The sequence below is a fragment of the Centruroides vittatus genome, unplaced genomic scaffold (assembly GCF_030686945.1).
Source record: "Centruroides vittatus isolate TY-2023 unplaced genomic scaffold, ASM3068694v2 contig_738, whole genome shotgun sequence".
In the NCBI taxonomy this organism is placed as follows: domain Eukaryota; kingdom Metazoa; phylum Arthropoda; class Arachnida; order Scorpiones; family Buthidae; genus Centruroides; species Centruroides vittatus.
Window position 1 is genome coordinate 3,556,648 of NW_027122474.1, and position 118,163 is coordinate 3,674,810.

The 118,163-nt window shown below is 28.7% G+C and overlaps 2 protein-coding genes and 1 long non-coding RNA gene across 10 annotated transcripts; 2 read left to right on the forward strand and 1 right to left on the reverse strand.

Annotated features, from left to right (window-relative positions):
- The first annotated feature begins 22,295 nt into the window (after positions 1-22,295).
- Positions 22,296-71,579, forward strand: LOC136981015 (transmembrane protein 192). The gene is made up of 6 exons (XM_067277274.1): positions 22,296-22,501; positions 26,679-26,825; positions 30,687-30,903; positions 39,239-39,394; positions 42,717-42,822; positions 70,776-71,579. Exons 1-6 carry the CDS (start codon positions 22,460-22,462, stop codon positions 70,924-70,926), a joined length of 819 nt encoding a protein of 272 aa, XP_067133375.1. The 5' UTR covers positions 22,296-22,459; the 3' UTR covers positions 70,927-71,579.
- Positions 71,580-72,662: 1,083 nt separating this feature from the next.
- On the reverse strand, positions 72,663-113,905 carry pnt (pointed). 8 transcript variants are annotated; one of them, XM_067277267.1, is made up of 9 exons: positions 113,576-113,905; positions 112,800-112,906; positions 104,353-104,536; positions 83,867-83,983; positions 81,417-81,617; positions 79,648-79,842; positions 76,710-76,937; positions 76,098-76,358; positions 72,663-74,572 (listed from the first exon to the last, which is right to left on the reverse strand). In XM_067277267.1, the coding sequence occupies exons 2-9, from the start codon at positions 112,893-112,895 to the stop codon at positions 74,232-74,234; spliced, it is 1,623 nt and encodes a 540-aa protein (XP_067133368.1). In that variant the 5' UTR covers positions 112,896-112,906; positions 113,576-113,905; the 3' UTR covers positions 72,663-74,231. The 8 variants fall into 8 exon arrangements, with proteins under 8 accessions (XP_067133368.1, XP_067133367.1, XP_067133366.1 ...); XM_067277266.1 differs by having other exon boundaries at positions 76,059-76,358; XM_067277265.1 differs by having other exon boundaries at positions 76,050-76,358; positions 113,576-113,904.
- Positions 80,622-90,122, forward strand: LOC136981017 (uncharacterized). Its single transcript, XR_010881634.1, has 2 exons — positions 80,622-81,001; positions 88,776-90,122. It is a non-coding gene; the product is annotated as an uncharacterized lncRNA (long non-coding RNA).
- Positions 113,906-118,163: the final 4,258 nt, after the last annotated feature.

Genomic DNA, 118,163 nt, shown 5'->3' on the forward strand with positions numbered 1-118,163 from the left:
TTTACAGAGTATTCTTTACGCTAAAAATAAAATATAGGCCTATATTTTGCATTTTTTATTATATATAAATCCCAATAAATGTTGTTAAAATGAAATTTTATTATTATTATTGTTATTATTATTTTTTAGAAAATTACATATACTAAAACAAATTAATTTATTCTTATTAAAAATATTTAATAATATTATCTATTTTATAGACTTATAATTATATATTTAAAAAAATATAAATAAAAAGTTTTTAATCCAGAATACACAAAGTTTTTTAAATATTAAAACATTAAAAATAAACAAATATTTATTTTGTAATTTATAAAACTAATATTTACATTATCTTAAATTTATTTTTATTTTCTTTAAATATCAATTTAATTTCCAATATTTTTTTTTTAAATAAAAATTTAATTAGAATTTTAAATAATGTATATAAATAAATTTAATTTTCTAAATTGTATTTTATGTATAAAAGTTTATTTACTTTAAACTTTAATCGCTAACAAAATAAGCTATTAACTTTTTTATATGTCCATTTTAGTTATTAAATTAAGCAATCACTTCAAGTTCTTCCTAAAGTCATTTATCATTCAGTTAATCCAGTAGAAAAATCTGATAGCTAAGTTATTTTTTGATCGTATTTTATGTACAAGTTGGTCCTATATGATTCTATGCGAGTCATGAAACTCCTAACCATCACGCAATATCTATCCTTTTATGCTTTTCTTGTAAATGTCCAACCATTAAGGCTAAGGGTCCTGTATCTTTTGTGAAGCTGAAGTTTATAGTTTCTTATTACTTTTTTTTCCCTCCATTCCTTCTTCCTGTCTCAAAGGAAAAATAGAAATAAGACATCGATCCTCTCAATGTGATGCTTCAATTAACAAGTGAGCATCTTCCTTTCTTTTTTTTTTATTCTGTTTAAAAAAAGAAAAAATCCCATAACAATGGTTATTTTTTGAATTATTCACGTTATTTCCTATCTATTTTTTCTAGAAAATAAAATTTTTTCGTCTGTCTTCAACGTATATTCTAGGTAATATCACGGTTTCAATACAATTCTCCCACCTCGTATTAATCTTAAACTCTGTATATAAATTATTAAATAGACGTCCTGTGCAATTATATAAATAAACGACTCAATATAAAAAGTAGAATCTAACATAAAAAATAAATGAAATTTGTTATTTTCTTTAATTTATATAGCTAGAATGAATATAAATTTAAACTTTAATTATGTATATACGTATATGTTTCAAACTAGGCAATGCTTATCTACGTAAAGAAAATGAATTTCCAGGTGTGTGCACTATTTAATAATAAGCTACGCACGAACCATGCAATCAATGACGAGTGTTCATCCACATTTGGCTATAAGCCACCGATATCAAACCAGTCTGTAATTTTTCTGCCATGACTGAAATAGGGAGATATTATTATGGTAAGGGGGAGATATTGCTGACAGTCCGTATGATTACATGTTGGTCCTATAGGTAATCAAAACGTTCTATGTACTGCCCTACCCTCAGGCTATAATGAATGTCCGGTAGCTAGACTAGACTGACCTTTAACCCCGCTGCCACCCAGCTTCGTGTATAACCAATCTGAGAACTGCTATACCACACGGCTGGTAGCAATATTGGAGTAACACCTGACATTATAATTTTACAGGTGAAAGTAATACCTATTTTTTTTTTTATATATAAAAAATTTATATTTTCTATACCTTATATAACTTAAAAAAATATATAAATAAAATCTTATTTGAACGGTAAAAGTATAAAAAATAATTGTAATTTATTATTACTTATATATATATATATATATATTTTGTTAAAGTTATTTATTTTTTTTTCATTACTTCGTCTCTCTTATTTATTTATTTTTTATTTCTTAAATCATATTTCATTTTGTGTGAGTTGTTTAATGATTTTTAATATTTAAATAAAATGAGAGACGAAAAAAATTATAATTTTTCTCTTTTACGCTCTTACGTCTCCTTACGTCTCCATTTTTTCCTTCCTCTGTAGTACTTTATAAGTCAAATTGGTCTTTAGGGAATAATTACACGACGAAGGAATAGATTTAGATAAAGTTGCTTTACTTGATTAAGAAAGAAATTGAATTTCTTTTGCTGTTTTTTTTTTATTTTTTTATTTTAATCGCTTAATATTTTCTATAGCTTGAAAAATTCCTTCCTCGTTTATAAATTCTTTTATGGTACACTTATTAATAAAAAATAAAATAAAATATTATTAATTAAATGAAATCAAATTTAAATATTTTTAACCACGAGATGGAAGCACTATCCAAATATTGCATTTTTCTCCCCCATTGCTTTTTTGATAAAGTGTGAATTTTAATGCAGGTGATATTCAGATATATATATATTTAATGCAAATGAGAGAAATGTTTTTATTATTTTTTATTTTTTTAGATGAAGACTTTATAGATAAAGATAAGAAGAAAAAAAAATACTATCTGATAGATTAGATTTTTAGAAATAACTTTAAATTGGAAGGAGATTTAGAAATAAATTTATTAAACACGCAAATAATTATTTATTAAGAAATGAAATTAAATTCAAATTAATTAGAAATTAATATAATAACTATAAAAAATAAATTAGAAAATAAAATAAATTGAAATTGGGATTGAAAAAAAATAAATTGAAGTTGTAAGCAATTGGAAAAAAAAGTAAAAAATAAAATAAAATAAAGCTGAGAAATCGAAATAAACAAAGAAAAAAATGTCTGTGATTAGAATCAAATAGAAAAAAAAAACAGCTGATGACTGAAATGAAATTGAAATTTATTTTCAATTTCATAAAAAAAATATTTTATTTAAAAATAAAGAAATTGAAATAAAATTTCATTGTTTATTTTCACTTTACAATCGATTTCACTTTTACTTTCAATAATTTGATTTCAATTTCGTTAATGAAAGTAACTGAAATTGATGCATTTAAAAAGATTTCAGTTTCATTTTTGAAAATTAAAAATAAAATTGAATTAAAATCTAAAAAAAAATAATAATAAATAAAAAGACTAAAATTAAATAAAGTTCAGTTTAAAACTAAATTTTAATCGAAATTAAAATAAAATAGTTTTATAAAGTGTTAATATAACGATTTAAAAAAAAAAGACAAAATTAAAATTTTAATTTTAAATAAGAAACATTGAATCAAAAGAGGTTAAAGTACTAAAGAAAGTTTAAAGTGTTTAATTAATAGATTACAAAACTTTTAAGAAGTAAATTTTAAATTTTATGTGAAAAACGATAAAAAAATATTTTTAAAAAACTTTAATTTGGCTTTTACTCAATTCTGGTATCACTCCAATTTACTTTCAAACTATCAGAGAATGACTTAAACTTTTAAATAAAATAAAAATTTACCTCCAACCTTTACTTTTAAAGATATTTAAATTCTTAAAAATTCTTATTGAAATTTAACTTTAATTTTAGCACTCGTTTAAGCTGAGATTTTTAATTATTAATTTAAAAAATAATTCCATATATGACTTAGTTATAAATAACATATATCTTACTAAATTCGTCTGAAGATTTATTTGATAATTAATAAATCACAATTAATTAATTAATTATTTTATTTCTCTTCTAGTGATTTCTTATAGGGTCTATAATATACATTTTGAAAATTTAATGAAGGTCTATGTAATTTAATATCAGATAACAACAGACTTTTCATTATACAAAGTGCTCGTTTGTTAGATGGTCACAGGTATATCTCGATTACAAATTACCAATCGTGTTAACTTTTAAACACCTTTACACTAATTGAACATCATTATTATCACGAAGGACATGTTATATACAGAGTAAAAGCAATAAACATCTTGATACTAACCAAGAGGGACAAGTAGGTCTTTGACGCGATATAAGGATCACACGCCTTTGATCCTGTGATTTAGTGAAGATGCTACAAAGTGATTCCGACAGTTCTCCTGCAGTGCATAGACAGTTTAGACAGCAGAAACAAAACAGTTGGCCATAAAATATGCAGAGTTGTGATAAACATAGACAAAAGATTCACATATCATTTGAAGACGGTAGATTTAAAGAATGGTCAAGTAGTAAATTTATTTATTCTTTTAATACATAAATACTTAAGTCGATAAACCAAAAAATGTAACGTCAAGTTAATAATTTTAGTCGTTAAGTTGTATATAAGAAGAAGAAGAAGAAGAAGAAGAAGAAGGTGGAACATGTTGAATTGAGTTTAAAAATTTTGACCTCCTGGTGTTATACTTATTGCTTTTAGGAGATTGGTATATTGATGAAAAGGATAGTTTACTCTGGCGAAATTCTTATAAGCTTGTCTACTTACTAAAATTAACTCATAGATTCTATTATATCTATGTGATCTCTAGAATACAACTCCTAGATAATTACTTAACATTATTCAAATTTAATAATTTCATTGTGGAGTGTCAAGATTTTGATGAAATTATATAAATTAAATTAATTTTTTTTAATAGAAAGATTAATTTTTTTCGTTTAATTAAATTAAATACTTAAACATGATCATTTTCTAATGTTGTGATGTGGGTTCAAGTGACCCTTTTTAAGATAATTAAGATAAATGAAACGTGTTGTTTATTAACGATTTTCAAATTAATTATGTAGTACTTTCGTACAATTTACTTAATTTTAAAAGTAAATTTTGTATTAATGATTTTATTTATTTATTAAATAAGAATAAAATTAATAATTTTACAGTTTTTCTGTATAAATTATCAGCTTTCACATAATCGAAAGGAGTTTAACTTAGCTTATTATGCTTCTAAATTATAAAAATAAATAGTAAATAAATATATAATTTGAAGAATTCTTTTATAATTAATTAAAAGTAGATAATTAAAATTATTTATTTTAATTTTCCAGCATATTTACAGTATACAAAACCTTATTAATTAAAAGAACGAATAGAGTAATTAATTTAATATACTTTTAATTGTATACACTATTGAAACTTCTATGTCTATGTAAATAGAAGTAATTTAGATAATAATTTTGAACATTGTTATTTGTTTATATATTGTTTGGTATCCATTCACTCTTAATATAGAGTAGGTGTCAGGTGCAGACGTTAAAGCTGAAAGATGACGTCTCCAGTTACGCAATAATGACAATAGGTGCAGTTGAGTGTTACCCTCTTCCTCCTACAGTTGTTACAGTTGTTTCATGCAGGATTCAAGAGAATCTGTGCAACCAGCAACTATATTAATTATGTAGAAGCGAAAATGACAGTTGCATTGTTCGGTCAACAACAGATTATGGTGTTTCCATGAAACCAAGAAGGAATTCAATACAATAATTGAATCACAGTCAGAATAGACTATATAATACTATAATAGTCTCACTTTATGTACTGATTTAACTAAATATTTTGAATAAAATGATGTTTATAAAATGATAATTGCCTTTTAATACGTCTTTTTCATTATTTGATAACTAAACATTGGCCTCATACGTTTATTTAATTGGATACAAGTCTTTAAAAAAAATTGAAATTTTACTTTAATTAAGGAGTAAATAAGGATTAAAGACTTAAAGATCAAAGTTTTGTATGTGATGTTTCTTTTTTTTTCTTGTTTCATGTCTTGCTAAAAGAGCTATTAGGCTTCATTTTTGTTGCATTGCTGGATTGAATTTTAAGTTCCCTGACCCCTCGAAAACATTCTTTAAATTGGCTAATTACCGACTCGCTAATTCGATCAAACTTCTACTCAAACAACACAAAAATGACAGTTGATTTATGATTATATAATTCGAAATCTTGTTTACTTTTACGTGAAACGGGCGATTTATAAATTAGAAAAGATCCGATTCGATTAATTTAGATCGTTATCTAAGATGCAAGACAGAAAAAAAACCTTACTAAAATACAGATTTTATATGAGGTAAATGTTAAAGAACGGTTATAAATATAATACTGATGATAGTAAGAGATATAGAGTTGCCTGTATGATTTACCATCATCGATTTTGAGGAGGTTAAAAAAATAAGATGAAGGGAGGGAAAGGCAAAGATCGGCATCCATACAATGAAAAATCTTTAACAATAATTAAGGTTAAGCTATAAATAATCTTAAAAATATAAAGAAAGCGATTAGAGTTACCAAACTTTCGATAATAGATACAAGTACTTATGCCTGGAGCATTAAGTAATATTACGTGCGAAAATTTAAATGGGATATACATTCATTAAGAACATGTTTTTCAATGTCTAAGATAGGTCTTTGCCCCACCTAAACCAATAACTTTTCTAAGGAGTTAGAACTTTCGACCAATAGAGTTACAGACGAGAACATCAAACAACACCTTATTGGAGATTACCCACCATCTTTAAAGGCAAGAAATTAATTTTTATAAACTATTCTTTGACTAAATAAGTACTTGGGGATATGTAAAAATTTTAAAAAAATCAAAAAAAAAAAAAAAAATTACGTACATGTATCGGAACCGCAATAGCATGCATAGTAAGTATACTCATCATTAAGTAATTCCCTTTCATATTAGCCACAGTAGAGGGTTGCAAGCTCATTTAATTACAGGTTAGTTGGCAGCTGTGTGCTGTTATCATAGGTTTCTGCCGGTGAACAGAAATCTGGCTTCTAGCGACAGCTTGGTCTTATCGTTACTGCTTGGCTTCCAAAGGGATAGAAGCAGTGGTTTAAGTACGTCGTAAATATCTTCCCCCTTCTTCCGTCGATTCGGTTAACTAGTCTTGGTCTCCCGTGAGGAACAGAATTAAAGTGGATATTTCTTACGATACTATGCTATTTTTTGATTTCATCTCATGGGAAATTGCGTCAGCACATTCTCCATTTTCTCTCCAATACTGTGAATATTGGTTTGTTTATTGGTTTTTAATCTTTCCCAAACTTAAAAGGTTTTTTTTTTCTTTTATATTTTTAAACATTTTCCTTACTCTATATACGTACAGACACATACACACACGCATCTGTAAATGATCAACTATCGTCCCACCAGTAAAATAAAACAAAATTAAAGAAAATATTCAAATAAAGTTTAAAAAATTTTTTAATAAAATAAAATTTTATAAGATTCTTTTTAATGTTAAGCGATTGTTTTATGCGATACACGACGAATATTATATGATTTTAAGTAAATAAATTTTAAATATAATAAATAGACAATATAAATAACACTATGTATTATATTTTAAATGGATATTTTAAAAAATAAGTAATAAAAATGCTTTTAAAAAAATTCAAACATGTTCACTAGTAGCACCAATTTACGAATATTTTTACATGTATAATAATAATTTTACTTTTAATATAATTAAAATAATCTATATACTCACTTATTTAGCAATTTTTACATGAAAATAACGAATAAAACGACTTAAAAAAGTTAATTAATCTTCCAACAATAACGTTATAAAATGTGTTTTTATACCAAGACTTTTAACAAATTTATAATCTAATTTTCTCCATTATCGATTTTCCCCTCCCTTTTAAATTAAAGTAATTACCCATTATAAGTTGACTATTAAGGGAAAAATACCCAAAATTATTTAGGGAAAAATCGTTAAATTATTTCTCTCAATCTATAATTTAAAACATCGATCAAAATGTAAACAATAAAAACAATATTCAATATTCATTAATTGAATATTAAAACGTCATTAAGCTATTATTTTAATACTATAATATTTAAAAATTAAATAATAAAAATTTAATTAATTATAATTAAATTTTAAAGTAGAAATTCAAGTTTATTTTAATGCAAAAATAAAAGCCGCTAAAAATACGAATTTTATGCGTAGAAAAATAAAAATTAATTTTATAAATATTATAAAACTTATATATTTATAGTAAATATAAGAAATAAAATAGTTTATTTTTATAGAAAATACGTGAAATTTTGTGTGTGTTTGTGTATATATATAAATATATATTTATTTTTTTATTTTTTATTCTTTTTATAATATCCTAAAATCAGTAAAAAATGCTGAAGTAGACTATTCTATAGATCTTTTTTTTATGATGGTAGATAGCAATGGAGAATAGAAATAGTTCCACAGTTATTTTCTATAAATAGCAGGTTATCTGTTCAGAATCAATTCTATTCTCCACACGCAAAACTGCAACTGAAATCAATCAGAAAAAGGGTATTGCATATGTTCCTATTCTGCTCTATACTTATTTTTTTCTTTTTAAAAAGGAATTTTTCGACTTGTATCTCTTCTATTATATCTTAATTTCTGGCATTATATCATAAAGACGTTCGTTCTTATATAAAACGTAATATTTATATCTTTAGTTGGAAGTAATGAAGTTTACTCTAGTCAATTTTTACGTTTAAGTTGTAAATATACAGTCGAACCCTCGATATAACGTCACAATTATTGGCAATAAATTGAATGTAGCGCTAAAACGAAGGACTTTAAATTCTTATTGAATTATATAAAACAATTTGAGTCACGCTCTTTGCAATGTAAAGTGGTTACTAATTCACAGGAGATGAAGCATTCTTTATTTAATATTTAAGAAGATCCATTCGTGAGTATTCGTTGGCGCTGTATGAGGGTGGCACTATATAGGAGGGGGCTCGAGTGAAGAACACCACTGCGAGTTGGTGGCGGGTTCACGCCTCACCAACGGGCTGGCCACGTTTCTTCACGTGTCTAACACTAAATAGGAGCCAGTGTCTCATAGAAAATCCAACCGAAAGTCATACCCCCTTGGCATATCGAGTTGCCTCATCTCATCAAACCAAACTACGTATAGGAGAGCGCTATATCGAGATTCGACTGTACAAAAATGGCTGAAAATCTAGAATTAAAACTGATAGATTAATGCTAGATTTATTCTATATTGATAGGAAAATTATTTATTTGTAAGAATTTTTAAAATAAATAAATAAAAAATAGTTTAATATACTTCTAGTAAGTTATCGTATTTAGTGAATCATTATCGTGCTAAGTGAAGCATTTTATTTTAAATCTATCCTTATCAATTGATCAATAACATTAGCTGTAACGTAAAGAAAAAATCGAAACTGGAATTTTTCTCCATAAAATTTAGAAAAAAAAGGAATATTACTAGTATATAAAGTATCGTAAACGAGTCTATATACTCGAGAAGAACGTTGAATTAATTAAGAAAAAATAATAATAGTAAACAGTTTTAATATAAAATCAATCAAGCATGTTATAAAATATAGTATTAATAAATAAATTAAGTAGTTACTTTATTATTTTTTAGATTTTTTTCTGTAAAAGAAAGAGCAAATTTTTAACAAGAACCAAGCAATTCCATGCTCTTAAATGACGATTTAGTAATAAAAATAAAATGTTTATCGTTAATACCTTGATTTAAATGTTGTTAAATAAATATCAAAATAAAAATTTTTATACGTCCCCGATATTATTACAACATTAAAAATCGATTTATAGTAACATATAACAGTTAAGTTTTCATTGGAAAGATGAAAAGAAAAGAAGAATAAAAACACCAGCCTATAAATCTGTAAACAGGAATGAATAAGAATTCAGTTTAAATACTGTTAAAATTTCATTAATTATTAAATTCTTAATTCTGTTAACAATGACAATTGCTTAAAATCATAAATAATTCAGCAAACAGCAAGATATCTGGAGCATCGGACGACGTGGAGAAACGACAATCGTTTTCAATAGGACAAACTTTTAGAAGGAGAAAACTGCCATGGAACCCCCTGAGGTTGAGTGGAGGAAAAATGATTATTAATTGCTGCCGTTTCGAAGTCCTGTTGGGAGTAAAACTCTATCGAACTTATATTGGTGTGGACGACAGCGCGTATCCATCACAGTCAGGTACCATGATGTCTGTGGTCCCCTAAGGGGCGGGGAAAGTTCGGAACAAACATGTCATTTTGTTACCCTTTACTGTAGGATCTAGAGTAGCTTGATAGGTTTGCACTACTTTCTATATTCTTTCGTATAAATCGTTAGAAAGAATTGATAAATTGAACCAAAAATAACTCTTCTTGTATTATTTAAAGCATTATCGACGAATTGTGGTATCTTCCAATGAGTTTTTCTCGTTGTAATTAATGTTTTCATTCATACCAACATGCTCTTTAATGAATGAATTGATGACGAATCTGTTACGTTTTAATATGATCGATGTTTTGTTTTTATTAATTGTGACGTTTTATTTGATAATTGTTACGTAGTTGTATAATTATTACGTCAATAGAAAGCTGTACGAAATCTGATTATTGTATAATCTAATGCATGGATGCTTTAATTTGTATAATTATAATTTATTTTCTTAGCGAGAAAATAACGCAAAACTTGAAAAACCGCATTTTTAATTTTATTATTTATTTATAAATTAAGATAATAAATTTATATTTTTATATGATATTTTGTACGAGAGTTTAAACAAAATAAAATTAGACAGAATTCATTAATAGAAAATCTGGGAAAAAACGTAATGGAAAATCTTGTTTAAATGTATAAAATAAATAATTAAATATTTAAAATTTACATTCGAATATTTTTATCGAATTATTTATAAGAATTAAATTAAATAGATAAAATTCTTTAGAAAAATATTTACCTGAAGCAATCCAATATATCATTGATTATATCATAATATAATTCAGGTTATAAATAATTTAAAAGTAGAATAAATGACAAAATATTTACTTTCAATATCGTGATTAGAATATAATAAATGTTATCATCTTTCATCCTTTCCAATTTTTATTTCACTTTTCTTTATTTTCATGGCAGTAAGATACAGAAGAGATTGAATTTGTAAAGAAAAAAATAAAAAAAAAACTTCAAAAAATCCCAAAAAATTAATTAAATATTTCATTTTTTCGTAAAATTTTACAATTAATTTAACTTTTTCTTTAAATTAAATATTATTTTAACGTGTAAAAGTGAATTATTTATCATCATCATCATCATCATCATCGAATAAATAGAAGAATCCTCATAAATTCCGTAAAAATAAACGAATGAATGGATAAAAATCTACATTAAAGTAATTCCTTTAAGAGCTTAAAATCATTCAGTATATCGAGTTTAATTAGAAATGATAATTAGTAGAATTGTGATAAGCCAAAACTATTTATATAAATTCGAGTAAGTGACTTTAATTTTATCGATAGGATATCTCAATTAGCAATGTCACCTGTGGGACGAAAGACTGCAAGAATCTTCATCTGTGGGGGGTTAGTGACAAATGACCTACGTGACAACACGTGTCACATTTATACTCCTCCTTCTCCTATATACCATTGCCAGTCACGCCTTAGATGAGGCCACTTGGCGCACTATGATATTAAGAGTCAATGACGAAAGGTACCGACAAATAACCATTAATACATATTTGGTCTGTTAAAGGAATCATTGCTAAGCAAGATTAGATACTCCTCATTACTAAAACACAAGCTTTATGTAACAAATCATGATTAGACTTTACAAATTCGACTATGAATCTGAGTCATAAATTATAGACCTCCTACCTGTTCCTTCCATTTTTTTTCCCCCTTTTCTTCTTCTTCTACCCTTTTCTAGAACATAGAATCTATAAAAAATAAATAAATAAATAACTACTCTATAATGATCTACTTCAATCTTAAAATTACGTGATAAATTTGCAGTTTTCTGACTTATTCTAATTATCTTTAATTCATTTTTTTAATGCTGTCGGTCGTTTTTGAATTGATCTTCACTCTACGATTTACTAATTTATTATTTTATTCTATGACAGAGCTTGTATATTATACAATTTAATGAAAATTTACATTTAATTTCGATTAAATTTGCTACTTTATTGAATAATTCTATTTAAAATAAAGTCTATTAAAATTTCTTAATCAAAAGAGTAAATTTTCTTAAAGTTGCTGTTATTATTATTATTATTATTTTTTAATGAAATTTTATAAAAATTTTAAATAAATCGTTTACCTCGAAAAACATTCATCAAATTCTTGGTTTTCAACATTCATAATTTATCAAATGTTTCATCTTCATCACTCATTCTATTCTCTTACCATTTGAAAATATATATTTCATCATAGAGAGGAAAGATGATCTCTGAAAATAGGTTAAAATTTCCTTTAAAAATATTCTAATTTAAAATACATTAAATAAAATATTTTCTAAGCATCTATAACTTTATTATTTTCTTTAAATTATTTAATAAAAATATATATATATATATATAAAATATGATAATGAACTGTTGTGAAAATTTTCCCTTAATTGTGATACGAAAGGCATGAAAGATAACACTTTAATTAATTAATTTTTACTATTATGTTAACTTTTATAGTTATTTTATAAACTATACATAAATTATTTAATTAAAAATATAATTTTTAAATAAATTTAGGACGTTTTTACACATAATTTTTATATTTTTATACGTAAATTTTCCTTTAATTATTATAGAAACAATATAAGAATCTCTCTTGTGTAAACAAGGCATGTTGAAATTCTTTCAATATAAGAGGAAATTCTAAAAAAATTACTTCATATATTTTGTTAATTTTATCAATTTTACTGATAAAGAAATAATAATAATAATTAAATTAGTAAATTTTTATCATTTCGTACAAGAGATAAAATTCTAAATGTTAAATACACAGCAAGAGAAAATAAAATAAATTTATTGCATTTATATTATTTTGTAAATTATATTTAATAATATATATATATTTTTCGATATTTTAAAATTATTTACATTAATTTTTTTTATTTTTTTTTATAAATTTGTAAATTTAAAGATTAATTTTAGAATAAAATAAATGAAAGTATAGAAATAAATTATGGGAAATGTAAAGGCTGAAGTAAATGATCATCAAAGAAAATTTTATGATTTAAAAATATATATATATAATAAAATAAAAGAAAGAAAATTTAAGTAATTTTTGAAAATGAAAGTAGAAAATAATGCATTTTGATATCATTAAATTTATGACAAATTACATAAAAAATTAGATTAATGAAAACATTTTTACAGATCTTTAAACACACGAATATTGTAAAACTTAACAAATTTTTTGTGAGAGCGTACGTTTGTCTGTTCGTACAGTACGTTTGTGAAATTTATAATTATATAAAATGAATAAATATAAATCAGAAATTTTTATTCTTGTTTATGTAAGTAAACGGTTCCATTATTAATAGCCATACTGGTAGTTTTCTTATCCCCCCCTTTTATTCTGTTGTATAAGTAGAGTTTGTTGGGAGAATAACAATCAGCTTTAGAGTGAGTTTCCCATGGATATATTATTTATCAAATGATCTAGCACAATAAATTTACCACCCTCGGGCTACAAAGAGGGATGTTGGTTACAAAATCCAAGCCACTTTATACAATTTGTATCCTTACTCCTTTTGTAATGGTGTCGCCATCTGGAGATTAATATTGTTAATATTTTCTAAACGTGTTTAACATTTAGAGATGTTTATTACACTCATTCCTTCCTTATACTTTTATTACCTAAACATTTCTTTATGGATTTTTTTGAATTATTATATCGTGTTTTAAGGTATTAAATTTCAACAATAGCCTTAAAAAATCGTATTAAATTGGACACAAACATCTTAAAATGATGGTAAGGTGTATTAAACATAAATAGAATTTTTCTATTATTTTTTTTTTTATAGAAAATGGAGATTAAAAAATTGCTAAAAGATGAAATAAACATGAATTTTACCCGAAAAAAAATTACCAGAATAAAAAACATAAAAGAGGCTGGTTGTATAGGAAGTAAAATAGAAAACAAGAGACATCTGTTCCTTCTAATGTAATCATTCGAATTTATATATATATAAAACTTACATCTGGATAGAAGATTGACAAGAATTTTTTCTCCCTTTTCTCTCGTATAAAGCTCCTTTTCTTGTAATCTTCAAAATATTCAAGAAAACTTTGGTTATCTTTAGTGGGTGGCACTTCTTGGATGTATAGTTGACAGCGAACAGATATCCTTGGAACATTTTATGTTGTTAGAGAACAATGCTTGTCTACATAGTTTAACGAAATTCGATATATACTTTTCTTTTAGATAGATTTTGTTTTAAACATGTTTTTAGAAAAAATTTAATAAAAAAACGATTTATTATTTTTTAAAATATATTTTTAAGTGTTTTAAATTGTTTAGGATTTCAAGAAAACCCCATTTAAAAATACTTAAATGTAACTACTTTTCTGTTTTAGATTTTATAATATCTTCCTCGATTAATTTTTTTTTGTAAAATTGGATTACGAGGTGTTGAAATATTTTTTTAAAAAATTTAAGTTTTTGTGCATTTATTTTATTAATTTAAATGTTAATTATATCGAATTATCTTTATAAAAAATGCTTATTATAATTGCTTAAAATTACATTCAAACTAAAGTTTTTATATTTTATATTTTTCTTCTTATTTTTTTTATAAGAAAAAGCTCGTCTTTGTTTGTATATTGCTCATTATTTTCATCCATTAAAAATAAAAATTCATGAAATGAAAAAAAAAATTTAACAATGAAAAAAAATTAAAGAAATCAATTTCATTAATTTGAATAATTAAAGCAATCACTTTTCATGATGTAGCAGTTAAATTAATCAATTGCAATAATTTAAAAAAATAAAAAAAATAAAAAAATTAAATTGTTCAATTTTAATAATTTTAACAATTAAAATATTAAAATAATCAAATCAAATCTTTATTAATCATAATAGGCCATAGCCTGTTATAACAGGGTGTTAGACTTACATTGTATCAAAATTTATTTATATCTACATAAACAACAATCATGTAAACTTAATTACAATACCTATGTGTATCAGGTTTGTTACATATAAATTTAAAGAGATTACTTACAAAAAATTTTTGCGAAATTATACAATTTGTATATATCATTGTAGTGTTTGCTAAGTAAAAGAACCGATACATTTGGTTTTCTTCCTTAAAAGTATTTAGTTGTTTTAGATCAGCTTTAATTCTTAGTTCCTGGCCTTCCTTGCACTCACAAAACATACGGAGTTTAGTCAATATTTCTTTGCATCTTGGACAGTGCGCTTTCGAGAATTCATAAATTTTATTATTTACCATAATCGTCTTTTTGTTTAATGTAAGTTGAATAAAAAATTTCTTGATTGCAAAAGGCATATTAAATAACATGTAGTAGTTATTATTAAAAGGGTAATCCAGAATAATGCTGTACCACTCTGGTTCTTTCCGGTTGTGCTGTACATTTCTCCAATGTCTTGAGATAAAGAAATTTCTAATGTATTTTGGATTAGTTGAGTTTTAACCAGGTCGCTAGTTTCTGATTTTTCCAGAAGTGGAGTTATAGAAACACCAAAGTCGTTGGCAATGTTTGTCATTTGGTTCATCCGAGATCTTCTCTGCGGGTTCTGACAAGATTTTTGACATAACAAGTACAACAGTTTAGAAGGTAGATTTCCATTATCTCTAATCATGAAAAGAAAATTAATGAACCTTTTTACAAAGAAGGGAGTTAGTTTGAATCTATTAAGTTCTAATCTGAGGGCATATCCAGGAATGTTATATTCTGTAGTAAAAATTTTGCTGATGAATTTGTTTTGAATTATGTCAAATTTTTTATAACTTATAAGGCTTCAAATTGGAGAGGCGTAGCCTATGGCATTAATGATTATCGAGTTAAACAGTCTAAAGTGAACAAATATATTCTTAAATTTAATTTGTGAAAACAACTTCACCATATTATTGATCAATAGGTTAGATTTGGAAATAATTTTTTTATATTGTTTTTCGAAAGTTAGTGTAGGAGTCAGGACTATTCCCAAAAACTTAACTTCTTGTACTATCGTAAGCTGTATGTTGTTCAGATAAAAGGGTGTACTTTTTTTAGCAACTCTAAATCCGTTCCGGAAAATCATTACTGAAGATTTGCTTGACTTAATTTTTAATTTTAACTTATCGAAATATTCATGTGCTTTTTTAAAAATTAAAATAATAAATTTCTGTAATTTAAATAATTAAAGTAATCAATTTCAATGATTTTAACAATTAAAAATTAAAATAATCAATTTCTATAATTTAAATAATTAAAGTAATCAATTTCAATGATTTTAACAATTAAAAATTAAAATAATCAATTTCTATAATTTAAATGATTAAAGTAATCAATTTCAATGATTCTAACAATTAAAAATTAAAATAATCAATTTTAATAATTCTTTTTATTATTTATTTTTTAAATTTAAGAATTAAAACAAAATATATTTCATTAATGCATCAAAAAAATTAATTTTTAAATTAACTTTATCCACATTATTCTTTCTAATAAAACAATAAAAAAATTAATTATAATTTTATCTCATCAAACTATATTTAAAACAAGGAAGTATACTTTTTAATATAAATCTTTCTCATCAATAAAAAATTTATATTATTATATTAAAGTATATCTTCCTCTAAATTTAAAGATATATCATTGTTAAATATAAATTATTGATCTAATTATAAATTTTCCTCTTTTAATTTTAGAAATACAAAGTTATAACAATCCTTTATACGTGTACTAAGTACTTTTAATGGTTTAAAATGCAAACAAAGTAGTAGTATTTGGGTCAATGAATAATATGACCCAATAAAGAAAAAGAATATATCTATGAAAAATTCATAAATATTTCATTTTAATTTTTATAAACAATAGAGAGATTCTTTGACATTCTGTTTTTAAAGACATTTTTCCTAAATTAACAGGGAATTACCTAAGGCATATTCACGAGTAGTATCAGATTTCTTGTAGACTTATACAAATTGGCTCTCGAATCATGTATAGATGAGATTGATGAACTTGAAGATTGTTTATCTATATCAAAAAGAAGCGATTCATATAAAGATATATAAATATTATATACAAGAAAAGTATTTTTTGGTTTGGTTAAGTCATTAACATAACATGAATTCTTCTCTACGTCTTTCCAGATGATTTAAATGTAATAATGCTTCTAATAAATTTTAAAAACTAACAAAAAAAAAAAAAGCTTATAAAATATATTTAAACTTAATTAAACTAATTAAATAATTTATTTTATAGAATTTTCTATAAAAATTAAACATCAATAATTGTCAACATACGACTTAAACTCTAACTTTAATGCAATTTCTTTTGTAATTCTATTAATTTTAGTTAGGAATAAATCTAAATACAGTATGAAATTTTAAACTTGATAAAAGCTTTTAAAAATTTAATTGATAAATAATTCTTCATATTTTAATACTTTATTCTCTTATTAATGAGAATTTGTTAAAATTTAGTATTAAAAAATATTCAAATGATTTATTTTTGTTTTAAATCATTTCTCTTAAATACAAAGAAATAATGATCTAATTTTGGTTTTGGGTCTCTATCTACTTATTTAGTAACGTATAAAATGGTTCAACAAATGAAGATTTTAATTAAAGGAAAATAATTAGCTTATGAATTGTTTAACTTTAACATTTAGCTGCTGTTAAAGATGTGGGTTAGGTTCTCAATTCCCATTATGTAAGCTTCTAGAGATGTGAGTCGGTTCTCATCCACCAACCATAGAAGCTGTTAGAAATGTGGGTTCGGTTCGTATTACCCAAGTATCAGAGCTATTAGAGATGTGGGTTCGTTTCTCACTTCCCATTATATAAGCAGCTACAGATGTGGGTCGGTTCTCTTCCCCCCAATCATAGGAGCTGTTAGAGATGTGGATTAAGTTCCCAATTTCCCATTATATACGCTGCTAGACATGTGGGTCGGTTCGTATACCCCGACTACAGAAGCTGTTAGAGCTGAGGGTTCGGTTCTCGATAACAACTAATAACATTATGATTATATTTTGATATTATACTATTATACTACAATAAGAAAATGTTGATAGAAAAGATCAAAGTTCAAACGTCAAATTTTTCTTGAACGTTAAAAAGATAAATTGCACAGCTTTGTATTTAAAATGTTTAGATAATTTTTAAATTTATATACATATTTTAAATATTTTATTCAATATTCCTTAAGGAATTTAATGAACTTAAACTTTTCATTAATTATTAAAAGTCTGTAACAGAAGTATTCATTTGTCATTATTAATATTTATATAATTAATAAGAAATATTTGTTTTAAAAAGTTTTATAAATTTTAAAAATTAAAAAATGAATAAAAAATTTATTATTTTATTTGCTTTGTGTTTATTTACTTATTCATTTATTCATTTATTTTTCTATTTAAAATAATTCAAGTGAAGAACAGATAATTTAACTGCTGCCATCTATTGGTTCCTGTTTAAATTATATTTTTATTATTATATTTATATATATCATATATATGTTTTAAAATATATTAAATTTTAAAATTAAATTTTATTAAATTAATTTTAATCTATAGTAACTTCATTAGTGTAGAAACATGGGTTAAATCATAGAGGAAGGCCAATATTAATGGTAGAAGTCCAAACAGTTAAGCTTATAATAAGCAAAATAAAAGATTTGTGTGTGAAAAAAAGTAAAAATTATGGTAAAATCGTTCTTGAACACGAAAAAATCACATTACTAGAAGAAAATGTTGTAATTTTAAACAATTGGCAAAGCCCATTTAAATAATCCCATTGAATTTGTGAAGAAGAATATAAAAATATTCCATAAATAACAAGAAATGTATAATATAATGCATGAAAACAATGCTGCAATGTTTAACATTTTGACTAAATCCGTATTGGGCATCATTCATAAATTATGTATGGCTAATTTTATTGCTTTCAATTACCATCCCACCCACTGTAACGCTCAATAACGCACATACCTACTGCCAAATTACATAATGCATATCCTCGATCAACCCCTTAATTGTATTAAGGTACAATACCCAGTACGGGGTACCGAACGTTACATTATTTTATTAATTACACGTATGACGCACTGTACGCTTCGCAGTGCAACACTTCAGGAACTCAAATGAATCATTCTATTAGCCAAAAGTTGAAACCATGGAATTACGTAACGGTTTTTAACATCCCCTTTGTAACTACAAGGGGTTGGGGGTTTTTCTACAAGAATTAATATATGTTAACACTACTTAATTCGAGAACACACACAGGAAATTACTCGTAACGATTTATAGTATGGATTTTAGAATGATTTAAGAGATTTCGAATTGATACGAAAATGGAGAACAAATTATTGGAAACGTGAAAGTATGAGTTAGCGTGACAAGAAAGTTATGTTTGCGTGATGTGAAAGGATGAGTTAGCGTGCCATGCAACCAAAACAAGTGAATCTTCTGTAAATCTCTCTACCAATGATAAAGAGGAAGATTGCAGGAACTGTGTACCTAATTTGCATAAGAGATAGGTTTGTTTATCTTACGATTTTTATGCTAATTTTAATATGTATTGTGGATTTTATTGCCATACAAATCTTCATCATGGGTTATATTATTATGATAAATCTATTGAAACGGTAGATCAATAAGAAATGAACCAATACAATTATTCGTTTCGTGATTTAAAATATTCCAGAATCACGGATGTAGGCCATATTTACTGCATTTGAAATTTATTTATTCCTTGTAATTCAATGTACTGTACATCATGCTTTTTCTCTTCATAATTATGTTTAGAAACGTGTTAAAGTTACTTAAAGACTAAGATATTAACTGTAAACAATAACATTAATTGTTTGCAAGATTAACTTAAACGTTACTAAAAAATTCAAAATTTTTCTTTATTGTAATATTAATAGAAGCTTCTATCTTAGAAAAATATAGTGTAACCCCTATTTAACGTTTTCTCGGGGATCAGCAGATTTCGGCCTAAAATTGAGCCGAAATTAAACTAGGGGTTTTGTGTTTTATGGAGAGATAAAGTCGGAACGATTAAAAGTGAACGTATAATCGGGGTAAGCGTTAAAACGAGATTTTATTGTATAGGAATAAATTCCCTTGTTATATATTATACATAACAAGGGAAAATATTGGAATCATGTAATTGATGTTACTTAAATTTTGGCAATTAAAGGTTTAAGCGATGAGGAAATAGTGGGTGGTCGTGAGTCATATCTTTCTATAAAACTCATCACTACCCTCAAAATTAAGCATTTTGACATTTTATAATAATTAATAATATAAAAACTTTTTGTAACAAAATCTCATAACAGATGGCGCCACACACAATTTTATTTATTATGATTAATAATATAAAAGCTTTTTTTAAATAAAATCTCATAACATCGGGAAAGTTACGCAACATTTTTTCTTATTGTCAGATATATGATTCTTTAAAATAAAACAGTAATTCCATAGAATGGCTGTTGTTTTGATTCATCTAGAACAGGGGTAGCGAACCTATGGCACGCGTACCCAAAGTGACACGTAAGGAGAAATCATCTGGCACGTAACGTATCATACGATTTCGATTTATCATCTGTATTTTTCAACTATTCTTTCGGTTTATCACCTGATTATCCCTTTTTTCAGTCAGTGTTTTTTATTTATTATAATTAAAGCATATTTGTTTAATTTCTTTAAATATCGTTATTCGAAATGTAAAACGTCAGCACGCATAAACATCCTTAAAGCTGAGCATGCTTGCTGTATAGCACGAGGGCTCAAAAACATTCGCCATTCCTGATCTATATTTGAATTCTTCAAATAAATGAATATACTGTATATAAATTTGTATTATTATATCGAAAATTATATTACAGGTCTTGTAAAAATAACTCCACCATTTTTAATTACTTTAATTATGTAAATTATTACCTAAGAAGTATGCGATTTCCACCAATCGATAAAGTAATTATTCGAATTTCATGTACCATCTGCATTCAAATCTATTTTGTATACTGCCACTAGATAGTATCGTAAATAAAAATGGAGATTATGTAAGAGATGTTCTATGTTCTGCAACAATGAGGTCAGAATCATTGTGCAACATGAGTTTCGCAGGCGATTTAACAGTGATCCACCATGTAACACAAACATTTGCTTGTGGTATTGACAGTTTAAAGAAAAGCATGCATTTGCAAAAAGAAAAATCTAAGACGCCCAAAAGACCAGAAAAAATGTGAATCAAATCAGAGAATTTTGCGCGCGGAGTCCACGTACTTGTAAATCGCTAAGCCATTAAATGGGAAGAGTTTTGCACAAACGATTAGTTATAAAAGTTTATAAGCTTTAGTTATTAAAGGCCCTAAAAGCTCAAGATATCACGGGCAGTTTAACTTTTGCACAGACATACAAGAGAGTATGAAATAAAATGATGTCTTTTCACGTCGCCTCACTTTTAGTGATGAAGCAACACTTAAATTGAAAAATGAATTGCCATAATGCGTGAATATGGGGCACAGAAAACCTATATGCAACAATTGAGCATAAATATGATTCACCAAAATTTCATGCATTTTGTGCCATTTCTTCTACAAAGAGTTAGGGGTAATTCTTTTACGAGAAAGCAAAAGTTACGGGTTTTCGTACCTGGACATGCTGCAAAACTGACTATTTCCTCATCTGGATCAAAATTCTGATGACTACATCTTCCAGCAAAACGGGACAATGCCTCATTTACGTAGAGAGGTCTGTGAAGTTTTGAATCGTATGTTTCTTCAGCAATGGATTGGATACCACAGGCCCAATGATAATCCGTTGCACCAGATATGCTGCAGCGTCTGTGAGAAATATTTGACCAACGACTGAGAATGTGTATCGCGTGACACGAAGTGTACACATTGAGGGACTGATTGCAGACAGATACGAAACATGGCGAATATCCACATTGAAAAAATTCGTACCTATCAGATTATTGAATTTTGTTAACGAGAACTGAAAGTAGACGAATAATTGAAAACAGAAAATAATGTCGGTGAAAAAAGTTTGTCGGAATTTTCTTGAAGAAATACCTCTTTAATGTTTCGGCCATAGCATTTGAATTTTTTTGAATCAACATTTTTTTTTTTTTTTTTTTTCCGGACAGATCAGATTTGGTTTTGCCACCTTTGTCCCCTAACAGTGCCCATTCTTCGCAACGATACAGTCCTTATCATATGAAACGGACTGTATCATTGAACTACTTGATTTGTTTATTTATGAAAATACAATTTATAAAAATTTCTTAGGATCCGACCGCATCGAATCTGGATCCTCCAAAGCAAAGAGCCCGCTCCATAATTGCTGAATGACACGTAGTTATAGTAAATAATGAAAACATTGTTTTAATTTTAAATATAAATATTATATTGAAGACTATTTATAATAATTCATTTTAATTTTTAAATTAATACACTTAAGTAAATAAATGTAATTTTTAAAAATAAAATAAATGTAATTTCAATTTTTGCCGTTAGAGGGGCAATCGAGGCACATGACATTTCCTATTTTCAATGTGGAAGGAGTGGATTTGAATATTAATCAATTTCTCAGTGCGTTGTTAATGTTTGTAGTTGGACTTTATATGTTGTAAATTTAAAATGGTTAGTTTAGCAGGAGATCAGAATAGAGGATCAGGAGGCGTAAGTATTATCAATTTATAAAGTTTCTTAGATTATTTCTGTATTATGAATCATTTTATGGTGTTCATTGGTTTGTTTATTTGTAGTGTGTGAATATTTTGTATATGTCTATTCTTAGTAAGTCAAGTAATTTAAATGATAGGAATATAACAATTAATTTCAGCATGTTTTTTTTAATCAAATAAGGATATAAAGAAGTAATGAAATTGATTGAATCTTATGTCTGCCTTAAAATTAAGTCAATTACAGTATAAAATAATTTTTATATTAATTTATTAACATAAAATTTACACTGTTAATTGGAAAAAGCTAATAGAAAGTGAAAGTAACTTATCATTATGTTAAAAAGATGGACACATGAATTTTGTACACTAGGTTTTAATTCCAGCCATTTGAAATTTGAATCAAATTTTTGAAGATTTGGTCTTTAAAACATTAAATTTATGGTTAATGTTACCTATGGTAGCAAAGTTGGCATTTATGGCAGAAGTGTTAGAAATGCTGATAAATTTCCATTTTGTTGATTTTCATTAGCATAAGTGCTCTGTTAGATGATGCTAAATGTCAGATTGTGAAAATCATAAAAATAAGCAAGTCAGTCATTGAATGAAGTTCGAAAACAACTCCTCGTGCAAATAATGGAGATGTTTTGTTGATTCGTGTGAAATAATAATTTATATATAATCAATTTAAAGTCAATATTGCAAGTCTTTGAATCATTCAAACAATTCAAGTATAGTATAAAAATATCTGTATATCCAAAGTAGAGGATATTAGTGTTTAAAATAATTTTGAAGTACATAAATTTATTAATATATGCAATAAATTAAAATTTTATGCTTTCTTTTAATCGATAGATAAATGAATATTAGAAATTTAAAGGAAATTGATCGTTTGTGGACATCTTTTGGGGGATTTATTATAATTTTTAGGCTAAAAGAATTTGTTAAATCATATTTGATGCTGAATACAAACAGAAAATATTAAGGGGGAAAAATTTTTTTTTAATATAAAGAAACTTACTTCTTAGTTTAAAATACAGATCATAAAACTTTCTCATTGTATTTTAATGTCATAAAAGACTTGGCACCATGATGTGGATGAATCAGAAAACAAAAGTTATTTATTTTGAAACATTTTATTTTTCATTTCTTAGAAATGCACATGCAATCTTTTTCTAGATTTGACCAGCATTATAGTTTGCCTTGAAAATACTGTATTTAGAACTTGGCACCATAACAGAGGTGAATCAATATTAAGAGGATGATCAAGATTCAATTAGAACGTAGATAGCAAATAAACTGAAAACTATATTATTTTATTCGACATCTAATGTGTGTATAAATTTATCACTTAATTTATTAAATTAAACAATGAATGTACATTCTGATGTCCATTTTTAATGCGTCCATCAGAGGCTGACTGGATAAAATCACTGAATACTGGTAGTTGGTTGTGGGGTTATATTTCACAATAAGCTGGTCATGTGGAATTTTTCAAGGTTTCTTCACACTTGACACCTAAATAGAGGTCAGTTTCCCATTAAAAGTCCTCCTGGAAGCTCCCTCTTCCTGGCAGATTGCCCATGTGTTGCATTGTCGTATCCCATCAAATCAAACTAAATCTTTTTTGTGTCTTCACTGAACTTCAGATTAAAATAATCAACACCTTTACAATGTCTATACATTTATTATGATAATTTGTTAGTTAAAAACAATTTATTTATTTTCTAAAATCTTATACAGTATATCATTTCACTTTTATTAAAATTATTCTGAATATAGATTAATGACTAGACTACAGCCATATTGTTAGTTAAAAACAATTTGTTAGTTAAAAACAATTTATTTATTTTCTAAAATCTTATACAGTATATCATTTCACTTTTATTAAAATTATTCTGAATATAGATTAATGACTAGACTACAGCCATATTGGCTGTAGTCTAAGAATTAATGTTTAAAGGAATTGAACTACAACTATTCATTCAGAAAAACTTCTTTAATCTTCTCTTTTTGTTACATTCCAATTTCCTTTGTTTCTTAATTCAAACTGGTCCATTCTTCAGGGAATTATCTCTTGCAATATACCTAATTGAATTATACAGTTATTTGCACACATTAATTGTATTATTTGGAACAAAGACATAGTATTTTATCAAAGTATTTTATAGAATTGATGCTATATTTTAAATCCTTTCTTAGTTTAAACTGGTTCATTCCTTAGGGATTCCTTCTGGTACTATATTTGGTTGAATTTTACAGTTAGTTCATGTTAATTTCAATATTTGGAACAGCCCAAACAAGTTTTTTTTTTATAGAATTGATCTCATATCTTACATGAATGACTTAAAACTACATAAATTTTCTTTTAATGTAATTACAATTAACAGTTTTTAAAATAAAAACTATCCATTATACAACAAAAAAGTCTTATTCCAAAACAGAAAAATTTTGTAGTTGAAATTATTGGTATTTTTTTATATAAAATTTTAGCAAACATCTATGATATCACTGTCTACATATCAATCTACCACTGAGCAAATAACAAAAATATAATAGAATTATTACATTTTTATTTGCTCATTAACCTCATAAATGTTCATGGAATATCAAATCTGTATACCTTAATTTTCTCAAATGATAATATTAATTTTTAACAGTTTGAGACACTAAAAATGAAGTTTCGAGTAGTTGGAAGTAAGTTAACAATGAATTAACATATTCGAAAGCTGTATAAAATCATGATTCATATTTTACTTTAAACAAACCTTATCACTAAACCTGATATTTTTTAAATCAGAAAACAAAGACCATTGTATAAACTTTAAAGATGATCAACGCCTGTCATATACTTGGAAAACACTATATGTACATGAGAACGATGATGCGAGCATATAACATAATCGTGTCTTTGTGACAATATACAGTACTGGATACGTCGGTTTTATAACATTTTTAATGTTTATTTTTATATTATTTCTTGTACTTCTTCCTGTAGTTAAGTTGGTATTGCACAATTTTTGTATCTTATGTATTTGAAAGTTTTATTTTTTTATCCAAAATATGTTAACATTCCAAAATGCATTCCATTTAGTGTAGACCTGGGGAAGATCTCATATAGATTGAAAATGTTTGAATGTTTGATTCTCATTAAACAATACTGGAAACAAAAAAAAGCTCTAAGTTGAATGAGGTTATTATTAGCATTACTTTCCAGTCTCATTTGTAGTGTAGTTTTTCTACAATTTAAATGAGCTTATAATAAAACTTCTACCAATCGAACGATATCCTCTACTGTGATAAATCTCTATTTAATTATAGATGTAAAATTCAGTATTTTCTTTTCTCTACAGCAATAAAGCAATTTCAGTAAATAAAATTTTAATTTAGCGCTTGTTTTTGGAATCAAAATTGGATACACTTTTAATACAGCAGTAGGCATCAGTACAGGTGAGAGGAGATTATCAGATTTAGTATTGTTTTAGCATCTAAATTGTTTCTTAATAATAATATGCCTATAATACTATATGTTTTTCTGTTCTAATATTGTCTAACTTTGTATAAATAACTTGTGATTTATTGAAAATATATTAAAACTGGAAAGAGTTAACACACGAATTTTTGCTATATTATCCTGGAAATCTTAATGGAATTTATTAGTATGCAGAGTCACTACAGTATGTTTATACTATGTAATATTAATTGTGTACTATAAACCCACTTCTCTAGTTTAAAACTTAAAAAATGGATTATGTAATATGTGGTGTTCATGAGATGTTTTTGTAGAAAATAAATTTATGTTAGAATGATAAATTTCAGTTTATAATGCTTTATTCGTAAAGGAAATTTCTGATAAGGTTGACTTTTTACAATATACAGAAGGAAGAATTTCAGTATTGTTTCTAGCAAACAAATATATTTGAATAGTGTTTACTGAAGACATTTAAGAAAGAGGAATTTAAAAAAAAATATTATCCATTCATTTTAATAGCATCCTGCCTCATAAATTATTATTCACAATTTCTACGCCATACTTTTAAGTTTATTCTATTGTAAATTGTCATAACATCTGACTATATTTACTCATTAATAGTTAAACAGCAATCATTATATCTTAAATATATTTATATTATATGAGATAAAAGTTGTAATTTTGAATAATATTTATTTTTCAGTGGTATTGTTTTAATTCAGAACAAAGTCTTGATAATGACAATGTCGAAGACTCATCATTAGTGTCAACAGTTTTATCAGCAGAAGAGGAACCTCATGTTTACACATTACCTACTACTGGATTTATCATTTTTCAGATAATTTGTATAGTAAGTTATATGAGAAATGTAAAATATAATAATAATTTTAGTTTTAGTTTAGTTATTATATAAAATATTTTCATACTTTATACAGTCCTTCCAACGATAATAGAACATACAGTAATTGCTTAGAAAGTTTCTATTATTTTTCATGTAACTTTGATTAAATTTTATAGTAAGATATCAACAATTATTGCACAAGTTTGGAGAAAAATGATTAATAAACAAAAGAGCTAGATACTATTAGCAAAAATAGAATTTCCAACATTAATAGAACATCTTGACTTATGATATCTTTAAATTAAAATTAGTAGCTGTTTTGCTGCCATTTTTGGAAACAAACTGAAATATATGATTAGACATTGAATTAATCAAAGATTGCAGTTGTTCTTGTGGAATATTTTCCCATCCTCGACGAGAACAGCCTTTAGTTTGTGACGGTATTGTATTGCTTTCCACTGGAAAACCAAGTCACCCTAAAGATTTTTAATTGAGTTTAAATCTGCATTGAGGGATAGCCAGTCCAAAGGTTGAACATTTCTTGCTGTGAAAAAAGGATAAAATTGATTTTGATACATGGAAGCTTGCATTATCCTGCAGGAATTCAAAGATCTGTCCAGCAATTTTCTGTCCATAAGTTCCTGATAAGTTTGAGAGGAGTTTTGACCTTCAATAAATACTAGCTCTGTCTTTCCATTCCATCATTTCCCACCCAAGTTATGAGTGTACCACCACCAGCTACTCTTTGAGTACTGCTTTTGATCTAGTCTCTTGTCTGTCCAATAATTCTTAAAAATATCAGGTCCATTGGGATTCCACTTTTTCTCACCCGAGAAAATTACTTTTTGCCATCCTTCTCCTCTTTCAAAGTTGTTTGTTTTTTTCCTTGAGTTGGTTGGCTGTCTGTATTTTGATGAAAGAAACATTTTTTATTGATCTTAAAACATTATGTATTGTTGATTTACTGCAGCTCAGCTTCTATTCATCCTTGATTTTTTTGAACAAATGTGTTTCCTTGCAGTGCATGTCAAAACAATTGCACATTGTTCTCGAGGTGTTGCTGAACTCTTTCGCCCACTGTTTCGTTTTCTTGTTCGTTGCTCCTTATTATTGAGATATTTTGGGATTGTTGCATGAAGTTTTTCCAAATTTTTACCAATCCAAGTTACTTTATTCCCTTTCTGGTGAAATATATCAATTTTGATCTTCTCCTCTATGGTTAGGTCCTTTCTTTCCCATTTTTAATACTAAAGTATTATGCAGTTTACTAAACCTTTCATTATAATTATTATAGCTAAGAGGGAACATAAACTGCTTCATTAATCTGAGGAGATGAAGGGAGGCATGACTGCTTTATTAATAAAAATTTATAACCCCAGTAATGCTCCAACCCAATGGTGCTCAAACTTTTCAATTGATGAGTCAAGTTGCTTGTAAATAGACAGGCCACAAAATATTTTGTGGCCTGTCTATTTACAATTTAAGATACAGAAAGTGCTATTTCTATTTGTTTATAACTGATTCATCAAATATGTGTGCGGACCAGTTTGGCTAGGGGTACTATTACTCTAACTCTTTAGAAAATGGATAGGTGATGAATTATAGATATCGATAACAAGGCCTATTTGGGAAAAAAGGATTAGAACATCTGGAGAAAAGAGGCTACTCTTGTTCAAGTTGAGCAGATGAGGGTTGGGAGAAAAAGGTACCCTTTTTTAATGGAGATAAAAAAGAAGTCAACACATTGAGGTCAGGGAGATTTGAGTAATGACCAGTTGTTGGAGATCAAGTTTGAGATAATAATTTGGGCAAGAACATTAAGAGAGAGAGCATACAAGTTTCTAGAAAGTATTTTCATAGATGTGGGGTTCCTCACAAATCGATAGAACTTTTAAATGAACTCTGCGTATAAACAGTGATGGAACACTTGTTCATGACTACTACATGAAATAAATTGTTGGCAATTGATAAGTCAGATTAATTGAATAATTGGTAGTGTGTCTGGAAAGTTTTTCTAATGGTTGACATGCCACATTGATTACTTGGTAGTTTTTTTTTTTTATTACTTTAATATTTTCTTAAAATAATTTGTTTTAAGATAGGCATGTTTAAATCAGTTAAAACACACACACACAACTCAGGAATTTTTCTATAAAACTTAGCATCATTTTATAAGTTGCTAGGAGGAAATATACCTACTTAAGGAAATGAATAGTTTAAGTAAAGGAAAATCGTTTAGGACCTTTATCATAAAGGAAGTTGGTTCAGGTATTGTTCAGAAGGGTTTTGAATGATATTGTGAGTTGAAATTGGTTCAAATAAAGATGAAAAAATGTTTCTTCTTACTAAAACTGTTGGTTTCCCTAAAATAGCTGTATTTTCTTCTTGAAATACACAAATAAATGTTTGTCGGAGCAAGGCGAAGCTGAGCAACAACTAACACTTGACTTCATGCATCCCTTATTAACATCATAACTCTAGAATGAGTTGTCTGATCTTGATGAAATTTTCTGGGATAACTCATCATCATTCAAGGATGAACTGATTAAAATTTTAACTCTCAAACATGGATAATTTTTGAGAGTTGAACATTTTTGTAGAACTGGAGATAGGGGTCAAAATGAAGGTCGTGTTTTTTTTCAGTATTAGAGGTCAAAATGAGTTGACTAAGGTTATGTCCTACTTGGCAGTGTCTATTTATCGAGCCTATTTATCCAGAGATGAACTTGATCAGTTCCAAATGGCAGTAGAGCTATATCCAACAAACGAGCAAGTTAAACAAAGCAATGAAGACTACTTGCAGTCAACTGGGTGCCCTGTTGCTTATATAGCATCTTAAAACACTCCAGATATTGCCCTGCCTTCGTCCAAATATGACTCAGCTCTTGGTCTCTCCAAGTATTTTAATCTCCCAGTTAATGCCAGAATCATGCTGAGAGTCAACTTATGGGTGCAAGGAGGTCTCGTCAATGGTTCATTAGGAACTATACATTACATTATATATGTTCCCAATGCTCGCCCTCCAGCTCTTCCTCTGTTTATTTTAGTGGAATTCAATAGCTATCAGAGACCTTTCATCTATTGTAATCTGTTTCCAATAATCCCCATAACACACTCTTCAAACAATGGCAGTATATTGCGATCTCGTAGACAGTTTCCTCTTACGTTAGCATACTCGATGACTATACATAAATCACAGGGATTAACTCTTCCAAAAATCAAAACAGATATAGGTAAAAAAGAGGTAGCTGTCGGTCTTACCTATGTTGCATTCAGTCAAGTGAAAAAATAACTGACATAGTATTTTTAAACAGTTACATTAAAGATCACTACGAGTCAATCTGTAAGTCCAAGGCCCATAGTGATAGACAGAATTTTCATTGTACGTTGGCATAGCAATTAATTAATGGCTTATTCTGACCTTATATTTGTACCTTTTAAATGATACAATAGAAATCAAATATATTGTTGAGAACAAATGATTCTTCCTCTCTTTTTTCCCTCATAATCTAGAAAATGAAGGTGCGAGATGCCTTACTCCGACTACACGTTGTTACATCGTTACTTAACTAGTTTAAAAGTTTGTTCAATGCACAAATGTTTTTGGGTTTCTTCATTATCAAGCTTTATTCAAATTTTCTTTTGAATTAAAGCTCTTGGTGAAAATGAGCAATCCAAAAATGTTTGTGCATTGAATAAATCAGAATTTATAAAATGGCAGAGCCATTTCTTTTGTTTGTTTTAACTAATTTAACTTATTACATTTTTTTTAGTTTAAACTATAAAAAAATTGTAATAAATAATTTTTTAAAATTAGTTTTATTAGATGATTTTTGAACTTTATTTTACCTAAAGTTTTTTTCATTTCAGATAAGTCTTGCAAGCACATCTATTGCACTAGCAATATTATCATTTAAAGAAACATGCATTATCTTAAATACTTTTCATATAAGTCTATGGTTAGTATTTTTACCCATACACTATTACTATAGGCAGAAACATAGAAAACTATTATTATTTGGATATTTAGAATTCTACAGAAAAACTACGACAATAAGAAAGATGCCATTTATGATATTATCAATAGGTAATTAATATTTAATATTTCTTAATATTTTAAAGGCTGAATTTTAAAAATTGCTGATTTAAAAAAGATTTTAAAGGGTATCCGAAAAGTTACTATGCAGTGAAGAATTTGTAATGACCCTAAAGTTATACATACAGCATTGCATATGAGATCTGTAAATTGTATATTCCATGTTTCCACTTTGCTGTAGATGGAATTACGGTTGCTGACATATGTTCTGGTTTTCAGACTAGAGTTTTGGAAAGACTTCTTTGCTTATTGCAAAGTCTCTAATGGAATCTGGCTTGCTAGGTCTCTAGATGTCTCCCCAGATTTTGGAGGACATCTCCAGCATTTGCTCTACGAGAAAATGCAATATCATACATAAAACTTTACTATAAACAAACATCATCAGCTAACCCGTTAAATCGGCTTTGCTTTATTGTTGTAGCCGTTTCTAGCCCGATAATTCGGCTTTGGTTGGAGTAAAACTTTACTTTTATTTAAACATTCCACTGCACAGTAACTTTTTGAACACCCTGTAGCAATTGAAAATTAAGTTTACAATCAAATAAGAAACATAAATTTTTTAGTTCTTAAGATTGTTAACCATTCTAATATGATTAATTAACTAGAAAACAGTATTTAGAATATAGATATATTCATACATTTTGATAAAATAATAAATATTGTATAAAACAAAATTGAATTTGAATACATTATAAAAATCTAGCAGATTGTTCATTTTATATTATTGAATCTAAATGGGAATTTCAGGTAAATTAATTAAACTTTCTGAAAAACAGAAAGATAGTATAGTAGGAAAAGATGTTGCATAAGAAAATTAACTAGTAAATATTCAGACATTACAGTTTGTGGAAAGAGTACAGAAAATTAAATCAGCAAGGAAATTAATAGTATAGTTTATAAAAAGTTGTTTAAATTTCTTCATTTAGATTCAGATTTATTTGAAAAATTCAAGAGATTTGTTTTTAATCTCATAAATTCCCAAAATTCATTGATGTTTTTAAAGTAAGTTAAATGCAGGAAAAAATTTATGAACTGTTATATTTAGCAAAATGATGATAGTCTCAATAGAAATGAATTAAACACAGAAACAAGAAATTTGTATAAGTTCTCATTCATTTATTCAAAATAAATTATTCACCTTTGTATTCATCAAAGTTAATGAAAATATATTTCCAATCTTTAAATATAAATTTATTAATGAAATAATTAAATATGTAACTTCACAAACAATTAAAATTTATCAGTTATCAATAATCTGCATCCAGTTGCTATAACTTTTACTCTTGTTGAATTCATATAACTTAGCTATCTACGGTACATTAAAATTAAACTTTTATATTATATTTTAAGAAGTAGTTTACGATAGAATTAATGTATCTATCTGTTTACTAACAAAACTTTAAATACTTTAAACAAATTTAACATTCTAAAGCTATAAATTATATTTATTTATCATATTGTAATAATATGTTAACAAGTGTTTTGAAATTTCATTATTAACTGAATTATTAAATCATTAAAAGATTCAAAATTTATGCTTTATTTATGATTTTGCTTAATAATTTGATGATAAATTTTTTTTATGTAATAAAAGTTAAAGTGTATTACTTTGTTATTATCTATACAGTAGAGAGTCGTTTATCCGAACCCCGGTTATCCGAACGCTTTCCAGTCGGACTGTGTCGTGCCGAATCAAACTTTTTTGATACTAGATTTACTTCTAAAGTATAATTTTTTGTTTTTATATTTTTCAATATATTTATTTTGTTTGTACAAAATAAAGAAATAATTTTTAATGATACAATAGCCTTGATTATTATTATAAAAATTTTCGTTAGGGTTAAAATCGACGAAAATTCAACACGAAGCGACATGCAACGGAGAAAAATTTCAACATCGGACAGGTTAATATATTTTTTCGTACATAATCGGTTATCCGAACAAATCACTTATTCGAACAACCCCAGTTCCCAATTGATTCAGATAAACGACTCTCTACTGTATATATAATTGAGATGAGTTGATAATAATAATAATAATAATAATAATAAACAACAACTCTCCCATGGTCACCACCTGGTCGTGGTGGGAGAGCCCAGTAATTTTACTGATCCATAGGGCAATGCAGGCTGGAGCATAAGCTCCTGGTAGGGACACCCATGCCAGTAAGGTCTATGGGGAGAAATGAAGCTAAGAGTGACCACACCCACATTCTGTGGAGATATTTATTATGGTGATAACTAGATCAAAGTGTGATACCGGCTCGGACGTCGCCCGGGTTAACAAGGTCCGCGTTCGTGAGTTAGGCAGAGGCTCACGTTCGAAAAATAGGCCACAGTCTCCCCTGGTTACCGGTGGCGAAAGCAGCACCGGCCCAAGCATGGCTACTGCAATGCCCTCAACAGATGTGAGGAACCAACCCAGCCTTGGTGTTTCTGTGGCAATGCATCCACAGACCACAAAGGCTGGAAAACCACGCCAACGGATGAAATGGACAGTAGAAATGAACGAGTTTATCATCCGTACTTACTACACAATCACAAAACTTGAAACAAACATGACAGCATACAGACAACAACTACACCATAAATTCACACAACAATATCCTCACCTCACTGTCACGGAACAAAGGGTTGTTGATCAAAAAAGAACAATTATACACAACAACCTTATTGCACAAACAACACTTGAACTTATCAAACAACAGGTTGCTGATCAAATACATCAACAGACAGAAACATCTAACATTAATGAAGATCATGTAACCTGTCAGGATAATCCAGCAACAAGCATTGATAATAACACACATACAACAATTACCACTAATGATACTACAGACACTTCCTCATCCATCACTGATAACATAGACTTGGATTTAGTTAATACGCTCTCACTTATATTTCAGGAAACACTCACTAAATATACAGGTACAGATCCCACACAACGACCACGAATACCAAAAATCAACACGTCAAAGGAAGTAGGAAAAACACTAAATTACGTAAACACTCACTTACTACCACACTACATTCATTCAATTTCTACACTCGCAGACATTCATACATTAGTTTATGCTGGAGCAGTCACAGTAGTGACACACCATGGGCTGAAAGTACAATCACAGACAAACACACAGAAAACAAAATTCTATCACAAGCCTGCCTGGCAGAGAAGAATAGAAATACAAATAAATGACATTAGACAGCAATTAGGCAAGCTGACACAATACGCTAAAAACAACATAACACCCAAATTAAGGAAACAGCTCAAAAACATTTTCAAGAAAATAAAAACACACACAAAACATGAACATCACAACACACACATTACAGAATACATTGATACACTAAAACAAAAACTTGCTGCCAAAGCACGTAGACTCAAACGATACAAAACATGTACACTACGAAAACAACAAAATAAATTATTTACAAACAATGAAAAACTCTTTTACAGACAAATCAATAACAAAGCAAACACTGTTACACAGCACAGTGGCACACCAACAGAAGAAGAACTCACAACATATTGGTCTTCTCTTTGGTCCAGTGCTGTCACGCATAATGCTGATGCAGGCTGGATCGAGGAGGAGAACAGAAACTTGCACAACATACCAACTATGCCCTGTGTTGAAATAAGACATACATGATTTCCAATACACTGTTAACAGAACACACAACTGGAAGACACCTGGTGTAGACAACATTCACAATTTCTGGTACAAAAAGTTTACATCACTGCACCAGGAACTAGCTAAACATCTAACACACATCATCATCAATCCACAAGACATGCCAAATTTTCTTACCCAGGGCATCACCTACATGAAACCTAAAAACAACAATACCACAGACCCCACACAATACAGACCAATTACATGTCTTCCAACACTCTACAAATTATTGACATCCTGTATCGCAAACAAAATATACAAACACGTTGAAGAACACAACATTCTAACAGAACAGCAAAAAGGTTGTCGTAGAAACCACAGGGGATGCAAAGAACAGTTACTCATAGATTCAGTCATTCTACGGCAAGCACACAAACAACACAGAAACATACACATGGCATATATAGACTACAGAAAAGCATTCGACAGTGTTCCACACAGTTGGCTGCTACATATTCTACACATGTACAAAATACATCCATCACTCATTGCATTCTTTCAAAACACTATGCAGCACTGGAGAACAACACTACATCTCAGGGTTAGTAACACTTCCATACAAACAAACCAAATTTTTATTAGGCGAGGAATATTTCAAGGAGATTCCTTGAGTCCTCTCTGGTTCTGCTTAGCCCTGAACCCATTATCCAACATGTTAAACAACACGCAATATGGTTACAATATCAGACACGAAAAAACAACACAGTTTACACTGTCACATCTCATGTACATGGATGACATAAAACTTTATGCATCCACACAAAAACAACTTCATCAACTCCTACAAATCACACATTCATACACCAAGGACATACAAATGGAATTTGGCCTAGATAAATGCAAAACACTTCACATAGAAAAAGGAATCCTGAAGAAAGAAGATTTTGCACTTGGAAATGGAGACATTATTGAATCCATGGAAGAGGGCGAGTTCTACAAGTATTTAGGATTCCAACAGGCCAAACTAACAGAACATACACAAATAAAGCAAAGATTAATTAAAGAATACCAAAGTAGGTTAAATGCTATTCTCAGAACACAGTTAAATGCAAAACACACAGTTAAAGCAATAAACACATATGTCATCCCAGTACTCACATATTCTTTTGGAGTTATACATTGGACTCACACAGATCTCGAGCAACTCCAAAGGAAAACAAGAACAACACTTACTAAGCATAAACAACATCATCCTAAATCCGCCACAGAAAGATTAATTCTTCCACGTAAAGATGGCGGACGTGGCCTGATTGACATAGTTAACCTTCACTACAAACAAATACAGTCACTGCGAGAGTTTTTCTACAAAAAACAAGAAACATCACAATTACATAAAGCAGTAACTCTAGCAGACTCGAATAACACACCATTAAACTTACACTCACATCATATGGACACAACACAACATATAAAAAGCATAGACACCATTAAGCAATCGTGGGCTCGAAAGGCACTCCATGGCAGGCATCCTTACGATCTGGCCCAGGATTTTGTTGACAAAACTGCGTCAAACAGCTGGTTAGCTCGGGGATGCCTCTTTGGGGAGACGGAAGGATTCATGATTGCCATACAGGATCAGGTCATAAATACTAAAAACTACAGAAAACACATACTCAAAGATGCAACACTCACAAATGACACATGCAGAAAATGTCACATCATGCCAGAAACTATACAACACATCACCTCTGGTTGCAAGCTCTTGGCACAGACAGATTATTTACACAGACATAACCAAGTAGCAAATATAATACACCAAGAGCTTGCAAAGAAACACAAATTAGTAGACATCCACGAACCATACTACAAATACATTCCACAGACAATATTGGAAAACGACACGCACAAAATGTACTACGACAGAGCCATAATCACAGATAAAACAATTTACCACAACAGACCAGACATCACACTCATTGACAAACACAATAAAATCACATACATTATAGACATATCCATTCCAAACACTCACAATATACAAAACGCATGCACTGAAAAAATTAGCAAGTACACAGAACTTGCCCAGGAAATAAGGCATCTGTGGAGGATGGATAGGGTGCTTATTGTACCTGTTGTTCTCTCCTCTACAGGTGTCATACCACACATACTATACAAAAGCCTGGGCACATTGGAATTGAATAGAAACACATACATCACACTGCAGAAAACCACTATATTGAATACATGTCATATTGTGAGAAAATTCCTGAATACAGACACACACACTGATACACTTCTTTAATTTCTGTTTTGGTTACTATGCCTTGACTTTGGTCCGGCATAGTACTTAGCCACCGGTGTTAACCGAGTATATCTAACTTAACCCAACATAATAATAATAATAATCAGTGCAGAACCCAAGCGGTTAGAAGTTGAAATTTGGTACACAGTTAGGGTATGTCACGAGAACGCACACTAAGAAGGGATTTTTCGAAATTCCTTTCCATGGGGGAAAGGGACAGGATTGAGGCTTAACACTTCCATTACTTAGCACTTCCATTGTTGATGGAAGTGTTAAGTAACAATGGAAGTGTTAAGTAATGATGGAATTGTTAAGAGAAAGCGACAGGCAAGATGCAGATGCAGTTTTATTCGTTTTTGCAGGAAATCGAACATATTTTTAGACCCATCTAAAAATTGTCTAATTAGTCTGGAAACAGGGGGACCCAATTCTTGCATTCTGTGAAAACAGGTAAGGTTGACTATAACGTAATAATCTTAATCTTTGCTATCGTTACTTTTGCCCGAGCAACGCCAGGCCTACCTGCTAGTAATGTATAAAATATGATTGATAAAAAAATTTTAACTTCTATAGTAAGGAGTGTAAATTCAACAAAAAGATAAACATTTTGAGAACTGCTTAGCTTTGGTGTCAGATGAATCTCAAGTAAGACAACTCATAAAGAATAGAAGAGAATGAATCTTGAACTTCTGAACTTTTAAAGAATTAAAAGTGAATCTCAAATTAAAGAACTTTAATTTCTTTAATTTGAGATTCATATGACATTGGAGTTTAGTAGTATGGGAAGCTTTTTCTCTTTATTGAATTTGGAATCTTTATCATCATTGTAGTGAATTCTTAATCCAGTTGATGATGATAATGGCATTCCTATTTAATGTTGAAAGATATATTAAAGAAACTTTAATTAATCTAAACTTACACCATTTAAAAGAAAGGGAGGGGGAAACAAAATTCTGTTTTTAAAATCAGATTTTTACCAGATTAGTTTTAATTTCTAAAATAATTGTTATTGAATCAAAATTCCTTATTTATCTAAATAAATTTATTTCTCGGCTTGTTTTCTTCTCATTCAAATTGATTGATTTAATAAACAAAGTTTAATCTGTTTAATCCTTTTCTATATATATTATATTTTTAATATTTATTAATTATATTATTTTATTGATTGATAAAAATTAATTTAAAAAACACTGAGGATTCACTTAAACATCTATCCAGGAGCAAAGGAGATCTTTCTAGCATTGCATGACTATATGCTTGTGGTGAATGTTTATTCCAGCTCAAAAATAATGAAAGGAAATCAATTTAAGATGAATTAACATAATATATAAATAACATGTGACTGTAGAGGATAAAGACAACATTGATAAATTGATACAGAATATGTTCAGCAGCAGTATGACGACGTAGATTTTCAAGTGTAATGTTATGAATGGCACGTAAAACATCCAGTGGTCACCATTTCATATGTGTTTCTCTAGTTTCTCTAGCCTTTCTTATATGTTTCTCTAGTTTGCCAATATCCTGTGACACTGCTGGGTATACATTGTATACTGCTTTTAGGTGATCTCAGGAAAAAAAATCCAGAGGGGTGAAATCTGAGGAACATGGCAGACTTCAAATGGTGCTGTGTTGTCCTATCCAGCATTTGCTAAACTGATCTGCGAGCTACTGATGGACTGTACATCTATCAGGGTATGAGGTGGCATGCTATCATGCAGGCTGTAAACTTGTAGTTGTATCAGTGGCAAGTCTTCAATTCATTCATCTACTGTCAGGTTTAGGATCTTCAGATATTTGGAGTGCTGTCAATGATTGAATAGCTGTTCATCTCAAATTCTGCACCAAATATTTAGCATAAAAGGTACTTGGTGTCGTGTATGTCACATGCATCGTGGAGCATACTCAGCCAGATGGGGCACATTGTGATGGTTATACACTCTGTTCTGGAAAAACAGTGTCTCACGAGTTCATAAAATACACTGAAGGAGTTGTTGTTTGGCATGCTGTAAACTTAACATCTTGTTCATCACTCATATTGCTGTGCAGCATCCTCTGCACAGCAATTTCAAATTTCAAAATGGAATTTGAAATTTCCGTTAAAAAGCTGATAATTTGATAATAAAGGTATTTGATTTTGCCTGAGGATGACAGTTGTAAACTGTTGAAAGTACTTGTGAGTATATCTGAAGTTTAATAAATTGCTGTTAGTAACGCCGCAACACGGAAGTGTCATTCAATTTCTAAATGCTGGCGTGAAGTGTACTATATGTAAACTTCACGCCAGTGTTGAAAATAGCTTAATGAACTATATGTTCATTAAGGTATTTTTAAATGAATCTGTGTTGTGTGTATAAAAAAGTAGCCAAACTCTTAATTTTAATAATTTATACAATTTTTTTATATTTCAGGTAATACAGTGTTGTTGTGTTTTCTCACAATTTCGTATTATTTATGCCAAACCCACAATACAAGTATATTTAGTGATTTTAAATGCCGTTATCAGATTTTATTCGTTGTGAGTCTTGAAACATTAATATTGCTCCCAGTATTGATTACTTTCTGTGGTAAGTAAAAAAAATTGATTTTTTATTTGTAAATATTCATTTCAAATATTATGAGTTTTAGAATAGTGTATATTTCGTGTATGTAAACCAAGAATATTTACATAAAATCTACATTTACTTTATATTCACAAAATATTATGTATCGTTGCTTTATGTTATAGAATCTTTTGACTTTTAAAATATTTGAAATATGTATTGATTTATGTTTTATGATTTATCTAGAGGCATTTACATACACTACTATGTATATGAGCATAATCCCTAGTTTTTTGATTTAATTAAGTGATGTGTAATTTGATTAGTGAAAATAAAACTCCTTTAATAAGTTAGGGAGCTACTTAACATCAATATAATATTGATAAAAATTACTGTAAATATTGTCTTTGATGTTTAATTATTTCAATATGAAAGAAAAATAAAAATATAGAAAATAAACTTTCTTTTTTGATGAATAATTTTATAAATGAGTAATTTTGATAAAACAACTTAATGTATTTCTAATTGTATTTTTCTTTATTATTAAAATAATTTAACAATGGAAGATAGTATTTACAGCAGTTTTTATTAAAACTCCTTTGTGATATGAATTCTTTATTGGATATATTTCGCCCTGTATCTATCGGCATTTTAATTTACGTTATATAACATTTTATAAAATGCCTACTGTTTAATATCATAATGTTATAACAAGTGAGAATTTATTGTTTAATAATTCAGGAAAATGCACTTTAAATCTGATTTTAAATATTTAACAAAAAAAAAGTGTTTTTTATTCTCATTCAAATTGCCAACAAATATCAAAGATTTTTTCTTTGTTATTTTTTTAGTCTGCACATAGATGAGAAATGATATGTAAAAAATGTTATTCCTTTTATTTTCAAACTTCTTTTCCATTCTCTAGCAGGTCTGAGACTCGATCATTTTTGTTTCTTCACACGTGTCCTGCACCTGGATCTTTTCATTTTTGAACTTATTTAACTTTATTTTTTAAATTATACTTTCTATCTGAAAAGTTTCCTCAACCTTAACACAGAAAAAGAAAAACGTGAACTTTTAAGAAGTTTTCAGGATTTCCCAGGATGAGAAGAATTTCCCGGGTTAAAAAAACAGCCGAGATCCCATTTGAGAAACCCTAATAAACAGTACCACATGAATCAAACTCTTCATTTTCCCCACATTGTGCTGTAATAATTTCTTTTAGTAATAATAATAAAAATTAAAATTTACTCAGAAACATTTACTTCATTATTGTTTTATTCAGGATTAACTAGTTCATGTGGAGAGAAGCTTCGTGTAGTATTACAGTCATGCTATAACTATATAGCTAATTCTGATGAATTGCATATTTTATTTAATAAAACTTAATATCTGTGATTTATATAAATAAATGTATGTAAATATTGATGGAAGTCTAAAAACAGTTAGATAAGTATTAAAAATTAATTAATAGTTTCCTAAAACATTGATATAATATTTATTATTATATTGTGCTTTTATAATCTATTAAACATGTTCCTTTTTCTGTCTTTCTTTATGTTCTATTAAAAACTTCTATTTTATTTTTTAAACCTCTTAATCTTAACCTCAATAAATGTAAAGCCTCTTACTCAATCAGACAGAAACAAATAGTTGGAAGAAGCTGACTTCAACTGACTCAGAGATCAGTTGTACAATATGACATTTACCAGATATCCTTGTGTCTTTGCACTGGCATTTTATTTTAAAAATTTGGAAAGTTTTTGGACACACTTCCTATTTTTATATAAAATTTTCTTCTTATGAATAATTATGCAAAAGTGATTCAGTCATTTACTACACTTTTGTTTCATAATTATTTTGTCAAATGAACAATATCAAGCATATTAATGATTATATATAATTCATCTATATTCTATTAAAGTGACTCTAGTAATCATCATGATATTCTATTAAATACGATTAGATTATATATGGGTAATGATCATACATGATCAATCCCTTACAATTTTAACATATTGCAAGTTTAATAGGGCAAACAACAACAGTTTGAAATTTTTCTTAATAAAATTGCTTTTTTCTCATTAGTTTGTTTTTTCATAAAGCAAAAACAGTATTTGTTTTTGTTAATACTTTAAACTTACAGCCTTACAAGGAAGATTTATGCATTTGATTCTGTTTAATAAATATTGATTATCATATTTTTGTTTTAAAATCGAAAATATTTTGTCTATCATACAGCTAAGTAAATATCAAATATAAAATAAAATAGTAAGAAAATGTTTTATTAAAATTTATATATCAAATCCTTCTATTAAAAAAACAAATTAAGTTTTGTTAAATTAAAGCAAATTTGAATTTACCTTAATTTTGAGTTATAAGATATATGATCAGAATTATTCTATAGATATTATGTACAAGGTAGCTTCAAAAAGTTTTCAGAATTGGTTTATTATTTAAAAATGTGTGTACAATTGACAAATCAAGCAACGTGTCATTCAAAGTATTGTCCTTTGGCAACCACACACTTTTGCCAACACTGGTATAGCTGTTGAAAACATTCTTGGAAGCTGTGTCACAACAGCTCCTGCAACGCAGATGTTGCACTTTATATAACCTCATCCACATTCTTAAAGTGCCATCCCTTGATGGCATCTTTCAACCAGAGGAAGAGGTAGAAATCGCATGAAGTATGTCACGAGCATTTGTGGCACCATGTGTTGGCAAACACAGTGCATGCTCAATTGATCATGCAGGATTGAATGACAACTTCCAACTGAAATTCCTGCTGTTTTGGTGATCTGCTCAATTGACTTGCTGTCTATCTGACCTCGCAATCTCGATAACAACCAACACTTCCTCTTCAGACATTGATGTTGATGGATGACCACTTTGCAAATCATCAGCGATACTTTCTCGTCCCTCACGAAAGCACTTTTGCAGTCATAAACTTGAGAATGCTTTGTGGCAGATTCCACATAGGTGTCCTGAAGCATCTTTAAGATCTCAGAGGGTTTTTCCCCAATGACACACAAAATTTGATATTTACACATTGTTCTTCCACTGACGTTTTTGCCAAACTTTGTTTTATGACGTCTTCAGTGAATGGTAACTGTTATTATCTTTTCAATGAGTGCAGATTTGTTTGAACACATTTCTATATTTCTGACATCTTTAGCTAAGACACTCATTCCTTTGTTCATTGTCTTTAATTGACTAACCCAGCATAATTCTGGAAACTTCTTGAAGCTACCTTGTATTGTGAAATTCAAGCAAAACATAATTTTAAAATAATTCTATAACATTAGAGTAGAGATTCCTTTTAATACTTTTTCCTGTTATTTAGTATTAACAGTTAGATTCAACACGAACAAAGTTACTTCTGATGTTCATTGTGATGAAATAGCTACCGTATATTTATCGCATGGTCCTATTGGTGATATTGGATACAGGTAAGTTATAGTAATAATTTTTTATATGCAGTTAAAAATAAAAATAATCATGTTATTTATTTTTTATAATACTATGTAAATATATCCAATATTATGAAAATGTTTAAATGAAAACAGTTTAATTCCAAAAGAACATACCAATGTAGAATGATATAATGAATAAAATTGTTAGGAACTGTAAAACACTACACAAATGTTCACAGATGTTTAGTTCTAGTGTTTCCATTTTAAAGTTGTTTTTAAAATTAATTTATCCACAAAAATAATTATATAATTTGTTTGTATATTTATGGAAATTTCCTGTTTTTTGTTTTCTGTTTCTAATTAAATGAATGGTAATTAGGGTAAGACATTAAAAATGTTCTCTGTATTAAATATTTGACTTTATTTATTTATTTAAACTGATTATGAGTAATGTCAGTAAGGCAAGAAATACAACCAAACAACAAGAATGGCTACAATAAAATATGAAAATAACAGTGGTATAATAACATTAAATAAACAATTAAATAAATAATAACATTTACTGCCTTCCTAGGTACTCTAATGCCATTCATATTTGAATACAGTGGTATCTTGTACTTCAAATTTAATTCTTCCAGGAAGCCATTTTATGTCAGAGTTAATTTTCCCCATTAGAAATAATGAAAAGTGAGTTAATCCATTTACAGTCTCTAAATAATATCCATTTTGATAAACTTAAACAGCAAATACACATAATTTAAGATAAAAGTAACACATTTAAATGCCCTAAATAGCCCTTTCAAAACCTTTTTATTTCCAGTAGAATATAATAATATTTACTTGCACGAATGAATGTTTTTATATCTCTATCGAGATCTGCTTCAGGTTCAATAATATTCTACCAATGGAATGCTCAGAGTTCAAAAATTAACTGCCAATTAATTCAATTGTTCAAATTATTTGGCACAAATTAATTTGGATATTTATTTTCTACTTTATTATATACATTCACTGTCTGCATACTAATATTTTATCCCAAAATTCTATGAATAAGATGTCAATTTTGTTGTGGATCTTTTTGATATGTATATTGCCATGTGTATGATATACTATTGTTGTCTTTATATGTATGTCCTATTTGTATGCCCTAAATAATAAATCTAGACATGAAACATGAAATAAAGTACATAAATACTGTATAATAAAACGAAAATTACATTTACTGTACCTTTTGAAGAATGGCGATGTCCCATTTCTTAAGGTTACTATGCAACTTGGTTTTCTCACAAATAAATTCTCTCAGAGATGGTATCATCAGACAATTGCTTCTCATTTTTCCATGCTAGGATGAGTTTACCCTTCTCCTCAATAACATGCAATCTTCCAGGTTCATCATTGTCACACCTTAAGCCACATTTGCTGCATTTATTGCTTCCTTGTTCTTAAGAATGATGTACACCATTGATTTCGGTATCTTAAACATGGCTTCCAGACGAAACATACATGCCATTGTTTCATGTTTCACAATAAGTTTTCTTTACTTCAATTTTTGATACTATAATCTTTCCCTTAGGTTTCAATGCTTCCACACTATTCTTAGGTGCCATGGTTACTAGGTAGGGATTATATGTATTGTATACCAAACATGCCAATAATAAAGCAAAAAAAATAAACACTGAAAACACAAGTATTATTAAAAGATTATTTTAATAATGCAGATCATCAGGGAAGTTTAATTCTATGAATATAATTTATAAAATGTCATTACGGTTGTACTGAAAACATCATTGTATTGATGAAAAATAACCAAATAATTCCAAAGCATTGGCTAAAATATATTATTTTTATTTAATAGGCATTATTTATTCTGTTGATCTGATGACATGAATGTATTATATAATCGTAAAACTTCCATTAATCCACATTACTTAATTTTTGAAATATTTAAAATTTATATTTAAAGCTTTGGAATCAATACAAGTGACCAATTAATATAGGTACAACACAATAATTGTGGAAAAAAAAGAAATTCAGAGTGTATTTTTCAACAGAAAAATTAAATATTTAATAAATATAAATAAATTTTTATAATATTTTTTTAAATGTTTCTTTAAGCAAAAATTTACAAATTCATAATTTTCATTAACATAATTAAAATATTAGGATACCGAAAAGTTTTCTGCATCTTTTTTTTGGATATATCCAGTGGCATAGCATAGTGGGGGCGGGGCGGCCCGCCCCGGGCGGCACTTTTAGGGGGCGGCAAAATTTCACAATAAATAATAATAATACAATACACCTGTACAATACACAATAATGATGATTGTTCTTGCCGAAAAGTTCTTTAGAATTACTGTATATTTTAGTCTTAAATTGAGATACCTAAATAAGGGGGCAGCAAATTTTCCTCTGCCCCGGGTGGCTGACACCCACGCTACACCACTGGATATATCAGAAATTTTTGTAATTTCACAAATTGGATTTTAAGTCAAACAATAGATTTTACTGATCAAATTGATTAATGTTATTAAAAGTACAAAATATAGTATCTATGTTGTTTATTATTTTCAACTTGCTATATATTTAGAAAAAATTAAAAATGAGAAAGTTTTGCATGGAAAAAACCTATATGACTAAATTATGCATTAAAAATAGTTGATAAGGAAACCACAAGAACTGAATAATTTCATTTTATTGATACCATAAAGGTATGCTATGGTTATAACAATTTATAGGGATCATATATTGTACTAGAGATGTTTTGTTTGTTATATTGTTTTTTAATAACAGTATATAAGTTACCAAATATATAGTATATAAATTTAAATAACAAGTTTTTTAAGATTTGTTGTACTTCAAATTACAGTTTCATACTTATCACTTTCTTGAGTAAAACTCATGCCATGCATCTGCTTTTGTTACATATTGCATTATTCTCTAATATACTGGAATATTAATATCATATTTTTACAATTTCTATGAAACTACTGATATATTTATGATAACCACATCTAGACATAAATAGTAATAAACCAGCAAAAAAATAAATGTAATAAAATGAAAACAAAAACATTTTCTTCCATTTTAAATGGTCATCCTTGGGTTTGAAGAATGCAGATATAAAAGAATCCATGTTTTAAAAATAGAACATAAATTCAAAAGCTGGAAATGTGAAATACGCGCATGTCTATTGCAGCATTTTACATCATGCTTCAATCCCGATAATACGTTAAGTAACAATTTAAAAATAAAAGAATTTTTTACAAAATGCAAAATATACATCTTAATTCAAGACTTATGGTAGGTCATAGAATGCCCTCTGTGTGGTTAAGAGAGCCCATCTGCTTGTAATTAATTACCATGCTTCCTTTAATGTAATTAATTGCCTTGAATATTTCTATTTGTTCAAGATATTTCAGGCTGACTGGGTTTTCACAGCGGTGTAATAAATGAGCATTATCGAATTTAACCTGAACATCATTATCATTAACAAAAGTAGCTAGTGCTGTTGTGGAGAACCCTTATGAATTGTATATTGATGCTCTTTAATCCTTGTTTTCAGGTATCAAGCAGTGGCCCCAATATTTGCATGATGATTCATAAATCTTGAATTAAGACGTATATTTTGTATTTTGTAAAATTAAATCATTTTTAAATTGTTACTTAATGTATTATTGAGATTGAAGCATGGTGTTAAATGCTGCAATAGACGTGTGTGTATTTTGCAATGTTTTCAACTTTTAAATTACGTTCTATTTTTAAAAAATCCATTTGTTTACATCTGCATTCTTCGAATCTGAGGATGACCATTTAAAATGGAAGAAACGTTTACATTTATTTTTTTCTGGTTTATCGGTACTTACTTCTAGCTGTGGTTATTTATCGTACATATTATATTAATATTGCATTATATTTAAAATGTTAACATTTAATATTAACATTAATAAATATATATGTGGGATTTTATGATGAGAGCTATATGCAGTTTAGCAATAAAAATAAACATTTAACTACTACATGAATGGACAATTTACAATAACTAAGTTTAAGTAACTGGTTGGTAATTTGATGTACAACATTACTATAAAAACCGACCACAATCTAGGGCCAGAATGCCTTTTTTTCTTTTGCATTCTTTCTTTCATTTCTCTCTTTTTCTCTTCTTTTTCTCCTCCTTTCTTCGTTTCTTCTCTTTCTCCTTTGGATTCACCAGTGTTACCTTTTTATTCTCTTCTAATTAGCTGGCATCTGCTGATTAGTTTAACTCTGCACATAATTCAATTGACTTTGGATTTCAAGCAGATGATAAGAAAAGAAAAAACAAACAAAAACAATATAAATATAAAAAGCCTGATAGTTATATTAAAGCCAAATGATTGCTGGGTTAGATCAGAATATATTACTATTAAGTTTAATATAAGATAGTGCCTAAAGCCTACCTCTAGGCCAAATTACTTAGCATTTAATTATTAATAGTAGTAGTAATGTTGCCTGATCTAATTTGACTTCAAAAACCATATTCAAGCATGCCAAGAACAATCTCTGTATAAATCACAAAGGATACACAGTGTCTTTCCTCAGCCTGGAATGCATACTTTGTATTTGTAAATATGTAGTAGGGTGGACTTAGTATACGCTGTCTTAATTTAACAGTACGACTGTAGCGCATATTTCTTATAGAAATATCAAATTACAGTTTCAGATACATTAAAAATTATTTAAGAATTTTTTAAATTTCCTGAAAATGTCTTGTTTTGATTTGTTTTGTATTTTACTTAGTCTTCTTTACATCGATACAGTAATTAAAATTCTACTATATCAAATACAATTTTGTAATGTATATAAAATATGGTAAAAAAAGTTATTGTTTTATATTTGTTTTATTTATTTATTTTTTGAGATATATTTATAGTATATCTCAAAAAATAAATAATTTATACTATATTATAATATACATATTTACAGTATAGTCTACAATCCAATATGTAGAATTGCCTATTATTTTTTTGTATCTTCACTTCATAAATCAATTTTTATTGAAATTAAAAGAGATGTCAGTATTGAATAATTATAGTGAACTGCTTTATTACATTAAAGTTTTTATAGTAGTGACAATATTGCTTATATAAATTTCTTAACATAAATTCTATTAGGTCAAAAACATTAGTATTTGTTTAATAAACATTTCTCAGCATCAAGTGTTTGACGATTCATTAAGCTTCTAGTAATGATATTTTATCTATATAACTATGTACTATTTTGTCTATATACTATAACAACTGAATTCATATTTGGTAGAAAGTATAACTCATCACTAAACACCTTTGGATGCTGAGAAAAATTTCTTTGTTGTGTGCTAATGTTTTCAGCCTAATGTATACACCATTCTCAGGTGACTGATTTTGGAACATCTGTTACAAACTGTTTCAAAATAGAATACATTTTGTATAGGACATTAGAACATCAAAGTTTAAATATTTAAATAGAATATTGGAACATTATACTTATAAATATTTGAAATATAAAGAACACAAAAATAAAATTTTAACATAAAAGCAAGATAATAATTCTAAATTAACCATAAATTCTAACAAAAGTGAAGTAAGATAAACTATAAAAATATAGAATTAAAATTGTAAATTTTAAATACAGAAATATATGTTAGCAAAGTTAACTAGGAGTTTCTATACAGTTTATTTTTTACAATGAACTTCCATGATAATAGTAAACTGTTCACATCTCTTGCATTAATACATTTATCCTCCAATCTCCTCATGTATGGATTTGTCTTTTGCTTCCCCAAATCAAAACTGGTCGAAACCAATCTCCTCATATATATTTCAATATTTTCAGCATTCACTGCCAATATTGGGGATTGTAAAGTCTTAATTATCTTCACCTCATCCCATTTTACCATAGAACTCTCTGTTTGTGCCATCTGGGATAGTACTGTATTGTAAAGGCCCTTCTTTTTTTACATTATGCTGATGTTCTTTAAGTCTAACTCCCAAGTTTCTTTTGGTGACTCCAATATAATTCTTCTTTATTCCTAATTGCATGTTTTCATGAGGTATTTTGTACATAATTTTTTTCTCCTCTTTTTTAACATATTTTTGTCATTCCTCAATATACTGTAAACATTTGGTGCTCTTTTAAGAATTAGTTTAGAGTCTTTATGGTCTGCCATTTCTTTCATAATGTTCATGTTCTTGTTAAAAGTGAACTCTGCAATTGGTAGACAGCAAAGGCTCTAAACTAATTCTCAAAAGAGTGCCAAATATTTACAGTAATTATACTGGGGAATGACAAAGATATGTTAAAGAAAGAGGAGAAAAAAGATATGTACAAAATACCCTTATGAAAACATGCAATTAGGAATAAAGATGAATTATATTGGAGACACCAAAAGAAACTTGGGAGTTAACTTAAAGAACATCAGCATAATGTAAAAAAAGAAGGGCCTTTACAATACAGTACTATCCCAGATGGCACAAACTGAGAGTTCTATGGTAAAATGGGATGAGGTGAAGATAATTAAGGCTTTACAATCCCCAACATTGGCAGTGAATGCTGAAAAAATTGAAATATACATGAGGAAATTGGAGGATAAATGTATTAATGCAGAGATACGGACAGTTTACCATCAGCATGGAAGTTCGTTGTAAAAAATAAACTGTATAGAAACTCCTAGTTAACTTTACTAACATATATTTTGGTATGTAAAATTTAGAATTTTAATTCTATATTTTTATAGTTTATTTTACTTCACTTTTGTTAGAATTTACGGTTAATTTAGAATTATTATCTTTCTTTTATGTTAAAATTTTATTTTTATGTTCTTTATATTCAAATATTTTAATCTTTATATTTCAAATATTTAAAGTTTGATGTTCTATACAAAATGTATTCCGTTTTGGAACAGTTTGTAACAGATGTTCCAAAATCAGTCACCTGAAGATGGCCTACACATTAGGCTGAAAACATCAGTGCATAACAAAGAAATATTTTTTTAGCATCCACAGGTGTTTAGTGATGAGTTATTTTTACTATATTTGAATGATAACAAGTAAGTGTACTCAAAAATAATTTAGCAAAACAATGGATATGATTTACGAAAAAAATAAATTTTTATATCAATAATAAGTTCACTACATATGTTTAATTATATATTATTATACCATAAAATAGATTCTTAAAAAAATTAAAAGAAAGGATGACAGTTATTAAACTTCTTTATCACATTCATCCAGTTAAATATTTTAAAATTTTCAGTTAATAAAATGTACCCTTTTGTAATGACAAAACGAGCTAGTTTAGTTTCTCTTGCATATTACAATTAAAAAAAGTCAATTAATATATATTTTGAAATTAATATTAATAAATATTTTAGATATTGATAAAATAAAGGATGTCATTTAATTTGAATAAATTACTTTCCGAACAACCCAATATAGTTTTTTCCATAGAAAAATAAACGCAATATTCTTATAATAAATAATTATTTTATTGAATTATATATTGACATTTTTGGTCAAATACCTGTTGTCATTGTTTCTGGTAGTAGCATGATTTCACATTCATAAAAGTTGTGATCGTTGTTTACAAAAAACCGATCCAAGTGATATTTGACATTGTCATTTCAAGTAAATGTCATACAGGTAAAAAAAATTCGTATAGACGGGAACAAGTAATAATCTGAGTGTTCCCGATCTGGCGAATATGGTTGGTGTGATAACACATCCCATCTAAGCTATAACAGTTTCTGAGGAGATACCAAACTTGTGTGAAATTTGGCATTATCATGGTAAAACACTACACTTTGTTTGTTGATCAATTCTGGCTTTTTCTGTTTGATGATATTACTCAATTTGTTTACTCGATGGCAGTACACTTTTGAATCAATTGTTAAATTGTCTGGTAAAAGCTCAAAAAAAATTTTTTTTAAATTCAACCATAGAGAGCATCTCTCGTTAATAACATGTGGAACCCATATATCGAGCTTTGTTCCAATTTGTTTCGAAACCAATTCGTTTTAAGTAATAATAAACGGTTCAATTTAACAGATTTAATCTCTTAGTGATTTCACGTGTTGTTATACGACAGATCGCTTCAGTCAGTACCTTTATTTTGTTTTCATTGGCTTCAAATAGCCATTCAGAATGTGGTGTATCTTCGATATTAAAATTGCCAGAACGCAATTTTGTAAACTAGTTTTGGCACTGTCTGTCTCTCAACACATCTTCTCCAAAACTGTACCACAATTTTTTTCTTGTTTGAACAGCATTTTGCTTTTTTAAGACTAAAAAATCAAAATATGCCAAAAATGATGCTTTTGATTATCCATGTTTGATGGGTCACCAAAAAAAAACAATTGTACAGAATCAAACAAAATTTTTTACAAATAAGCCTTAAAATGTCAGCTGTCAAAGTATATAATGAAAATGTGGTTTAAAATAAAATTGGCTGGTAAAAATACATCCAATTCCTCTAATAATAAAAAGACGAAATTACTTTCCGAACAACCCAATAATAATAAAAATACATAAAATTATTCTTTAGTAATGCTCTTGTAATTATTTCTCTAACCATATAGGGGACTTTACCTTTAAAAAATATGTGAAAATATTACTTCAGAATAAGAAATAAGCATTATTTTCATTAATTTATTGATATATACAGTAGAACTGCTTTTACGATCTAATTGGTTCCTAGAAAATCATTATTAAGCAAGCTGTCGTATTTCCCAAAAGCTCAATGTCATAAATTAAGTTTACATTCCTGGAATCTATACTTTCCTATAGTTTAGTTTTAACTATTTATAATAGCATCTAGAGATGGCCAATAAAAAAGTATGGCATTTTATACAAGCATTATTAAAAATTTGTCATGACAATAGAATGTACACGAGTAATTATAAAGTAGCAATTAATGTGATAATGGTGATATTTTTAGTAATTAGTATTATAATTTGATATATTTTACTGAGAGTTAAAATAATTATTTAAAATTTTAAATAATAAAATTTAGTTTTTCTAAAGCATTAATTTTCTTTTTAGCATAATGATGTGTTTAATCATTCATGATAAAAATTGTTATTAATTAACAAATACATTTAGCTTTTCGCAAGCTATCTATAAAAAGTTATTACCATGTTAATAATTATACACTTGTACTGGATTAAATAGTGATTTTTATATAAATATAACATGAATTCAGTTAAATTAATGTAGAATTAAAAAATAATAATAATTTTTTTAGTATTTAAAAGCATAGAAAAGTATTTTCATATTGAAAATTAACTTCAGTATTTTTAAAGACCTTTTCTAATTATTTTTATAAATATAATTTAAAATAAAAAAAAATTGATATGAGAAATAAAACTAAATAAAAATAATTATAAATAAACAAAAGTTTTATTTATTTATAATTATTTTTATTTAGTTTTATTTCTCATATCAGTTTTTTTTTTATTTTAAATTATAAAAACAAAATGTAAACATACATGTGTAAAATTACCGTATATCTTGGCAGATAAGACGAGGTATAAATTTTCGTCCAAGTTTTATAGTTTTAGCATATATCTGTCCTATAAGACGACCCCCAAACTATCAACGGCTTATGAATTTAGTTTAGATCAGCGCGCTCATCATCTGCATAATACTGTATAATGTATACGGAATTATGTCCTATTTGTAATTTTTCAAATGAACAAATTTATTTTCTTGCATCTGGCAGCACTGCCTTGCGATTGTTGCAAGCATTCGCACTGATTCGGCATTCAGGTAATGACTGACTATCCATAAAAACGTCGTATGGGCTATTCTATTTTGTGAACATACCCTACCCTCTACTAGTAAATAATTACGGTTTGTCTGTCTTTTTTATAATGGTTTTAATTTACAAAAAATTAGATTGAAATTTATATATCTGTCCTATAAGACGACCCCAGATTTTGGGGGCCTTTTTTTACGATTCAACTATCGTCTTATCCGCCGAGATATACGGTAAATAACTTTATTATTAATTTTTTTATCATATCTAAAGTTATTGAACTGATAAAATGAATTTACTACTTTTTAAAAACTTATGATTAAATGATTTCTTCTTTTAATTTAAAAGTCATGCTTCAGTACATATAATTTATAACTTTAAGTGGTTACGATAAAGAAAATTAAGTAATTTAATTTTTGTTTAAATAATCTATTTTTACATAATAAATTATTTATAATTTACGTAAGTAATCGGCATATTTCTTTACTGTTGAGCCATTCAAAGAACAAAAGTAATTTTTTTTGTTTTTATACATCTTTTCTTTGTAATTAAAAAAGAAAAAGGTGTTGAGATCAAATGTTATTCTGCCTTTATCTTAAAAATGGTTTTCCCCTCTAAAATTTTGCATTGGATTAAATTATATTTTTTTCTAATAATTACCGTAATTAAAAATTTTCTTCGTATACTTAAACGTGATAATAACACATAAGCATCTTTGGTTTGACCTTTCCATTGTTAAATGAACTATATCATGTAACTCATGCATGTTAAAAATTATTTAAATTTCTGAACTTCTATTTTCATATGTAATTAAAATGACATTATGTATGTAATTATAATTTAGCATATAAAAATGAAATGAAAAAATTAGAATATTGAATCTGCTCCATTACTTTTGATGATCTATAGGCAACACACACAGTAGTGTATATTACTTATAGTTGCACTATACATTACATATCTTGGAAATTTATTACTAACATTTAACATATATTTAAATCAATTAAATCAAAGATATTTATAAATGATATGGATATAAATTTACTTAAAGTTTATGATTAGGTGCCAATACTTTCTAAATTTGGAAACAAAAAGTTTATTAGTACAGTAGGATTTTTTTTGTTTTATGTAGGATTTGATATCTGAGTTCATGTTTACATGAATGGTTAGGTTAACTCTTGAATGCACGAGAGTATTCTATTACAACACATGTTGATATTATTGTTGTTTTTCTTTATCAATATAAAGATAACATTATAGTAAAGTTTATTTTTATTTTATTCTAATTTTTTAGATGCCTGCAAACATTTTATTACATTATTATGTCCTCCTATTCTATATTAATAATAATAACAATAACTCTATCAAGATTTTCCTTTACTATTTATATAATTTATATTGTTTTGTTTCTCAGAAATGATTACAATTATTATACTCTAATTTTAAACATATTCTTCTGTTTAAAATTAAAATAAATATTATTATTATTATTATTATTCTTTAAAGACTTATATAAATTTTTTTAATCATTAAAAATATTTATATTATTAAATACAGTAGAGAGTCGTTAATCCGAATCAGTTGGGGACTGGGGTTGTTCGGATTAGTGATTTGTTCGGATAACCGATTATGTACGAAAAAATATATTAACCTGTCCGATGTTGAAATTTTTCTCCGTTGCGTGTTGCTTCGTGTTGAATTTTCGTCGATTTTAAGCCTAACAAAAATTTTTATAATAATAATCGAGGCTATTGTATCGGTAAAAATTATTTCTTTATTTTGTACAAACAAAATAAATATATTGAAAAATATAAAAACATAAAAATTATACTTTAGAAGTAAATCTAGTATCAAAAAAGTTTGATTCGGCACGACACAGTCCGACTGAAAATCGTTCGGATAACCGGGGTTCGGATGAACGACACTCTACTGTATATAGAAAAATTTTTACTGTTTAATTTTTACAAAGTGAAACAATTAAATAAATTTTAAACAGTTAAATCATTTTTTGCTCATGTAGACTAATGAATATTTATAATGAATGTCATCTTTAATTTGAAAAATGAAGAATGTCAGATTTTAGAGTGTGACAAATTTCAAATCGTATATGTATGAATATATTTGTTTATATTCTCAAATACTATTGGCCTTCTTTAACATTTAAACTCATATTTATCAATACAAGTTTAACAGATTTAAAGAAAAAGAATTTACCATTGTACAATGTTTTCATTCATTTAAATATTCACAGAAATTAGTAAAGGAAGTGATTAAATGGTGTAAGCACATTTTGATGAATATCAATTATCCAAGAAGTTTATTTCAACATTTTGAAAAACTTGTAGCACATTAGTACAGTAAACAAGACATTTTGATAAAGAAATCAAATAGATAACCGAAGAAAATTATTCGTATATTTTTCAAGAAATTCTTTAACCTTTTAGAAAAAGTTGCTTAAATATTATGAGAGAACCAATTATTTCATGAAGATCAGTTCAGAGGAACTGTTCACGACAGCATTAATTTATCGAAAATTCAAACGTTGCGATAACTGAATTATATAAACATTACTTGCAATTTTGTGATGATGCTATCAATATTTTAAATAGATATTAAAAGTAAATATTACTATTGTAAACTTTGCTACAGATGAAAAAGTTTCTCCCTCATCTTTCCTGAAGAAGAATTTTTTCTGATTCATCATCAATTCATTATTGAATAATATAGTAGAGTCCTGTTAACTTACCTTAAAATGTGGACTGAGAAGCAGACAAGTTTTATGGACTCTGGGATGATTATTCACAACCCATAATATACATTGCTACAAATTAACCTATTAAAAATATTTTAACACATTCAGAGCAAAAGAAAATCTACAGTACAATCTAACATAAAATAGTTACTGTACTACAAAACATACGAAATTTATGCTAAATTAATGAATTTATTTAATATACAGTGATGTAGCGATGATGCTGGACTAAATAGCAATATTTTTGTAAAGGTATTATATGTGCAAATTAATGTACCGTACATATTAACTATATACCAATAAAGAGTATTTTTATTTAAAAAATATTGGTTATTCAGTTGTTACTTTTGAGCTAGTGACATTCACTTGGTGACATTTTGGGAGTGGCATCTTGGAGAAAGGATTCTCTGTTGATATGCAAAATTGATTCTATTATCGTTTCTGGTGAAGAATGATAACTTATTTGATCCTAGTGTTAAGTTAGTGATAAAAATTAGATTACATGTATTTATTTATTTTTAATGACAACAAATTTTATGGAATGTCAAGTTGTCGAGAGTTGAGTTTCCGAGACTAAGGATGTATCGATACTTTCCTGCAATACCAAGTACTTTCTGTACTCAATACTTTTCCTCTGGTATCAGATCTGGTATCATTTAAATTTTTTACAGACAAGTAAGGTCTGCCCGAAACCAGATTTTGCATCCGCATCAGGAATGAAATGGAATTTTACACTATTTTCAGTTAAGTTAAACTGATATAAAAATATTAATGACCAAAAATTAATAAATGTATTACATCAAATTTTATTTCCAGAATCTATATATACTTAGAGTTTGATTACTATTTATAAATAAACATTTAGTTAAAAATTATGTAGTACTTTTGTTTGTTAATTGACTTGGACTTTCAGTGATGTTTAAAATGAATTACAATTTATATATACTTGTTTGCAATGACATTTGTAAAATTTGAACATAATATAGCACTTTCAATGTAAAGACACTGTTTTACCTTTTCACTAACAATTTCTTATCCTATTAACTAACACTCTATGTATAGTAGTACTCACAGAGCCCATTAACATGACTGTAGATCCAAGGCTTCTTTTATGTATGTACATAAAATGTCGTACATACAAGTGCAAACTGAAGTACTGACTAATGCACTGATTTCTGAACTAAATAGCAGGGATTCAGTTCCCTGGAGTAAGCAATAAAATATTAATTGCTATACCAGGGCCCTCTCAGCCTTCATTGTAATGAGTATAGTATACTTTTATTCCTCTTTTTATGCAGTCCATTTTACATGATTTTGAAAATAACGTGGTTGACAAAAGAAAACTAATCCTCTTTTTGTGTGATTTTTTTTTTTTTTTTTTTTTTACAGGATGCATGTACTGTACTTTTTTATGCAATTTTTTTATATGGCATTCTTTGGAACATGTCTACCATGGAAAAAGGAGGATAGGTGTACCTTTTCAACGGTAAAAACAACTGGAAGGCAATGCGACAGCTGAAAAGATTTTCAATTTCGAATTCCAATCCCAATACTGGCTGGTATCTAAACTTTAAAACTGATATAACAATACTGGTATTGATACTTTAAAAATTACTCATGATACCAGTATCGATACTTTTGTGGTATTGGGACATCCCTATCCAGGACTCTACTATATTGCAAAATGTGAAGTCATTTATCCTATTAGACCGATTGACAGAGAGAAAAAATTCAAGTATTTGTTGTCAAATAAATAACTATTCACCACACCGAATTAATGATAATGACGCACTTGGAACCAAATTATGGTGTGATAAAAACACACCATAATTTGCCAGGAAATGCCGGATACGTCTTGCTTTCAGGAGGTGTCCAACTATTTTTAACATCCTACATAATGGGAAGGACCGTCCTACCCCAGCAGACTCCCCGCAGTGTATAGTGTCCTTTTAAGGGATAATAGATGTGATAGAGACCTGATATATATAGGCTCTACTAAACTTTCTATGGGTATCAGAATACAAGAACATCAGGCGGACATTTGTCATGTGAGAACCTCCATGGCCCTCGCGACTTATGTAACGGTTTCTGACATTTGCCTGGAAAAAGTCAGCTACTATCTCCTCCTCGCTGCACCTCCCACTGAACACCTCAAATGGTTAGAGGCTATGCACATTTTTAAATCCAGTATCACAGCTACATAAATTTTAAAGAGGAGATGGTTTTGTCATTGGCCTGGCGGGAGTTGATTCACAACTTGCTGTAGCTGCTCATTGTGTCCAAGCAGGCTGACTCATTGCGCATGCGCGAGATGGTTTTTTGTAAATTTTTTCAAATTTATAATCAAACTCTTATTTAAACGTCATTCTATAATTGAATAACCATCTGGGAATGGTTAAGAACCTGATGCAGAGCCCAGAAGGGGTTCGAAGACATTCATTTTTTCGATATTTTTATTACACCGTAATTTGGTTCCGGGTGCGTCATTGTTGTCAAATAATTCAAGATATATTTTAACTTCGTATGAATGAAAGAAAGAAAGAATTCTTTTGTAAGCAACTTGCTCTATGATGATTTAGATAATGGACATAACTTGGAAAAATTAAATTACTATTACATTACTACAATATAAATAAACTTAAGGGGCCTAAAATATACATCATATCTCAACATGAATAGGAACGTAATAATATAGATTTGGCAGGAATAAATTCATGGATATTATGTTAAAAAAAATCACTAGTTCTTGTAAATACGTACTGTGTTGCAATTGATAATTGCATCAAGGAAAAAAAAAAAATTGAACAAAATAAATATTTGAATAAACCATCAAAGTTATGTATTATATCTCACAAAGTAGTGTAAGTTCCTAAAGCAGAAACCAGAATAATATATTTCTTTTTACAATGTTCAACACATTGTAAAAAGAAAAAAATTGTATATCTTAAAATATAAAATAGATAATGTGTTCAATAAAAATAATTTCATAAAAAACAAATAACTGACGACAAAAACAATATAAATGGGTCAGAGTGACGCACAATATTCTTTTTAAATAAACAAAAATAGCCCATCTTCTATTATTTAAGTGATTAGTTTTATTCTATTCCATTATGTTTGAGTTTTTATAAGTTTATTTACTTTATATTTATGATAATTATAAAAATAAACGTAGAAATTATTAGGCCCCATCATTTAATTTTTTTTACATAATATATTAATGCAGTATTAACGGTGAAGTAATTTGATGATAATTGTAGGAAAGTATAGAAAAGAATTAAGTAATTTTCATACATTAGTGTATATTTTATATTATTTTAACATTGTCAGTCAGATCTTTCTTGCGCTTAATGAATATGGAACTTTTATTAGAGTTTTAAGGTTTAAATCCTATTCTATAAATTTTTTTAACTTTATAAAAACTTTTAAATTAAAATGTAATTAATTAATATAACTGACGACAATGTATTTCTTAAATATATGATGAATAATGATTTTTGTATTCAAAAATGTAGCCAAATGTTATCAGATTTTTCAGGTTATTGTTAAGCTTTTTGTGATAGACCAAGATGATGTATAATAACATCATAATATATCAATCATAAATATTTTTAATAAATATACAGTGTATTAGACATAATATTAAATATTTAAACAGCAATGATATTTTGTAACCTAGTAATTTTGTTTATTATTTTATATTATAATGACAATATGTACATTTACTATAACCATAACATGTAAGTGTAGATATTTTTATAAACTTTACATAAACAAAATCTAACACCTTATCTTCGCTGAGAAAGTTTAATTTTAAACAAACGTTTTCAGCCTATTCTATAGGCCATCATCAGGCTAAAAAATCGAATAGTATTGTTCCATAAGAATAAGGTGTTAGATTTTGTTTATATAATTTTTGCTGGGCACGTTTTATTTAATATAAACTTTACTATTGATTTTAGATCAAATCGAATTAATAAAATTTGCGAATTACTGTTTCAAAATTATAGTTTTAAATAAGAAAAATTTAATCGATATAGAAACGGAAATTTTTATTATTCGAAAGCAAGAACATTTTCAAACTTTGTAATTTATCGTCAGCTACACAATGATTATGTAGCCAGTGATGAACATTTAAGTATGTAAATATTTTCTATTTTAAAATAACGTATTTTCCGGCGTATAAGATGACTTTTTAACCCAGGAAAATCTTCTCAAAAGTCGGGGGTCGTCTTATATGTCGGAATATACGGCTCTTACGCTACAAGTTTTATTTATTATTTAAGGAATGGAATTATTATTTACAAATAAAGAAAGCCATAATTTAGAATTATCATTTTTATTATTTTATTTTAACAATAAAAAAATTTAAAAGTACTGATTCTATCAATATAGAAGGAAGATAAGATAAATATACGTTTGTGTGGGAAGGACAAGGACGACAAGCATTCACTCAAATCAAATAACATGAAAAAGTGACAGTGGCATTTTTTTAAAAAAGATCAGTATTTAGGATTTGTAGTTAAAAATTAATTAATAAATAACATTTTTCAATAATGTTATACATTCCTATTATTATTTGTTTTTAGTTTATTTTTTAAATAACAATTATGTCAAACATTTAGATGATTTGGTGCTGTATTACTTAATATTCAAGAATGCTACTTTGTAAATTGTTTTGCTATTGGTTCTAAATTACTGTATATCAGATAATTGTTTCGGAAAATTATTTATTTTTTTCTAAAGTTAACATCCCATAATTAGAATAATTTAATAAAGATGAAATCTGAAAGAAATTAATTTTTCATGCCAGATTCTTATGATATAAACAGACAGTGCTTTTAAACTTTTATAAGATAAGATGAAATCTGAAATTTTAAAACATTTTGCTTATTTTAGATTTAAATTTCACTGATTAAGGTCTCAAAAATTATATATCCTTCCATATAATTTCTCTGCTGCTTTCTGTATTAAATGTCAATGAAAATTAAATGCAAATTTCATTTTATGAAATGAGTTAATGTTGATTGGATGATAGTAATTTAGATAAAGATGCTTTTAACATTCAGATATAATCATTAATTTCTAACTGTAAATTTTGACCATTGGTTGCAAATATGGGTATTAGACACACATTCTGATAAACATTAACTCTTTCCATAAGATGATATTTTCCACTCAGTTTTTACTTATATTTGGTTGTTATTTAATTGGAAAAATATATAATGTTTGAAACTAACTGATAAGATATAATCTCTAAAACAAGCAAATTGTTTTCAAAGTTACTATTTTTTAAAGTTTTGTTGATAAATTGATTTGTGTCATCATTTATTATTTTTTGATTATTTCAATGTTCATTGTCTTGACATTTCTATGCAGTTGTGGAACCGTCTTGCCTCTAAGTTAGATTTTCTTTCATTTGCGGTGCTAAATCTTGTTTTCCATCTGACGTAATCTTGCCCAGTAACATTCAAATCCTTAATAAGTAAAAAATAAAGATTAAATGGTTATTATGTGGGCAGAACATCAAACCTCACTTAATGAATAACACATTTATAACAGCTTGGGATAACATTACTCCTCCGAAGTGTCTTTTAGAAGCTTTAAAATATGGCCCACTCTTTGCTCCTACTACTGTACCAAGGCTGAAGAATATTATTCCAAATATTGAATTAATTATTAAGGATTTGAATGTTGCTGGGCAAGATTACATCAGATGGAAAACAAGATTTAGCACCGCAAATGAAAGAAAATCTAACTTAGAGGCAAGACGGTTCCACAACTGCATAGAAATGTCAAGACAATGGCTACAAATGATGTAGTACTTATTTTAATGTTTTACGTATGTTCCCAAAACTTAAGGATGGATGACATTTGTACATGAATAGAGAGAACTATAAATGAATGCAAACAAATATGGCAAGAATTGTATTACTTGATATCTAGCACAGGGTAATACACAACAACTTGTAGGATTTTACAAATCAGAGCAATGAAAGTAAGTCTTTGGTGAAAAAGATACACACACCAGTTGGACATAGATGGGGAATGGCTGGAAAATGTTTACCAATACTCAAGCAGAGAGACTTATCACTATGGAATCTGTCCACATCAAACTGTGATGTAGTACTTATACCAAGTTGCCGAGTCAGTTGGTGACAAACCAACTGACTCGGCAACTTTTTCTAGCTATCACCACTAGCAACTGTGTTTATTCTTAAGTTTTGGATGTGCGTATAATGCTTCTAAATTATACAAAATTATAATAAAATAAAAGCAAATATAAACATATTTGCTTTTATTTTGTTATAATTTTGTTCAATTCTTGTTAAAGATAACTACAAAAAAAATTCTATCATTTGTTTTATGAGTATGGAAATACAATATAACATGTTTCATATAATAAAAATTTTGGAAGTAATGTAACTAAACAATTACTGCATGTAACAAAAAAGCATTAGTACAGTATTATTATATCACCTAATTTATTGACCGTTACTACAGTTGACATTGAATTCGGCAAAACGATGAATGCGTTATAACAATAGTTGCCTAAGGCTTAAAGAAATTTATGAAATTTTAAAATTTGAAACAATAGCATTATTCGTGAGAAATGACCTTCTGGTTTTATTTTTATCATTTATGACATTAAAGAAAAATTATAGTTTTACATATTATGATCTAAAAATAGAAAATTTAGATAAGATATATTGACAAGCTTAATATTTACAGAAGTTTGATTGAACAAACATTAAGAAATAATAGTAAAATATCATTTATATTTTAGCAAATCTTATTTGTAATAATTACATGTAGATTTTATATAGTTTACGTATGTTATTTTAAAAATTATACTTTAATTTTTTTTTTAGTCATTTAAAATTGTTTTTTATACCAACAGAAACCTATTATACATAGCTTTTTATATATTTTCTTCAGTAATATCCTATATTTCTTTCATTTGTTTTGTCTAACATTTTTGTCTAAAACATATTTTTAATCTTGGTTTCTCAAGCATTTCAGCATTAAAAAATAGTTTTAAAATAGTTTTACAAAAACGAGAGAAAAAATAAATGCTTATAATGAAATGTTGATAATGTTTATTTTTTTGTTTATTTGAAATCTTAGTATGATGTATTTCTGCTGTTAACTTCTGATATAATAGCAAGGTTGAGGACAAAGTTTTAAACGCAAAAATGTGTACGTCGGACGTTTGGCGCCACTTTCCCGTAAGCCTAGAAGTTTGACAATAGCATTTGGAATGTCAGTGGAATCGTGCTCGACATTCCAAATGCCATTGTCAAACTTCTAGGCTTACAGGAAAGCGGCGCTGAACGTTGACGTACACGTTTTTGCATTTAAAACTTCGGCCCCAACGTCACTAATAATTGTAGAGAGGGGTATTCATGTGTGTTAAATTAGAAAGGCATTGTGAATTTTCTTAATAGACAATATGTAATTAAAAATTAAATGCTATGCTAATATAGAACTTGATAATCTGGAATGTCCGGTAATCTCTCTCTCTCTCTGCAAAATAGTGTATAATCTGGAATTGTCTAATTTAGATGCTAGTGTTTGGCCAACTTCTCTCACAATCCCTGGGAAGGATAAATCAACACACTAAAAACCTTTTTTATATCCCAGTACAAATAGCTTTAGATAAAAACTAACGTTTTCGACCAAAACTTGGTCTTTCTCAGGTTATTGACCAACATAAAATTCGAAACTGGAATTCGAACAACGTGTTTAAAATTATTTTAAATTCCAAATTATTTAAAAATTGGAAACTAATTTTTGCCGTACGTGCTACTGAAGTGATAAAAACATTGTTACATCCCCACAAATAAATAATACAATGTATTTGCTGGTGTAGAAACATTAGCAACATGCTAGTGTTGTTTACGCTTTTTCTCATAGCAGTAGCATGTAATGAAAACGACAGATTGACCAATGCAATCTGTCGTTTTCATTTTTTCTAATTGATATGATCCTCATTTAAAATGATAAAATTATGTTGCTGCATTCTGCAACTGACTGTAAAAGATATACCAACTCTGAGAAGAGAAATATGCTTTCAGCAAGATGAGTGTTCCATCACATTTTTCAGAGAAATACATATGTTGTTAAAGCTGGAATTAGTGACAGATAATCATGGAGAACATATTTGATCTCTCCATTGGTCCCCTGATCAATTACCTTTCAATTACATTGCAGAGAGATGTCAAGGGAAAAGTTATATTCAATCACTTACTATGTCACTTACTATACAAGAAGACATGAAAAAGAGAATATGTGAGGTCTGTACTGCAATGACTATTGAAAGTTGTGCAAAATTAGAAAAAATTTTGTAAAAAGAATAAATAAATATATAGAAATGAATGGTCAACAATTTGAACACTTTATACTATTTTGTCTGTTTATTTTGTTGTATATACAGTCGACTCCGCATAAGTCGACACCCGGATAACTCGACACCGTAGGTTAATTAGTCAGTTTTTTGTAGTCCCAGCAGACTTACGTAGGCATTAATGTTATTAATGTTATAAAACTCTGTTTACTCGACATCGTTTAACTCGTCACACTGGATAAATCAACATGCTTTTTCTGTTTCACACTTTTTAGATGTCTGATAAGGCGACTCCCCTCCTGAAAAAATGAGTTCACACCGTTCTGTGTGGTGTGAACTCATTTTTCAGGGGGGAGTCGACTTATCAGAATTCTAAAAAGTGTAAAACACAAAGTGTGTTGATTTATCCAGTGGTGATGAGTTAAACCAGGAATGGGCAACCTGTGGCTCCCGAGCTGCATGCGGCTCGCATTCATATATTTTGCGGCCCGCGACGCATAAAATGTGAATAAATATATCAATTTCCCAGCTTAAGGAAGTATGCAGCAAAAATTCAAATGTTATTTTTACAACTTATGTATGTGAATAGTTTTTCCCACAATGAATTTAGTAAAAATTAAAACAAGAAACCGGCTAACAGACACATGGAAACTAATTTAAAACTAGCAGTGACGAATATTTAACCAAATATTTCCAATATATTACGTTTACATCAGTTCCAAAAGCTAAATTAATTATACCTATGCTAATTTATAATTATATATGAATAAATAATTCTGATTTACCAACATTTTTTTTTCTCTTTCTCTTGTATGCGGCCCGCATCAGTTCAAAAGTCTTAAAATGCAGCCTTTACATAGAAAAAGGTTGCCCATCCCTGAGTTAAACGATGTCGAGTAAACCAAGTTTTTTAACATTAATGCCGATGTAAGTCAGCTGGGACCACAAAAAATTGACTACGTAACTGATGAGTGTCGAGTTATCCAGGTGTCGACTTATGCGGAATTGACTGTATTAAAATTAAAACATTTGTAATGCTTTCTTTTACAGGAATTACTCTATTGCTTGCTCAAAAATTTTCAAAACAAATAGCAGATAATTCCAATGAAACTATATTTAATTTCATGAAGAATATAACATGATTATCACCAACTGTTGTTATGATATAATTAACATAGAAGAGAATACAAATCTTTGGAACACCTGCTATATTTATATTTAAATTGAAAACTATTTTGAACTTCATATAAATATATAACAAAAGACTAACTCTGTTAAACATACGTCTAATAAAATCCATATGTAATGACACACGAAATACAGGAATTAGATGCAGAATAACTTAAATAAATTAATATGTCATAATGTAGCAATAAAATGTGTGTAAATATAATGTATCAATGAATATAATATTTAAAATGAAATATATGTTTGAATAGTTTTTCCTTTTGTGTTTATTTGTCAATATTCTCTGATTCGAAAAAGATTTATGATATGAGATAATTTAATAAAATCTTTCAGATAAGTGAGAAATATATAATTATATAAAATAATCATTAAGGTTATAGAGATGATTACAATATAATTACAGTATAGTAGAAACTTGATATAACGTTTTTCAATTTAATGTATTTTTTTACCGGTCCGTTCAAATCTTCAGAAATCACAATGCTAATGTTACCATAATTAACATCTTTCAATTTTGCATATTTTCAGGATTTGTGCCTCAAAACCCTATTCACAGATATGTTTTCATCACGTTTTTCAAAAAAACATACTGTATTAATTACCTTCACAATCAATTAGGTTATATAGAAGTTTAACAAATTATCAAGATCATTTCGTCATCTCGCGATAGTGAGAGTATGTATATTTTATAGTTTTTGAGCCTCGGCAACCTGCTGGACTTGCACAAGCAAAATGATATCACATATCTTTTTTTGACTTTGGGGTTTGGTATGTATAAATATTTGGAGACAGGTCAATGACTATGAGAAAGAAAGAATTTCTCATTGTAGGGTAATCGAGTGAATGTACAAAATAAGGTGTATTTGTTGTATACAGTACTCGTTTATACTTTTAATTTTTGTGGTATGGTATAAAATAAAGATATGTTGGAAGAGGAACAGTTTTTTGGTACAAAACTATTGGGAGAACATCCTCTGTCCCATGTGGATTGATGCCCATGGTTTTAGAAGGACACTAGAGATTTTGCAGTCCAGATAAAGATGGAAACATACCAAATTCTCAAACAAACAAATATCCTTAATTACTTTGAAAAGATACTGTAACAGTTAATTATCATTGTGTAAAACATCTACAATTGTCAATTCTGCTGCATTATATTGTGTGAAAAAAAAGGATTTTGTGGAAGTGTTTGTACTTGTACATGCATTCAAAGTGGATAAAGTAAAACAATACACATATTACATGTTTTTTTATGTATGGGCATGTTTTTTAAGAATATTCAGGTTTTGTGTGTTCTATGATTTAACATATGTTTGACTAGCTTGATTCACTCGGTGATTTTGAAATGAGTTCTGCACATTGTAACATACAAGAAACAAATATTTATTCATGAAACTGTTACACCAGAGAACTGACCCTCCTTGGAATGAATAAATATTTCATGAATAATCAATGATCTTGAATATCTGATGGAATTTATGCTTTATACAATCAATTATGATCAAGTTACTGAGTTCCTCAAAGATCTTAACTCCCAAACCTTGAATCCATTAATTGAAATAGTTCTTTATTTTGTACACAAAATCACACCACATGATATCTCATCTCTTATGACGCTTCATAAAGAACTGTTGAAATTTTTTCACAGTCATCTTGTACCATTTTAAAAGAAATTCTTTCACTTGATCATAATCATTGATTATTTCATCATTATCGTTGGCAATAACTTCTGTAAAATTGTATGGCAAGAGTCCAGTAAGATATGACACCCAAATTTTTTATTGACTTTTGCCCATTTTACTTGTGCTCAAAAAGAATCAGATACTCGTACAATCTTATATTATTCTTCAAATTGAACTTTTGTAGAATACTGTGTAAATATAGTTTTGGCTTTGCATTCAGTTTCCTGCATGCCATTTGGTTTCATTGTATACTCTTTCATTCTCTAAATGTATCTTCTATATTCAAACTCCATTTTCCTTTCTTCTAACTGTAATTCTTTCTCTCTTTCTCTGTTCAATGACAGAATTTATAAATTCTTTCACAAATTCTTTGTCTTGTTCATTCTTTATTGTCACTTTCCTCAATTCAATTTTATGGTACTTTTCTGTTAATGGGATGCCAGTCGTAATTGTAATCTGATGCACGATACTGTCGTCTTATTGTCTTATTTATTTATCAAAACGGTTACTAGTATTGTCAGGGCTGATTCTAGTCTATTTACTGCATTAGGTACTCTAAAATCTGACACTCTTCAACTAAAACTTAAAACTAATGTGACATTTAAATAAGATAAGTGAGCAAATCACTTCTCAATGTTATATTATTATTATTTATTTTATAAAAAAGAATTCTTATAAAATACTATTATGTATATTTTCACATTTTCTTTAGACATATGCTTAGCTTACAAGGTTAGCCGAATTTTAAAAGTAAAGTGTTTAATGGAAGAGCCAACCCTGGGTAGTTTTATAATTAAAATTAACATTTTAAATTATTTACATGAATATTTTTTATAAATTTTGAATTATTAAAAGTTATTAAAATTTCATGTTTTATTTATTAGTCACAAGAAACTATAGTTTGGCCATTAGTTCACTACATCATGCACATCATGATTAATTATGCTTATGTGCATGAATGCTTGTCTGATTCTAATAAGAATTTTTGTTTTAGGAAATTATTGCATTTAAGGTAGTTTAACAGATGCTGAAATATTCTTTTCAGTAAACTTTTTGTTAAAATTTTTTTCAATTATTTGCTACGTCAAATGAAATTTCAGTTGTAAAATTAAACAAAATATGAAAAGTATTAAATAAAATTTAAATTATTTTACTCGTACTTACATATACTTATTTGATCCGAGAGATTTTAAGTAAAACATGCTTCGTAACTTGTTTTTTTATTTATAGAAGCAATAAAAGATTACAAATCACATCAAGCATATTTTAATTTTAAAAAATAAGTGGAAAATTCCATACTTTATAAAGTACGGAATTTTCCATTTATAATAAGTAAAGATATCAATACAGAAAAATTAGTTATAAGAACTGAGTATTGATACAGTATTTAATACATAAAAAATGTTATACTTTAATAACTATATTAAAAGGCAAAAATGTAATTCAACATTTTCAAAGATGGTTAAATATTTTCTCTTCTAGCTGCTTCTCTATTTATTGGTTAAGAGTTAATATTATATCAATAGAATGATTCGTTTTGAATGAAAAGTAAATAAATACATTCAAAAAGATTTAACTGATTTTAATTGATAGAATGGGTAGAATTTATTTGTAAGTAGTATTTAATTATCTTGAGAGGATTGTGAAAATTCTCTTTATACACAATGCTTATTATTATTGTTTATATGTTTTTAAATAATTAAATAACAAAGTAAAGTTTTATTAAACTGAAAAAAAAATTACTCGTGTCAAATCTGCTACGCAAATAATAATTGTCGTCTTATCAGAATTTTCGTTAAAGAAGAAAATACAATTAAATGTAATATCCAAATTATATCATCAAAGATTGTATTTATTTCATTTCAGACAGAAAATAATAGTCAGAATTATTTTAAATCCAAATACGTAACACATACAGACATACACGGATACTTTAAAAATTAGAATTGATATCATTTAATAATATAATTGCATTTGCAAGTACTATATAGCAATTGATGTCACAATTATTATCCTATAGCAAATGTTTTCAGTTATATGAATTTATTAAATATGTGATACATATAAATGAATTTGTGTATTATTATTATTGTTGTTGTTGTTGTTGTTGAGAATAAAAAAATTACTAGATGTTATGAAAGAATGCATATTTAGAATAAAATTCTTAAAATGATGATTAAATTATTTGAATAATCTTAATTATAGTTAGAACTTTTATATTAATCTTTAGTTAATATAAAAGTTATTAGAATAACTGATTAATGTTACCTTAGGTAGCCAAGATGGCGGCTCGTCTCTGATTCCAGCAAGGAAACAGTGGGACGCACGTTCTAACCTAACCTATTCTAATAAATTACCATAATTATTAGCAACCAAATTATCAGAATAGGTTAGGTTAGGTTAGAACGTGCGTCCCACTGTTTGCTTGCTGGAATCAAAGACGAACCGTTATCTTGGCTACCTAAGGTAACATTAACCGAATAATCTTTTTGTTATTCTAATAATTTATTCAGTTTTATCTTTTTATAGTTAAAATTAATTTTAAAAAATAAAACAGAATGGACTGGCACAAAATATTTATATAATGATCAATACATCAATACTAGAGAAATAAATAAATAAATTTTGTTTTATCACAGATAAGTTTGATTTTATGAAATAAAAGTGTTTATTTTCTTTTAGAAGAAAACAAATATGATTTATCCCAAAATTAATTTTAAGTCATCAAAATTTAATTATTTTGATTAAAATCTTACATTAGAATTATGGTCTTCATCAGTTTATTAACCTTCATAAATAGTATTCGGATAATTTGACAATTTATTAATAAATGAACGACAGTGAAACTAATTAGTAGTAAAAGAATGACAGAGAATAGTGATTGATAAAGGAATGTACGTTAATGAAGTAGAATTAATTAATTCAAATTAAAATAACATATTTCAGAGTTTGTATTTGTAGTTTAAAACTATTGATATTATATGTATGTGTACAAATAATAAATGTATTTTGTTTTAGTGAGTTTCATAATATTTAGTGAATAAATAAACAAACACTCAATGACAGAATTGAGAATAAACTGTAAATACTATAACTTATAAACAAAACATCAGATAAATTTGCATACAGTATTAGGTACAGAACTAAGTGAATGTATTTTAGAACAAAAAACAAGTACATAAATTCCGACACATATTGAGTACATATTGAGTTAATAGTCTTGTTGATGTTAAACAGTATTTAGTAGTCACTATATGCATTGTGATAATGTAAGTTAATTAAATAATCTGTTATTTTTGAGAAAGCAAAGAATCATGAAGATGTTTCTATTAAAAAAATTTTAAACAGATGAAACTGGCCAGATAACAATATAAAATACCGATTTAAATATTGTAGTACCCAGTTTTACAATATTTAAAAACTAACAGTATAGTAGTATATACTGTTAGTTTTTAAATAGATTCTAATTTTTCAATTAATATGATCAGCAATAAAAGTAAAAAGGATATAAAACAACAATACCAACTGTATAAGTATATACAGTAGAATGTCGATTATCCAAAATAGTTTTCAAAAATGAAAAAAAAAATGAGAACGTGTAGCATTGTACATAGCACAGAGTAAAATAGAGACCAAACTCTTCACCCAACTGGAAATTACTGTCATCTATCAATTGTAGTGCTGCAAAACTAAGTTACATATACACACAACAATATATTAAATTAGATTTTGAGTAAATTCATTTACTTTTCAATGCGTTTACAATATTTATAGTTCATGAAACTTAAATGCGCAGTGCTTAATGTAACCAAAAAGCAAACAAAATTTTGGATAATACAGAAATTCGTTTATCTGAAAGACCCCTGGGGCCGTATTCTGGTCACCGTCTCTGGTCTCTCGTCTTTCACAAGCCGGCCGCTGATTCAAATCCAAATGATTAGTCAATCAGCGACCGGCTCGTGAGAGACGAGAGATCAGAATACGACCCCTAGTTCCATCAAGTTCAGGTAATCGAGTTTCCACTGTGTTCTTGTTTAAAAATAATTAAGAAAAAGGAAGAGGAATGACATTTTATAAAGACATATTTGCTACAAATGCAGAGAATTATTGGAAAGATTTTATATAATTTTATTTAATTAATAGTTTAATTCTGTAAACCATTTATCCTTATTATAATGTGTATTTTAAATTTGATGTTTTCCAATAAATATTTAATTAACTGCAAACTATTTAATTTAACTTATGACAGAGAGGAAGACTATGTGGAAGAATTATTAGAGAAACAGTCCGAATTAATATATTATCTACGACAGCACACCATTCATCTTGGCAAAAAAATTCTGAAGCTAACAGATGAAATAAATGCTTTACATCAGTCTCCAAACACTCAACATATTTAAGTAAACATAAAGTAATTATGTAAATGGTGCTATTGATTACAAATTTTCATTGAATATAAATCGAAAAAAAAAAAAGTCTATTTTTAATATAAATTCATTTTTCTCTAATTTATTCAAAATCAATCTTTTTATATATATTATAATTTTTGTTATTTTTCTAATATATTATTTTTAATTACCGTCAACATAAAATTTGTATATTCTTGTATCAAAGTACACAAATATATGTTAAAAATAGATTTTTGTAAGTTATCGCATGCTTTATAATAGAAGATAATAATCGTCATGTAATTTATTTTGTGTTCGTTTTCATCTGTATATGCAAAAGGTATATTTAACTGTCGTCGGTAGTCGACATGCAAGATTTATTACAGTATACGAAGATCGCAGATTACGACGAAGTATCTTGCAAGATACTACGGTAACTAATCTCATATATAAAATTGCAATCGATGATATATTTTGTAAGGCATCCACTTTCCCAGGACCTCTGCACCGAGATGGCTATAGTGGGGTTTATTACATTTCCACATTAATACTTTTTAAGTAGAATAATATTTTATTTTATGTGTGTATATATAATTAATCATTTTGGAGTGCAAAAAAATGGTGGCACAGAAAAATTTGATATCAAAGAAATTATCTTTTTTTAAGCGAATGTACTTGCCAACCTTTATAGATGAGCCATCATAAATTTTTTTATTATGACATTAATTAAAGTTCTTATGATAGATGAATGGCATGATAAAACTTAAGTGTTTCTCTACTAAATATTAGTTGATATATGTATATAAGCAGCTATAAAGAAGGGGGAAAAACTATAATTTCTCTCAATTTTGAAATAGTCTATTAACGTTTTTATGTATTTGCGTGGATGAATTTTAATATTGTCTTCTAAATTATTGTGTGTGTTTATTTACTTATTAAAAAAAAAATTATCATATTTTATTTCTAAAATTAAATATAAAATTACCAAAATATACTTTTAATATTTTTGCATGCATTAAGTATAAATTTGTTTATTGAATTTAAATATACCTTAAAAGCTTTGCTACTGTTAAAGCTATAGTATAAGATGTATTACAAGAATTTCTACTTAAATATTTAAAAAAAAAAAAAATAATTTTTACATATGTAATGAAAATTATTTTCTTGATGTAATTTATAGAAAATTTAATTTTGTTTAAATAAAATTAAATAGAATTTATATCATGTCATAGTTTTTAACTGTCAAAACGTGTAAATGAGATATATAAAGGCTCGATTTATGCAAACTGTAATGAATTTTAAGCAGTTTTATAAATTATATTTTTTGTGTTAAAATTTTTAGTTATATATTATATGGTCTAATCGATATAAATATCAGTTGTGGAAGTATATAGCATGTTAGGTTACCGGATGTTTATTTTTTTTAAAATTTATAGTAATAATTTGTTGCAAGGGAGTAAAGGAGGTTTGGTGTTTAACTTATGCACAAAATTATTAGTTAAATATAGATATTCTTCAATGTTTCCTTACAAAGATACCTGGATATCCCGTCATGTGTAAACAAGGGGAAAAAATGTATGTATTACTAGTATAAATCTCATAATTTCTAAAATTATTTATATCTTTTCATTAATTTCGAACGTTATCATGTCTGACGTCTTTTCTATTATTTCAATTAGGAATATAAATTACTATTTTCCTGAATATTGAAGTATTATTAGTTTTAAAAGATAATTACGTAAGTAAACTTCTTTTAAACATTTTTTTTTATTTTCACACATAGGCTATTTTAAGTACAGTTAAAAGCAAACAAAAAAGAACATTATATATTCGATTTAGCATCTCGGGATTTCGAACAAAATATATGACTAACATTCTTCAACAAAATATAAGATCACGTCATCCATAATTATATTCAATAGCACATTTACGTACCATACAGGACAAACAATATTTTTGTAATTACACTGTTGTGTAATTAATATTTATTTAAACTGTACTAATAACTTATTGCTATACATTGGTTTTTTTTGTTTTTTTTAAAGTTTGTATACAATACAATACTCACAAAACTTTAAAAATAACAATATATATATAAATTTTTTTTTTCTTGAGGACTTTTGATATATATTGGGTTTATAAAATAGATTATACGAATAACTTTATCTCTCTCCGAAAAGGTAAACTATTATTTTTATATATCTTAACATTTCGTAAAATTGTTTATGGTAAAATGTTTGGAAGACAACTATTTGACATATAATACTTTTTTGTGTTTATATATATATATATATAAAATGTACAGTTATTTACTATAACATGTCTATAGTTATCTTGTTCTCCCTAGCATGCCAAATCAAAAGTCCAATATTTTCTTTTTTTTTTTCTTTTTTTTCTTTTTGGTATTTGAAAACATACAAAGATTACAAAATATTTCTGTGCAGCTTGTAAATAACACAAAAAAAAACAGCATTTCTGCCAAATGTCCATACATACACATAGCACACATCACTCATTTGACAATTGAAATAACAAAATCTCCCACAAGAGACATGACTTGAGATCAGCATCACTGATCGCAAGAGGGTGGGCTGTGTGGAAAAAAGTATCACCATGGTTGGAGATGGATATGTGCGTTTAGTTATGTTGATAGATGAAATAGTAGCAGACATACATGCCTCACGGGCAATATACCATCCACCCAACTTTGTAGCATCACATTCGAATAAGGCACTTTTTGGTACATAATGAAACTAGATAAAAAGTATCTGAACTCGATATTATGCAACATGGTGACAAGAAAATACTGGATAGATAATACTATCTTTCTAAAAAATGTAAGTGACCTTAACATAACTAGTCTTTGTTTTTTCATAAAGTTATATCCCAAAGGAGATTAAAAAATAACAACCTCCTATTTTTATAGATATAAAAAGCAATTTATATTTACAATAATTATCCCAGTTTCCAGAATCTGATTGATAACAAGACGAAGGAGCGTCATACTGTGTTAATAAATTGTGACCAAGTGTTTTGGAAAATATTCTGACTTAATACTACATATATATAATCTGAGCAAGCTCAACTTCTTAGTTATCAAAACAGTCTGGGATGGGACGTGTCTGTTGTCTTTGCAGTAATAACAATACATCAGCAACATTCCGCGAAGAGTATAAAATATTTTTTTTTTTGCTCAACTAATTGGCATATCCTGCCCTCCTATCAACTAATATGAAAATAATCTAAAATGAGACAATGACCAGATCCAAGGGTAATAAAAATATCAAACTTGCAGCTTGATTTGACTCGTAAGTTGTTCAATCGTCGTCTTTTTTCTCCGGTTTCAAATCAACTATGGCATGCAATTCGTCTGGAGAATATCCCAATAATCCTTGCAGATCACATACGAAACGGTAGACGTATCGCTTTCCTGCGGTCTTATGAATGATGTTTTTATCATAATAATACCTTAGGCCACGACTAAGTTTCTCATAGTTCATTTTGGGTTTGTTTTTGCGTATTCCCCAGCGCCTTGCCACTTCGTCGGGATCCGTAAGCTTGAATTCCCATCCGTCACCTGTCCAACTGATGAATCCCTGACATGATTTATCGGTAAGAAGTTCGAGCAAAAATTGCCACAACTGAATAGGACCACTTCCTATAATAAAGTAAAAATAGAGAGTTAGCTATCTTGATAAATTATTATACCAAATTAAAAGTATATATATTATACATAAATTAAAAAATACTTTATACAATGTGGTTTGTACCTTATTGCTAGCAATAAAAATTTAGTTAACGGTTTTATATATATAAATTTTTTTATAGTGTGTGTAAATGCCATTATCATAGCATAATAATTTTAAATTAAGATTTTTTTTTCTTTGAACTTCTTGTTCATAGCAATCAATTATCCAATTTAATTACATTTTCAAACAATAAAACAATAAATTCAGTTAAATTGGTTGCCGTAATTTCTTACTGGCCTTTAAAATTGATAATTTGATTTTTAAAAATATTCAAGTAATGGTACAACCACATTGTATACACATCATAAATTTAATATTACATTCTGCTTTATACGTTAAACAATAACTAAAAAGCAAAATTAAAGATTTTAAATTTCTATATGATTATTATCACTTGCAATTCGCATTAAATCATTATTCCAACAATACCAAAACTGGTTTCTATTCAAAATTCTTGGCTAAGATCCAACAATTCTTATAACTTGGAATAATGATACAATCAATTTTTGTAGATGCTTAGTGCCACTCGTATAATGAAGTATTATTTAATTTTGCAAATAAAGAAACCGAATAATTCCAATAATTTCTATGAAAGAACAGAAAGGGAGAAGGTTGTGAGCGGCGATAAACATCTCGTATCGTTCTGACAGATTAATTCCAAAACTCATATATATATATTATATAAATTTATATCGTAGTTAGTCCAGATCTGTGTAGTGTCTGCTGCAACAGTGATGATTATAAAATTAAATTCATTATAATAGATTTACATATTGTTCATTATCTATATATTCTGTGTCTAAAGGAATAATTTAATAAATTATTTGCTGTTGAAAAATATGTAGGATTGAAATTATGATAATTTAGCTTTTTTTTAAATGAAAAATCATGCTGTTAAAGTCATTTTTAACTGCTCGTATAACATCTATTTGTAAGTTTGCTAATAATTATTTTTTTATATTAAAATTCCTGATCATCACTTTTAAAAGTAGATAAATTTTCTGTTTACAGTTACTAGTTTCAGAATGGTTGCAGATACAAAATCCATCATTTCTTCCTTTTATTTTTGATTTAGATAATTAATCTACTTTTAAGATATGTGCTAATGCATGCCAACATGCATTTTTAAGTTTATAAAGTTGCAATTTTTTTCAGTAAGTGCATTGTTAATTTTATAATTAATCAGAAAAAGTGTTAAAAGAGAATAAATGTGTATATAATACTTCATAATTGACAAGCATTAGAAAGATTATAGTTAATCCTACATATTTTTCCTTCATTATAGTCTTTGGCACAGTTGCAGAAGATTGCAACGTAGCATAGATGGATACGCATTCCGTCTATCCTACCGTATGCACACTACACATAACAGTACCAAAAACACACCCGAGTAACCTGCGAGTACGGCGGCCTGAATGACGGGTTTGGTGTCACCTCCATGTCCCGGGACTTGCGTCTGCACGTGGCCCATGGGTCCGAGCGGATTGTCTCGCGTTGTGAGTCCTCCGAATCCCTGATGGTGAGGATGGTGGGGATGCGGAGCATGATTTCCCTGAAGGCCCATGTGAGCTCCCAATTCCGGCGGCCACTGGCCGGGAGATGTAGGCACAGAGGAAGGAACGGTTTGAAACGGCGGTTCGTAATGGTGAGGGCTGTATCCCTCGGTTACGCCCATGTCGTGAGTAGGATACCTCCCTAAAAATTAAAAATAAAATTAATTAAATCTAAGTGAATTAATAACATAGCATATAAATTTGAAAGACAGAATTTAAAAAATGGCTTTTATAGAAGACAACTGATATTTGCAACATCAGCTGCTGATTAGTTAAAATATGTAATAATAAATGGCAAATTTCATTATTCATTCCACAATGATTCCTGTCTCAAATATAAATAGGCCATCAGATAATGGTAAAGTAGCTAATTGTTAAGATTCTATTCTATAATAGTCATAAAAATTCTCCCTTAGAAAGAAAAAAAAGATTGGAAAAACCCAGATACACCGCATTAAAAATAGAGAATGGCAGACTTTTCATAGAGACTCACCTCGAAAATTCTTTCCCATATATGGAGGTTGATACTTTGATTCTTGACTGAGAGACAGAGAAGCGTCTGTTGGATAGAACTCTGAACTGTTATCCAAGTATGTGTGATGGGTAGGTGCAGCTTCCAGTCCATATTCCTGAGTCTCGTCATAGTGCTGACCAAGAACAACGTCTTCATGTCTCATCTCATTCAACGTGTGCATCGATTCGGAGATATGGTTATAGCCTCCTAGTAAGGGAAAGTAAGGTAAAAAAAAAAACATTTAGAAGGGCAAAGTGGGTGAGGCATAAAAGTCCTACTTTCTTTAGAAACCTTTTCACGCTCAATAGAAAACAATGTATTAATACAAAACGCGCGCTTTCTCTCTTTTTCTCTTTACACGTCTTTGACATTCGCAATTGTTGACCGTAAAATGCGGGCCATTGGTACAGATTGCAATCGTTTAGTGTGGCAGGTACCAGTTCTGTATTATTGATAGACTCTAAAGGGGGAGGATTGCGTATTATTCTCGAATACTTCGTGAAATTTAGAGTCAAAAATTCTCTAACCATCTCTCGGTTTTGTTAAATGACGTAAGGAGGTGACATTCGTTACAGAAGTAATAATATACTTTTTATACGTACATGAATAGAACAATACTTAAAAAATTGGGTTTAGAACGATTCAAATTTTGTAATTTAATAAAAATTAGGGTATAGAAGGCACAAACAAAATAAATTATAGAACTTCTAAAGAAAGAAGATTTAATTAAATTAATTTATTTTTGTTAAAAATACAGCTGAAGAAGAACAATTGTTTCATCAATATTTACATCACATCAACCGTTTCAACACTCCTGATTTGTTTTATTAGCTGTGTTTTTGTTTCTTTTTTTAAATTTCTTTAAAAAACAAAAATCGAATTGATGAAACAGATGTTTAGATTCTTTTTCCTACTGTTTAGGCTAATTATTTGCCCCTCATATACCGTTTGAATTTGTATTTTTCAAAAAATACAAATTTAAACTTTATCATTATTGGAAAATTTGTACATTTCAACAATTAAAAAAAGGCAGTTATTGAAATATACAAATTTCGAAACAACGTTAAGAAAATTTGTACATTTCAATAATTGAGGCGTGAGTTAATAAGAAACATACAAATTTTCTAACAATATTTACATAAAAATGTACATTTCATATACGAAAAGGGTGGAATTTTTAACTGAAACGTACAAAATTTAAACTTTCTAACAAATTTATGAACAAAAATCTGGAAATTCAATGTTAATACATTTTTGTTTTATCATCTGTTTGTTTTTATCACAATAGAAAAGTACAAGATATAAAACCAAACAACAACCTAATTCGATAATATGGTGACGTTCCTCCTCCCAGCTGATCACATTAAGCTTAAAATCTCGACGTAGATGGAAAATGCCCTGTAGGAAGGTATATATGAAAAGGAAATGGTTGTATCCAAGCGCAACAGACCGACAGACAGGTGGTCAACGTAGGACCAGTAAGTTTCCCAAGCCTGTCATGCCTGACTCCAAAATAACAGGCTTTAACTACATAACTCTAGCTAAAATAGTCATTCGAGTTTGGCATGGTGTTGGCTAAAATACTACCTTAACGTGATTTTTATGAGAAGCGAACTTTTATATCCACCCTTTCTTCTTTTTTGAGTCGCTTTTTGTGTTTCTTCTTCTTAAAATTTGACTTTTTTTTAATGCTTAAATCTGTTTCCAAACACGTGATGTAGATACCGTATTCGTCACGTATAGATTAAATAAAATAAAACACGAACTGATTTCACATAAATCCCATTAAATTCCGTCCCTCTAGACGTGTGTGGAGATATGTATCCTGCATCTTCGACGACAGGAAACGGATATGACGTCAGGCACGTGAAGTTAACGGTGTTAGACTACGTTGTTTATCCAAGCACGTCACTGTCCGGAAGTAAGCGATCGTGACTAGTCACGCAATGTTCGTAGAGTCGTCTAGATGTACGGCAGATGTATTTTTAACGTCTACTCGTGTATACTGACGGAAAAAAAGGCATTATGCTATTGTTTTGTAAGGGGGGGGAAGGAAGGAAAAAAAAGGGTGCCATTATCGCTTGCTTAACGTAGTAAACACGTTACGAAATGGTGGGGGAAGGGAACGTCGGTTTGTCTGTTCGCTTACCTAAAATCTCGTACCGCAAATGGCATTAATTTAGATCGGAAATTGGAAGAATTACAGATGATAATGTAGTCATTAAGCAAACTTGAACGTTTGATCTCACGCTCGTTTCCTGTTTAAAAATTTGCTAAACAAATGCCATCTAGAACATAAAACGGCGCCGAAACTATACAAAAAATTAGATTAGAACTACATTAAGAAAAGATTTCTTCGTTTATTTTCGGCGATAAGCTGATAAGTTTCATTTGATCACTAATAAAGCAAACAATTTCAAATAAATGGTGTACTATTTGACGTATTTGTCGATACTTAAAAATGCTCTTTACAGATAATAAATTATATTTTAAAAAAAATATATATATATATACTAACCCTTCTTATAGACGTCGAGAGTTTTGAATGTAACCACGTGGTTTGTAACGGAAGAATAGGGGAAAAAATGGATCCCTTCTGGGCAATTGATTAAAAAAAACGACCCCACCTGCCAGATACCAGTTTGGTCAGGATTTATGACGTTGCACAGAAGGCGTAACTTCCGGAAGAGGGGGTTATGACGTAGTGGGCACACTCTTCCGGTCTATCTGCACCACCTATTTCCGTCCATCTTAGACTCGAACAGGTGTAAGAACTGATAAGTGGAAATGTGTTTCGTGAAGGGGAGAGAGAGAGAGAGGGGGTGTGTGTGTGTATCGAGGAGCAAACGACACGAGGGATGACGCGGGTTATTTACGGTTTCGATAGGGGATTAATTATAATTAGAGACTTAGTTACCTTCTAGATAATGTTGACTTCCCGATGCTGGAGTACTTGCTGGTGTACCTCCTCCGTTCATGACGGGGGTGACTTTTTGTTCGGGTAGAGGATACCCAGTACCTTGTTGAAAAAATTCGTCGAATTCAGGCATGCATACCGATTCGTACAGATTTGGTGGAACGTTTTCTAAAGATGCTCTCTCTTTATCGGCATCTAAAAAAATACAGAAAAATTATCCAAAAATTTCTCTAGAATTGATGAATCTTTTATAATAAATCCAGATGTTTATATACATAAAAAAGAAATTCTACTGTATATATATAACAGCTGCTAGAGATTGTAACAATAAATTAATTAATAAATAAAATAAAATATTTCACATTTTTCTTTACGTTAACCGACACATTTATATACATTTTTTATCAGAAAATATTTGATAAAAATTACTCATAACTTATCAGCTTCGTTCCTCTCAGTGATGCTTATCGCTTAGAGAAACTCGGAATTTTTTTTTTTTAAATCATCTCAGAAAAAAACCCTTTTAAAATATTCTAAAATAATAATAATTTAAAGCTAGATAAATCGATGATTAATAATGATGTATGAGTAAACGAGTAAACTAGTTTCGAATCATTATCCTTAATTCTACATATATGCTAATTAATGACTTTTTAGAAGGAATTAATAATATAATTACTCCTAAAAATTTATTTGTGTATATTTTTAATTACATCGTACGAAAATCTAAAGGATTTAAAAGCTTTTTTAGCTTATAAATACGCAGATGTTAGCTTAGTTTCGACACATCATCCTGTAACAACATTGCACTTTTAATTACAAAATTCTATTGAAGAGGATGCTAAAATGCCTTTCCTAACTCCAGCAATTTAATTCCGTATAAAAATTTCATATAATTTTCACGAAATCGCGCGATTTCTCGCTTCCTACATTAAGCTAACCAGCTACAAAAAACAAAAAAACCTTAAAACTTTAAAATGTCAACAAACTAGGAGGGTGACTCGCGTGTTATATAGAGAATGTTGAAAGTCATCGTTATGCTATAGTATGACGGTGTAGTACAGTAAATGCTATATTATGGAGTCGATAGGGTGCAAGGAAGGACATGACACCATACTTACATCCAGGAAATCCCAAGAGGGTGAAAAGGAAAGATCAAAACACCGGTAGGAAGTGAGTATATGGAAAAGCCCCCGGTCTATAATACTACCACATACAGCAACTAGAGAATTGTCGGATGTTGAGTACGATTCCAGGATGCCCAGTGCCGTCCGGTCAGGATGTTGGTTCGCTATTTAACACTCAGTACACTGCGAATAATCGACTGTCGTGTGCCGAAACTACGCTAAACAAGGTAGGTAACACTTACACATTCGTAGACTATCTCGGAGTTGGTCATTCCATATTAGTCAGTGGTTCGACTACTAACGATGCAGAGGGAGGCATGTGACACGCGTCAGTGGAGCAGGATGTAGGACAGCAGGGTTGTCCCGTTCGGTGGACGGGCCCTATAATAGTTTAGAACCTTACACTAGCTTTCTTTTTTTTTTGTGCGATCTTCACTTGTTAAAGCATTCCTTTTATCATAATTGAGGGGGGAGATCGTTTCTTACCGAGGTATGACGCGTGTCGACACGTGTCTACGCTAATTTAACTAGGGGCAGAGGTTATTCGGGTCAACAAATCAGCTCATTTCCTGTGTACGTTTTAACCTGTACTCCGTATCAAACCCTATTTTTAAGTAGTGATAACGTGGAAAGAGTTCTTACCTTTCTGAAGTATATCTAAGTGTTCCCATAGTATATCTCCCATAAATGGTGGGGCGCGAGCTAGGAATGCATCTTTACCAAGGGCGCACATATCTTTGCCCTTCATACTAAAGTTCTGCGGGTTTACACCTTCCAAACTAAACTCTCTTATGGCCCAACTGAGCCAATGGGCGACGTCCATCTCACTCCACTGTCTAGGATCTGTAAAAAGTACATAAAAAGATATACTAAATTTTACTGGTATTAACGACGAAATTCTTTATAAATCGGCGTATTTATACTTATATATATATATATATTTAAATTTAGTTTAAGAAGAAAGGTCGAAGAGGTTCTCGTATATAGTTTAGTCGACTTTGAAACAAGAACAACGTGTGAAGAGAAATTCTTGTTTGTTTTTATATGTGACGATTTGTCCATCTGTACCACACAATGGAAATCTAATAAGGTGAATTGGAAGAAAACGATTTGGTAGACGTTTCCGCAATTTTATCCCCGTTTAGGAAGGTGAATCGACTAAAAGATTGATCTGTTTTTTTTTTTCCTCTATTCGTGTTTAACCTGTAACTAAATAGAAAATGGCGACGCCAGCGAGATTGGTACAGAGTCCATCGTTTTTCTAGTACGAAAATCGTGTCCACTTTAGCTATTTTCTGTCAGAAAGTTGATTTAGTTCTGTCAACTTTCTATTTTCGTGTCTCGACTCTTGACTAAACTCAATAGAAAGTAAGGAGAAAACAACTTACACATACATTACTAGTAAAATAAAGGAAGCGGGGAGGGTGAAAGATGTTTAAAAATATGACTTACTAAACGCGTACAACCTCATTAGAATCGAAGATGTATTATTATTAATTAATATTTTAAAGAAATTATTTGTTAAATTTCCTATTTTCCCTCCCCCTCTCGTTTTAAAATGTGGAAAAAATTTTAATGTTGGGTGGACCAAAACGGTAAACGAACGTACAACTGTACGTGTCCATCCGCTTCCACCTTCCAATTTCTGATTCAATGGAAGTTTTGTTAATAGTAAACCACTCAAAAACGTGGGAAAAGGGAGGGTCGAGAGCGAAATTCCGTAGCACAGCATCCTGTGTATTGATGTATCGTTTCTGTCCATTTATCCTTGCATGCATCGTTTCACAATTTGGATCAATTAAATAGAGCAACGTCATATAGACAACCGGATGGTAGAGATCCTGTTGTGTAGAAAACAATAAAAATTCTGGAAATTCCCCGCGTGATATTCCTCCGTGTAACATTAAAAAGTTTCAAACGAACAGGTACAGTACATACATCCCTCGATTACAGCCTATTTGGACTTCTCTTACACACACACACGCTGTCGTTTTACTAAATATTTGACGATGCATTACGTCGAGAAATTTGCATAAATCTATCCTAAATAAATATATTAATCTAGAATATATTCTCACTAGTCTTTACGTTTCGTAATTTACGTCCCACATCAACCTGATTTGTTTTTTCAACATAATTCCAGCTAAAAATCCCACTTTCGTATTGATATCGAATTATAAGCTTTATTATATAAATGTATTATATAATTTTTTTAATTTATTCGCATATATTCTTTATAAATATTCCTTTATTATTCTTTGATATTTAGCAATTGAATAGAATTAGTACCACCTGCATTTATCCGTAGACCTCCTAGAGCTGTATACGTTTACAGTAACAATTTTTCGAATATCTGATACATGCAGCTGTTATCGAAAGATACAACAGAAGAAATTAATTTCGTAACAATGTCGACTGTATAAAAAACTATTCTTGTGTTAATAAAATACATTAAAATTTTATTAGAAACTATTTTTTTTACACGTTACTCTCTGCAGAGCGCGTAGGACTTTCATCTTTCCTTTTTCTTTTTTTACTGTCACTTTACATAAAAATTCGAGGCAAATATTAAATTTTTATACTGTAAACTGTATCTGGAACAATTGGATGATCATTTAAAGTAATAAAATTCCAAAAAAAAATCAATTGTTTTTGAATGTATACGAATGCAGGAATTGCAGCTTCTCGTGAATTTGTGTAGGAATTTTTTTAAATATTTATTAAATAAACTGGTAAATATGTGTTTACATGCATTAAAACTTCATTTTCTTTTAAAAAAATATAAGTTTTAATCGTTTAAAAAACATAAATCGGAAGTGGAAACTCGTAAACTCGAGAATCTCCAACAGCTCTCATCTGTTAAGGAGATTAAACTTAATAAAACTTATTTAAAAATTAATTATATATATATATTAAGAATCGAAATATATAATTTAGAAATAGAAAATTAATTAAGGAACCTTTTAAAATATTTTTAAAAGATTTAAATCAAGGAACAAGATGAAGATGTATGGGAAGAGGATGAAGAGGAGAGAAAAGGTGAAGTTTTTAGAGAGATATTTTATAAGTTTCTGAATGTAAAAAAAAAATACCTTTGGGAATGTTTTGTTGTTCTCTTTCTTTCTCCCAACTGCTGAAACTTGCTCTCAACGCTTGCGTCATTTTTTGATTGGTCCCTGGAGTCAATGGTGGCACCTGAGTTGGGAGATCTACAAGTACGAAAGACAAAAGTAAGAATTAGAGAAAGAAAGATAACAGCTTTCGAAATATTTCTACTCTTACAGAATACAGAAAGGATATTAAAGAATAATATTGCTTTACTTTCCCACACACACACGTATATATTAAATAAAATAATGATATACTCGTATATTATACGCTTCAACATCCTTCAAAAATTCACACGAAAAGACATAATTTAAATAATTATAAGATAAAATCTTATAGGAAACTTTCCCGTATATTATCATCATCTACTTAATGTAACAAATAATTACTTATTCTTAAACTTATCGACAGTATTTAAGTATCGTTTGTCAAGTCGGTTATATACTAGCCAATGGAGCGAATAGACTGGTGAGATATGTCACGATTTATATTAAAAATAATTAGGGTCCGATAGACAGTCGACTTTCTAAACAATCTTACCTGGTTTGGTACGGTACCCCATGTGAAAATCAATGATAAAAACTACAAGTAAGTACCACTGCACCACTAGAAGAGAGCACACATCCAGTGGTCAACAAAGTATCCTGTCTGATAAGTCCATCTAATTACGCCAATAATGTCTGGCGGGTGTCATCCCATTCCAAGGTTAAGGGGTGGGAGGGCACATACACACAACACTAAGTTCCGTATATTAACTGTAACGTAGAGTAGGAGAGATGAGCGATCTTAAGGTGACTTTCTCTCGCACGTTTTTACTTTAAAAGGGAGAATTTTATCGTGTGCTTTTGTGTTCACATCATCAACCAAGTATGGCCGATACGAAGCAGCGCTCACGATTCCGTTAAAGGTTTTTCTCCATGTCCACATCATCTGGTAGTTGAGCGATAAAGAACTAAATGTCCGAATTAACTGTTTCCTTTTTATAAAGCAGCTGGCACGCGTACCACTAACACGCAACTCCTGCTAGGGCCTTTATTAAAGGAAGACGAAAATATCGAATAGAAGGCATCATCTTTTATCAAACGCATACGCCTCTTATCAAGTACAGTGCTAGGAATGGAAGGTATAGAAAAAAAAAATGATGGTACCACGAAGCGAGGGTGTCTAGAACTTACCTCCCTAACATCTGTTTCACCTTTTGTTGTCAGAAACCACCTTCCCCTATGCTGAGGGGGGTTCAGGGGATAGGTACACATAAAAAAAAAGCGGAGATTTCTGAAAGCAGGTGAACCCTGCCCTAGATATGTCGAGTTTTTAAAGCAGGTGGATACGTGTTACTAGTAGAGGACCTTTACACCTCAGTTTGTCAATACGACAAAAGGTTCAACCCATAACGTCGAGGCGCTAAACAAATTCACCTAAAACTAAGTTGATTTTGGCGTGGTTACGATCCCGCTCGGGTATGTCATGCCCCCATTAAACTTGTGAAAATAAAAAATAAAAAAAAATGTGCCATAATTAAACTTAACTAGAGAAGGGGAGAATCTATAGCTCGTATTTCTTAGATAAAAATCACCCAAAAGGAAACTTCGAGGTCGAGTTTAAAGGTGGTAGAAAGTTAATTAGGAAACTGTTCTTTAGCTACTGTTATTAAGAATACGCGTGCAAACTATTGACCCTATGACCTAAGTTTCTTACACTACCGAAAACAACGTCCAACTAATCACTAAACATCCGGTACATCTAGATTATAAAATAGGTCAAAACATTGAATAACCACAATTATTTTCAGCATTTATACACTCGAATATCCGTAAAAATTACACTACTAAAAAAAAAAAATTCTAAACTCTATACGGTAACACACGCGTATAGTAACCTAAAAACACCCCCGAAGAACACTGTGATTAGTTAATTGTATTTACATTTTACACCCCTGAATAATGAAATATTTTATGAATTAATTATTCGACTTGAACCCTATTAAGATGTATTAAAGTAAGACTTTTAACTGTTCATTTTTGTACATTTTTACTGTAACAATGTACTGTACAAGTTGCTTATAATTAAAGATAATTGAATGTAAATTGATAGGACTAACTTTCGCCGCTTACAATAGTTACAATTGATCAAAATTGACAATTAAATTAGTAATATAACTATGACCTATCGCCTTGACCATGCCATATATTCGTACGTTATGCTACATAGAATGGGGTGTAATTATAGTTTCAATAAAGAACACCCTTAAGTAGTAATTATAAGGGCCACGTGTACGTGGCACGTGCTTCCGCAGGGTACCATTTGGTACTCCCTTAACGGATATATGGATCCCTGATCAAAATTTGGAGTCAAAAAATAATAATAATAACACAACAATTTCCGATTGAGTTTAATCACTCGTTTCGTAGCAAATTTGCATAATTTATGCAAAGTTATTTAGCGAATTTTCTGTTTAATTAATTTTAATTTATATAAAATCGTATAGAAACATTGTCTTAGATGTTTTCCTGTTATGATGTTAACTAAAAAATTTATTTTTATATTATCTATGTTACCATTTCCTGTTAGAAACACTTTAGAAAATGATAAATATAGACGGTTGTTATGTTTTGTAACATAGAATATTCCATTTTAAACACTAGAAAATGTTTAAAATGGAATATTCTATTTAAAAATGTACAAAAACTTTCACTTGTTATTGAAATTTTAACGAAATTCTCGACACAGTACAGCAATTCTCTCGCGAATCTTACGTATTCCCCCTCATAAATTACAAATTATGTTACGTTTTAACTCGATTTTCCTTGAGAAAATGTATTTTTTCTGATGTTTAATTACGAATATTTTATACATAAAAGAAGGAAACATTAAATAAAAGTTATATGACACGATAAAAGGCTTAATCTGCGTGACAAACCCGTGTCAAATCCTCTCAATATATATATATATAAATTTCACAATTGTTTTCTTATGAAAACAAGACCCAAAAAAATATTTTATGTATCGAATTATTCAGAATTTTAATAATTCTTTTGTGTGTTTTAATGAAGCAAATTCAAAAAAAATAAACTAAAAAAAAAAGAATTTAAAAAAAAAACTAATGTTGATAGCGATCTTGCTTTTGGCATATGGCCGAACTACCGTGGCGCCGTAGCGGAGAAAGGGAGAACTAATCACTGTCGCAATCACAGTACAACACGAGACAGGAAGTAAGACTTCTCATCCATGACGCAAATGAACTAACACACCCCTTCTTTTGTATCAGCCACCTGCATTGGGGGATTTTTACGATATTAAAACTGAAGAATAGTTTAGTTATAGGAGGAACTTTCGTGCCAATTTTTATATTTTAAAATAAAAATTTTTATTTTATTAGCTTCCTGAATGTCAAGAATAACTTAACACGTATCTATTTACTTACTCAGAAATATATTATATTTTGTTTAGAGAATTTAGAACTCTTACATAAAAGTAATCATTGGAAAAACCAGGAGCGTGAGGGTTTTCCATGAGATTTCCTCATTTATCCCTTGTTTTGTAACATAATTAATGCTTTGGAACTCGATTAATGAGTAGAAATTATCAATTTTCCTAATGGTTAATGTAAAAATGAGGGTTTTTAGGGTAAAAATAAGATTTTTCCACCTTTAAATTAATGTAAAATTAGGCGATTTTTTAAGATCTTTCAAGCAAAAATTGCTATGCAAATGTTTTCTTCCAAAAAAAAAAATTACTAATTTCGTGGAGTTTATCGTAAAAATTAGGGATTTAGGGTAAAAATCAATAGTTTTTTAAAATCGAAATTACTATCCAAGCGTGTGTTTAATGCCCCTAAAAACGAAAGATAATTATAATATATATATATGAGGTCTACAGATGATAAATTAGTAACTTTATATGTTAATTACTAGTTTAAAATCAACTATTTGTAACGAATTAGAATCGAAAGACACCATTTCTATTGTCTGTGGTCAGTGACCCTGGTTGCTCCCTTAGTGTATGTATGTATATATATATAAAAGGTGTATTAAAAAATTACCAAGAACGTGTGGCTGCGCTTCAGGTAGTAATTGTGCAATTGTGATTGCCAGATGTTCGACAAAAGTACTTGTCCATCTGGTAGCATGGCAAAAATTCTTTTTATGTTCCAGAAACTAGATTGTTTCTTGTTTTCACAACTGACTGACAGACACGACGTTCCTTTTTTTTCAAGGACAGATTTCCCATTCGAAAATGAATTTTTGGGTAATTTTACGGTTTATTAAGTGTTTATCTCTCTGCATAACACGTAACAGCGTAACGTGTAAAGTTGAAATTCCGTTTTGTAAAGGGGAGAAACCACTACCTACGTGTAAGAGTTAGTGGGACTTTTACTTTAGTGTTAATTCGGGAAAACACTATACTCGATGGGGGGTTGAATGTGGTAAGTTAAAGGGGGAAAAAAGGGTACAAATATAGCTTTAAACCCCCCTACAGAGAGATTTTTTGTTTTTGTATCCTTAACTAAATCTGTGTAACTTGCAACAGATGGCATTCGCATGTAGCTGAAGAAAACCTTGATGGGAGTTTTTATGACTACCTAACAACATTCGGGTCACCACAGGTGACCAGTCACCACAAAGACCAGGTTTTTATACGACCTTCCCGTCGAGATGATTCTAAATGCTGATTATAACTAAAGTAATGCCACAGTTAACTTAACACACAAGAAAATAGTGTGTAAGTATCCATTTTCGTCACTAAAATTTGGGGAACTTCCCTAAACTACACAGGAAAGGGCATGTCTGAATTTAAAAAAAAAAGGGGGGATATTTTTAGTAATCGAAATGAGGTCTTATTTCCCGACTCTCCTTCTTAAATAATTATAATTTTTATATTTGTTTTTTGCAGCCAGGGACGGAAGAAATGCGACTTTCTAACAGATCCTAACCTGTTGCTATAACCGACACCAGATGGCGGGATGAGCCTAGTGTACCTTGAAGTGTACCTGATGTCAATCGGGAATTCTACTGATCCAGTACCTGACTCAATGTTAGAGAATTCGATAACAGTGTTTGAACTACGAACGTAGGCGTTGTGACGTAATCGTTCTTCACACAACATACAACAGAATTCCTTTAGTAACGTGTTCTTGTATAGTCTTTCACCTGTGTACAATTGGCATTCGTTAGTCACCGTTTTATCACCATTTTTATATGAAACTATATTTAGATAAAACGTTAAAAGGCCGATACGGTTATGATAAAATAGAGTGTTTATGAGGGGGATTTTGGTGAATAATAATAATAATAATAATAATCTTAAACAAATGTGTTGTTAGTGTTTAAAGTGCTCCCAAAGCTGTAAGATTTAGTGTATAGAAGTGATGAGTACAGACAAGATACGTAAAGAAGAATCTCATAGCCACACGCTACGAGGAAAGAAGTGGTAAAGGAATAAAATAAAAAAAAGGGGGAGAGAAACACACACAGAGAGAGAGAGAGAGACAACGGCCAGGAAACAGGCTTCGAGGACCGGTCCGGAAAATGGGGTTTGACGTGAAAAACTTGGCTAGCTTTCCCAGGGCGTCGTAGTCACCAGAGAGTAAGAGGTAGCAAGTAGTATAGCGTAGTATGGTGATTATGAATGGGAAGAAACCGTGAATGAAACCAGTTTTTCATTCGCCTTACTACACAACCTGTCCTGCCTCGGGCATACGATGGATTTTATGAATGAACCGAGGTCACTATGTGACGTCATCGCCAGCGCAAATTCACTACAGATCGTGGGAATAGTTGATCTCAAGGGCAAGCCACGTAGAGGCCCCCAACGGGCACGACATGTTGACTCCGACGTTTGTAACTAGAGAAGTTAAACGAAGTCCTTGATTATTGTCGATTTTTCTCTTTTATTTCTTGATTATCTTAAAGTTAATCACTTAAAATTCATGTTAAAAAAATATATAACTATATAACTTTTAATCGTTCTTAGAATTTTAACGCTAAATATTCCCTCTACCAATGTCTAATGTGTGTGTGTTTTTTTGATAGCTTCTGGCATAAAGCCAACTCTATGCTTATTAACTCATTCCATAATATACAGCTGGAAGAGGAGTTGGTAGTGTTTATAAATGGTCTTTTATTTACACAATCCTTCATACTAGCTAAAATTTAGATTCCGAAATGGAAACTCTGCAATTTACACCGACGAATTACTAACTGGCGTATCTATTAAAATAAATTTCTAATAATTACAGAATTTTTTACGTTTTTTTAAAGAATTACACTTTAAATATATATAATTTACTTTCGTATACTGTTCTAACTGGAATGTATACTTTTTATACACTTATGTAAACTTATCTAGGACTGTAACACCAACTTACGTAACATTTTCTACGTTCTGGAGAGCTTTATGTGTGTGTATGTACTCACTTAGGCCTATACACTATATATATATATATATGTACTATATAGGGAGTTAAATGAACAACATTGCAACATAAATAGGATTAAATATTCTAAATTTAACAAATCACTTCTGAGAAATAAAATAAAAAAATAAAAATAAAGTCAACGAACGATTTAGCAAGAGTTAAATCAGTAAAGTGGTTGCTAAATATATTACTTATTCCCAATTTCCAACCATTTAAATGATTGAAAATTGAGAAAATACTATAATAAATTATGATAAATTATAATTTAAACAATAGCTTAAAGCTTAAAATTAATATAAATTTAACCTATTAATTTATCTTTGAATTTTTTGAAGTTGCAAAATTATAAAGTTGTAGAGTTACGAGGGGTTTAAAATTTACGTAATTTCGTTAGAAAATTTGGAGTTTTGTGTGTTATAAACATTATTATATCATAGACAAAAGGGGTGACGATGACCTAAACAGTTTTATAAAGTGATTCAAAGTGTAACTATTCTTTATAATGACCGAAGCAATGAGTCAGCTAGTCTATGATGCTGCTACAGCAACTGTAACACCGCAGGACACTATCTAGAATAAGAATTACACCTCCAAAACTCAGACAACCACAGCGGGTGATGTTCAAAAATAATTTTCTTTACCGAGAATTTTACACTTTTATAGTTTAGATAATTAACAGAACTCTTACCTTTTATATACACTATGATGAAGCAACATGAAGCACTTTTGGTATAAAAAAACAATACAAAATATATATATATATACATACACATATAACAATTAAAAAATTATAAACTCTAAGTAGAGTATCGATTCTGTTACAGATATAGATTCAGAATTATGTACTACATATCTATATCTGCATCTTGAAGGTTGAGATATAAGTGTATGTATCCTCCCTCTTTACGATTGCACATGACTCTGAACACAGTTTTTGTAAATCCTAAGCCAATTGCACAAGTAAAACACTCGTCCTAATAATAAGTTTCTCCATAAACGAAGCCGCCATTGTCTACTGTCTACGAATGGCAGTTGCATGTACTAAAACTTCCACCAACTCAGTACGATTGCAACGAGACAGTTGACAGACTTTGCGTGCACCAGCTGGGCAAACACGACGTCGGCCACTAAACTACAGAGCGTGTGGCACACATAGTTACTAAAATTCTAATTTAAATTGTAACGTTGAGTCTTTGAAAAAAATTAGAAAAGTTAAATTAAAAAATCCTTTAACACTTAATACACACAAATACATACAAACCACCCCCTTACACACAAATCTCTCTCGTATAATTTATTGTAAAACACACAAAAAAAATTAAAACAATAATAGTAAAAGGGGGTGAATGTAAATGATGTAAATTCGAAAAGAGGAGTGCCCAATTACGTAGTAAATCTTATATAGAAGTAATCACTACTATAGAACACAGCTAGTCGAGTTTGTAATTTATAGAATACTGTTATTAGCAAACAAACATAAAACAGCACGTTGCCTGAAAGCTGAATCAGCAAACCGCAATGTACCAGTGAGACACAGTACTGAGAAATAGCTTGCTATTATTATGTACATACGTGCATAAAGAGTTCGAAAACTCGAAGATAAATGTAGATATTATTTTAAAATATTCCTAGAATAATATAATTTTATATTAATTTTTATACAGTGTATATGTTATTCTATAGAAGGGAATATTTTTCTAAGAAACAATACAAGATTGCTATGTATTTTTTTTTTTTTTTACGAATTTCTATAATGTTGGATAAACATCCTATATAAATAGTTGTAATGACGCATACTGTTTACGATACAAAAACAATAAAATTTTATATCTAGGGTGTTGTCCATTATTAACATATTTTTCTAGTAATAAATTTAAAATATTTAATAGTTTAGGTTATAAATTTTACTATATATTTTTCGTATATTATAACTTACTACACCTAAAATAATAAATGATTTTACATACGAAACAATCCTTATTCTATATCATATGTCTAATTTTTTCGTTAATGCTCCAGGGTGTATTTTATGTGAGGCTCTCTTAGGAAAAAGCCATCCCTTCTAGTCTAACATTAGCTTTATTGATGAGCTTCTATACTTATAAGAATACGAGTCCTATGAAAACAAAGCCTTAAAAAATATAATCTATTCTAATTTTGAAGCAGTCAAAAGAAAGAATTTATTGTGTGTGTGTGTGTGTATATATATGTATGTGTGAAGAGTAATGTCATTGACCGAAATTTCATAATAAGCAATGATGCTGATGTTTCTTCTTATTGTTCTGTGTGTAGGCCTTTAAAAATTAAACAATGAAAACATTTTGCAATTCAATTACAGTTCGTTTCACCTAATTATCACTTTTAAAAATAAAATTCTTAAATTTAACAATAATAATAATAAAATATTAATTTAATATTATTCTTATACTTTCGTGTGATTTATTCACATTTCACATTCGCGTATAAATCAGTGCAATGTCATTCCTGACTATTATTATTCCCGTTGAGTGCGTCTCTCTTGTAAATGGATGAACAACATCCTTGTTAAGCGTTCTCTTTTCTAGTTAGTAGGCCTAATTACATGATTACCAATCTCGTACCATGTTACCCAACATGGCTGCAGGATGAGAACTAAACTTTTTTATTTTTTAATTTAATGGAATTAACAATGAGTTTAAACTTCTTATTCTAAAAGAATATTTTATAGATTAAAATCGATCAATCTTATAAAATAATTCCATTTTTATTTTATTTTATTTTTTCTATTATGTGTGTTAGTTTAACACACACATCTTATTAGCATATTGTTTGCATAGAAAAATATTTTTAAAATATTTCTTTGCTTAAAATTAATGTTAAGCAATAAATGTTTCTAAAATGTAATTTTTTTACGTAATTATTTTTAAATTAAAAAAAAATTCATTTTTTTATTTTTTGTATTGCTGGAAAGTTATTTAACTTTCCAGCAATAATTATAATTGCATTGTTAGAAAGTTAGATGATTATTATTGTATTTCTGGAAAGTTTAACGATCAGTTAAAAACGTAATCAGTTTCATATTTTTTTTTTTTAAATAAATCGCTTTCACTTTGATTATTTAGTTAAATAATCAGTATCATATTGCTAAACAATTAAATCAATAAATTACATTTAAATAAATCAATTTTCAACTATATAAACACGGATTTAAAAGCATAAATGAACTAGTTAACGGCAGTTAGTGTTAATATTTAAAATTAAAATGTATTATACATAATTATGAATAGTCGCATTATTATGAAGTGTATATTAATGTTCATAAATAGCAGTTAGATTTATAACCACTATAATTTTTCTTAGGGAGAAAAAATATATATATATATTAAAGTGTCAAAGTCATGACTTACCTTGCGAAAACAATATATAAAGGAGCATGGTTTATTATTAAATAAGAGAAGTTTAAGGTAGAATTATGCATTAGAAACATATTCGAAGTGTACATTATTTCAACGATACATTTACTTTAAAGACATTTTTTAATTTAGATGAACTTCCTAACAAAGAACTTGTGCAATAAACATAGAGAGAATGGCACAATCAGATAGTTTTGAAACCTTGAGTTGATAACTGTTAAGAGAGAACCTGTTTCTAGTTTTATAAGTGGACAAATGATACACGCGAGATGGAAAAATAAAAATAAATAATTTAAAATTCAATTTTTTTCTACAAATATCAATTCTTAACAATTGTATAATTTCAAGATTAAACAATAATAATAAATAAGTTTTTCAAATGAATTATAAATTGTTACAAAATTAATCATACTTAAAAAAGTCATTCTAAACTATGATAATATTACTTTAAAAATTAATGATATTCCTATCTAATTATAGTAATTAAACTATTTATTTTAATATGTTTTTAAGAGATAATTATGAATAAATTTAACCTATAGAGGAAATTATATATATATTTTTTTTTAAACTACAATCGTAAATTCATTCATTCATATTCAATTCACTACAGCTTACTAAATATTTGTACACACTTATCAATGTTTTTAATCACAATATTAATATTATATTCTAATTACTGCATAGTTAACTTTAACAATCGAGTAGTTCTATAAGGACAGCTACTTTTTCTATATTAAAAAGGGCTATCTACACTTATTCAGGGTCGAAATTTAAGTGAGTTAATTGTTTCTCTACATAGAAAATTACGTACGTAAATACTAGAAGATTATTATTAAATTGTTTCGAAATAATTGGATTCGAAATTGTTAACAATTCGAATAAAAATATATAGTTATGTCGCACACATGTTTTCAAAGTAAACATTGACTCACCAATCATCTCCTGCTAGGATACATCTGGATCAGAATTGGATTCGGAAATTGCACTTTCAAAAAATCGTTAAAACTTCAACAAAAATTTTCTTAAATAATTAAAAATTTTTGTAAAAAAAAAAATAATTAAATAAAAACGTTTATATACATAGATATAATTCTAAAAAAACAGGCGAAGTTACATATGCATAATTATAAATCAAACTGTAGCTGTTGACTAGTCGTACAAAATATTTATACATATATATATAATACACACGTGTAGTAAGGAAGAAAATATATATAACATATGTATACAAAATTGCACTATTATGCCAGGAGCATCACAACATTACTAGACTTTGAGGTCATCATGCCAACCTATATAAGCATCACGCTATGGGTGTACATTATATTCAAATTAGTTCTCGCAATGCCCTTAGGCCACGCCAGGGTGCGTCGATATGCCCTGGGTACGAGGCTAGTCCTTATCTCTCTACTGCAGGTTTCACAAAACGGAAGGAAATAGAGGTCGCGCCAGATCTAACAGTTAGTGTATGAGAGTTAATGCTGACTCAGTAGAAGTTTGACGTGTCATCACCCCTTACTCGAAAATGATGTTTGGGGGAATATTTCTAGATACAACTGACCACTAACATATATCAACTTCTGACACTTTCGAGATAGGGTAACACCACTAATTCCTGTTGTTTTGGTGTTTGTGGTGTGTCCTTAACTGATAACCATACTTTCACACACAAACACACACTAATTAGTTTCTATTATTTTTGTTTATAACTTTATCTAAGATTAAGTGGAATTTAAAGTTTTGTACACACACACACACATATATATATATATAGGCCTATATATATATACATATATAAATATATATACATTTTTCTCGATTTATACGATGTGAAAATCGATTTGGGTTTTTTTTGAATATGCCGAGAAATGTCAATTTTCTGCTTTGTGATCATCCTCTAAAGGGGGATATGTTACAGCTGTCGAACTTTATACATAACGATGGGGTGGAATATCAATAGCTACAAAAAAGGTACAACGATTCCCACAGTATTCTCTACAAGCTGAACACATTGGGCACCTGCTACACATCATGCTTGGTTGCTTATTAGTAGCGGAATTAATGGTTTTTCACATAGAAAAAATGTGATTTTTCTCGCATTACATGTTAACTGAGCTGTTGTTTTTCTTTAATTATTCAAATTCCTAATTGATACGGATAGAGGAGGAAACATTGGTTTTATGCTAATCAATAGTCAGACACAGAGGAAGGAAGGGTTTGATCTAAAGAAGAGCCTACGTTCGTTACATATAAATGTGTGTGTTTAAGGATGTTGTATTTGATAGCTAATCGTTATGTTAGATGGGAAATTTCATCTGGGAAATCCTGTATTGGTTATAATTATATTTAAATCTTGTTAGATTATCTAGTGTATGTCTATGAATGGCACGATATGCAGCATAGAGTCTATGTGATTTTTTTCGTTTTAACAACACCTCAAATAATGAACTGTTAAGAATGTTTGTATCATTGGCGTTTAGCATAAATTGAACATGTGCCAATAATAATAAATACTTATTTGAGCACTCCTTAAAGAAAAAATAAAGAAAAATATTCAAAAAATTTGGCTTCACTTACTAGTAACCTATAGAGATTTGGCGATGCTATAAATGATTAAATATGTAATTATTAATTACGAAAACGTATTAAAACATAAGAGGATTATATCGATATTTATAATATAAATTAACTAATTTTTAAATAAATAGATCTTAAAACCTCGGCTCAAAACAATAATTATTATCTATTATTTTCTGGAAAGACTAGAAAATAATTAAAATATATATTTTAAAAATTATCTATTAATAGATTTTAAAAAAAAATCGATAAAATTTATTTTAAGCATTTAAATGAATAAATAAATCTACATACTTAATAAGAAATCTTCAACTTTCCATAGCTGTTAGCACGAAAATAAACCTGATAATTTGGGCCTTAATTTTTGTGTTTATTCTACAAAAGTCTGTTGTTTTGATAGAAATCCATTCAAATTTAACACAAGATTTATTAGAATGCAGCATAAATAACAACTAACTTATCATTGGTAGAAACGACGCTAAACTGATCCCATCCTCAGTTACGTCAACGTTGTTTTATACGTAACAAGCGTAACTTAACCATTCTAGAAGCGTAAATAATTAAAATTTAAAATATACAGATTATAAAAATGTCAAAATTATTTAAAGAAATATTTTATTTCCATCCTCCAAAAAAATATTTTTTTAAAGAGGTAACAGTAATTTTAGTAACAGTAATAAAAGTCTCTTATATAACCTACACCATAAATTAAACACTGTGTATAATTAGAGTATGTTACGTACTAATTTTAATATAAAAACTGGAAAAAATTCAATATAGACTTAAAAAAAACAAAAAATAGAAGATCACATCACATGTATATAATAGTTTCCTATTGTGGCATAGAGTATGTTTCATAATTACGTCTTCACTCTCGATCCTAATGTAACCTTCCTCTGTAGCAATTAAGATGTCGATTTTTCTTTTGTTTGCCACTTCTAAATGTGGCCTACTTTCATTGTGCTCGGAAGAACCCCTACTCTAGTGGCTAGGCGAGGTCGTCAGGGTCCTACATCAATGACTACAATCGGAATTGTTTGCTTTATGAACAAATTAACCCTAATTGTAGTTAGTTAAGGCGACAATGAAGGACGTATTATTCACAACATAGGATCGTTTAATTTACATCGCAATTAAAAAAATAAATAAAAGAAAAAAGAAACACTAATAAATTTCGTAGAATACGTAACACACGTTGCACGCTCTTTATGTATACAACCCAGAAGTTCGTGATGATGTTAGAAGTTTACGAATTAAAAACCTCTGATATTCCCCACATAATTATCGACTCCTGACACTTTCTGGCTCTTATAATTATGAGAAAAATATACTATTTTAGCCGCAGGCTGCTTTTGTCGTCTTTAGTGCAGGTGGAGTGACTAGGGAATAGAAAATGAGGTACATGAACTCGTTGGAACAACAGGTGCTGTGCTGTAGAGTGTAGACTGTCAACAACCAGTCCAGTCTTTAAATAGTGAACGTCAAAATTCATATATACATATTCACATACACACGTCCATACACACATAATAATATTTTCATAAAAATATGTATTTCAAAAATTATGTAAATCATTAAAAATTTTGAATTCATTTTTAAATTTTAATAAGACAATTTCATATCTTAAAAATTGTAGTTTAAAAGCAGAAAAACAACTTTAAAAAAGTTATTTTTTAGGACATATTTTAATAATAATAATAATAAAAATAATACTTATTCCTTTTTAATAAATTAATTCTTGCAAAATATTATTTTATAGTTTTACATTCAGAATATTATCAAATGAATCTTTCATGTAGGTGTATTGTACTAGGAATTCATACAGTTGTATTGAGAAAGAATTCCAAAGAAGGAAGCTCTTTTCGCAGTAATGAGAGGCCTTGTCACTCACACCTGCATAAATCAGTTTAGTTCAATCGAATCTATATAATTATTATTAAATTTTTATTTTTTTTAAAAAAATAACCCTTTAAATTTCTTGTTTGCTTTCCAGCAATAACAAGTTCGTTAAATTTGAATTTAAATATTTAAAAAAAAACTGTAAATTTCAATAATACGTTAAACGATCCTTTTTAACGAATGAAAATGAAAGAAAAAGATTATATTGTTACGTTTTCAACAATGAAATAAATAAATAAATAAATAAGAAATGGATTCTATGTAAATTACAATTTATGTTTTCGGTTAATCTAATTAAAACGGAAATCAATAAAAGAAACCCATAACCACATCCGTTCGAGGTTTTGCATTAAAAAATAACGAATAGACATTCAAGTATAGTCGTGTAAACCAAGTTAATTCTCGTCCCATTTGTTGGTGCCTCTAACGCCCATTTCCCAGTTCTCTGCACCATCGACCAACTGTACCCAAGCTGGCAGCTGACTAGGGATATGATGGTTGTCGTGTAACCTAGGAACCCAGACACACAGCAAAGCTATGAGAGGAGTGGGGAGAGATAACATCCCGCCTACGCCACTTATCTCTGTATAACAATGGACGCCCAAATATACCACTACTCTACTGACCCAAGGACGCAGTAATTACAACTCGCTTAAATCCCAGTCAACAGCACGACCAATGATGTTTGAAAAGATTATCTTTTCGTGTATAATTAAATTTATTTTTAGTGATAAATAAGATATATTTTAATACCTTAGACTTTCTTGTGTTATGTGGTCTCTCTCTCTTGTGTGTGTGTGTGTTTTTTTCTTCTATGTTTTTCTTTTGTTCAATGGGCATAATGTCAGTATGATGCCAAACAAAAGAAAGCAGTTAATTCTAAAATGTTGAACTTAGAGGTTTGTTGGGTGGGATGAAAACACTTTTAGAGTTATGGGTGGAAACACGTTCATTTAACACCCACACCTGAATCACTTCATTCCTTGTCACGTCTAGGGTAAGTTAAGTAAGAAATATCTTTTATTGCCTACTATACATTAGTTCGGGGATATAATTCTTCCCCAAAAATCACCTAACATCACTTGTTACGCTTGTTACCGTTAAATTAAGTCCGAGAATTCAGCTCTAAGGCACCATTTTCATTAATTTCTAGTCCCTTTCAAAACGGGGGGAGGAGAAGTCGAATTTTCTGACTTTTTACACACCAAGCTTTGACAGGATGATACTTTAGGTCACATGACAGATGACTGCCGAATGCGCCATCTATTGGCACGCTACACAACCAAGCTATGCACCCCGTTTTGACGATGTATGAATGAATGGTAATGCGATATGTGCAGGTTTAGAGGGTCGACTTATTTTTTTTTTTTTTTCTTCGTTCTACCCCGTTTCTTCAAGCGTATCCGATTTTTAAAGCTAACACTCTCACTCCCTTCTCTATATAGAATATGTATAATCCCCAATAGTAAAGTTAAAAACGTGAAAATGAATTATTATACCCCTCTTGCACTTGTTAGGACGGAACTAAATTGTGAAGGGGGAAGAAGAAAGTGAATTTTAAACTCACTTCGGATCATTTATAAAATATTTTACTTCATAAAATATGCTCTGATGATTCTATTTTTATTGATAAAAAATTCCTTTACGGTTCGACAATTAAAAAATGTATGTATATATATACGAGCGTAGTAACAATATAGCTAAGTAAAACTCAAATATATATATATATTTAAAAAATTAACTTTGTTAGATAAAAATAGATAAAAATTATATTTTAAAAATAGCAAATTAATGTTTTAAAAATATTAAATAAACATAATTGAAGGTTATCCAGAAGACAGTTAAAAAAAAAGTCGTGAACAGGAAACAAATGAGTAAAACTTGTATAAGGGGGAAATTTTTAAGGCTTATTTAATGAATCTTTAAAGATTTATATATATATTTTGACTTAAAAATAGCATTTACCAGCCGAAAAAACCCAAAAATACATTTTTTTTTTTTTAAATTTAATAAAATCCTTCTCGGGTGAAAACATTACACTAACTGATGTAATGCTTCTAGTAGACGTAGTAAATTCTTTTATTTAATTAATTATATATAGAGAAAATATATATATATTCGCATTAGAGTTGTATTTATAGACAATGTTTCAATTATATCACTGGAAAAATGTATCTAAAATAAATATCAACAACAAATTGATGGATGAAAGATGGTTTGATACTGTCGACTTTAAGTGTATAACAGTTATAATCAAGAATAACTTTTAGTTAATGCCGGATGTATGTAGTTTCCCTACAGTCCGGTCAAACAGGTACAGTAACTAGTGCTCTTCTTTTTCAATTGCCAACATCTTAGAGTATTCACATTTGACATTGACATCGTAATGAACAAAAAACACTAAGCACTATATATAGTATTTTATATACATATATATATATATACACACACACACACACACACACACATATATATATATGAATATACAATAAAATTACAAAGCCTTAGGTTAGATCAGTATATAAGATAATGATGAAGGAGTAGAGAGGGAGAGAGAGAGAGAGAAAAGAACGAAAGAAGAATAAAAATAAAAAGTAAACAGGACATTAACTCACTTTACTTCCATCATTATTTTATTTTATTTTTTATTTTTTTGTCGTTTAGTTACTTTCATTTACTATAGAAAAGACCAATCACAACTTCTCGATACGTTAATTAAAGAAAATAGCAAAAGTAATTGCCATCACTTGCGTAATGTATTTTTATGGAGCGCTTAAAATACTTTTAATATCGCTTTATCTGGTGAATTATTAGAATTATAATTTAATTCTAATTATTTTATTATGATATATATATATATATAACTTTAATTATAATTAATTTTAATAAGGGGGAAGAGCGAGAGAGAGATGCTGATGCTGCTCGATGAGTGAAGGTATAAAAAAAATATATAGTTTTAAATAATTTAATTTCATTTTAAAATTTAAACAAACTCTTGACCTTTAAATATAGATTATCTCGCCGGATATTCAGTTCCGTAAAATTCATTCTCACACCTCTAACATCCTTTAAAATTTGTATATGTTGTGTAATCATTGTTATCGTTTGATCAATCGATGCTAATGAAAAACCAAATTTAGTAAGTAATGTTTATTTTTATATCTTGATATTACTCATTAATTTTAAGTAATGTATGTAGAAGTTTTTAATCAACTATAAATTGTAAAACATTCATTAATTTCATTTTTAAATCAAACTTAATGAATAAAGTTAACTCAAACTGGCATGTTATATACAGTATATAGGCCTATATATTTATGAAAGGTCTTGTTACATGAATTTATTATTAACTCCATTAATATTTTCTAAGTGTTTTATCTTAAAAATATTACATTTTTAAAATAAAAAAATGTTTTTTCTTAAAGTATTCAATAATTTCAGCGGTATAGAGGTTACCACAAAACCCCTGCTTATCTTCAAAGATGCACCCCTTTACCTTCTAAACCACCAACTCTACTCCTAATTTTATAATTTTACAGATAATTAGTGTAATTCTAACCGCTCTAAACTGTTTTTTCCTAAAAATTATTCAAGTTTTTTACTACAGAATCTTTGTAAAATTAATTAAAGATAAACTGAGAATATCATTAATATAATTTTATAAATTTTATCGACTTAGTATCGTTAATATAATGTAGAATAAGAGAGATAATGTATTATAATTCTATTAACAGCAAAACAATCACGCGAATATGCAAATTAGCTAACAATAGACGTATATACAATAATAGAAAATGCATAAATGTATCTAGGCCAATTTTAGTATATTTTAGAAAATTAATAAGCTAGAAAATTTAAATAAAAATTGAGTTATAATGATAACATACGTATAGAAAAAAGTATCTAAACAATAGTCAGTTATTATAACACAAGCCTTAATGGTTTTAAATGAGGGTAAAACATTCGAAATCATAGTTTTTCTCTTACATATATTTGACTCCACCTATCATTTTATATTACTTTAATTCTACTAGAAACTAGTCGTGCAGTAAAATTTCATAATATTCTCTTTCTGTCCATCGAAAGTAATGAACCCTCCTTTCTAACCTCAATACAACTCAAGGGTGGAAAGTTTCCTAATTACAGTGATGGATTGTTCCCTCAACAATAATTGATATTAATGATGAACAGTCTTTTGAAAAACATTCGACCAATGACGTCAAGAAATTTCATTTATATATTGTTTAATTGTCTACGTATACGAGACTATACAACAACAACAACAACAACAACAACAACATTAAATTGTGCAAGAAAATTAAAGAATTTTTAAAAATTAATATATATATATATATATATATATATATAATCAAGTGATTAAAATTCGGGTTCGTGTTGCTAACTTCACCTTCGACATGATTGATATGCCAAAAGTGTCTTGTGTAGGGTGGGGATGTTAAAGATCATTCTTTCACTGTTATGTTTATTACATCCACCCATACCATTCACCTGTTTTGTATTAAATTTTTTTGGAAAAATATACTTATTTTTTTTTTTTACTAAAATATCATCTCGTAATCGAGCATAAGACTTTAAAAAAGTGTAATAAATGAAGCAAAGATTTGTGTAATCTAGTCCCTGACTATACGAAGGAAGTTCAATGTCCGTAACTTATACAAAATTTCAGGAAATTGTGTTTTGTCATAATGGATTTTCAAAGCGCTATCTGTTGATTTAAACTGATAAAAAAAAATTCTTTTTTAAAATTTATTTTTATTTGAATTAGGATTTGTGATTTGTAGGACCCTTTTCAGGAATAATCCTGTTTGTTAATAGGAGAAACAATCCACAAAAATTTACTTGAAAGCTCAAAATTTTCAGAAAAATTCAAATAATTAACGAAATTTTTATCCTTATTTCGTACTTTCTCATTGTTATCAAAGGGGAGGGTCAAAAACCAACGAAATTTTATCCTTACTTTTTTATTTTTTTTCCGTGATTATCAAAGAGGGGGATTTCAGGGTTTGACCTTATTTAAACCATTAAAAAGGTATTTCCTTAGATTTCCAAGAAAATTTAGAGCAAAGATTTATTATTTTCATATATATTTAGACTTTAAAAATCCAGTTTTATTCGAAATTATTTAAAATGAAAACAGGATTCTTAAGATTTCCGTAAAGATAAAAAGATCGTAAAATTTATCGAAGATAAGAGAATATATTAAATTTTAAAAAATTTACACTCAGAAAACATTATTTATATTATTTTTAAAAGGGATTCCTCATCGAATATATTTAATTTAATTTTTAATTATTGATTTTTCGAACTATAAATACATATTTCTTAAATATAAAGATAATTCTCTGGTGTGTAATTTGATAAAATAACCAACGCCCACGTAAACAATAAAGACAAAGAAGAGTAGAAGAAAGGATAGTCCACTAAGGGGTATTTATAGTTCGCTATAAAAACAAAGTCTCGGATGCAACGTGTGTGACTTTACTTCATTCACAGGCCTGCAACGTTCGAGTATCGAGTTACATAGAGCATGCTCAATGGCTCTCTTAACACCCTGTCAATCCGATACAATCTGAAGGAAAGTTTTTTCCCCCCTCCTCGTCTCTTTCTCTCTCTCTCTATTTGCTGTTACACCACTCCATACCATGACAGAAATCAGATGCTTGCACATGGCGTGATCTAGCTTTGCTGAGTGAAACGTACCCTCTTGCTACTATAGTCGAAGATTTAAACCTTAAATATTGATGTTTTCGACAATATAAGGCTAATTTTATGTAGGAAATGTGAATAGAAAGCTTCTAAATTATTTTTTTTATGTAAAAAAAAAAGTTATTTATCTAATTAATTTTATGAAGATTCGTTGGAAAAATCGCTTTGGTATTGTTAGGAAATTCATCAAAAATTGATTTTAAACGGTACTCGTCACGAATAAATGTTTTCTAATTAAAGAAAATATAATTATTTTAGTGAAGAGTGAAGAAACAAAAAATTCCGTTCGGGTTATTTTGTGGCTGCCACAACACTAAATAAATTGGCTGTTTTGGATCCAAGTTAGAGTCATGTGCGTGTGTAAGCAAGTTATATATTTAACACACGATTTCTCACACGGGATTTAAGCTTCTAAAACTACAGATATTCTTGAAATAAAGTCAAAAATACTCACCCAAAGAACTCTCTTCAGATAGATCACTCATTGATGGAACTTTTTGCATGGAACCCAAAGATCTGGAAGGAGCCACTGGAACACAAGAATCATCGTTGCCAATTTTCTCCCTCTTAATTGTGTCCAGAGGTATCATTCTTCCTGGTTCTTGATCTTGATTTGTATAGTCCATCTCAAATTTAATCTGAAACGATGTACTTCGATGATCATCATCTTTAATTCACCATCATAACATTTTTTTTTTATTTAAAAAGAAAGAAATTAAATTTCATAATCTTAAAAATTTTCAAAGGTATTTGAAGTGTTTAGTTTAGTGAGCAATAACTTTTGTTCTCGTCTATCTACACGAGCCACTACCTCTTTTACAACATTGTTCGTCCACTTAATGATACTTGAAGTCTATTATACACGACTCGAACGATAGAGATGACGACATTCATTGGAGCTTAATTGGAATCGACAGCCATAAGTTGACAATTGTGTATAGGGTAAGCAGGTATGTGACCTTCTAAGAGGTATAATGCTGTATGTAGCCTTATTATAACCACGACGGTGTGTGTGTGTTGTTGGAATTATTGGATAAATGGGATGTAGTTGTATGTCTAGAGCCAAGGTCTCTGGATAACTTTTGTATTATTTGTTTTCTTTCTATAACAAAAGACACTAGCGTCTTAAAGTCGGCATATTGGTAGGGTATATCATTAGGTAATTGTCATTTTGCTTTGTTTCTTTTATAAAAGGATTACTAATTTGTAATAAAGATGAACACGTTCTTAAAAAACCGAACCGTTTCTTATTGTCTACCACATGAAAGAAAATTAATGTTAAAGTATCGAATAGAAATATTCTTTCACAATTTAATGCTAAAGCAATTGTGGTAAGTTTTTATAATTAATTTTCATACTTAAATTTTAAATTTTTATTACTTTTTTCTAAGTACAGTTGATAAAATTTAATAATTATATATCATTATAACCGCTTGTACATCGTACCTTTAATCTAGACTCTTGTATTAAACAGTACGAAGTCGAATTCTATACTGTATAATGTGAAAGTATATCTTAAATTTTTAATTATTAAGAACCACCTTTCTATAGTAGTGTATTTTCAATAAGTGATGCCATTCCAGTCCACTGAAGAATCGTGTGTTGCCATGTTCTAGTGTAAAGTTGAACTGCATTCCTATACTGAACAGTATGGCATTCACACTAAATTTTATAGAAATTTTAAATAGTAAGAAACTAAAAACTTTAAAATTCATATAGTAGGGTTGGATAAACCACACAATACAAATATAATAGTTGAAGTTTATCAGAACAGCGGCGTGTCCTAAATAATGAATCAGCCAGTTCATCCTCTAAAATATCTTCGTACTAAAACAATTCCCCCCGCTATAAAATTATCTAAATGATAAAGAGGATAAGCAAGTTTAAAAAAAGAAACACAGTACAAAGGCTAGCGACCTTAATCGAAATTACCATCTGAGGATGATTCATTCAAATATTGTCAATTAAGATCGCTTTATCGAAGCAAACATCGCAATATAATGATATAGAAAAATCCTAGTTTGCATGAAGTTTAACAACCCGTTATTAAACTGTACTCATTCAAAAGTGAAGTACAAATAGTGGAACATACAACAAAAAAAGAAATTGATGAAGAGATAATTACTATTGATCTGTAGCGAGTAATCTACAGATCACACCTAGTAGCAACAGTAGCAAGCAACGGGAAAAAGGTCAGTGGGAGAAAAAGGGGCTTGCAATAAACGGGAAGTCCCCCGATTCCCCCAGTTTTAGCTGTGCCAGCTGTGTGGGAAAATCTGTCAGGCGGTCAGATAGCCCGAGGTGGGTGCCACGCGACCTGTCCTCGCCATACCGTGAGAACCCTGCAACTGTAGCACCTGAGGCCCGGTGTGGTAGTGATGTTGGTTGTCCTTCAAGCTCACCTTGCTGACTCGTCGGGTTTAAAATCCCGCTTGGTAGGTCTTCAATCGCTCCAGCTGTTGACCGGAGATTCACAAAACGTATTGTTAAGATATGCGGTTCGCAATGCGCTGTTGAAGTACAGTTGTTGAACCATTATCAGATCATTAATTATTTATTAAATTATTACTATTTTTTCGCCTCTCCTCTAATTATAACTTAGATGATATTGTTTATCGGGTCGTACGATTTAAAAACTAGTGCAGTGACTTGACTTATACACCTGTGATGGTAATTGTCTACATAGGATTTTCTGTATTAAAAATTCTATTTTTACGTGTTAGTTTTTTTTTAATTATAATCTTAAAATTTATTTCTTGTCAGTAAGTTCTCATAACACTGAGGCAGTAATAAAACTAGTCTTTATCTTAATGATGTTGAAAAGAAGAAAGATGTTCGTGTGTATTATAGAATTATCGATGTATATCATCATAAATTGCAAATATAATCATACACATTTTTTATCGTTTCAATACGATGTAAGGTAATTTAACAGCCATTTATCATTTAATTCGATTAATAAATAAAAATCCACTTTAATGATATTCTATACGTTTTATTCTTCGGTTTGGGTCATAAAAAAGAATGAATGTCTGGACCCATAAATTTATAAATCTTTCAAAAATCTTTAACTGTCACTTCTCTTAGTTACTGTTAAGCTATTGTATGTCTACATTTTGTTTTCTAATAGACAACACTCCTTTGTATCAGTGAAAGGAGATAAGCTTGTCTGCGGCAAGAACAAAGCATTAAAAAAAGCAACTAAGAGTAAAATAGAGGGATATAGTATCCCTTCTATTGAAAATTAGCACTTGAAAGAAGAAAAGATTATTTTGAAATATACCAGTTAAAACTGTGAGATACAAATAAGGAAAAATCAGACAAGTTAAAATACGTGATCTACCACGCGCCCCCGTGTACAAGGTGTGGAAAATGTTTTAAACTTACGCACCCCGATTAACCCGTGTCGGGTATACTAATAAAAGGTAAGAGACCGATTAGGTATGCCATAAAATCGCGTAAATAGATATGCCTACATCAAAACAAGTGAGAAGCTGTGGTTATTGAGAGAGACGATTGTGAAATAACTTTCACGGGTCACACAACGAAGGACGTGCTGCCCTTGATCATTGGACTGTAACAATACTTGTGGAACGTTAGCTAGTCTGGCCTTGATAGATTTAAAACTAGACTCCAATTAATCTCAGGACCCATTTAATGTCCCAGCGTGAATTTTTATCACTAATACGTATTAGTCAAAGTTGTGCCACACACTGCTGTCTAAGTACGCTCGCACCGCACACAAAGAGTTCTAGAGGTTGTCATGCAATACGCAACGCTTCTTGCTTTCTCCAATTTAGAGTATCCCACCCATTGATTCGTAAGAAGAAGAAGAAAAACAATGGAAAGTTTTTCTTTTTCCTTTTATCTTGATACAACTTAACTTTCTTAGTAGTTCTTAAGAAGCGCATGCTACGTTTCTTTACTTTCTCGACGTGTTTACATCTCGAAACAGGCCATTAATTAAAGTTTGGATAATGATGGAATGGAGTTTGTAATATATTAAACTCGGATGAACTACATTGAAAAATATACAATTTCTCTTTTGAACTTTGAAGTCTCTCATAAAAGCTGTCATCATTGACAGCTCATAACTCATCCTCTTCGCATTGTATAACGCAATTAAAAAAAAGAATTGTAATTTTTGAAATGTTTTTGAATTAAAAGCTATTAATCTGTAACAGTAAACTTACAATAAAGTATATATGCTACAAATTACAGACAAAATATTATTTTAAGTTGCGAAATAACTTTTTGTTTACGAAAATATCTCGTTTCCAATTTGGAAAAATTATTTTGTTCAACTACATAATACAGCGAATAAAGAAAATAAACAAAGAATTTCAAAGTATAATTAACAATTTGTCTTTCTTCGATGTATAATGAACAACTTATCTTTTTCAGCCATGTGGAGATAATTCATCAGTTTCGTCCTCATGCAGATAAAAATTTATTAATTTCACTTGCGTTAAGATAAGAAAATTGCCTATTTCGTCCACGTGTAAGCAAAAATTCATCAATTTCATTTATTTTTAAAATTCTAAAACTTATCTATTTCGTCCACATGTAGATAAAAATTCATCAATTTCCACCGCGTGGCGATTAAAATAAAACAAATGTCAATTTCGTTCACGTGTGATTATAAATTTTGTCTCTTTCATTTTTATAAATAATAATCTATTTCAACCACGTGTAAAAAAAATTCATCTATTTCAACCACGTGTAAAAAAATTCATCTATTTCAACCACGTGTAAAAAAAATTCATCTATTTCAATTTGTAAACATTATTCCAATAAAAAACCATTTTCGGATATTTCCAGGGAATTTTTCTCATGTTTGAAATCGAAATTTAACTTTATAACGCAACATTTCTTCTCTAGAACAGAAATTTATCAATAGTCTACTAAAATAAATTTGCGTAATGTTTTTATTTTGGATTTTTGCCAGAAATTGCCTACACAGCCTACCGCAATTAGCAATTGCCTATAAATATTTACACGAGTTTGGATAAATTCGATTTTTATAAATTAAAATATGGTTAAAATTAAAACTAAGAGATGTTAATATTATGGTTTCTAAGTCGAAATTCTCTTCAAATCTTTCTTCTTTACCATAATTAGTCAGCTATTTTAATTTATAAACACAGACTAAAACTTTATACATTCTTTATTTAATGTTATTTATTGTAACTAAAATTTTAATGACGTTAACTTTTTTTGTAAACAAATATAAATTTCGTGTTAAAAACGAACCGTATAAAGCTAAATAGCGTAATTTCGACACTGAATAGTTCACTTAAAAGTGTAGAAAATAATATTTTAAATTATTATGGAGTTTAATTTTTTAATGTTTTAAAATGGGATGCTATTCGTGTTGAACGTTATATTTAAAATAATTTAAAAAAATAAATAATTAAATTCAATGAATGTCTTTTATCTCTAATGAATAATAGCTGATGATTAATAACAATTTAAACAATTAATCTTTGAAATTTGCTTTAGGCATCCTTTATGAAAAAAAATAATTAATAATAGTGTGTAATTTTACTCGCACACGTCTGCAAAATTCAGTTTTCAACACAAAATAATTACTTAAAAACACTTCTTTAAAGAATAATTTATAAAATATAAAATAATTCATTAGTAATATAAAATTCACGAGTAAATCTGTATAAAGTAAGGATATTTTGAAGATAAAAGCGTATTAAAACAATGTTATTTTTCTGATTAATGACGAATTTCTAATTATCATCGTCAACTTAGCAATTAATCTTAGTTAAATCCATATATAATAGATCCACATAAGCTCTTTTAAAACATTAATTCGTAGATAAAAATGTGTATTATTTATAGTTAAATCAATGCTTATTTCCTTTACGAGAGTAAAAAAAAAATCGGATATAAGAAACAAGAAGATTGTATATTGTAAGAGTTAATAAGAATATAACGATCTTACCTCCCTTGGGGATATATTTGCACTAGCATCATTTTTGATTCAGCTACACTTTTTGATATTCCGATAGTAGCTGTAGTGTTAATGGAAGCTAAGTATCATCTCTGTTACTAACTCTTAAAAACATAATAGCAATCTACACCTTTTCTAATTATTGACGTCAGTGTGACGTTATACAAACAGGGATTTGTTAGATGGAGTCATATGATGGTTAAAGTTAGTTAGAGAGCGGGTATCTCTCTACACTCGGTAGGTTAAGCTAAATTGATGTCTTCCTTATTAGCTAGAGTGTTTGCTTAAAGTGAAAGTAATTTTCTAATGAAGAAGGGGGAAGCAACTAATACACACACACACAGAGAGAGAGAGAGAGAGACATATACACACACACACACACACGTATCCAACAGGCAAATACACAATAAGTTATTGAATAAATACGATTATTCGCGGTAGTACGACCCCCCTCGAAAGTGACTAGTATGAAATTCGACTCTATATTAATTGCTTGCAGAGCTTTAAGGGTTCTAATGTCATAAATCTGTCATTTAGAAGCTTCATTCATTGTTGTAACGTTTGAATGAACTGTTTGTGTCATCCGGTTTGAAAGCGTTCAGGAGATTGAAAATTGTTGGTAACAAAATTACGTAGCAAAGTTTAATCGTCGTTACGTTGCGTCACCGTAAAAGGTAACATTGTCAATATATTGCAACGATAGTGTAATATTTTCACTTCTAATCATTTTTCAAGAAACGTGATAAATGTAAGATTATTTAAAGATGAAGTGACACCGTTCTTGTGCAATTTTAAAGATAATACAATTAAGTTAAAAAAAATTTAAGGTTTAATAATTGATTTTCGGTACCCACACAAGTATCTAGAGGCGTTGTTTAATTCCTTAAGTATAGGTTAAATTTGAAAACAGCTTACAACAGAAAATTAGTCACAGAGGGACAGGAGGATAATGCCCGTAAAGGGGGGAACTCTTGAAAGGGAAAGTGTATTTAGTAAGAAGGCTTTGGATATTTTCTTTGTTTCTATTTACAACTTAAAACAATTGAACTTATATTCTATTATACAATACACAAGCATTACTATTTAATAAAAATAAATATAATACAAACTTTGCTCATCTTATAACAATAAATAATTCAAAATTAAGTATATAAAATATGCAAATTATATATCCTTAAAGATCAAAGAAACGTTATCCTTTGTGTATTTCTATATACAGCATTATAAATTAAATGTTTTTAGGATAAAAATGTCACAGGATAATCAATAAGATGTACTTTGAGATCAAACTCTGGGCCTATACGCGATGATATTTTATCCGAAATCACTTTATTTAGTTGATATAACGATAATAAATGATAAAATTTCAATTCGGTTGTTTATTTCTAAGATAATAAATCTTGATAAACAAATGGTTTATTTTCAAATTTATATATATAACATTTTTTTTGGGGGGTTAACATTCTTCGACACCTTCTTTAATAACAGTATAAATATATAGTAACACCGCACACAAAAAAGGAATTCTACGCCCGATTTTTCTTTAGTAATAATTAATGATATGGTCCTACAGATAATAATAGGTTCTACAAAACGAATCCTACTTGCCATCTGTCAGTTGGACCTATTGACGCCTTAGAAAAAATTTAAAATAAGGGAGCAAAAGTTATGTTGTAACTTGATCTCATAGCTTACGGTAAGACAAGAATTTTTCTTTATTTCTATAAAAGTTCTGTACATTTTAATACTAAAAAAAAAGAAGAAGAAATATGCCAATTTTAAAGTTTAAATCTTTATAAATATAAAAATTAATCAATAAACTTTAAAAGTGATGAGAAAAATATTGAAAACTGATAACTGCTGTGCAAGATACAACGATTAGAAGTCACTAGAGTCGTATTACTAAACTAGTAACCATACTATTGCAGGACTAACCCGCTGGAAATTTTTACCCTCCTTGTCAATGTCTAAGCTTTGGAGGTCAACGCGAAATATGATAGTCATTTATGTTCCCCTCTTATCCACCCGTCTCTATACTTATGTAGGGGGAACTTTCATTCAAGATAAGGCGTAGGTGCTGTGTAGTGGTCAAAGTGGCGACAGATTGGCAACCAACATATATGCTATCCAAGCTGTTAGCGTGACCCACTTTCAAAGTCTTGACCCTCGTGAATACTGATCATAACTTAAGAAATTTTCTAATTCTAATTAATTTTTTTTATGTACAGTACGTACCGTTACCTAGACTATATAATTTTGCAAACTTCTAGAAAGTTGTGAAATATCGGCCACTATCTTATTTCAATAAAAAATGTATTAAAAAACCTTCAACTGTTAAAAATATATAGTTTAAGATATGTAAATACGTTATAGATATAGATAATTAAAATTTTTTTGATAATTATATATAAATTTTATAGATATATTACGACTAATGAATATCAGATAACGTGTTTACAAGATTGCGAAACGAGTAACGTGAAGACTTTTTTTTCTTTTTAAATAACTATGTTAAAAATAAGAATATATAAACTGGATATTAGATTTAATTTTTTTTTTTCCAAATTTTAAACACAATTAATTCGGTAGTTACTTCTACTTCTCTTACAACAGCATCAGATGCTATATCAGGTCTCTAAAATCCGATACCGTACGTTTAAACCTGCAATCGTTATCTATAACCTTGACCAATATACATTATATATATATTTTCCTTGGTGAATAAAATATTTCATTAATTCTCCCGTAAAAAATATTCTTTGTACATTAAAAAAAGATCACATTTTTATATATTTACAAAATAAAAAATAATAATAATTTTTTAATTATATTCCATTATTCACTTAAGTAGAAAAATAATAATTTCTTAAGTAGGTGTAAGTGTATGATACATAAAGGAAAAACTAGTTTTAGAATATGAATAGAAATTTACTCACTCTTGGTACACGATTCTTTCTGGCAGCCATGTTCTTTCCTTGAGAAGTTTGCGCAAAATATTCAGTATTATAGTCACCGTAAAATTCTACATCCATTTTCCGCGTATCTATAAGTTTAAAATATATATATATTATTATTATATACATTTTCTATAACATTATATAAAATAGCAGATAGTTTTTGGTCATTAAAAGAAACTATTCTAGATTATATACATATATAGAGTGAGAGCTATATCATTAAGTTACTGTTTGTTCGACATTGAAAGACCAAAGCCATTTGACTAGTTTTTTTGTCATCTTGCAGTTTCTTACTACAGCGATTATAAAGAGTCTATATACTTTATTGTATTCCGCTTCGATGGAAACTAACTAAAAAAAAAACAATAAAAAAACTATCTTAAAAGTAAAATACTATAAAATAATAAAGCTTAAAACATTAAAAAAACCCTCATTTAATGAAGATTTAGATTAGATATTAATGATAATCAATGTTTATTTACAAACATTTCCGTTCGAAATGACTAAGCTATTGATCGTAACGTTACGTGAAGTTATGTGCTACACATTCAACTAGTGGTTCAGCTAAATACCTATAGTGATAATTTGGTTAAAATATATACATAAAATCGGTTATAGATAAGTTATAACACTGATCGATTGATTACCTTTAAATATAATAGAATATCCGATCGGTGTTCGATCGTTTACATTAATTATTAATAAATATTAAAGCATTCTAAATATAACAAACATCATAAATCGTTCTTACTAACCTATTTTAATGGCTGGAATGGCACCTCACACCAGTGCAGCCAGCCGTCTTTACACAACGAAGCCAAGCAGTTGCGTCTGTGCTCCTTCAGTGAGTCTAAGAAAATAGTGTCGTCTTTGTCTTAGTCACTGTGTTGTTATACAGTCTCCTGTGACGTTTAAACAGTTAAACACTCAGTCACATTTAAAAAATAATAATCGGACGAACACTAAATTCAATAAAAATAACACAGTAAATCGATGTTAAAAACTTTAGACACGAAACGAGTTAAAGCCAAGCAATGTCGTCTACATGGACCGTCCGCCAAGACACGGCTTCAAGGCAACAGCTTTGTGAATGGGAGAGAGAGACCTCCTATTGGTCGATTCGAGTGAATGGTCGTGTAGGAGGGGCTAAAACGATGGAAGTACTAGTATGCTGACGTCACGTTGGACCGCCATAGTTCTGATGACTTGTCTCATGTTGCATGTTCTCTAACGTATAAAAAAACGAGTTTCTTTCGATTGTATGATGGGCCTTAAGGCTATACGTTATCACTCACACGTCCTCATACTACTACGTACGTTCAGTGTCACGTATCATAATTTCTACGAACTGGTTTTGCTGACCATGACGTGTGCTCAACGTCATAGGTCAATGTATGCTTCGGAGTTTTACTTTAGCTTCGGCGTAGGTGTTAAGGAAAGTCGTTTTAAACCTGAATTTTTATAAACATAATCTAAACTTGTTTATAATATTCCTGTATTTTAAAACACAATCGTTAATTTCAAAATAATTTTACATTTTATTTTTTATTTTTTGACAATTATGTTGCAATTATTACTTTATTTATCAAACGATGAACCCATACGATATATTTATAACGTTAGTTCTTTAATATTCAAATCTTGTTTTCCAGTTTATATACAGAAGACAAATTTATGTTCTTTCCTCTTTTATGTATTTTACCAAAAACTAGTTCTTAACTTTTTTTTTAACGTAAGACTGCTTTACAGAAACTTGTTTTTTTTATATATATATATATGTTATACACTTATAACTAAAAACTCGTTACTTTCTTTTTTTGTGTGTACTTTAAAATATAAATAGGAAAAGAACAAGTTTTTTCTGTTAATTTTATACACTAAACAATTGTAAACGTTTTTTAAATCCATTTTTAATTATTACGTAAGTAAAAATTTCTTTTCAATTTCAAAACACGTGCTTTCAAAATCTCAAAAAAAAAAAATTGATTTGGTTTAATAAATCAAATCAATTTCTTTTCTTTTCAAATTTGAAAAGCACATGTTATCAGTTTCAATGAAACTGATTTATTTTTAATACTTTAAATCAATCTCAGCTGATTTATTTAATGTATAATTTATATATATATATATATATATATACGAACATTTCTCTATAAAGTTTTTATCTGAAAAAAAATACATAACATAATATAAAACCTGTAATTTCTATAGAGCATACAGTATATATAATTGAGACAAGAACAGGTGAAGTTTTTTAACTTTAACAGATGGCAGTTTCTTTTGTTGGATAAAGTGGTTTTTCCTGCTGTTGTAATCTCTTTTCTCGCGATTCTAAGTCTGTAAAGAGTCCTCCATTTCCATAAAACAGGAGTATTTTCTCACGCTAAGAGTTTATTAACATTTATTTAAATGACGTTTATTAAGATTTTAACGTATTAATTATTATTTTAACAACTAAAAAACAAAACTAAGCACGTTATATTGTTGAGAAAAAACACAATTTGGGCGAAGAAAACTAATTATTATTAAAATTTATAACGTTAAAAGAAAAAAGCATTAATTAACAGAACAAAGTATCATCTTACATGTTTTTATAATTATCAATCTTATGATCAAAGAAAATAATAAAGCATAATTAATGAATAGATAGGCTCTTACTGCTTGAAATTTGTCTTCTGACATCTGAATAAATTTATTTTTAATTGTATAAAAATCACAAATTGAAAAATTCAAGTAAATATTTATAATAAATTTTCTTTCTTTTATTTAAATATTTAATTTATATCTTTTTTTTGTGATTTTTAATTGAATTATAGTCATATATTATTATTAACATCGCTAATTTCAATTAGCTTTTGTTAATTATCTGATTCCAAATTACTGTAGATCTCAATCAAGCTTCATAAATATAAACCGCCTACGAGTTAATGATTCATTACATATCTTATTTAAGATTATAAAAGGAGAGTTGTTATTGAATCGAGATTAGTTCATTTTAATTTTATTAAACATAAAAATATATAAACTAATGGTTAAATGATTTAAATCTTAACTAAAGACATCCTTCGATTAAATCTAGTGATAAATATAAACACGCATTATTAAAAATATACACGATCATCTTGTTTGTACATATCTCAGCTGGAAAAATATAAATGATGATTTATTTTAGTAACAGAAAGTTTTATTCTTGTAAATAATACTATTTATTTATTTCCAAGCTCGAAATTTTCAAATTTTTGATTAGAAAACGTAAAATTGATTAATTAAATCAATTTCGCTTAACAATCGATCAGTTTTGATCAATTTCGTTACAAAGCTGAAATGTTTTGATCAATTTCATTCCGTTGAAATTAATTAAAATATTTTTAAAATTAATTTCACAATCGACAATTAAATTATTTTAATCAATTCTAAGATATTGATTAAATAAGAGTTTTTTAAATAAATATTTTAATTTAAACTCGCAAATTCAATTTATTTATTAGTTTAAATTGTTGTTTGAAGTTTTTGAATATATTTCTTTATTTATTTATATTGTTCAATATTGGATTTTAGGCTAATGTAATCAAAACTTGTTTACACTTTGCAAGCAAAATATCACGAAATGATGTCGAGGAAAGACCAACGAAAAAAAAAAAAAAAAAAAAAAAAAAAAAAGAGAGAGAGAAAGCAAAATCAATAATACTGTTTTTGCATTTTCTGGTTGTTTAACATTTCCGATCGCTATATTTATCAACCATCATGTAAGAAGTGCTCAAAGCGTAAACACTTTAGAATTAATAGTTTCCAACTGGTTCCTAAAAGTCGTGAGTTGTTACATTCAACGATTTTAAATCTTAGAACTAATTGCACTGGTTTCTACAACTTAAAATCACGAAAAAAAAATCTGCATAGACCATGATTAATTCGTGATTTTCTGAAACAAAATTTATTATTCCTTATTAACTTTTTATAAATGATAATTATCTATTTAAACTAACTACTAAATTATCAATTAAAAATATAATCTTCATTATCATTTTCTACCCTTTTTACTATATTCTCATAAATAATCTCTATAGAAATTATCTTGACAGTTCCGTCTCTTGGTTTTATTTAATGTTGTTAGTTACCATTATTTAATTTAAACATGCCAAGGAGTTTCGCACTCGTGATAAAAATATTAAATGATTTCTAATAACATTAAAATTATATACTGTGGGATAAACTTGAAAGGGAGCCCATTGCCATAAATTTAATCACGTGATTAACGTCTCTTCCTCTTGATAAACTTACACCATTACATGATTAATCAGGAACCAGTTTTTTTTATGCTGTAAATTATATTATATTTGTTAGTTTTGTAATTACTAGAGCATATATATATGTGTGTGTATATATAAAGGAAAATCTATCTCATTATAAATTATTTGAGTCGGGACTTGCCCAACACTAGATTGGCCTGATACTTATTACTGATGACGTTTTTCATCTCACGAGAAATTCTTCAATTAGTCTCTGTGGTATTATTAAACATCTTAAACCTTCAATAAACAATGAATTACGCAGCTGGATATATCTTCCCATGAAAGTAGTTCGTGTCATACAGACATCTCACATGTCTTTTTATTCTTTAAGCTGTTCGAAATCATCAGCGAGTACATTTTACATATAGTTAGTGTTTTGTCCAATTATGTCGTCTGCGAGTTTGCACGCTTGTTAACGTGATACCTGAGAAAGAACGTGACACCGAGTCACAACCACGTGACTATCGAGAGATGGGAATTTCGCTGGTGATCATCCATCTAATGATGTGATCTCTAACTAAAGGAACAATTAACTTCACGCTGGAGGTTCACTGACATCTATCTAACGTTATTACTATACAGATGTGACAAGCTGGTGTCCGTCGGAGGTTAAAGTTCGTCTAGCGTCATCGTGCTTGGGTTTATCTTATCGAGGAATGTCATAAAATAAATTACTGCAATATCATATGCTTAGTGCGATTAGTGTGTTATTTAAACTCGATATATTTTATTTTTATTTATTTTTTTACAATTATTACGTTTATATTTACAATATTGAATATAAAAGTGCCGATATCAACTTTATTATTCAATCAATATTGATACAATCGTACTTATCTCAATACCGTAAAAGTATGTATTTTCGTTGGAATGTTCTATCAAGGTCACGGCAAAGACGTTAAAGATAATTAAACAATTTTATTTTTTAAAGACATTTACTACTTAAAAACTCTTCATAATTTTCTTAACAACGTTAGCAACTATCTACAGGCTAATTACCTCCCTTAAGCTACTGTTTTTTCCCCCTTCTATTCTAATCGTTTTTTCATGTTAT

Excerpts from the sequence above, each read along its gene's own strand:
- pnt (XM_067277265.1), bottom strand. The coding sequence starts at position 112,895 with ATGGATGTAGAATTTTACGGTGACTATAATACTGAATATTTTGCGCAA. Across the intron at positions 81,618-83,866 it reads ACAACAAAACATTCCCAAAG|ATCCTAGACAGTGGAGTGAG; the intron begins GTATTTTTTTTT and ends TACTTTTTACAG. Across the intron at positions 76,359-76,709 it reads TATGGGAAAGAATTTTCGAG|GGAGGTATCCTACTCACGAC; the intron begins GTGAGTCTCTAT and ends TTTAATTTTTAG.
- LOC136981015 (XM_067277274.1), top strand. The coding sequence starts at position 22,460 with ATGGTTAGTTTAGCAGGAGATCAGAATAGAGGATCAGGAGGC. Across the intron at positions 30,904-39,238 it reads ATTTATGATATTATCAATAG|GTAATACAGTGTTGTTGTGT; the intron begins GTAATTAATATT and ends TTTATATTTCAG. Across the intron at positions 42,823-70,775 it reads ATTGGTGATATTGGATACAG|AGAGGAAGACTATGTGGAAG; the intron begins GTAAGTTATAGT and ends AACTTATGACAG.